Source organism: Mytilus californianus, unplaced genomic scaffold (genome assembly GCF_021869535.1).
Source record: "Mytilus californianus isolate M0D057914Y unplaced genomic scaffold, xbMytCali1.0.p SCAF_1, whole genome shotgun sequence".
Taxonomy (NCBI): domain Eukaryota; kingdom Metazoa; phylum Mollusca; class Bivalvia; order Mytilida; family Mytilidae; genus Mytilus; species Mytilus californianus.
In genome coordinates, this window is record NW_026262581.1 from 19,721,268 (window position 1) to 19,852,507 (window position 131,240).

At 32.2% G+C, this 131,240-nt stretch overlaps 2 protein-coding genes and 5 long non-coding RNA genes across 12 annotated transcripts; 3 read left to right on the forward strand and 4 right to left on the reverse strand.

Moving 5' to 3' along the window:
- Positions 1 to 5,421: 5,421 nt before the first annotated feature.
- LOC127714110 (baculoviral IAP repeat-containing protein 7-A-like) lies at positions 5,422 to 23,547 on the reverse strand. Of its 3 annotated transcripts, none has more exons than XM_052220269.1 (6): positions 23,445 to 23,547; positions 8,969 to 10,171; positions 8,284 to 8,459; positions 7,482 to 7,647; positions 6,337 to 6,528; positions 5,422 to 5,700 (listed from the first exon to the last, which is right to left on the reverse strand). In XM_052220269.1, the coding sequence occupies exons 2-6, from the start codon at positions 10,164 to 10,166 to the stop codon at positions 5,501 to 5,503; spliced, it is 1,932 nt and encodes a 643-aa protein (XP_052076229.1). In that variant the 5' UTR covers positions 10,167 to 10,171; positions 23,445 to 23,547; the 3' UTR covers positions 5,422 to 5,500. The 3 variants fall into 3 exon arrangements, with proteins under 3 accessions (XP_052076229.1, XP_052076085.1, XP_052076159.1); XM_052220125.1 differs by lacking the exon at positions 23,445 to 23,547 and adding an exon at positions 18,808 to 18,908; XM_052220199.1 differs by lacking the exon at positions 23,445 to 23,547 and adding an exon at positions 13,016 to 13,068.
- A 5,894-nt stretch (positions 23,548 to 29,441) lies between these two features.
- LOC127715628 (uncharacterized) lies at positions 29,442 to 48,554 on the forward strand. The gene is made up of 2 exons (XR_007988517.1): positions 29,442 to 29,785; positions 47,285 to 48,554. It is a non-coding gene; the product is annotated as an uncharacterized LOC127715628 (long non-coding RNA).
- Positions 35,119 to 38,715, forward strand: LOC127715416 (uncharacterized). Its single transcript, XR_007988418.1, has 2 exons — positions 35,119 to 35,155; positions 37,860 to 38,715. It is a non-coding gene; the product is annotated as an uncharacterized LOC127715416 (long non-coding RNA).
- Positions 48,555 to 57,984: 9,430 nt separating the features above from the next.
- Positions 57,985 to 64,121, reverse strand: LOC127715252 (uncharacterized). 2 transcript variants are annotated; one of them, XR_007988274.1, is made up of 3 exons: positions 64,050 to 64,121; positions 59,993 to 60,078; positions 57,985 to 58,625 (listed from the first exon to the last, which is right to left on the reverse strand). It is a non-coding gene; the product is annotated as an uncharacterized LOC127715252 (long non-coding RNA). The 2 variants fall into 2 exon arrangements; XR_007988262.1 differs by having other exon boundaries at positions 63,921 to 64,121.
- Positions 64,122 to 67,483: 3,362 nt separating this feature from the next.
- Positions 67,484 to 77,213, forward strand: LOC127715337 (uncharacterized). 2 transcript variants are annotated; one of them, XR_007988370.1, is made up of 3 exons: positions 67,484 to 67,666; positions 69,680 to 69,860; positions 76,818 to 77,213. It is a non-coding gene; the product is annotated as an uncharacterized LOC127715337 (long non-coding RNA). The 2 variants fall into 2 exon arrangements; XR_007988352.1 differs by lacking the exon at positions 67,484 to 67,666 and adding an exon at positions 68,398 to 68,622.
- On the reverse strand, positions 72,385 to 74,757 carry LOC127715049 (uncharacterized). 2 transcript variants are annotated; one of them, XR_007988115.1, is made up of 3 exons: positions 74,225 to 74,690; positions 73,598 to 73,754; positions 72,385 to 72,809 (listed from the first exon to the last, which is right to left on the reverse strand). It is a non-coding gene; the product is annotated as an uncharacterized LOC127715049 (long non-coding RNA). The 2 variants fall into 2 exon arrangements; XR_007988109.1 differs by having other exon boundaries at positions 73,598 to 74,757.
- Positions 77,214 to 93,666: 16,453 nt separating the features above from the next.
- Positions 93,667 to 116,332, reverse strand: LOC127714275 (uncharacterized). Its single transcript, XM_052220369.1, has 13 exons — positions 116,243 to 116,332; positions 112,961 to 113,036; positions 112,276 to 112,439; positions 111,270 to 111,412; positions 109,548 to 109,653; positions 107,518 to 107,663; positions 105,124 to 105,312; positions 104,496 to 104,565; positions 101,116 to 101,340; positions 98,931 to 99,089; positions 97,711 to 97,951; positions 96,576 to 96,603; positions 93,667 to 96,159 (listed from the first exon to the last, which is right to left on the reverse strand). The coding sequence occupies exons 6-13, from the start codon at positions 107,571 to 107,573 to the stop codon at positions 95,691 to 95,693; spliced, it is 1,437 nt and encodes a 478-aa protein (XP_052076329.1). The 5' UTR covers positions 107,574 to 107,663; positions 109,548 to 109,653; positions 111,270 to 111,412; positions 112,276 to 112,439; positions 112,961 to 113,036; positions 116,243 to 116,332; the 3' UTR covers positions 93,667 to 95,690.
- Positions 116,333 to 131,240: the final 14,908 nt, after the last annotated feature.

Below are 131,240 nucleotides of genomic sequence, written 5' to 3' on the forward strand. Positions count from 1 at the left end.
ATATATAATATATCCCAAATTATAATAAGATATATTTCTAATATAAGGTTAAACAATTTCAGTGATTTTTTGTCTGTTGTTACCTCATTAAAAAGATAATTATATAACTATTGTATGTAACCATGAAACCTATATAGTTTTTCTTTAGGATTTTAGGAAAATTAAGTTTAAAAAAAAAAACACACAAGAAGCACCTTAATAAGGTTTTATTACCCTCAGTAAAGGTGTGGTTAGCTAAAAGAAAATCTTTTTTTTAACAAAACTCTAAAACTTTAAAATTAATATAATTAGATTATTATATAAGATAATTTAATTTAGCCATCTCTATTTGATAAATCTGATTATCATGTTAGGATGTAAAAATATGTTTTTATATATATCTTTATTTTATTGTGGCTGTTGTCATGTCAGAAAAAAAAATCAATTTTAACAGCTAAATAAAAAAAAGTACAGGTTTTTTGGTCAAGTATGGTTCAGACTGGTCGAGTATTGTTCAGACCTTTGGTCGAGTATGGTTTAGACTGAAAAAATTGGTCGAGTACAGGTCGAGAATGGGTTAAGACTGTTTCAGACTGGTCGAGTAATAGTTCAGACTATTTTCAATGGCAAAGATAAGGGTCAAGAACAAATCAGTACGGTCGAGTATGGTTAAGACTGGGGTCGAGTAATGTCGAGTAAAATTCAGACCAATTCAGACTGGTCGAGTAAAAATCAGTACAGTCGAGTACAGATATAGGCCATTTCAGACTTTTACTGGTTTGTAGTGATAAATATCAAGTAGAAATTAATTTTAGATAATTGTCGTTAGTCTACTAAACGTGCGAAATTATGTTGTAAGGTACATTAACTGAAAATATGTGTGTTCAACGAATTTTCAACATGTTCAATGTGTGAACATAAATACTGTTTTGAGGCACCTTGTAACTTTGCTTCTTAATCAATATCAAAATTAAAAACAGATGCCTATACGTTTATTTTTTTCTCTTTTTTCCATTATACAAGATCATCTTTTAAAAAATGAGGAGCTAGTAAGAGTTTCACTTTCCGTGGTTAGATATTAGTCTGAAATCTGATCATATTCTATAATGAAATCAATTTTACTGTACAGTGTGCATCGTTCAATTTGAATTCTCAATCCTTCCACACTAGTAAGCACTTGTTTTCTGTTCTATGCTCTGAAACTGAACATGAATGAATATATTTTTTATTGATTTATTTTACTGAAAAATATACGCTTTTCATATTTTCATCGGATATTGCCATACTTAACGTCTATTGATTCACAAGTAGAGATACAGAACCTCTTTCCCTTACAATACCTCCCCATTTTATTCATTTAAATGAATGATTGAAAGTTACTAATATAAAGTACAAGACACTTGCTAAAAGGTTATCTAGACTTTTGATCCTTTTCTCTGAAGTTAACTCTATGTTCAACACATTTCGCTGCAATTCGATCTTGAGAAGAAAGACCCTGCTATTATAGATACTAGAAAAAAACCCGCGTGAGCGCGGCTTGAAGACTACTTGAAATGTTTATGGTGATACACAGCTTGGGTTCGTGTTTCTCAAACTGTTGTTATGCACTGATGCATTATGTTGATAGTTTTTATTAGTTTGTCAGTTCTTCTTCCATAGCAGTTTGAATGTCCAATTAGTAGCTTCTGTCTAGGTGCTCCTAGAACGGAGGAAATAACTCATAAAACATTTCATTTCTCAGTGGTGCTAGTTTGTAGTATTTCTTTGCTTTCGAAAGGTGCGAGTCAAGTTCTGTCTCTGTGTGATACGGGTGCTCCAAGAACGGAGGTCCCACTATGTATTGGTTACCTAAACTAAAAAAATAAACCGTAAAATATCGTTTCATCTCGGCCTTTAGAAAGTGTTCTTCTACTAATCTTTCGGTTGATTTTAACGAGTTCCTTACTACTATCAAAGAACTTATCGTTAATTTTTGTAATGAAACATATGAAAGTAGTGGAATTAACCATTTTTGGATGTTTTAGATAAATTACGTGCTTTTGATGGTTCTTTTGATTCGGTTGACAGTTTTAACTTTTCCACTCTTTATACTTCATTACCACAATATTTATCAAGCAAAAGTTTTCCTTTCTAATTAAATGGTCGTTGCAACTCATATAAAGCCCTTTTCTCAAATGAGAAAGGTAAATATGCTAAAGATACTTACTGGAGGTGTGATGAGATGATTAAAGCCCCAAATTTTCTCCTTGACAGCAATTATGTACGTTTCGGCAATAAAGTATATCTACAGGTTGTAGGTATTCCTATAGGCACCAATTGTGTCCCTTTAATAGCAGACTTGTTCCTTTACTGTTATGAATCATAGTTCATGGCCAAACGCAGTAAAGAACCGTATAAATTCCATTTAATTGATGAATTCAACAACCCTTACCGTTATCTTGATGATATTTTTTCATTAATTAATCAAGAATTCTCTAAATATACTGCTGAAAATTTACCCAAAGGAACTAACTTTAAATAAATTAAATAGTAACAGCAATAACTCTTCTTTCCTATATTTAGATATTTCAGTATTACACAAACATTTACGACAAAAGGAATGACTTTTCTTACCCTATTGTTTATTTTCCTTTTTTGGACGGTGATGTTCATTTGGCACCGTCTTACGTTATTAATATATCCTGACTCGTTGGCTATGCTCGTGTCTGTAGTCACGTTTTGGATTTCAATGGGCGTAATCTATGTATTTACTAGTAAATTATTTCTTTATCACAAATTACTTAAAACCTTTACTAAATTCTTCCATAGATACAAATATTTTGTTTGCAAGATTGGCTGTACCTGTAGAAAACTTCTTTCAAACGGAATAGCACATTCTAAATTTTACGGTGATGTTGTTAGCCGAGCCCGGAAATTTAGATACGATCCGGGTAAACTTATCAATCCTTTAAATAAACTTCTTCTAAAAGGTTACCTATTCAACACTGTAATTAAATCTATGAATAATGTGTTTATTGATATAAATATTGATTTTGTTGTCAGTAAATTAAAACCATACTAAATATTACACATATGTACTTTCACGTTACTACAATCTGTCGATACCTATATTTTGGCATTGCACAAGGTCATGTTTTTCTCTGACTGTTAATAACGTCTTTACACTAAATCCATTGGATGTTGGATGTGTACTGATTTATAATTTAGTCTTAGATACATGATTTTTTTATTAGTTGTAATTGGCTTTGAACTAGCTGTCAGTAACTGCGAGTACTTTCAGATCTGTACTTATTGTCTTTTTTGTTGTTAGAGATGAGGGATAGATATACACCCTGCCACGTCCGGTCTGTGTTTTTGTTTGATGTTTTTTTTTATCGATCTGATGAGTAAGGCCTTTTTCAACTCATTTTTATAGTTTATTCTTATGTTGTGCTGTTACACCACTGTCCCAGATGATGAGATGGTTGAGCGCTCACAGACATAAACAACCCCGCCACATCCTATATGTGCCTGTCCCAAGTCAGGAGCCTGTAGTTTAGTGGTTGTCGTTGGTTCATGTCTGTCATATTTGTTTTTCGTAAATTGTTTTGTTTTAAATTAGGCCGTTAGTTTTCTCAATTGAACTGTTTCATGTTTTTTATGTTGATGCCTTTTATAGCCGTGTGGGTTTTTCTCATTGTTGAAGTAAAGGCAACAGTAGTATACCGCTGTTCGAAACTCATAAATCGATAGAGATAAAAGCAAATCCGGGTTACAAACTAAAACTGAGGGAAACGCATCAAATATAAGAGGAGAACAACGACACAACAAATCACAACATTAAAATGTAACTCACACAGAAACGAACTATAATATAACAATGGCTCAAATATAAGAGGAGAACAACGACACAACAAAAACACAACAAGAGAAGGCCGTACGTTTGCCTATATATGCTTACATCCACTTCATTTTAACTTTGGTGGATAGTTGTCTCATTAGCAATCATACCACATCTCCTTATTTTTTTGTGATAGAAGTACTAAGTTTGAAATTTTCTTTTCGGTTTACTATAACTTATTATAAGTAGCATTAATATAGTAATCAATGCAAACAGTGCTGTTAAATTATGTAGACAACAAGTTCCGTAATTCACATGAGAGAATTCTGCAAATTATCAATTTGTATTTTTAATGATATGTTTTACTAAATTTATGAATAAACACAGTTTGTTATTTCTTTTCGTGTCTATTGAGAAGTTAAAACACTCAATATTTCATTATGGTGGTTCATCTTGATGTATGATCTAGAAGATAGCAAAAACGGTATTCAGTAAATATAAAACCTTTCACATTATCTGAGATGATCAAGACATTTCAATCAATCATGTGAAGATAAAATACAAGCTAATATGACCTCAAAAGGTCAAAACTGTCTATGCCGTGGAGATTGGGAAAATGATGTCTTTTCTTTTTTAAACATTATTAATGTACTAAACATTATTAATTCGTAACACTGAGGATTTATTGAAGATGTACTACTCAACAAGAATATTGAAAATATCTTTTTATTAGTTAGAGAAGGCCTCCAAATAATATGTCGTTCCAAACATGCAAGAAATATCTGCCATTGGACGTAAGGAAAACAACAATCAATCAATCAAATAATATAATGAAGAGCTGCACTGTATAGTATTGTTAGTCAGATTTAATTTCTTAAAATAAAAAAAAAATGATTACATTATGTTAAATGTACTAAAATTTCGAATTTAGTACTATGAAAAACGAGAGAAAATCAAATGCCCATTAATAAAATCGATATAAGCACGGAATCAAAGAAATTACACAATTATGGAATAACCGTTTCACAGATGATATCGGATATGTTCCTTATGTCATAACTACAATACCCTTCCCTTTTCTCGAATGTGACTAACCGAATTAGACTATTTACCGGATTTATAATTACATAAGCAACACGACGAGTGCCACATGTGGAGCAGGATCTGCTTACCCTTCCGGAGCACCTGAGATCACCCCCAGTTTTTGGTGGGGTTCGTGTTGCTTAGTCTTTAGTTTTCTATGTTGTGTCATCTGTACTATTATTTATCTGTTTGTCTTTTTATTTTTGGCCATGGCGTTGTCAGTTTGTTTTCGATCTATGAGTTTGACTGTCCCTCTGGTATCTTTCGTCCCTTTTTTAAAGAAAATCGTTGAGATACTCTTATGAAATTAGCAATTACCGACATGCATCCGTTCAGTTGGCAATCTTCTAGACCAACATACGAATTCAGTTCACATGCCCTCTAAAACCTTTTACTGAGTTTCAGCATGTTTAATTTGCATTTATTTTATACATGACGATGTTTGGTCTGACATCAGTCTACTTTCAGATTTCTAACAATATGAAATTAAAAAGGGAAACAAAAATGAATATACCAATGCAGAAATAAAAACAACAAACTAAGTATATACTTTGATTTTTCTATATTATGAAGTACATATTAAATTTCATAAATAAAACTCCAATAATGTCACATTTGTTAGCTCAAAATAGCCTTTACGGTTCCTTTTATAAATGCTCTACAAATTGGACATCTTCTAAGCGCAGGCGCACAGTTTGTGCAGGCAGCTAGATGACCACATGGAAGAAAAACGATGGCTATTGGTTCGTCTAGACATATTTTACATGTCTGTTGATCTTTCAGGTTTTGATTTTCTTCTTCTAAGCTTCTTATTGACACTGAAATATAATTTAAAACAGATCATTTAATATTTCATCAAAGTCAATATTTCTTTAGTATATAAATGTGTGATGTCACTAGTTATGATATAAAAATCTATCCAACCCAATCTGAAAAAATGTTTCTAAATTTGGCTTCTGAAGGTAAACAAATTCAACTTTTGTCCGGTAAAAAAAGGAAATAATTTCGTTTCTTTTTTTTTCAATTGATTCGTCACCGTTGTTAGTGATTTTGTCAGTCCCTGAGCATATTAATTCATCGCATATGCATATGTCCAGAGCTACGGGTTTTGCATGATTTGAATAAACCATCGGATCAGTAATATTCAGTTTCAAAATAAGAAAATTGTTGCAATTTCTATTGAAACTTACGTGTTAAATCCATCAGAAAGAGTTTACATCAGGTTCTTTTGGCTTTGCTGTTTAAAACCGTACTATTGAATATTATTCCTATACCTGTTTGTATCGAGCGTAACTTATTACGGATACGTCTGACATCAGAAGCACTTTTATCGGCATCCTACGTTCATTTATTAATGGTCTCATTTGTGTTCTGGTGAAATTAAAACGCGAATAAAATACTTAATATCTCCGACGGAAATAAGGTATCTTTTAATTTAATAATTGTATATTTACGTTCAAGATCAGGATTACATGTCGTTTCCTTGGTAGATTTATTGTTATTGGTCTCTTTAAAGTTGTCTTCTTTTGCCTCTTGCGTATCATTGACAGGTTGTTGTCCAGTTACTATTGAATTTGTTGACTCGTTATTTCTGTTATTTTCTTCAAGTTGGAATATGACTTCAAGCAGAAGTGTTCCAGTAACCTCTGAAAAATAACGGCGTTTTGCATTTGCGCCGATTTTTTCTTTCACTTGCGCAGATTATTTCTTTTATTTGCGCTGATTGTTTTACAGGTAAATTACAGGTGAAAACTATTTTTATTTATCATTATAAACCTCTTCCGCTAGCCAGTTATATATATGTTATGAATTATCAATTTAAACATGCATATAACTGTTGCCCCCTGCTCACAATGGGGAGGTGGAAGTATGCTTTCGAGCAAAACAAGTCAATTTTAAAGTTTAAAGCACTCTGTTTACATCTACTTAAATACTGAGTAAAGAAATAAAATATCAAATGATATAAAAATCTTTTTACAGCCTTTTAAATATCAAAGGACAATAGAACCTCTTTACGCCATGAAAAAAAAACACTAAAATGCAAAAAGGAGCAAATGGAACTTGAAATAATTGAATCAGCGCAAATGAAAGTTAGATTGAAAATTTATAAAATCGGCGCAAATGTCATACGCCCAAATATAAATCGGGCTTAAAGCCTTTGTAAAATTTTTAGTCAAAGGGTTTCAGGCAAAATATATTGGATCATAACAAATTAAAAGTAGTTTACTTTATAACACATCAAAGAAGATGTGAAATTCTTGACTAAACGTTCTAAATAAAGATTTTATTTTTAAGTGAAATAAAAGTCAATGCTTATGTGTACTCCTTAAAATTACGAACAAGATAGTTTTATTCTTAAATGAAATATATTTTAACGCTTAAATATGAAATTACGAGTTAAATAAAACTTTTGGATTATTTTGATTGAAATGTTCATACGGATTGTCTCATAGATGAAAACAATACATGTGTTCGTCCGCAGCGCTTGTCTTTGATTAACCTTTACCAGGAATCATAATTTATTTTTCTTTAATTTATAGTCATAATTTGACAAGAAAGACACGTAAGAAAACTTTGAATTGACAGTACTGTTATATACCTGTCGATCCTGATTTCTGTAGCGATTCATAAGCTTTCTTTACCATGCGTTCATCATATCCAAAATCTGCAACCGCCATTACAGCAGGATGATTACTGTATTCAGCAGGCTTCGTCACCGGAATTCTTGTTTCTCCTTCCGAATTTGGATACAAATTGTTTTCATTCTATAAGATATAGTCTATTTTATTAGAAAATTGTTCGTATCTGCACTAGATTTGAACGCAAAATACATACGTTTTCGATATTATAAAGCTGATATATGACAAAATTTAAGATACATGTAACAGGAATTTTGAAATATCAGGAGTTTGATAGAACAATAAATTCGAGATAAAGAGTTAAGGATGACGAGAGTCAACTGGTAGATGCAAACATAGAAACTTACGTTCTAAATTAATGTCAATAATATAATAGTGCATATTATTATGTTAACTAAAAGTTCAATCCGAGAAATAATGATTGGTTTTCTATATGCCAATGAGAGCCGCACATGACCTTGATTAGTTCACTGATGAAGTATTGCATGGTTGTCATATTTCAATTCATTAAATGAATATGGAGATATTGCACTTGATAAATCGAATGTATACGTTAACCTTTTGCAAATTTAAATGTGAACAGAAATTAAAAAAATCAATTTAAAAATTATATATGTGCATCACCAAGCTAATGCGGAATATATGTTGGAAAATTCCTACATATGACCTGAATTCAAATACCTACATATGACCTGAGTTTATTTGTAATTGTTATGCAAATTTTTGTTTCAGCTTTTAAATGCAACGAAATAAGTAGTATACCCCATTTGGTAAAATTCTATTCATTTGAACATCGTCTATAAATTGATCTCCTTTACACTGCCGTAAAAAAGTACACTTCTGGTACCAGCGGGCATGTTCTATCCATGGCTGATCACCTGGTTCCCAGCTTCTTAAACCACCACCACAGAAAAAGCATCGGCAATGGTCGTCTGTTCCTGGAGTGTATAAAACAAAACTTTTAGTCATTCAATTTCTAGATCTTAGATCAGTTTTTCTCCTAGGATGGTAGGCAATTCAATAAAACATATTTTTTTCTGAAAGATGTGTGTCAGTAATGACGTCCATTATACTGAATTCATCTTAATATTCAAAACAAAAAAACAAAAAGAGAAGGAGATTTGACTCTTTTTCTGTAACTTGAAAGAGAAAAAAAAATATAGCTTTTTGAAATTACAACATTTTGATATTTTAGAATATCTGGTATAGTAATGTTCCGCTACACATGCATCTCATGATTACAGATGAAATATTTGCTTTCACTACATTTGGTGTGATGTGGAAAAGAATGGATTAATAACAAGAGACATGTGTCGTTTGTCTACAATGTATGATGTCAGCAGTTTGAGATTTAAAAAAAAGGACAGAATTACCAGACAACATTTCATAAAAATTGTTTATATTTCATTTTTTTTAATGTTGTCAACAAACAGATACAAAATTTTACCTGTGAAAAAGAACCCTGCTACAATCATTTCTTCTGGAGACTGTGTCAAATGTTGTGGCCAATGACTAAATGAATCAAGTCTTACTGATCTAATGGCGTATTTTGGATACTTTGGTTTATCAAGACATACTCCTAACGCTGATTCTCTTAGATTGTTTTGCGACGTAGATCTAGCATATGCATCTTGTATAATGCTTCCTGTAGCATTAAGTATTGCATGTTGAGTGTGCGCATTGAATTCAGGAATTCTGATTAAATTTTGTGTGTCATTTGTTGAATAACTGGTGGCGACAGGAGTAACTTCCGTTCTCATGTTGTTTACGTTGCCAGAGCTTATTTGATTTGAACACGTGGAATTATACTCTCTGCTCTCATGTTTTTCATCCTTTGATTTAGAAGATGTATGATAACTTCTATCATTTGAAATAAATTCTTTGTTATCTGATTCAATCTCATTACGCCCACAAGCACCTGACATATGAGTAGTTTCATCTCGTACTGGTTTTATATTTAATAAATAGGAGCAATTTGGAGATATTTGTTTGTGAATCTCAAACGGTGAATCGTAACGTTTCCAGTTTTTGTGTGTTACTCCGCAGCTGTGACAAATAACTTCATCATCATACCCTGCATAAAAGAATCCAGCTTCCGCTAACCTAGTGGCATATATTCCCGGTATATCAGGAAATGTTGAAAATGTTGAGAATCGTGCACCTTCAAATTGCATACTCTGTGATTTCTTCTCGTCTTTTAAGAATGTTCGGAAATCTTGAGGCAGGAACGGCATAGTTTGAATAATAGACTTTGGTATGTTTCGAATGGGCATAATAATGATATCAAGCAGCGATTTATGTCCAAAATAACTTTCTTTTATTTTTAGAGATCTCTTCCATTTTACTTTAACTTTCACCGTGCTACCACATTTTCTAATCATGGTTTTATAAATCAAAGAATGAGATACATATTTTACAAATAGAATAATTAACAATGCCAATGTATATATAACCATCAGACTATTCTTGGATTTTTCGTATGAATGCATTGAAGTATCATGATCTGTATTAGATAAAGCACATGCGATTGGTTGATCGTCAGAGCTAGATGAGCAGTATGATTCATAATCAGTATGTACGTCATACTTTGGAACTCCGTAGTCGCTGGGTTTTGGTGTCTCGTCGTCTGGCAATGGGATAGTCATTGCAACTGCAAAACAAAAACTCAATGAAATATATATATTCAATGTATTCAGTGTGCAAATGTTTGCAGTGATGTGTCAGATTTCAATGAACAAAATAGTTTTGCTACTGAAAAGTTATGTTATTTATATAAGTGACAGTTTAGGAATTACCTTCCAAATCTGCGTGTATGCATGTTTCAACAGAATTATTGCTAAATGTTCTGAACAATTTAGTGTTGTTCAATTATCATCTGTTTATTTTGGGTCTGATATCAATTTTTCTATTTATAGTTTAAACAAGACTGTCATGTCTTTTGTTGGGTTTTTTTTCTGCAATGAGATAATATAAAAATTTCCATTAGGCATTGCACAATATTGTGTAATCCTTAACTATTTATTACGTTTCTGTGTGTAATCTAAACCAAATTATAGTCGCCGATATACAGTGTATGACGGCATGATTATATATCAGCATGTGATGTACTTTGAGTCTGATTCTAATATGACGTCCTTATTACGCTTTGTAAACAAAGCCGTGTTCTAATTAGCACAACACATGTTTAACACATGCGCACAAACTGACTGTATACATTCTCGCTATTTTCGTTTTTATTCTAATAAAATATATATATTTCAGTAGCTTACAAAAAATTTTATTATATATTGTTATCAAAACATCATGTATTTAACCTGCTATAAGTTTTCAAACTTATCAAATATGAAAATGTAATGTACATAATTCATGGGGAGGAAACGGGAATACCCAAACATTCCTAAGGTAGTTTCGAACGCTTCGACCTATAGAAATACCATATTTGTCCTATTAGAAGGAATATTTCTTTATTTTAGTGATTCATTAATACGGTACTATCAATTATTGTTTTGCTTGAAGCGTTTTTGTTATCTTTTTTACTGCTTTTATTTAGTTTTCTGTAATTTATTTTTTTATTATTGAACGTTCTTATGTGTATCTTTTGTGATCCAACTGATCGACATTTAAAGAGGAGGTGGAAATATAATATATCTATTTTGATCCGACAACATGATAAGGTGTCTATCACAACTCATCAATGGTTCTAGTTAATGATAACGTAATGTTTTATGAATTTCTAATGTCTTATCTAAATCTATCTAAAACCTTTTTAGACTCGTAGCGGTGTGGAGACTGACATCTTGAAAAGACGCTTGTTTCGTTTAACCTTAAGATATATTTTTTTTTTTCAATTGGTTCTGTCTTATTTCCTTATACTTTTATTGATACTAAACAGTGATTATGTTAACAAATTTAATAAAAGAACATAGTTCAAATGTCCCCCACGTTGCACATATTTTATCTACCCAAGGGACAAGCTTTAAAGGGCAAAACCTAAATAAAACACTTGTTTTTCTTTAAAACAATTTATAAATATCTTAGAGAAATGAAGGCTACAGAGCAAGTGCAATGCAATTTCCAATATTTCCAAGGGGCATAACTCTTTTGAAGATAATTGATCGGCACTAATTTTTGAACTCGTCAAAAACATTGATGATATAATATAAACAAGAAGATGTGATATGATGCCAATGAGACAACTCTCCATCCAAGTCACAATGTATAAAAAGTTAAATAAACCTATAATATAAATTTCATAAAAATCTGGCAAGAATTGTACACATTAGAGCGCTCATCAGGTAATTTTTCATACAATTAATATTTCCAAAGGGCATAACTCTTTTAAAAATAATTGATCAGGACTGATTTTCGAACTCGCCTAAGACAATGCTGATATAAACCTATGATATAAAAATCTGTTAAGAATTGTAAACATGAAAGCGCTAACGAATTGAATTTTTTCATATAATTAATGTTTCTAAGGGGCAAAACTCTTTAAATATAATTTGTCGACACTGTATTTCGAACTCGTCAAAGTCGTTGCTAAAATAAACCTCATATAAGTTTCAAAAAAATCAGACTAGAATTGTACACATGAGAGCGCTAACGATGCAATTTCCATATAATTAATGTTTCCAATGACCATAACTATTTTAAAAATAATTCATCGGCCCTGATACACGTGAGAGCGCTTACAAGACCGGACGGACGGACGGACGCTCGATATTTCTATGTCCCCCACAACGTGTTCGCGGGGGACAAAATAATTCCTGTGTCTATCAAAATTGTTCCTAGCAGCTTAAATTCGTTAGGGGACGACCATTTGCTTTTCTGGTATATTCAAAATCAAAACCCTGGCCTTGTAAGAGGTGAAAATAAATAATCTTGCGTAAGACAGCATGACAGTGAATATCCTTTAACTCAAAATACAGGAAACAATTCTGTACAAACATGAAAAAAATTCGAAACGAAGATGTAATAAGCAACAGATGAAAATTAATAGTAAATCAGCAAATAAATGAATCCTGCCCCCCCCCCCTTTTTTCCCCTAAATATAAAATAGTCGCTATTAGGAAAGTGATTAAAATAAGGAGATCATAGAAATAAGGCATAAAATCAAGCCAATTATAAAAAAACTGTATATTTGTAAGGGTGGACCCATTTTATCTCGGAAATAGTAAATGATGACATAAACAAAAAAAAAACTGATGGGAATTCTTAAAAAGAGGCAAATGATTTATACGCTCAAAATCAATCATGATAAGTACCTTCATTTGTGTCAAGGAACCTTATTTTAAAAGTTCATACAGATTGATCAACGCATTAATGGTAACTAAAATATTATGAACTAACAATTAAGGTTTTCTATCGACATTGAAAAGGGTTTATGGATATACATCTGAGTGTAACTTTGTCATATCTGTAAAATTTAGATATAAACACATAAAAAAATCTCATAACTTCATATTTTTGTGTACGTTATTTTCTTATAAATTACCTTTTTTCCAACTCTTGCTGATTCCCGCAATAATTTAGAGAATTGCATAATACTGTATACATTTATTTTTATATAAGTCGGAAATAGATAATGTCTATTTTTAACATAGCATTTAAAGAGAGATAACTGAATTTAAGTTAATACACACATATAATTGCCGTTGTGTGTGTGTGTGTAAACTATATATATAACCATAAATGTATTTATGCTTATATTTATACTTGTATTTGTATTTTTGCTTCTGCAATAACCTTCATTAGATACGCTGCAAACCTAAAGTATAGGAAATCAATGAAATAATGCATTTTAGAGTATAAAAACCATAAAAGCATGAATAGATCTGTTTCTGGTCAGCTCTTTTTGAGGGAGTAGGAGTCATTTAAAACAAACTATATACTAAAGAATTAAAATCTAATTGAGAAATTGTACATTATTTAAATAATCTATATATAATAACAGTTATGACGTAGGGAAGCGTCATGATAAATCTTCTATTTAAAATTATAAACATTCATCATAACAGGTACAATACAAAAAAAATCACGTCAACTATTAGTTATACTATTCTTATTCGTTTAACTTATCGCTGATTATGACATATTACCGGATTTTTAATCAGTCATTATCAATCTTGAAATTCAACTTTTTTTAAAAAACTCCAAATTTCAATCCTTTCAAACTCAAATTTTGAATTTAAAGTGAAAAAATGACTTGTAATGATTTGAAACATCTATCTTTAAGGTTGCAGTCTTGTAATTAACTGTTCGATAGGCTAACGTGCAAAGCAAGCTGATCTTTAAACAAAATTGAATAAAACGCGACAAAAAAGAACATGTACATCGTGTGTAGCAATGTGATTTTATGGGGATGTATCAAATAATTAAAAAGTTTAAAAAAGGATTAAAAAATTGTGAAACTTTGAAGTCAAAATTAGTTTTTTTCTACTTTTGTTTTCCTGTTTTAACTAGTCTGCACCACTTCCACTAAACATGATATCTCCTTCCATTTTCCTGTTTTGATGTCAAAAAAAAAGATGCAACGTTATTTTTACATAAAGTTATATATTCCAATTCAGCATAAACTTTTAGTCAAACAGAAAACATTGAGTCTACATTTTTTTTTTAAATTAACTATTTCATTTTTCTTCTTGTTTTGACACTCACCGAAAACTAAAGTTGTAATACAAGACTGGTACTTAAAGAACTGCAACTTAGAGGAGTTTGAAATTCCACTTTTCCAGGTGTTCAACAACGTGTTCCCTTCGTAGTTTTGTGTAAATCGACACATTCGCGCAAAATGTTTTATCTGTGCTAATACGAATTTCTTATGCATAAGCGCACCTTATAATGCAATCAATATATTACTTTGAGAAAGCGATTTGAAGTAATATTTGTATTGAAGCTCTTAGAACACTCTTAACTTTAGACTCAAAATGGATTTTTTTTTGTGTGAGAATAACAATGCTGATTTCTATAAAGTCATGTTCAAAACCGGAATGCAGATATCATTGATATGTCAAAATTTTATTTACAGTATGAACCATGACTGAGATGTTACATTTGCATAAAATCTATCTTTTCCATATTGATATTTTACACAAGTCGCTATCATGACCATGGAGATCACATACTATCGTGATGTTCTTTACTGTTTATGACGTTTCTTAATAAATCTACAGGAAAATACAACGAGTTTGAAAGGACTTTAAAAGGCATGCTATCAATATTAGCAGATTTTTGACATCTGTAAAGTCGATTTATTTTAATTTTATTACTTTACATAGAGAAATGAATATCTGTAGGCGGAATACAAATCAAATGCTGCTGCTTCCATTGATTTTTATCTTAAGCTATCTAAAGAGTTAAATTTTTTTTGTTGGATACGTTTGAACTGTTAACTAACAAGCTTGTAACTTATCTTTGTCGTTAACTTTAGTCTTTGGTGTTCGTTTTTTCATTAGGAACTATACCAAATCTACTTATTTTATTGTTAAAACATAACCCATTTCAAATTTCTCAAGCATAATCAAATATGTAACTGTGAGAAAGATTTTTTAGAATGCTGTGTGTGTTTTTAAAACACTCCTAATTTCAGTATGAATTAAAGAAGAAGTTGGATATTTTCAATGAGATAGAAATACAGCATCACAACGACACAAAAAAGACATCTAGAGGTCATCCTACTGTCTTGAGCAAGAGACGCGTTTTTATAAAATTCTGTTGTTCTCAATTGAACCGAGTCTGCAGTTGTCAACACATTTAACAAAGACTGTCTGAGATCTGTCATTAACACATGATTAATACTTAATCATTTATCATTTAGTATATGACAAACGCCATTAAGTCAAATGAACATGTTTCGGGTCGAACTAGATTCATAAGATATTTTTATATAAAACACTAAAGTTAACAGGCCTGTATCGCTTGCTTTTTTACCCTACAGATACGATTACACACCGCTTTATATTTGTTATGAAGTCAGTGTGTACCGGACTTTCATTTTATTTTCTACAAATTAAAATTTCTTGAATTGACTGGAGTTTTGTTTCAGATTTTTCGACTAAATGGACAAGTGTAGTAGTTTAATTTACTTTTTTTCAGGTTTTGTATCTTCAAATTATATATTCTTTTGTAAATAATAATTTCTAAAATGTTTTTTTTTTTTTTTTATCAAATATAAGCATAAATCATCATATTTTTATCATACAGTATTCGATCATTTATAATCGTTTTAATTTACATTACGGAAAACATTGTATAGTTCAATGTATATTACCGTTTCCTTTAAATTGCATGAGGAGTCCGAGTAAACATGATGTATCGTCGCACTCACGGACAGTCCATGATCTATCAATGTTATCAAAGGGATATCTCGTAAAATTTCATTCCCCCAAACTTAACTGCTTCAAGCTAGGTCTTGAAAATTGTATATGTTAAGATGGAGTATTTTTCGAATAGTGTATATGGCGTATAAAAATGTTTAGTCAAAATACGAAATAAACAGTACAAATATGAGAAAATCAATTATGTAATTTTATTTACGATTATTTATTATGTTGATGTTATTTCGAGATATCATTTACAAAAGGTACATAAATAAACATACTTTTTGTGTATTTAAATTCTCTACATAAATGTACACTGATGATCGCGTTTCCCTATACTGCTTTAGACGTTCCAGTATGAAATCTACAAAGAAGTGCTGTGGCCGATGTTAGAGTGAATTTTTAGGCATGATTGTTAGCAGGTTAAATAAATTGAACTTGCTTACAGTGGCTGCTGACAGTCTTTGACACATGTTTTACTTTATGATTTATTTAAACATAAATATTTATTATAGCTGTGCTTTCGTCATTAGTAATATTATTGCGAAACGTGGTATCTCTTAACTTATCGAGATTTTTTTAAAAAGAGGATATAATTAACCTACATGTACTACCTGTTTATGTGACCTGCTCTAATTCCAGAACGTTAGAAGTAAGGAATTTATAAATTTGTCCTGTTCAGAAATTTGTAAAGTGTATTCACTTGCCTACAACCTTGACGTTTGAAAGCTTAGCATACGGAATAGATACTTTTATTTTAGAGAAGGCTGTTTGTTGACATTATAATTAACATGGTGTTTTTATAAAATTGTTGGTTTGCTGTCTCATTGACTTATACCAAATATTCTTTTTGTACCACGTTTGTTACTAGATAAAAAGAATTCTCATCATGCACCACTGTGCTTATCCGAAAGGAGTTGACCTGATGCATCATACAATACCAGAATTTGTATATCTCATTATCTAATAAATCATATTCAAAGGCATTTCAAAACAATATCGAATGGCCTAAACAATTTTTAAACATGCAGTTTGAATTGGCTGCTTCAAACTCAGCAACTGTTGAAATATTCATAAACATTGCTACAAAAAGATAGATGTTAGTAAACAGCAGATTACTGGCTGGTATTTTTCACACCAGATTGAAGACATTTATTCAAATGCAACTTTTAAAAAGTTTGTTGGCCTACTAGTATTATGAAACGGAAAGGGGTTCCTCTTAGATGAGCACAAAAACAATACAGTTTAAGGATGAAGCTTGTTCAGTTGGCAGTTTAAAATCTCTTCTTTTTTCTTTTCTTTTATTCCGTTGTTGACTCTGATTTCAAGTTCTTGACTCGTTCAACAGAAATGTACGCATAAACTTTCATATAGAGGGCCGTATATATACAATTCATGTACATTGTAGGGAAATATAAAAGTCATTTGTACAAACTTAAGAAACAGAAGAAAAGCGAAACTCGCCGAGCTTTCCTGCTATTTCGTGGCGAGTACATACATAATTTATATTTTCCGACAAATACGTGTATTGTGTTTATTCTGAAATTTAATTTTGTCTCTTTAACGACACGTTTTTTCATCTAATAGAAATCGACACTTTTGAAACCAAACTCCGTACAGTGATCGATTCCGTTCCGGAACTATTTTCCTTTACTCCATTAGTGTAGAGTAGTATGCGGATCAGAGCTAGAACTGCCGGGGAGTTTGTTTTGAAACACGGACTGCAAAAATTCCAAAACTTGATGAAAGCAGTAAGTTTAATATTACCATTCGCTCAACATAGGTGTACGATACCAAAAGACTTTATTATTTGTATATTACACAAATGAAGGGAAATAAGTTTGTACACCAGGGTCCTGTTATTTGTATAATCCTAAACAGAATAAAAACCCGTTATATATTTTCAAGGAAAGTAACAAAATTTGGTCAACATTGCTATAACTCAATAAGTTAACACACTACACTATAGATATAAGAACAATGGGAGTAGAACGATTGTTGTGTCGTTGCCAAAGTTGAGATATCCGAAGTTTAACATCAATGCAATCATCAGTGTCAAAAACATTTGATTTAATCGTACGTCATTTACGTAAGTTTCTTATTCTGATCAATATTTCAAATTAATTGAATAAATAATATTTTCTTTTCATATTTGTCAAGTTCAAATAATGTATAATTAATTAACAGCATGCGTCTTTCTCCTGTTATTTAAAAATAAATGGAATAACTAGTGCACTACATGTTTCCTCGGAGTTTTAATACGTAAAATGTAAAGTTTCGATTTGAGATACTTTAACTTTTTACTTTTTAGGTCGAAAGTTCAAGATTTAAAAAAGTCGAAAGTTTTATAAGAAGTTCGAAACTGCAAAGTTGGGATTTCCATTTTTTTTTTTTTTAGTTATTGATATTCTAATTTAAAAGTTCAAGAGTTTAATCGTCAGAACTTTCTCAACGTAAAAATATTAAGATTTTAAAAAGAAATTTCTAACTCAAATCTTACTAGATTATAATGTTAAATGGATTATAGATTTAAGTAGAAATTTGAAATTTAAAGTTAAAAATCCTATACTTCTGTTTCTACTATAAATGCAAAACTCCAATGAATTTCAAATGTAACAAAGTGTGCAAAAAGACAACTATTCTGAAAGGTATTATCATACTGTGTTCGTATATCTTAAAATAATGAAGTCCCAACATCTAACTTTTTACAGATTTGCTTTTTAACTTGTCGGTTTTATTTAAAATAGTTGTCTTTTTTGTCTTTTGTCAAGTCAAAAACAGAAACCAGAACGTGTACACGTATCAGTACTTCCTGTATCTCATTTGATGTTCGTTTCAAATATATTAAACATAATAACAGTACTATTCTTTTCAGAGTTTACACTTAAATATTCATTAGGAAGCAGTATGGATCATACTGTAATTAAATTGTAACCGTTTTAATGTTTAAGAAAAAAGAATTGTTTACCTTTCCAAATTCAATTGTTTACACTACTACAGGATATACAGTTGGAAAATTCCCGTTGCCAATTCCTTAACGACTTTTAAAATTAACTTACAAATAATAACACAAAAACTAATTAAATTTACTTTAAAATAAGTAAACTATGATTTAATTTATATTTCCGGATATCCTTGACAATAAATAAATCAAAAAAATAAATGAATGAAATGACAGCACGTAAACAGGATACAGTTACATGTAGTTATAAAATTAATATTCATATATAACATGTATAAACGTATGTTAACATCTTCTTTTACAATTGGAAATACGTTATCAGGATTGTTTTCTTGCAATACTGGAGAAAGACAGGGATAAAGTTTATCTCATTTACTTTTTGCGGTATCTCTCGCAGACTTGGAAGAGTTTTTAAATAGAAATAATGTTGCGGATCTCGACGTGACATCAGAAAAAAAAACCATCAGCATATTAGAAAATGCGTACAGCTTTTTATACCGGCAGTATGATCTTGGCTATGTCAGAAACAGAATTCGAATGTCTTTAACTGTTTTGGAAAATTACAGTAATCATACAGTATCAAATATTTGTCTGGTGTCTTAAAAAACTAAATATTTAAATATATACTAGTAAGGTTTCAGAGAATAGATATAAGAAGATGTGGTATGAGTGCCAATGAGACAGCTCTCCATCCAAGTCAAAATTTATAAAAGTAAACCATTATAGGTCAAAGTACGGTCTTCAACACGGAGCCTTGGCTCACACCGAACAGCAAGCTATAAAGGGCCCTAAAAATTACTATTGTAAAACCATTCAAACGGGAAAACCAACGGTCTAATCTATATAAAAAACGAGAAACGAGAAACACTTATGAACCACATCAACAAACGACAACTACTGAACATCAGATTCCTGACTTAGGACAGGTGCAAACAATTGCAGCGGGTTTAAACGTTTTAGTGGAACCAAACCTTCACCCTTATCTGAAACAATAGTGTAACATCACAATGCATGGATTCAATACCCACCTAGGAGAGAATAAAAAGAGGTAGGGTTAATTGCAATGTTCACTGTGTGTGTTTCATTGACAGGATCAAGAGCTTAAAGTTGTCAAATCATGATACTGCAATTTTGATATCAAAGAGTCTAATATGTCTTTTACCATCCCTTCGAAAATTTTACGGGCGCATTCACGAGGTAGTTGACCGTTATGAAATATCTGTTTCACAGATGACGACGGATATGTTCCAATTGTCGTTACCACAATTCTGTCTTCTTTTCCTCGAATGTGACCCACAAAAAATGACTTATCACAGATTGTGTACTAACAAGAGCAACACGACGGGTGCCTCATGTTGAGCAGGATCTGCCTACTCTTCCGTAGCACCTGATATCACCCCCGGTTTTTGGTGGGGTTCGTGTTGATAAGTCTTCGGTTGTCTATGTTGTGTTTTGTATACTGTTGTTTATCTTTTGGGCTTTTTCGGGGTTTTTTTTTGCCATGGCGTTGTCAGTTTATTTTCGACTGATGAGCTTGAATGTCCCTTTGGTATATTTCGCCTCTTTTTTACTCAAAACATGTTTTGATAGTTTTACATATTTCAATAAAAATTCAAATGTCAGAACTCCACTTTTCAGTTGAAGGAATTTTGACGAAAAATTAAAAATTGTACACGATTTTCGTACAACTTTTGCGTCAATGGGCGTCTTAACTCAAAATAAAATCATTTGTATCCGAAAGACGCCTTTTGTCTTTACTTCCAAAAACATATTGGTTTTAGTTAAGGGCATATGATATGATACAGAAGAAATCGTACACTTTATTTTTGTTTACTTTAAAAAATAATGTTGATAAGAATCAATTAAAATTTACCCTTTCGGGCCTTATACATAAAACTCCGCATTCTTTCTAAAAAAAAGTACGGGCTTCTGAAACAGCGGGACTATCAATTAGGCAAGATTTTTCGACAAAGATGGATACACATTTACATTGTTGTCGGATAACGTTACAGACGAAAAAAATGGTGAAGGAATTATATGTTCTGGATATGCTGTGCGACGAAAAAACAGACGTAAGACTGTAACGCTACGATATCAAAATTATTATTTTATCAACATGTTTGAAATGGGTTTTTTTAAATATTGATTTATAATTCTGAGGAAATTAATTTCACCAGAATCTTTTGTTACATTTTGAGTGAATCATACCATGTTTTAATTTGTATCAAAAGCTAATCTGTACATTAATTAAAAGGGTTTTCAAAATTCCACGATTAAAATAAGAAGATAGACCTTAAAATTTAAGTTAAATTTAAAGTTATCACTATCTAATTTTAATGGTCCAACATTATGGTAATTACTTAAGCAACCTCATTAAAATCGAGATATTAGTAGGTATTATTTCTTAAGCCTATCTGTACAACAGAGCCTATAGGAATACAATCCAAGTATGCATATCAGTAACAGAAAATCAAGGCTATCAAACTATCCCAACTTATATTTTCAAGTATAATATGTATATAAATAAGACCTATACCACATTTATAGTGTTTCGACTAAATGAAAAAAAGTTTTATTTGATATCTATATTTTTTTTTATTTTATTCATTTTGGTTTTTTTTTTTGTTGTTTATTTTGTTGTTTTTTTTGTTGTTTTTTTTTGGTTCTGGGATTGAACGTTTGTGCATTTAAAAAACATAGGACAAAGGAGTTGGCGTAAGTGGGTTCGATTCGCACCCTAGGCATTCATCTATATTGCCTGCTGCAAAGCGGGAAGTTAAGCTTAGTGGCTCTGCGATGACTCTGTTGTTCCTATGTCTAAATAATTCAGCCGGCCGCGGCCAAGATTTGTATTCTTTCTCTTTTTTTTTCTTTTTCTTTTCGAAGTGCAGATATAACAAAACCATGGTGTAAATGATAGCTATGGTATAATAATCGGTTACAGAGATTTATACTCGGGTTGCATTCCCATAAGCTCCGTTGTACAGCTATATATAAACTGGGAAATAATTGACGCTCAAATATTTGACTTAACATTTTCGACTTTAGTGCTGCATTTTCATGGACATGATATTTTTTATATTGTACTGTCTTGATAATATTACATGTATCATGCTTCTATGCTATGAATAAATTTCTGTCGCTGAAATGGACATCACTAATTTCACGTTTTGCTAAAATGGGCTATACTTTGGAGCTAAAACGTTATTTTTTTGCTAAAATGTCCTATGAATATGCTAACATATCCTCCGCCGGTTTATATATTCCAACTCTTTCGCTATGCTTGTGTCTATAGTGACGTTTTGGACTTTCATGAACGTAATTTATATTTTAGCCATAAATTCACCCCCAGGCTGATAACTCATATCAGCTATCTGTGAAGTCACGTGATCGGGCTGAAATAAGCCTGGGTGCATTCGCACATCGATAGTATTACGATAAAAAGATTAATACATGTCCTGTTCAATATCGGCCAGTGTATCATCCCTCGACCGATATCAGTCCTCGACTAACATCTAGGGATGATACTCGGGTCAATATGGACAACCTCGTGTATTAATCTGTATGTGTTACAGGTATATTATTGAGTCAAGGATTTCGTTACCACAAATTACTTAAAACCTTTACCAGCTTCTTTCATAGATACATGTACAAAGAATTGGTTTGGAAGTTTTAGATGTATCTGTAGAAAACGTGTTACAAACTGGATAGCACATCATATTTTTTTACGGTGATGCTGTTTATCGAGTCCGTAAAAGAGTAAAAGATACGATCCGGGTAAACTTATCGATTCTTTAAAATTCTAAAAAGATACTAATTTAAGACCATAATATAATAATTGAATATTGTTTTTATCGGTACATGTATAAATATTGATTTTGCTATCAACAAATTAAAACCCAACGAAATATTATTGATATACACATATGGACATTCACTGTCCTACATTCTGTCGATACCTATATTTTGGCATTGCATAAGGTCACCCTTTTCTCTGACTGTTTCAATCTTATTAAAATATGATCAAATATAGATCTCTGATTTCGTTATCCTTATATATACGAGCACGCTGGTTGAGATAGATCTGAATTTAAATCAGATTGTGACTGTTTATGACGTCTTTACACTAAATCGCGCAATTAAAAACATTCTTACTCCATTGATCCTCTGTTCTTCTCTTGGATGACACGTTTACATTTTTTTTTATGATTTCTGGAATTAAAGTTTCAGATTTTGAATGAGAATTTACAAATTCTTCAAAATGTATCTAGATGATTTTCAATTTAACATGTTTAAAGGTTTAGCCTGTTTCACAATTTAAAATTAAAATCTAGAGGAAAAGATATCAGATCGACAAACTAAAAACAACCAAATAAGATGCAAAAAGAACATACAAATGTCAGAACACAACAACAAACAACACAATTGAGAATTACTGGCTAGTCAAAGCGAATTCACATAAAATCCATGTTCGTTACGCATAATAAGAATAATTTACTATTCCATGCTTCATTACTACGTCATACAAAGTAAAGAAACTGACATGTGAAACTAATTGTCTATGCCTTTACTTTATTTCGGTTCTGCAATTTAGACAAAACTATCGAAAGTATGAATAAAATGCTAAAACAATAATTACCTACCTTATCATTTTTCAAAAATCATCAATTTCATAGAAATGTACTAGTTGAATTAAAATTAATGTATTCTTACGATGAATCGTCATTCATATACTGGGACTTTTTTTATTTTTCTAAGAAATAGATTGATGTACCGATAATAATTTATCTTCATGTCAATATATACATGTGTACACGCTGTCAGTCATTTTCTTAGATTTTCAAATCAAATTTCCTAGAATAGTTTAAATTGCCAAGCTATATCATCTTGACATTATATAGTTTTATTTTATGTTCAAATGGACTCGTTTTTCGATATCTTTTTAAATTAGATTTTAAAACGTCTAGTATGTGTTGTTAACAAATGTATAAGCATTGCTTTCCAGATTTAGTTTTTTAAATAAAGCTTATGTCTATATTTTCTATTTATAACCTAACCTTTTTTAAACAATTATTTATTATATGGCAAATAAGACCTTTTAAGAATTCTAAAAAAATTTTCTATTTTTGTTTTGTCATAAATGAAAAATTGTAATTTACATATGAGACTTTTTAGTAACCTATTTATTTGTTGTTTTTCCTAAGATGGTGACTGTTCTAGAAATCCCCAAAACACAGATGTAAAATGTATCAGATGAAAGCAAACTAAAAATATTATATCTCACATTTTTTTTTTAAATATTTTGAAATGCTCGAGTTGCTAATTCCATTGTAGTGTTTTAGAGTATGTTTATGATTAAATTTCAACTGATAAAACATTTCATCTGGAAAGAAACGTTATCACAAAAATGTGACAAAGTTGAAAAATAATAACGAAATTATGGTCAGTTTCATTGTTCATAGTGCATATTTGAGTATAGTGATGGTCAGAAGGCAAATCTAAATTGAAAGCGGCGTTATAAGAGATAAAGTTCAAAGAGTGGACACGCTGAACTGTCTCGCCTGCGTTACTGACCGATGATTTTTTTGTTGAAAGTCTTAAAGATAAATGCTTTACTAAAAGTATCACATAAACTTAACATGTTTAAAGATCTATGAGAATGAGGTCGAGGTCAGATAAATCCTGTCAGACAGACATATACACCTTACAATTTTTTTAAACACCAAATATAGTTGACCTATTGCTTATGGTAATTTATAAACAGACCAAAACACACAAACTTAACATTGACCAATGAACCATGAAAATGGGGTCAAGGTCAGATTACACCTGCCAGACAGACATGTACACCTAACAGTTATTCAATACACCAAATATAGTTGACCTATTACTTTTAGTATTTGAAAAATAGATCAAAACACAAAAACTTAACATTGACGAATGACCCATGAAAATGAGGTCAAGGTCAGATGATACCTGCCAGACAGACATGTATACCTTACAATCATTCTATACACCAAATATAGTTGACCTATTGCTTATAGTACTTGAAAACCAGACCAAAACACAAAAACTTAACATTTGCCAATGAACTATGAAAATGAGGTCAAGGTCAGATGAAACCTGCCAGACTGACATGTACCCATTACAATCATTCCATACACCACATATAGTTGACCTACTGCTTATAGTATTTGAGATACGGACCTTATCACGTAACTTTAACCTTGATCACTGATCCATGAAATGAGGTCGAGGTCAGGTGAACCCTGTCTGGCGGATATGTAGACCTTGCAAGGAACCCATATACCAAATATAGTTATCCTATAACTCATAATAAGAAATTCACATTACAAAAAAAAACTGTAATTTTTTTTTCAAGCAGTCGCTGAACAATGAAAATGAGGTCAAGGACAATGGACATATGACAGAAGGAAACTTCGTAACATAAGGTATCTGCATACAAGATATGAAGCATCCAGGTCTTCTACCTTCTGAAATATAAAGCTTTATATAAATAGTTTACGCCGCCAGATAGTAATACCTAAGTCTCGCATACTGCGACTTTCGTAGCAGGCGAGACAAAAAGATACCAAATTAAATATCATAACTAAAATACAAACACAAGATGCCATGCTAAAATGAGTCCACAATAGGCTTTTAAAAACCCCAAAGATTGAGCTGCACGTACCCAACCAAAAACCTAGGATGAAATCAAATGCTCCCGAATGAAAAACAGTTCCTACTTCAGTACTGGCACCTGGCATGTTGCTCATTGAAATTCAATTTTAAAATCCTTGTTAAGTCGCATTTGATCATGTAAAAATCGCGAAAATGAGAATGGATTGTAGCTTCGACAAACGAATCATCTCGGTGGTCATCTGTACAAAAAGATACTCCGTAAATACTAGTAGTGTCCGTAAAACTATTGAAGGAATGACTTAAACTTAATCATTTAAAATATTTTGTTCACTAGCTCCCTTGTTGGGAAGGAAATCAATATAGGAAATAAGAATGCAAGATAGATCCGGAATATCAGATACATGCTCTTTTAAAATGTTGATTCAGGAAATTTAAGGTTGAAATCCTAATATTTGTCGTAAAGTATAGTTCTCAACCGACGCTCGTTGTAAAGATGTAGATGTAAGTCAAGATATGAAGTAGACTTAACTTTATCTATGGTATAAAGTAAAATAACAAAAATACCGAACTCCAAAGAAAATTCAAAACGGAAAGTCCCTTAATAAATGGCAAAATCAAAAGCTCAAACACATCAAACGAATGGAAAACAACTGTCATATTCCTGACTAGGTACAGACATTTCCTTATGTAGAAAATGGTGGACTAAACCTGGTTTTATAGCTAGCTAAACCTCTCACTTGTATGACAGTCGCATAAACTTCCATTATATTGACAACAATGTGTGAACAAAACAAACAGACATAATAGGTAACTGATTTAAAAGTTCAATGGGATGGATGCAATTAACTTTGTCACCAAAATATTATTCAGTGAAAGGACATAATTTACATAGCAAAACGTGAAATTAAAGGTCAATATCGTTTTCGTTTAATTTCTTCTTCAGACACTCCTTTATGGATGGATGTCTCGTAATAATTAATGAACAATTTCACAAGAAGAGAAGCAAAGTTGGTTCCCACGTTTCGATTGTCTGTCCTCCAAACATGTATCCAATGAAAAAATCAATCATCAGCATGTCAGTTTCGAGTCCTTTTGGTTGTATCAGAGTTGTTTTGTACAAAGTTTGATTTTTTCCCTTCCAAAAAGAAAGTAGTTTTATTTGTGTTGTCTTTCTATCTTGATTAAGCAAAGTTGGAATTTAATTCTAAAGTTAAGAATGTGGAATTTTTATGTAAACTTAAGGAAGAGAAGTTAAATTTGTTATGCTATTGCTTTGTGAAAGGGACTTTTTAGTATACATTATTGTTAAGGAATCAGCTGAAGCCAGCCTCCGGTTGCGGGATTTTCTCTCTGTGTTGAAAACCTATTGGTGGCCTTGGGCTGTTTTCTGCTCTTTGGCCGGGTTGTTGCCTCTTTGACGCGTTCCTAGTTTCCATTTCAAATTTATAGCATTGTTCTTGCTCTAAGAGATCTTTGATTTTTTTTGTATCCACATCTGATTCACATCCCCCTTACCCTAATAGAAGATATGTTCACAGTTATCTGAAGTCAGTACAATGAGCACAGAGGACAAATAAACAATAGTCAGATAGTTGTGCATGATAGTATCTTGTATAAACACATGTTCCAATAGTGGTAGTTCTATCATATTGTTTCACTGGTAAGAAGTGGTAAATGGTTACTAGTATACAAATTCAACCATAAAATAACTAAAAACAAGTCTCTTTAAACGTTTTGGGTTGTTTATAAAAAGTTTTTAATCCGTTTCATTTTTCACTGATCATTGTTGAGTGGATGTATATGAAGCACCATTTCAATGGAGTAGTGTAAAATAACCACAACTCATAAAGTCGTTTGTATATGAAGCAACATTTCAATGGAGTAGTGTAAAATAACCACAACTCATAAAGTCGTTTCTATTGTGTTTTTACTAACGCAGTCCGTGATAGTTTTGAATTGTGTTCTTTGGACGCTTAACTATGGTAACGGCATGCATGATGTCACCAATCTTTTAATTTACTCTGATTGGATAAATTACGGAATTGAACGAAAACCAACAAATAAGATATATGCTACAATAAAAGGAAACATTATGGACAAAAAATCAAACTACCTCACGAACTATGATAAAAAATAGTTAAAGGGGCATTAGCTGTCAAATTCTTATTCACTGAATTGACTCAAATTCTCATATTTGATATACAACATACTAAAACTTATATCCAAATTATAAAAAGTATAAAATAAACAATTTACAATGCATGGGCTCGATAATATGTAACAACATTTCGTGTGTATTTTAGTCTAGACCCCATCTAATTAATTATCCAGGTGACATCCGAAGACTGCTGATGGTCATATAACCCAATATAAACATAAATATAGATATACATAGATAGTGAACTCGTGCAACTGGATTTTTCTAGGTCTGTTTGATTTCATATTATAGGTTAAAAGTACATGTTAATCATCGTTTTTACCTTTATAAGAATGAGTTTTTGTGGATCGAATCAGTTAATCAAATGGTTTACCCTTGTTTCACTTTCAATGTTGACATTCTATTCCTTTTAATAACTGAACACGTATATTTCATGCGTAACCCATCTCTAACTTAGGGTTAAATTGAAGGTCACATGAATACGGATTCAATGAGGTCGAATTATTCACTTGCAAGTGAATAATTCATCCATCAGCGATGTTTTTTAACTTATTTTGACAAAATTGAACCAAACTGGCTGCTAAAAGCGAATTATTATTTTACTATTTCACTTTAATTAATGATTGAACAAAAAAAATCATATATTATTTTTTTTCATATATCTCGTAGCTTATGCCTCTTTAAAACTGTTTCAGTTACTGTTTCTTCTTTAAATACGATTGAATAGAAATGCTCACGTAAAGGGCAAATACGAATTTAAAAGAATATAAGAATATTTGGTCAAACTTGCTTGAAATAGAGGTAAATTATTTCACCAACACTTTTTTTGTTCCTCAATTCAATTCAAATTTAAATACATGCACATAGCGTACAAAGGTGACAACATTCGTAATAAATGTACTAAGACTTCGTAGTAAAGATTAAAATGTTAACCTAGTTTAAACAACTGTTACATTTTATTTAAAATAAATTGAATTGGGCTTGGCAACAGGCCAGGCCTATACAATCCCTTTCCACAATCTTAATCTAAATTTAACATGTTTATAAGAAATTTTTCCTCAGAAAAGTCCCTTGGAGTTTCATTTTTAACTTACTAACCGATATTGTATAAATAGATAACAAATATCTAATTACACACATATATAAATAGAAAGATTTGATTTCTTTACTATGACTATGTTTTATGAATAAATGAAAAGTTATAAAGGTTAACGTATAGTTATCATAATGTAATTGATCTGTCTTTAATAGGATGAAAGATTTTATGAATGAATGGAATGCTTTGATTTTAATCAAACAGTATTCAACCGGCACTCACAAGAACAAAAGCAAAAGAAAGATTCGATTTGTACACACCTTCTTACCATTCTGTTTAAGAAATAACTACAAAAGGAAAATTTTCATTCGATAAGAAATTAAAGGTTTGTCCAATAAATATAGTATTTATGAAATTTCTCGCATCTGCAACGTGCAATTGATAATTGTTACAGAGATATATTGCATAAGAAAAGAAAGAAAATGTGTAATGGGGTTGTAAATAAACAATTCCCGAAGAATTGAAAAAAAATCAATATGCCTCCCCCGCATATCACTATGATAGAGTAATGTGAAGATCGCGTAGTAGTGTACATAATTATTCAAGTGCATGAATAACACACCTAAAAGATTAGGGTAATATAGTATGTTATTCACCGACAAAATTGATACTTCAATTATAAAGAACATTTTCCTTTTTTATTATAATGTTTAAAAGACATTTTACTGGTGATGACGACATTGATATTGATCTAAAACGATATTTATAAAATAGAGTGCAATAAGAAGTTAAATGAGAAGTTGGTATAGTGTTGTTCTGAAGAACTGAATTTGATTCGTAATATTTTTTTGCATTAACGTATATAGAATCGCCAACTTTGCATGTGTACGCCAAAGTTTCCTAGAGGTGTTTTCTCTTACATGTTTACAAGAAATGATTATTTATTATGAGATAACTGATATAATTTATCATTTGTTGATAATACCGTGGAACAACGGAACCAGCAGCAGTATTCTCAAATGTACAAACGTAGCGTATATGGTAAACTTCCGCTCTAATCGGTGCTAGGAAACGTCTTGAGTTTGAGTTAAATGTAATTATCTTCACCCTTCACTTTGAGTATACTTGAGATGAAGTTTAATAGCAATGTAAGTACTTTTCCTTTGTTTTGATGGTATTTGGGTGTATATTATGAATGATACATCATGCCCTTTCTTTTCTATTAGAATTATATTTGCACTAAAGAGTATCATATTCATTTAACCATGTTTACATAGGTAATATCCTTCAATATCTAGAGAGTATAAGGTCATTATGGCAAATCTTTCTCATGTGTTCAACTTTGACTGAAGCAACTGTGACAATACATTAACAATCTTCGGGAGTAGGTATACTGATTATGCGAAAACAGCATCTTAGGCCGTGTTCATACCAAACGCTGCGTACTGTAAATTTGTTTACAATTAGTTGCATGTAATGAACACTGGTTTTAAATTAAGTTTGTTCTCATCTGTACATCGGTTTTCCTCACATGTACATGAAAAATGTCCACACCAGTAAACAACATGTACACGTAATTTACATGTACATTGTATAGAATTGAATTAAAAATGTCTGTGTAAACTTTTGTATCAGTCACCCCTATGAGAGTTGCTGAAAGGCTCTTAACGTGCAGAGAGCGTGGTACTCTTTCTACACGAGGCATCGGATTTAATGTCCCATTCTGACTGGACGTGGCTGTGTACTTGTACATCCCGCACAGCCAAACGGACGCCTCACTTTGCAAGGGTTTTACGGCCGATCGGAAGAAGATCTAAATGACCATATTTCTGTCCCATAGTCACACATGGGGTGATTTAGGAAATGAATAGTTTGGACTGGTACTAACTGTTAAAATAATTTTGTCAAAGACATGATGAAAATGAATATTTTGTCCTACAAAATGCAGGTCTTTGCAAGAGAAATAGTTTTGTCTAAAAAGTGGAAATAATTTTCGCGCCATATAAATAAGTCGTACTATCAACCGTTGTGAAATGAATATTCAATCAGCATAAAATCCCCTCCCACTGAAAATCTAATTGTTCACTAAGGCTATTAAATTTAATCGTGTTTCAACTGAGCAATCTTTGAGGTATAATATGTTGTATAAATAGGTAAATAACTTATTTCATAAAATTATTATAATCATTTTTATTCACTACATGTTACTTCCTCAAAAATTCTTGATATCTAGTTTTACAATCTAATTAAAATATAGATCTCGGATTTCGTTATACTACGTTATACTACATACGAAGATCTAACAAGTACCCTACAAGGTTTCACTTTTGTGACCTTATATAACGTAATATTTGACCCCAGAAAGTATTTATATCGACTAATCAGAATGCTCCTTATAAGGGTTGCACTAATGACAGGACGATTGCCCGGATAGTGACAGGACGATTGACCGGATGAGATATAAATAGTCATAACTTTTTTGTTATTCGGTAGATTTTTTTAATATTTGGAGACCTTAGAGATATAAAACTATATTTTATGAAAATAAAACAAAATAAATGAAAAAAAATATTTTTGAGCAAATAAAGTTGACCGGACGGATTTCACACTCGCCGATATACGCTATACATATATTCAACTGGTCGACAACAGGTGTTAATATCTCTTTTGTTTTACAATATTTGTCGATGAAATTAAGGAATCTGTGAGAATAATAAATACATAATACGAAAATATAAACTTTATACTAAACAAAAATGTTTTTCTGCAAAAAAAGTTGACCGGACGGTATTGACATTCGCCGATGTACGCGTTGATTATATTGAACTGATCGACAAAAAGTGTTTATATTTTTTTTGTTACAATATTTTTACATGAAACTAAGAAATCTACGAGATCAATTTATATATGATATTAAAATATAAATTTTATAGTAAAAAAAATGTTTTTCTTCAAAATAATTTGACCGGACGGAATTAACATTCGCCGATATATGCTTTAAATATGATATTGAACTGATCGACAAAAAGTGTTAATATTTTTTTTGTTTTATAATATTTTTTCATGAAATTAAGGAATCTTGGAGATCAATAAATATATGATATGAAAATATAAACTTTATAGTAAAAAAAAATGTTTTTCTTCAAAAAAAGTTGACCGGACTGATTTTATATTCGACCGTTATTTGCTTTAAATATATTGAACTGATCGACACAAGTGTTAATATCTCTTCTTTTTTTTTACAATATTTTTAATAAATATATTATATGAAAATATAAAATTTATAGTAAATAATTTATATTACTATAGAACAAATGGAAATGTAGGCCTATATTTGTTCAAATGGTAAAAATTGCGACAACAAATTATTAGCCGACCCCTTCCGTCTGCCAGAATTATTCTGCCCCCCCCCTGCTCATCAAATGATTCCAGCACATAAGAACATCACAAGCTGGGAAATTCCTTCTGATTGCATTTACAAGACCAATCTCCCTATCAGTTACAAAAGGGACTGAGGTTTTTTTTTTTTTTTTTAAATGACGATGCTACGAATTCAAAGAAACGTGCATGTGTCTTCTCTTTCTTTCTACCGTGTATCAAGAAAGCTACAGGCATTATAGGTCTATCTTCAAAAATTATATTTCTAAATACTAGTGGTGAAAAAACATACGGAATATCATCTTCTGTGTTAACATCAAGTAACTGATTAACTATAGAAATCATTTCTGGTAAAGCAATGATTGAACTTAGATCAGGGAAAACTGTCACCTCGTAGATGAATCCATCAATGTGATATGCCAAGAGCAAAAGGTTATATATATCGTCTTTGCTCAGTCTTTCTTCCTCATTGACTTTCCTTATTAGGTTCTCAACTTGTTTAACATTTCTAGCATTTAACACTCCTTGGTGTTCACCAGAAACTGAACCATTTGATATGTTTTCCCTGTAAACATCCATGGCAGTTTTGTCACCTGACTTTATGTCATGTTCTATTTTTCTTAATACCAGAGACATATACACACGTGTATATATGTCTCTGTTAATACAGAAGGAGCAGTGCGTGTTTACTCAGGGGGATGTGGATTTTTGCTGTTCCCATGGCCAACGGGAATTTAACATACACCGTTTCATCTCCCTCATAATGCACAAGTATTAAGCTTTTGTTACTTTTGAAACTATATGCAGTTTTCTTAAACTGTAAAGAACCAACTGGTCTTTTTCTATCGTTTGTATTGTCTTTTGTTCCTGGTAATCGGATTTTGTAAAAATGTTTTTTAAGAACATCATTACCAATGGTGACTGATTTTGTACCATTATTTATCCACAGATATTGGTCACATTTCCAATCATCTGCCCCAGTTTGAAACAAGTAAACTTCGTTTGCCTTTGGCTTATAATTAAATGTATTTGATGTCCCAGGTGTGAAAACTTTAATGACATGTTATTTGGCGTGATTGGTAATTACGAACAAGTGTCAAAATTAGATTAATCTAATTAAATATAAGTACTTCTAAACTAAGTGTGCCGTGGTGAACTCACTCAAATCAACATCTTGGGCTCAAAGTTTTTACTATAAAGTTTATATTTTCGTATAATATATTTATTAATCTCACAGATTCATTTATTTCATGGACAGATATTATAAAAAGAAAAAGAAGAGATATTAACACTTGTGTCGATCAGTTCAATATATTTAAAGCATATATCGGCGAATGTTAGTTCCGTCCGGTCAACTTTTTTTGAAGAAAAACAATGTTTTTTATTACAAAGTTGATATTTTCATATCATATATTTATTGATCTCGTAGATTTCTTAGTTTCATGTAAAAATATTGTAAAAAAAAAAATATGAACACTTTTTGTCGATCAGTTCAATATAATCAACGCGTACATCGGCGAATGTCAATACCGTCCGGTCAACTTTTTTTGCAGAAAAACATTTTTGTTTACTATAAAGTTTATATTTTCGTATTAAATATTTATTATTCTCACAGATTCCTTAATTTCATCGACAAATATTGTAAAACAAAAGAGATATTAACACTTGTTTTCGACCAGTTGAATATATGTATAGCGTGTATCGGCGAGTGTGAAACCCGTCCGGTCAACTTTAATTGCTCAAAAATATTTTTTTTCATTTATTTTGTTTTATTTTCATAAAATATAGTATAATATCTCTAAGGTCTACAAATATTAAAAAAATCTACCGAATAACAAAAAAGTTATGACTATTTATATCTCATCCAGTCAATCGTCCTGTCACTATCCGGGCAACCGTCCTGTCATTAGTGCTTCCCTCCTTATAAACGCGACCTAGGAACATGTTGAAGATGGCGACGTAGAAATGGAAAAACAACATAGAAAATGCATTAACTGAAATTTTGCCTTAGTACAAAGTGAAAGAATTGAAATTTGAGAAGAGACAAATTTTGGAAATCAAAGATTGCATGGTCAGGCTTCCAACATGCTTCAAACGGGCTATGGAAGAGTTTACATACCAGATATCCTACCGTAGTCTATAATCGGTCATAACGTTGGTTCGTTCGGATTTTGTTATTGTACTTATCATACGGAAAAACTCCGCATTGACGTCACTACGCTAATACCAGCGTATAAAATTAGTGCAGAATACATTTTTTCTACACTTCTAAATGAAATGATATTTCTAAAGATATGTTTTCATTATTATTCTTAAGTATTGTACAAAAATGCAGATTTTCTAATGGCCATTTCAAACCTGACTTCCGAATGCCTAAAAACATTTCAGAACTAAAGAAAACCCCTCTTCCGGCCTCCATTGCTTTGTTTGCATTCCATTGAGCGTCATCAATCTTAATGGCAGACCAAACAGGCCAAGCCAATCGTATTTTTAAGAATTTCAAAATGGCAAGCACCTTACGTCTTACGCGATTTTCCCGCGAAAAAAACCCATCCAAATTGAAAGAAAAACTTTGGGAAACAAACGATAATCATGCCATATTTTTGTTCAGGAATATAGAGTAGGTTAATAAAAAACAATATACATATATTTTTCATAAAAAAAAAATTTGGTTTAATATTAAGAGATCGATATTCTGACCATAAGTAAATATTCATATAAAATTCCATTGATGTCAAATTTCATGGCTAATAATGAGGTTTCCTATTGAATAAACCCCCAATTTATTGCAAACCATTTCAAAGCAATATCATACAAACAAATAATATAATTGCCTTGTACTAAAAAATCACCTAATTGACAGTAGAGCAATTTGATTGGATATAACGATTCAATGTGTCACGTGGTTTTGAAGCCATTAGAATGTGAATGTAAACAAACCGGGTCAGCTGCTCCAGTATCGAACAACATCGTACATTCAGTGGCTGAGAAACAATTATGAGTAACCAAGCTTGACAATACACAGTAATAAAAAAACGAAACTAAGTCTACAGAAAAATAAAATAAAAAATGGCCCTAAGTGCACGACTTACCACCATTGCGGGATATCTGCTACCCGATAATCAAGTCAGCATTCAAAGGTAAATTCTCGAAAATAATATTTTCTATCATTGGGCAACTTCTCGAGTGTTTATTAAAAAAATCTTTGTGGAGGATTCACAGTGTACTTTAAAAAAACATGACAATATCCCAGAAAATGCATTGCAAGTCTTCATTCTAATTCTCCTACCAAAAAATTATAATTTACAAAGTCAATGACAATGAAGATATGGGATCAGATAAATCTAAATTCATTGGTAATAGTATATAAATCATAATGTCATCTTATTAATGATATTCTACTGTGTACTTGCAAAGATATACATGTATACTTATGCCAGCACATGCAGAAGAAGTTTTAATATCAGCATACTTTTTTTACTTCTGTCACACACTGATACATGTTGATATCATGTGGTGCTCCAGATAATTGTTACTGGAAATTTTCTGCCAAGAAAGAAATTAATTGTTCACTATTCTTGGACTCGGCTACAGTGGGTCAGAATGGCAATTACATGTAGTGTTTCAGTGTTCATTAAATATTAGCTTAATGCTTTGTGAGAAAAATAATTTCATCCTGTTTATGTACATATAAAAAAGAAGATGTGGTATGATTGCCAATGAGACAACTCTCCACAAGAGACCAAATGACACAGAAATTAAGAACTATAGGTCACCGTACAGCCTTCAACAATGAGCAAAGCCCACATCTCACAGTCAGCTATAAAAGGCCCCGAAATGACAATGTAAAACAATCAAACAAGAAAATCTAACGGCCTAATTTATGTACAAAAAAAATGAACGAATAACAAGTATGTAACACATAAACAAACGACAACCACTGAATTACAGGCTCCTGACTTGGGACAGACACATACATACAGAATGTGGCGGGGTTAAACATGTTAGCGGGATCCCAACCCTACCCCTAACCTGGGAAAGTGGTGTAACAGTACAATATAAGAACGAACTATAAAAATCAGTTGAAAGAGGCAAAAAGTGTTACTTTAACCGTTCCAGAACAAATGGTAAAATTTCTGAATTTTTCGTTTCCATTCTCTAACTTTTAGTTTGCCTCAACCAAATGTTATGAAACTTATACACAATACTTATTACCAAAAAAACTCAGATCAAGCACAAATTTGGGTAGCATCACTTTTACGGTTCTTCAGTTATGTCGTTTTATAACTTTATATGATCTGCAAGAGTGGGCATCATCTGTGTCCTATGGACACATTCCCCATTTATTGTAGTCTTTTATACTCAAATATTTAGCTTTAACTACATGATTGAGTAACTTTGCAGAGGCGGATTGAGAGGGGGAGCTCAGGGGGCTCAGGCCCCCTTTTTGGAAAAATTTGGTTGTTTATATAGGGAATCACTGAAGCATGGCTGTACAGGCCCCCATTATGAAGAAAATTTCTGGGTTACTGCTTTGTTTTCATTTGTAACATTACTAACTAGTATAAATAATTTTGAAGACTTGATTAAGTAATTATGCTCTTGACTGATAGAATACTCGATCTTTAAATTCAACATGTCCAATACATATACTTGATCAATATATAGAAGAACAAGACAGACGAGGCTATCTCTATCATAGTACATACATCATAGGTCAAATTTATTTGTTCAGTGTATGTTCAATGGTGTTAATATGTCCTTTGATTGAGTTAAGCTATTTCAGTTGATATTTTATAGTGTGTCTTTCTATGTTGTGATGTTACACTATTGTTTCAGGAAAAAGGATGAAGGTTTGGTACCATTAAAACGTTTAAACCCGCTGCATTTGTTTGCACCTGTCCTAAGTCAGGAATCTGATGTTCAGTAGTTGTCGTTTGTTGATGTGGTTCATAAGTGTTTCTAGTTTCTCGTTTTTTATATAGATTAGACCGTTGGTTTTCCCGTTTGAATGGTTTTACACTAGTAATTTTTTGGGGCCCTTTATAGCTTACTGTTCGGTGTGAGCCAAGGCTCCGTGTTGAAGACCGTACTGTGACCTATAATGGTTTACTTTTATAAATTTTGACTTGGATGGAGAGTTGTCTCATTGGCACTCATACCACATCTTCTTATATCTATATGTCAAATTGTTCAGAAAACAACCAACTATCAAACAAAATCAATAGGTATCTTATAAGATTAATGTCTGGAAATGATGATGCTAAACAAAAAGTAAAAAATGTGAAATGAAATGAAATACAAGTTTAAAGATTTGTGTACAGATTCTGATAATAAATACATGTACGTACAAATTTGATTAGGGAATCCACACCTCAAGGACTAATCTCAAAAAGGATTACTCAAGGGCCAGTGTTTTTATTTCCCCAAAAAATGTTCAAAGATAAGAAGATGTGGATCCTAGAAATGGATTCACAGTGTCAATTTATAAATTTACTTTTAGATAACCTACATGTATATCTGTAAGTAACATTTATTTAAGGACAATAAAACATTCTGTCATTAACCAGAGGAACATATCAATTAAAATGTGTTTGAATAAACACTAGTATTAAGTAACAGGGTACATGTATGTACATGTAGGTAGAGAAACCCTAAACAATCATGCATGTACATTTTTTCTTCATCTTTTAGTCTGGAAAAGCTAGTAATAATTATTAAAGAAAAAAATTAAATGAGTTCCTCTGAAACGGATGTTAAATAATCTTAAATAAGCTTTATAATGGAGTCAGCATTGTTTTGAAATCAGAATATTCCATAAATATATTTAAATTGATATTTCAGGAGCAGACATTCTTCCCTGGTCTATATAGCTTCATTGAAAGGAATCAGACACAGAAAGTTTGGGGAAATGAAATTGAGAGTCACTGTAAATAATTCACACACATGCTAGACATAAAGAAATGGCCAGACACAGGCTCAGCTATAGAATCTGTATCAACTGGAAGCAACAGCATTTTCATCAGAAAACTAAAAAGGATGTGAAAAACATGAAACATGCATTTGGAAATGTTCAGCTGCCAAACAAATAGATATGCCAGGAAATGCAAATTGTTTGCTAATATAAATGTCAATGATGTCTGTACAAAAGCAAAGATATAAAAGCCTTTTTCATTTATACATGTAACAGTCATATACAATACAGATTTAAGACCATCAGACATTCTTTAAATCTTTGGAAGCCACAGTACCTACGGTAGTCCAAGACATTCCATATTTTCAACTCGTTATGGAGACATATTTGACCAATCTGGTTTCCAATAGAAGTTTAAAAATAAGTTCTACATGTACATGACATGATGATCACCAGCAATGAAGGTGATATAGGATATAATATTCAAAGTAGAGAAGTCTAAAGTGAATTTAAACCTCCCACCATAATAGCATTCTGCACATTTTGGATCACATATGGATCAAGCTGTTGTACTTGTGAACTAAAAGATTGTTGCTTGGTTGTTGTCAGGTACATTGTACATGTTGACAGTGCTATACGTTCATTAAATAAAATGCAGTTCAGAACAGTTATATTTTAGTAATAGATAGATTTCTTCTGTCTTTATTTGAACGGATAAACCAGATAATTAAAAAAAAAAAATTCTGACAACTATGTCTGTTCTGGAACTGAAGACTACCTTCACTTTTTGTATCTTCCTTGTTCATTTTCCTCCAGATAAATTACTGACTATCACCACGAGGCTTATAACATGTATAAGTAGGCTTAATTCCTCCAAGGTCTCCAGTTATGTCCTGTCTGTGACAAAAGTTTCAGAATACAAGACATGCAAGACATGAAATGCTAATCGGACAACAACATTTACTATTTATATGAAGTTTTATATTTCAGAGGGTAGAAATCATGGATTTGTCATTCTTAAAATCATAATCATGATAATGTATAAGGAATCCTTATGTTTAGAAGTTTCTGTCAAGACATATGTCCATTGTCCTTATTCCATTTTCATTGTTCAGTGCTCCTTAAAAAACTACATGTGTAGTGATTTTATCAAGTGAATTTGTGGCATATTATAAGTAATACGATAACTATATTTGGTATACATGTATGGGATCAAAGGTTTACATGTACATGTGTTGTCAGACGGGGTTCAACTTGTCTCTCAATTTTTTGTCGAGCCCCGGGTTCTCACTAAGGCGAGTCCTGGACTCATCATTTTCAAAACTTGCGAGTCCCAAGATGCATGAAAATTGTAAAATGTTGTATCAACTGAGCACATACATGTATATCACCATTTTATCACAAAAGTTAAAAAATAATCTAAATTTTGTGTAATTAGGGATAGTGATGCGGCGTTGTTAACTCACTTCTTAAAAGCTTAATATTGCAGAAGGTAGAAGATCTGGATGCTTCATACTTTGTATATAGATGCCTTATGATATGAAGTTTCCGTCAGTCATATGTCTAATGTCATTGACCTCATTTTCATGGTTCAGTGACTACTTGAAAAAAAAGTTCCGATTTTGTTTCATGGATCAGTGAATAAGGTTAAGTTTTCATGGTCAAGTCCATATCTCAGATACTATAAGCAATAGGTCTACTATATTTGGCATACATGTATGTAATGATTGTAAGGTGTACATGTCCAGCTGGCAGGTGTCATCTGAGACCTCATTTTCATGGTTCAGTGGTACTAGTTTAGTTTTTGTGTTTTGGTCTGTTTTTCTAATACTGTATGCAGTAGGTCAACTATATTTGGTGTATGGAAATATTTTACAATGTACATACATGTATCAGTCTGGCAGGTTTTATTTGACCTTGACCTAATTTTCACGGTTCATTGCTCAATGTTAAGTTTTTGTGTTTTGGTCTGTTTCTCTTAAAATTTAAGCAATATGTCAACTATATTTGGTTTTAGGAATGATTTTAAGGTGTATGCATGTATGTATGTCTGGTAGGTATCATCTGACCTTGACTTCATTTTCATGGTTCATTGGTCCATATGGAATTTCCATGGTTTGGTCTGTTTGTTTTATACTACAAGCAATAGGTCATCTATATTCTGTGTATGGAATGATTGTATTAAAGGTGTACATGTATTTCCGCCTTGGTTTATCTGACCTTGACCTCATTTTCTTGGATCATAAATGTTAATGTGATACTTGTAGTAAAACTTTATAAGTAGGACTATCAACATAAAATCAATGGTCAGTATAGTAGGCGAGACATTTCAGCGTGTGCACTCTTGTTTCAACTTATAAGTCTACAGATATCTAAATAAAAAATTAAGGTATATACATTAGGTAAAAATAAAAGACGGTGTTCATGTGACCCCAACCTCATTTTACCCATCAGTGATTAAGGTTATTTTTTTGTGCAAATTAATATATATTGTGGTTAATTCCATTTCTCAGATTCTACACAATGTATATAAAGCAGTAGGTCAAAGTTTACATATGAACGAGAAGAGATACTATACATGAAACGTTTATATATATGTTAATGATGATGATGATGATGATGGATAGCTGCTTACAGTCCAGTGGCAAATTAATATGCATATTCAGGACAAGAATATGTTTATGTGATGTGAATAATAACCCTGCTTTGTAATAGACCGACAGCAACTAAAATAGCAAAAAATAATTAAATGACATCTAGAATGCAACCTACGTGTATATATAAGGCTTCAATAGAAGGAAAGGCAATTGTCTATGCAATATGTCAAGCTCTAGTCTTTAATGTGTATATAAAAGTAGTGAATAAATTCAGCAGAAATATCTTGTTCATTGTGTCTGTGATAATCATTCATGTACATGTACATCACATCACTGCATGTACAAAAATGTACCACATCTATTTTATATAGATCTGTCATATGCATTTAACATGTTTAATACACAATTCTAAAAATAAAAAAATAAAAACTATAGGCCTTGCAACATGTACTACAAGTATACAACAGGGTTTATACTTGGTACAGGCACATGAAATGTGATTGAATTTAATGAAATAGTTTTTGTGTCACCTGAGACCATTGTTGCAAAATGTGACACTTAGGGATTACAATCAGCATAATCGTGCAGCAGCATAAACTATTTGAATAAAGTTTGATATTTCAGAAGATAGATGACCTGGATGTTTTATACCTTGTACACAGATACATTTTTGTGTACCTTATATGTGTAGTCACTAAGTTTCTGTCCAACAAATGTCCATTGTCCTTGACCTAATTTTTATGGTTCAGTGACTGCTTGATTAAAAATTATGCTTTTTTTTCTCATTTGAAATTTTCACTTTACAAATGTATTATGGTCAAGTCTGTATCTCAGATTCTATAAGCAATAGGTCAACTATATTTGGTGTATAGAATAATTGTTAGATGTACATGTGCATTTTGGACTAGCAGTTTTCATCGAACCTTGACCTCTTTTTCATGGTTCAATCTTTAGTTGTTGTGGTTAAGTCTATTTCTCAAACTAGCAATTAGGCCTCTACATTTGGTGTATGGAATGATTTTAAGGTGAACATGTCCGACACAGGCATTTTTTTCTGACCTTGACCTTTTTCATGATTTATTATTTATGATTTTGGTCTATTTTGCAGACACTTTGAAGCAATAGGGCCACTATATTCTGCATATGACTTCTGCAGCCCTTCTATGTCAAGTATATATTGATCTTAAAAAATGACAGGTTATTGATAATTTAGTTTATTGCTTTCAATTTTAAAAATTTGATTAAAAGATTTGGTCCTGCCTTTTTTTAAGTTTATCCTGACTTTTTTTTTTTACCTAAATTGTCATCCTGAGGCCATGTTTGTTTGCCCTAACCCTATCTACCCATATAATAGCTGCCTACTCAAAATCGTTTATTGTCCTGATGTGAAAAGGTTTTTTTTTTAATCAGATAGGCATGAAGACTAAAAATCATCTGACACTTTAATTACTCTTTACTGAAAAAAAGAAAATGCCTACCTACCTACCCACTGTCTCTACCTTTGGGTAGGGTTTGGGCAAACCAAAATATTTTTAAGTGTGGCCTGACTTTTTTTTTTTGCAAGTGTCTCATCCTGCCTTTTTTTTACTCAAAACTCCTGTCCTGCCTATTTTTTTCAAATTTCATCCTAGCCCCCCCCCCCCCCCCCCCCCCCCCCTAGCTCCCTATATAACTTTTCCAAATTAACTTGGATTTGAATAAAACTCTACAGCTATCTCAATCATATATTGATCTTACAAAATGCAAGGTTATTTGGAAGTCAGGTTTATTGCTAGCTGTAAATGTAAGGATTTATCTAAAAGGTAAAAAAGCAAGAATTTTCAGTTCGAGCTAAATTCATAGCTATCTAAATCATATATTGATATTACAAAATGCCTGGTTATTAGTCCCCTACCGTCAAAGTCGAAGGGGACTTTAGGTTTGCACTCCATCTGTCTGTCTGTCCATCCGTCAGTCTGGCAAATCAGTTTTCCACACTTTTTTTTTCTTCGTGCTTGAAGATATTGATTTGATTTTTGGTGTATTGTTTTATCATGACAAGTTACAGATCAAGTTCGAATTTTATTTATCAATTATTATGTCAATGATAGACAAGGATTGGTTTTTTGTATATATGTATCTGCTACAGCATGGGAATTGTATAGGAAATACACATGTATTTAAATATATAGCCTACTACCTAAGATTTTTTTCTTACTAGATACAAAATAAAAGAGCCCCCCCCCCCCTACCTGACAGTTCACAAAAATTCGTACAGTAAGGCACCTCTCTAGTAGACTCGACCAACTGAGCTAAAAAAAACTTCACCAGAGCAGCTAAAGAGGACAGTTTTTTTTCTTGTATGCAAGCCGAGGGGGGTGCTTGTGGCGCTAAACATATATATGTATGGTTTATCAATGCTTAGACTTTTTACATGTCCCATTCAAACTATGCATAGTTTGCACCCCCTTATCAAAATCCTTGATCCACGTCTGGCAGAGGGAAGCAGTCAGGGGCGGATCCAGCCATTTATAAAAGGGGGGAGGGGTTCCTAACCCAGGATAAAGAGGGGGGTTTCAACTATATGTCCCCATTCAAATGCATTGATCGTCAAAAAAAGGGGGGGGTTCCAACCCCCGGAAGCCCCCCCCCCCCCCCCCCCCCCCCCCCCCCCCTGGATCCGCCTCTGGCAGTGCTATAGTGTACAGTTTAACAGTGTTTACTGTACTCTTTAATTTCCACGATTACGATCTGACCTCAAGTCATAAAGCATATGAGGCACATCTGAAAACTTTGACAAACGTCACATATTTCAAATATTCATGGCTATAGTTACAATATGACGACGAAAGAGATTTAAAAACTATTTCCAAACGATTAACAATCGAAGCGATAAATTTTAAGTCCCATTGTTTTTATTTTTGGATACCCTCGGGACCTTTCAATGAACCTCATTCAAGTAAATATGTTCCGCGTGCGCTGTTCAGATTGGATAACTAGAATTCTGATTGGTTGAAAAAGTCACATGCAAAATCCTTCAGAAGTGAAACCTTATACGGGTAGTTGTTAGATCTTCGTATGTAGTATAACGTAGTATAACGAAATCCGAGATCTATATTTTAATTAGATTGTTATGTTCCGTTTCTTCAATGTTAATAGACCATACGTCAATTACCAAACAAAATGTAGGTACATGTACTAACTACATTTTAGAATCGTTGAAATGTACGGGAGACGAGTGGTTACACTTTTTCGTTGAAAATATTTAAAAACGCATGTAGGTACCATCAAAATCATATTTAATCAATTGACAAGAAAGAGGGACGAAAGATACCAGAGGGACATTCAAACTCATAGATCGAAAACAAACCGACAACGCCGTGGCCAAAAATAAAAAGACAAACAGACAAATAATAGTACAGATGATACAACATAGAAAACTAAAGTCTAAGCAACACGAACCCCACCAAAAACTGGGGGTGATCTCAGGTGCTCCGGAAGGGTAAGCAGATCCTGCTCCACATGTGGCACCCGTCGTGTTGCTTATGTTATTACAAATCCGGTAAATAGTCTAATTCGGTAGGTCACATTCGTGAAAAGGGAAGGGTATTGTAGTTACGACATAAGGAACATATCCGATATCATCTGTGAAACGGTTATTCCATAACGGTCAACCAACTCGTGATGGCGTCCGTAAAATTTACGAAGTAATGATTTCAACTTCATCATTTGGAACTCTTGGTTTGATAGCTTCCTTGTGAGCAGCAATCCTCTATCAAGGAAATCATGATAGGAAATACAAGCCCGGGAATATCGTATCAATTGGGAGATATATACTCCGTATGCAGGCGCTGCTGGAATGTTGCTACATAGAAATGGAAAGTTCACAATTGGGAAGCTGAAATCATCTCTTTTGTCGTAAAGTTTTGTTTTCAACCGACCCTCATTGTCAATTTCTAGATGTAAGTCAAGATATGAGACAGACTTAACTGTATCTGTAGTATCCTTTATCTCTAGTTCGATGGGATAGATTTGTTCAACAAGAAACTATGTTTAAAAAGAGCATGATCTTTTACCTGAAAATCTTAATATCGCAGCTTGGTGTACGTATGCTGGGATTCTAACAACATTATGTTCATGTCCTGATCATTTGATATACTACTTTTTGAAAAACTCAAAACTGCAATTTTGATAGATGTTGAAGTATTGATTATTTACCTCAAAGATATTGAAATTAAAGATATACAGCTATACGATACAAATTTATTGATCTTGGCTTTTTATGTCTTTAAATGAAATGCACTTGAATAAATGGATAAAATTTCAATTTTATGGTTTCATGTAATATACTTGGTTTTATCAACTCCACAGTTTTGACTCGTGAGTGTATCACCTTATTATCAGGAATTCGTAACATCTCTTTATTAAGGTTTTTCCTTATTGTATTTCTTCTGATTATTTTCTTCCGCCAAACTTTGCTAAACTTTGCAAAAATTTGCCTCTGTAACCGTAAGACAGGGCACAATCAGGTTTGCACTTTGTATCGTATCCGCAACACACCCAGTGGGTCATAAATTTTGTCGGTCCAGAGTTATCTGACCAAAACCTAAACACCTTTTTATTGTATGAACACCGTAAATGTAATCGGTACACAAAAACCAAAGGATGGAATTTGTTCAGGACCATACGCTTAATTTGTTCTTTGATACATTTGAACTGCAACAAGGACTCCCTGGCAGAGTTATGCTCATTGAAAATTAACCGATTCCGGTTGGCAACTAAAACTCAGAAACTGTAAGTCGTAGACATCTATGATTTTTACCAATAACGAGAATGGGGCGCTATATTAGTAACAAACACGTATAAGTCAAACAGTCAGGGTCGTTCATTGCACCATTTTAATAAATCTTCTTTATCGTTGTATTACCCGTGAAATTTATGCTAATGTAACAATTTTCCATCTGAGAAGTGACGTAGAAGTTAGCAACTTAATGCCACCGTATGGCCATTAACAATGACCATACCCATACCGCATAGCAAGCTATGAAAGGCCTTGACATGAATAATGTATGACAATTCAAAAGGGAAAACTAACGACCTGATTAATTTAGTGGGAAACCATACGAAAAAAATAAGATAGTATACCTAGAAAATTCATGGAAACGTGATGCTTCTCGATATCATCATCTGCTCCTTTCGTTTTGCATACCCATATAATGTAATCAAAGTATTGGCTATAAGCATAAATCAATATTATTGCATCCGCATGGAATTTTAAATTAATCTTATGGTGTAAGATTGTACAAAATGGAAATACCAATATTCTATACTAGTTATTGTTGTAATCAATAATCAAACTGTTGGTCAATTATGCTGTGTAAGGCGAGAGAAAGATAACGCACAACTGCATATTTTAAATTCCTATCTATTCTTTTAGCCTAAAAAAACGCATACTATTATTGGGACTACAAAAAAATACTAGCACGGAATTAAAAAAAAATTATATTTGTCATGTTTAATCATTCTTGCGAACGAAATTCCTCATTTTACATTAGAACCTAATAGTATGTAACAACTTTAAATATCGCTGCATATTGAGATCATACATTGTACATATAACAGAAGGAAAACAAATAGTTATTAATTCACAGCGTGAAGTGGTTCATTCTTGGGCTTGAGTCTGGTTCATTCTTGAACTAAGTATCACTTTTTCCAGGAGCTATGACATCATTTATTCTCAACAACATGCACTTTTCTCGTTCTAAACATGACATGTAAAAGTACTGATTTTTTTTTTGGAAAATTTTGTTGCCGATGGCATACATTTGTGTGAAACAAGAACTTGTTGTTGAAAGCAACACAAAAAGGCTTCATAAAAATGCACCAGAATGATTTAAATGAATAAAAAAGTACTGATAAAGATTGATAGTTTGTGGTAGTGTTTTATGCCACTTTCAGCACTGTTGGCTATATCGCGGTGGTCAGTTTTCATGGTGGTGGAATCCGGAATGCCCGGGCAATTAAAATGATGTCGAACACACCTGCAACATGCAGGTTCCAGCTCAAAACCTCAGTATTGACAGGCTTGTTAGACAGTAGATGAGCTACTTAGATCTATCGGCGACCGAGGCCTCATTTTGATAAAGGGATAAGCGTTGTGGGGCTTTTACGAGACTTAATTCTTAGTATCCGAAGTGCATAATGTATATACGTTATGCATTGATAAAAGGCATTTTGCTTTCTATTTTGGAATTTTGTGTACAAATGTACAAATTGACCACGGTGAATCACAAGGGCATTTGTTCTGTACTGTTCTTAAATATAGGCTTTTTAAAAATATAATCGAAAACAGCTAGAGATATAGAAAGTAATACTATTTAACCAATAATATGCTCATGGTGAATCTGTTTTAATATGGTCTGGTTTATTCGTCTTTTTTCCAGTTCTGTTTTTTTGTTGTTCTAGTATGTCATACGGACATTTTTATGTAAAATTATTTTTTTAATTATTGTTGTTAAGCTTATCGTTTCTCGTTTATTTTTTGATGCTCCACTACTCATGTAAAAATGGACGGTTTGAGTACTCACAAATACGATGTTAAGAGGCAACAGTCGTTCTCAAAATTCGCAAATAAGTTTCGAATTTACAAACCAAATAGGAAAATTGAAACGGAGCGAGAACTAGTGTGTCATCTGTGTAAGCCTTTGATTTTGCCATTTGATTCCGTTTTGAATTTTACTTGCAGTTCGGTATTTATGTTATTTTACTTTTTTTTGCAGATCATTTTGGTATCTTCAGATCTAAAGACATCAATAGCCGTCGTACTGAATAGATGAACCCTATTTAGTTCTGCCAGGGACCTCGTTAAATAGTTTTTGAAGTCATCAGAGTTTTTTTTATTTCAATATAAAACTGTGTTGACGTAAGACTTGCACTTTCGACGTATTCATCCACAGCATATCATCACCTTGGCACAATTTCACTGTTTACATTTTTGTCGCAGTTGTAAGGAAGAAATGATCTAGAACAGATTGTGATAGGTATATCCTGAGGCAGTTGTAAGGAAGAAATGTCCTAGAACAGATCCCTACAGCTATACTGGGATGTAATTGTAAGGAAAAATATCATAGAACAGTTAAATGATATTCCAATGACATATTATTATGACAGTTTAAAGAGAGGTTTACACCGATCTCAACTGTACTTCTTCTTCGGTGTTTGACCAACACGATGGGTATTGCAAGCGAAGATGGGTGATGTTTGCTGTTTAAAGGGACATTAGCTACGAGATTTACACAAATTTAAAATATGATTTCTTTTTGTTCAATCATTAATGAAAGGGATATAGTGAAATAATAATTCCATTGTAGCAGCCACTAAGGTTTAATTTTGTTAAAATAAGCTAAGAGACATTGCTGATGAATTATTCACTTGCAAGTGAATAATTCGACCTCATTGAATCCGTATTCATGTGACCTCCAATTTAACCCCTTAGCTGGAGATGGCTTACGCATGTATTCAGCTATTAAAAGGAAAAGAATGTCTATATTGAAAGTGAAACAAGGATGAGCCATTTGAATGAGTAAATCGATCCATAAAAAATCATTGTTATACAAGGTAAAAACGATGATAAAACATACTTTTTAACAATATGAAATCAAATAGACCTAGAAAAATCCAATTGCACGTGGTCGCTATCTGTTTATATTTATATTTATGTTTATATCGGGATATGACCGTAGGCTGTCTTCGGAGGTCATCTTGATGGTTATTTAGATGTCGTCTAGACAAAAATTCACACGAAACGTTGATACATATTTTCGAGTCCATACATTCATACTTGTTTATTTAAGATTTTTTGTAATTTGGATATACGTTATAAGATGTTATAAATCAAATATGAGACTTTGAGTCAAATCGGTGAACATGAATTTGACAGGTTATGCCCCTTTAAAAAATAATAACAATTTTATAATTATAACCAATCGTTTTTGTTAGACAAAATATAATGCATCAAAATAAGTAGAAAATAAAGAAGTTATAGTTATACTGTTGTGTCATTCGGTCTCTGGTGAAGAGTTGTCTCATTGGCAATCATACCACATCTTCTTTTTTATATAGAAAATTGAGATCGTTTTGTAGAAAAATACGAATTTATGAAAGATTCCCGATATATTTTTGCCCTTAACATGTACAAGAAGAAATGAAAGTAAAATAAAATGGAAATAAAAAGATTTTTACTATATCTTATCAGATTATATTAGAACTAAAGGCCTTAAAACAAATTCAGATATATAAGGCTTGCTAGGCAACCTTTTTGAGACATTATTTAGGAAAAAATCAAGAAGTTACTAAATATTTTTGACAGAGCAGCTAAAAACATCATACATCATCTGAGGGTAAGGTGTCTCACCACGTTCTTCAGTTACACAAATGTAATTAATATGATTTATAGGCTGGAAGTTTTGACTCGCACATACATCATGGCACATATCTGAGTGTTAAAGCAATTGCCTATGATCAACAATTTTATTGACCATGTTCTTAAAGACTGTGAAACGAAAATGACATTGGCTATGAATTTCATCATAAATAAGAATGAAAAAGAATCGAACAAAACTTTGTAAATTTATATTGCTTATTAACAAAGGTGTATGTGCTCCGGGCTAAAATTCTACACATATAGTGTATAGGCATTTTTGTATTGGAAATATTGTACATACATGTCTGCTCCATACTTACGTGTATTGTTTATTGAGAATAGAGCTCTATGTATGGCAAAGAAGCGTTATTATCTATTTAATCCATATTCATATTATTTCGGCCTCAGTGAACATTAGTTTTTTAAAGGTCCATAAAACCACATATTTACATCATCAAAGACAGTAATCATTGTATAATATCATTCAATGGCAGTTGTTTTATCCGGGTTCGCATCCCCCCCTCCCCCCTTTATATATAGTATATACATGATCCCAGTTGATACAATACCATTTGGTGTTGCTACTGTTTTATCCGGGATAATGTTTAAACATGTAAATCGTGTGTTATTAAAATCGGATGTGGTGGTGGTCATGAGAAACAGACTTTAAAACAGTCATCATGAAATTAAAAAAAAAAATGTAAATTATTTGTTTTAAGTTATACTTACTAAACATTGCGATTTCTCTTAATAATTAAAGCTTTGCGTGTATCAGACTTTACTTTGTTTTTTGTCAACTGATGTATGCAAGATATAAATCACGTATGTGATATGCGATTTAAAATCAGATAGTCGATTGTATTGATATTTTAGGAGAGAATAATTTCACATCTAAAGGTTCAAACCCATTCACGACATCTGTTCATTCACTAATTATTGTTCACACAGAACTCACACATTCGCATACGTTCGTTACTATTTCCTAATAAAAAACGTCACTCACTTCAATCACTCGTACTGCTCTTTTGTTCAGTCACATTGTTCTCGTCGTTCACTCTCATATTGAATCTCACTCACATTCAGTATCAATTTTATACTCTATCTCTCTCTCTCTTTCACACACGCTCATTCTTTTACACTCACTCTCGTTCACTCTTTCACACACTCATTCGTTCTTACTAGATTAGTCGTTCCAACACTCGCTCACTCACTTCTCACACTCGTTCACTCTCTCCATTTCTCGCTCACTCTATCATCATTCTGTCGCTAATTCGGTCACTTTCGCACACACTCGGTCGCTCACTCACTCACACACTTCTCACTCTCTCACACACTCCTCACTCTCTCGCTTACTTGCTCACTTTTTCACACTCCTCACTCACTCGGTCGCTCTCTCACTCACTCAGTTCCTCAATCATTTTCTCGCAAAACCGCACACTCGTTCATACACTCCTCACTCTCTCGCCTTTGCGCTCTCGCTCTTACACTCTCGCTCATCTTCTCACGAAAACGCTCACTGTCACAATCTCTCTCTTTCACTGTCGCTCACAGTGTGAGAAAATAAGAGAGAGAGAGAGAGAGAGAGAGAGAGAGAGAGAGAGAGAGAGAGAGAGTTTGTGTGTGAGTGAGAGAGAAAGGGAGAGAGTAAACGTGTGCGTGATATAGTGTGTGAGAGAGTTATGGTGTGTGGGACCTTTTTCACTCATTCATGTCTCCCAGAGAATCCTCTTCTTTTTCCTTTGAATTAACGAAGTATTTAAAGCGAATCCTAATTGCTTCGACAATACAAGTGTTCTACTCCGTCAGGGCTGTGGAGGCCACAGTCCATCGGGGAGGACACCAGTGTCTTCCATTGACCGGGAAAAGATTGTACACATACCTCCAGTTACCTTCATTAGATATGTGAACAGCATATTAAAAACACAAGTATACGTTTCATTACAAAATTAGGAAGATATTTTGTGGTATTTTAACATTTTATATTTTGCAAATTTATTTGAAATAACGAACCCATTTTATTGTGTTTTCATTTGCTCTTCAGTTGTTAAATATCCTTTTACACTTTTAGTTCAGTTTAGTTTTAATTTTTTTTCTTATTTTGTATCCTTAAAAATATTATCCCGATGAAATAAAGGGGGCTAACTATGATTCCTTTATATTTCATTGTATTTCAACAATATTACATTATTTGGCTTCAAGCTTATAAACCAGTTCACGTGTAATCACTGATGCCATAAAATATAAACATAACCTTATATAATTAAACTCATATCATAATGATTTTTCTTATAGGACACACTATCAAACTGGGAAACTTCTTTTTTAATTTCCCTCTGTTTACTTCGGTATAACCCTAAACTGACACGAAAAGAATTCGGAAGGAATCCTTGCTGTAAAAACTTGGTAAGTTCTTTTTTATCTTTAATATCTTACACATTTATTTTTTTCAAATCATTACAAGTAGTAAACAACTCTGCAATATGCACAAAGTACCAGTAACAAAACAAAATCATAAAACAACAATAAAGAAAAGAAACTAACTAAAGACTATGCACCATTCGTTTCAGTCACAAAATATGGGATGATATCGATATGCATGATCATTTCCCTCATCTCAGAATACTGTCTCATCAATCTCCATCTTCTTAAAAAAGGTGAACCGAATAAAATTGACTAATTGGAACTCCTCCTTAATAACATGCTCAACAAAGGTATGTTTTGTTTGCTTGTCAACTTTGTACCAGCATTTCAATTGATTTTATATATGGAATATATAGTTAAACGTTTACATCTTTGCCCTTTCCAAAAGCAGACTGAACATCATTGCCTAGGAGTGTTCTCTTAATTGTATAGTTGATGAACCGAAAACCTAAAAAGTAATTAACCAAACATTAATTTGGTGAACATATTGTGTTGTAGAACAGCTATAGACTAATAAAAAAAACTTACAAATTTGAAATTGAAATTTTAATGATTTGCAAATCTTGTGCCACCTTTTTTTTTAGAGCTATCTAGTCGAATGACTGAACAAAATGTGCAGAATTTTATGGGAATTTAATGAAAATTTTATCATGATATCTGTTACCCTTTTTCAAAATCAGAATTATAACTTAAATAAAACATAGGAATTTATATCTCCCAAATAGGGCTTTTCCAATGGGAATTTCCTAATTTTCCATATGAATTACACTTTTACACTTATCCCCATGGGAGATCAATCTCCATAGTGGGATAGGGAATGGTGGGGGGTCTATTGGAAATAAAAAATTCCCATGGGGATAAAAGTTTGCTATTGGAGAAAAATATTCCTTCAATCTGTTTGTGTATCATCCACCAAGAGCCCAACTGTAGCATTGCATTGCAGAAAGACAACGAATTGTTAGATTTTAATAAACATCTTTCTAGGATCAAACCAAATAATTCAAATGATGTTATAACCTACATGTATCTGACGAATCCATAAACTGCTTTGTGTGAGAGTACTTAAAGGTCGAACAGAATAGGAGTTATAGGGGAAATTTTGATAAACAGTAGGTTGACTTCGGAAAATACCCCCGGTACCTTGATGTATAGAAATAAGACCTAATTTCTCTGTCTGGTGGTAGGACTCCATTCTCGCAAAGGTCGTCCCTTTGGCTTGATGAGATGTATAAATCTTATGTCTTGTGTAGCGTCACCCCCGACTGCAAGTTAAAAAAATCTTTTAACAAGTCTTTCAGGGATCTGTAGTGGACCAATCGCAAGGCAAATTGTGGCCCTATCAAAAATGTCATGTACCTGTCTAAATATCCCACTCTTCAAGCCTGTCGGTGCTCTTTTCATAGCCTGTCTATTAGATTTATTTGTTAATTGGTTAACACAATGTTTATGAAATAGTTCCCATTCGGTGTTAAGAAAACAACAATCAACTTATGAATTTTAGAATATTCAGAGTACCACAACTTATGAACATGCAAATTAATAAATTATCAAATACATGTTTGATTGATAAATAAGAAAAATATCGGCATTATTGATATGTAGTTACAATTTCAATGTGTTTCCTTCTCAAAATATATTACAAACAAAATCCTCCATGCAAAGTATGCCTCATTACGATTGATGTTAAAGTTGACGACCCCTTCTGCAGGCCTGTGTAATACGAAATTTTCAGTGTAACAATCTCAAAACGGTACACATAAAGAATCAAATTGACGGGCCTTTATTGTACATATACCAAAGGGAAACGTTGTTCAAAGCAATACTGCTGAATATTTTGATCCATTGCATATTATAAAAAATGGGCAATTTGGTGGCAAATAAAGCCAAGACTTTTGCCAAAAAACATTACAGAGATGTTCGTTATAAAATTGTAAAATTGGATTACTCACTCGTTTGTCCATGATGTGCTAGCGTCTGCAAAATGTCCTAAACAACCTTTACACTCCAAAAAATCTCGTGCTTAGTCACTAAAGTCGAGGGCACACTAAGAGGTGTACATGAATATGTTCATTTTTATTCCTGTGTTAACCAATATCTTTATGGTTATACTTGTTTTAGGAGTACAAGGGGAAAGACTCAGGATTAGTGATTATTATATAAATTGGATTATCGTTTAAGGTTTATGAACCCTTCTGTAGGCCTGTGTATTACGAAATTTTCAAGGTGCCATAATATATAAACTGCAAAAATAATGATTAAAAGAGATGAGCCATTTTGTACATTTACATGTAACAAACGAAAACGTCGGTCATAGAAGTTAAATTTATTGTCTTATTGCATTCAATAGAAACTGTGATTACTTGCTAGTTTATCCATGATGTGCTAGGTTCATCGTTTACAAAACGTCATAAACAACCTTTTAAATCACAAAAACCTCATGTTGAGTCACTAAAGTCGAGCGCACCCTAAAAGGTGAACTTGATTTGGTCTATATCTGCACATGTTCTTGTTTTAATTAATATTCAAAAACTTGTTTTAGGGAAATCATTGCAAGCACTGCATGCATGCAGTAATCTCCTATCTATTAAGTATAGAGTTGCCAATGAATGTGAATTTTTATAAAATTTCCATATGTTTAGCATCGAAATAACAAAAGTGTACATAATCCTTAAGAGGCCCACGTCAATTTAAACGTTTTGAATTTACCTTGTGTTGGTATTTTTGTTAATAATTTTTTAATTGTTCGTTATTATGATCCACCTTTTTTAACGGTTAACTCTTATAATTCTAACGGACGCAGGTGTACTTTTTTGCGGCAGTGTAAAGGAGACAAATTGAAAGAAGATGTTCAAATGAATAGAATTTTACCACATGAGGTATGTTACACATTTCGTTGCATGTAAAAGCTGAAACAAAGTTTTGCATACAAGGACTATTGCACTGAGGTCATATCTAGGTATTTTTCGACCATAATCTACATATGTCTTAAATTCAATTTATATATTTCTGTTCAAATTTAAATTGTCAAAAGGATAGTGTACTATACAGGTGCTAATATCAAGTACATTATCTCCATATGCGTTCAATGAATTGGATGATGCCAACCATGCAATACTTGATTAGTTTTGCTCTTATTGTTATTATAGGAGAAAAACAACCAAACATTTCTCGGTTTGAACTTTCAGTGCATTAAACATAATATTCACTTTTTCTTTTATTGACATTTCTTTCAAAACAGTAGTTTTAATGTTTGCATCTACCAGTTTACTCTCGTCATCCTTAACTCTTATTTCGAAATTCTTGTTATATCGAAGTAAAATATCTGCCCACAATCGTATATTTTTATTATACGACCGCAAATTTTTTTGCGTTCGTATTTTGTTTTGACGATGTCTGCGTCATCGTCCGACGACATTTTGGTTCGCAGACAATAACTTTAGTATAAGTGTATATATTTCTATGAAATTTTAGCACAAGGTTCCATACTACCATAGGAGGGTTGGGATTTATTTTGGTGGTTATTGTCGTACATGTAGCTGTTAGTAATGAGGGCCTAAAAACAAGCATTTTTCTTGATTCAGGACAATAACTTATGTATAAGTGTATGGATCTCTATGAAATTGCACCACAATGTTCCATATCTAAAAAGGAAAGTTGGGATAAATTTTGGGAGTTATGGTCCAAACTGTTTAAGAATTAGGGGCCGAAAAAGGACAACAAAACTAGGAATTTCTGGTTCCGGACAATAACATGAATGTTTGTCTATGGATCTCTATGAAATTGTACCACAAGGTTCCATACCATCAACGGAAGGTTGGGAATGATTTTGGTAGTTATGGTCCTAACTGTTTCGGAAAAAGGGGCCAATAACAATTATTTTCTAATACTTTTTATAAATTGCTTATTTCGCGACCAATTTCAATGGGGTTAAATTCAAAGTCTTGAATTCTTGGTTTTTGTTTTTATATGCTGAATATAACCGTGTATTTAGATTTTAGATTTTGGGCCCCTTTTTTTATTTGGTCCACATTGAGGTCCAAAGGCAAAGGGTCCCAAATTAAACTTTGTTTGATTTCATCAAAAATTGAATTATTGGTGTTCTTTGATATGCCGAATCTAACTGTGTATTAAGATTTATAATTTTGGGCCCCGTTTTCAAATTGGTCTCCATTAGATTAAACTTTGTTCGATTAAAAACAAATGAATTCTGGGGTTTCTTTGATATACTGAATCTAACAGTGTAACTAGAATTTTGATTTTGGGACCGGTTTTCAAATTGGTCTACATGTACATTAAAGTCCAAAGGGTCTAAAATAAACTTAGCTTTATTTTAACAAATTGAATTCAAGCGGTTCTTTGATATTCTGAATCTAAACATGTATGTAGATTTTTTATCTTGGGCCTAGTTTTCAAGTTGATCTAAATCGGGATCCAAAATTGAACTTTGTTTGGTTTCAACAAAAATTGAATGGGGTTCTTTGATATGCTGCATCTAACCTTGTATTTAGATTTTGGATTTGAGCCCTGTTATCAAATTGGTTCACATTGAGGTCCCAAGGGTCCAAAATTAAATTTTGTTTGATCATCAACCAAAAAATAAATTATTGGGGTTCTTTGATATGCTGATTCTAATCATGTAATATTTAGATTTTGGAAATTGGACCATAATAGGTAAATTTCCAATTTCCAATTTTAAGTTCTTAGATCACACTTATTCTGTGTCAGAAGCTATGCTAAGTCAAATATGTAATCACAATCCAAATTCAGAGCTGTATTGGACAATTAATAGAAATTGTAAGTAGAGTGATACTTAAAAAAAGAAATAGCATCAAAACTAATTTCAGATAATAAATTATGTATAGATATAGTTTGAAATTTACTCTTCATTATTTGATATTTTGAATATAATTAAAGGTAAGTTTTATAGATTTTTTTAAAGACTTTGTAATTCAGTCCTACATTTAAAGCCTTCAGAATGAAAGTTTTGTATCTTCTCTCAATTATAAAATAGTCAAGTGGAGCTGTAAATATGTCATCTCATGCTGATTAAGGGACAGATAATATTACTTAAAACAAAAATCTGAGTTTATTAACATGTCCTGTTCCTGATATTACCACTCCAGGAGAGGAACAATGAAGTCAATTGAAATTTTGTTTATTTTAACAATTTTATAACTAATCATGGAAATTAAATATTAAAATGAATGAAGGAAAGTTTGTGATATATCGATGTATTATTTCCTTACGCGTTAGCTAATGTGTATTTTGTTTGATTATTTTGTGATTCTTTGTTATATTTCAATGTATTTCACAAGGGCCTCAGGGAAGATTAGTTTTACAGCTAAATAAAGACAACAGTAGTAGTATAACTGTGTAACCCCTCTTTTTAAAATAAGGAAATATTATTATGATCTTTATTATTATTATTATTATCATTATTATTATTTCTATTATTATTATTTAAAAAAAATTGAAATTTTAATTTTCTTCATATAAAAACTACACACAATTTGTATAATATTTTGTAATTAACTATATATTTACATTTATGAATATAGTTTAGTGTTGTGTATTTACTATTAATTCATTCATGCAGCAATTACCACCTATTATCAAGAAAACAAAACATGTGGTATTCATCAACTAACACACTTTTAATTGGAGTGACACATTTATTTGAAAATTTTGTGTTTTCTCACTGGTGTGGCGATAAGCTGATTTTCAATGCATCATCCTTTTGATGCAATTTCTTGGGGATAGATGTAGAACTGTATCAATGAGGAATGATATTTTGGAAATTGTTTTTTTTTTCATTTTTGTTGTCAAGTTTATGAAGAACTTCGTGTTAGGTTTGTTTGTTATTCTGTATAAATTAATTTCAGAATGTTATAAATATATAACACTGGACACTTTTAATTTGCAAAACACTCATTTGCAAATCCGCCGCCGCCTCTCCTTACACCTACAGTGTCGTGTATATAACCAAAATGTGCAGAATTACATGGGATTCAATAATTTCATTGCTTTTCTGCTGTTATTATTATATATATTTTGTAATTTGATTTAGAAAAACATGGGATTTTCAATATCCCATGGGATATGGCAAATCCCATGGGATTGACCATTATCCCATGGGATTTTGGTTAAATCCCATAGGATTTTTTTGGGTCCCATGGGATAATTGTAGTCCCATGGGATATTTGTTGTCCCATGGGACCAAAAAAATCCCATGGGACTATAATTATCCCATGGGATTTTTAATATCCCATGGGACAAAATAAAATCCTATGGAATTCAAATTATTAATATACAGTAATGTGTATGTTACAATGAATTCTGTTTGGTAGTAAAAAGTTTATAATATAAATATTAGTGTATTATGGGTTTTTTTCATTTTGTCACAAACATGTTTTTAATTTGTTTATATGACAATAAAGATTATTATTATTTTGGAAAGTATAATAATATTTAAAGTTAAAAAATAAAATCCTTTAACTGAAATAAAATGATGACATGTCTTAATAAAAGAAAAAAAATATTGATTTGAAATCTTTGTCTTGTTTGTTTTATTATGAAAAATAGAACTGAAAAAAATATTTCATATTCTGATCGACTGAATAAATTGACAAAGCACAGTTAATAGTTTACTCTTTTAATGAGGTAAAGTTTTCTTTGTTATAGTTCCATTGCAATACATGAATATGCAAACAATTTGAATCTTATACCTTTGTGGTGTTCATAATATTACGTTTATATTTGCAAATTTATAAAATAAACACTTTTCCTGTTAAGTTTTAGTTTTCTTGTTTCAGCTTGCTATGTACAATTATTCAGTCCACTACATAAGAGTCCAGTAAATAAATTATTTCATCCACTAGAATATTCCTACAATTCTTAGACAAAACATTTTTGCAATCTGTTCTTCAAAAATCCTCCTCCGTACATCTTTATTGGATGGAACGATTTAAATGAGTGGACAAAGCAAGTTCATTTGGACAACAAATTACTAATATATTTTTTCATTCCTCCCTTCTTTCAATTGATAATTACGTTGTTGCATTTACATGATTTAGTTCTTGTGCATCTATGATCATGATAATATGACTCCTTTTTGTTTATAGTCATTATGTTGAAATTTCCTCTTTCTTATGTAGGAAAAAAACACATTCCATTTCAAATTAATAAAAAAGTCACACTATATAGAAAAATATCAACTTTAAGTTTTCTGTTCAGTATTGACCTGTTGAATGATGATCATGAAAACCAAGATGTCTGACCTACAAATACACAAAACTCAAAAATTATAAATGAAGAGAAATACAGCAATAAAATGGCTACTTTATCATGTTTATGTACATTTTGATAAAACTTTCATTTGAATATTTAAAATTGTAAGTACTCTTATTTCAGTGCTTTGTGTCTATGGTTTTCATATTAGTTGTTTTTGTGCCTTGTTGCAGTCTTTTGAGTTAAGCCAATTGCAACAAATGTTTACAGTTTGTTCAAAGGTTGTGCTGTTATTAAAACCACTGTCCTAGGTTAGGGGTGGGATGGGTGCTCACAAAATGTTTATTTTATTAGTTGATATTTGCTATGAATTAGCTGTCAGTAACTGTGAGTACTAATAGATCTGTATGTTGAGTCTTTTTTGTTACAGGGAAAGAATAAATGTCCAGCCACATCCGGTCTGTGTTTTTGGTAGCTGTTTTTCGGCTTTGTTGCATTCTAATGAGTTAATAAAATTGAGAATGAAAACGGGAATGTATAAAAATAACCTGACCCAAGAGCAGAAAAAAGCCCTTTTCAACTGATTTTATAGTTTTTATATTGAACTGACACTTACACCACTGTCCTTAATTAGAGGGGGATTTGGTGCCAGCAAACATGTTAAACCATGCCACATTTTGTAAGTGTCTATCCCAAGTTAGGGGTCTATTATTCAGTGGTTGTCAATTGTTGCTATATATCATATTTGTTTTTTGTTTATTGTTTTGTGCAAAAATCAGGCACTTAGCTTTCGCCTTTGTGGTGTATCCCCCAAGCATGTTTAGTATGGATAGACATTATGCCCTTTTTAAATGACGCCATGCCCTTTTTGAATTGTTTTACATTTGTTTTTTTAATTTCATGGCCTTTTATAGTTTACTATGCAGTATAGGGTTTGCTCATTGTCGAAGGCTGTACAGTGAAGTAATTTTGTTAAATTTCATGTAATTTGATCCTTATTGGAGAAAAGTCTCAATGGCAATCATACCCCTTCTTATTTTTATATCAACCCTGCCATATTTTGCCTGTCTGAAATCAGGAGCCTGTACATAGTTCAGTGGTTGATGTTGGTTCACGTCCGTCATATTTGTTTTTTTATAACTTGTTCATTTTTATGAATTAGTCTGGTATATTTGAAGTTTGAATTGATGTTTTGTTCCAAATTTTGTTTGTGGTGTCTTTTATAGATGACTATATCATGTATACGTTATTGGTTTTCTCATTATTTACAGGTCATCATTGGCCTCTTATAAGTAATTGCATTGCTTTCATCCACTTAATTGAACTCTGGTGGATAGTTTTCTCATTTACCACACCACATCTTATTTTCATAATAATCATTATTCAAGGGCAATAACTTTTATAGAAGTGGACTTACCATTTAGGCTTTGTTGACGTCTGAAATCTATTTTTGTTGATAATCTCTTTTGTTTATAGTTTCCCTTTATCTTTAATGTTCTTGCCCTACACATAAAAGGGTAAACATTATCATTTAATGACAATAACTACTATTACATAATTAGTAGGCAACTGACAATTTTGGATCATTTGTATATCTTGTCATGCTCATCATTTTTTTTGTTTAATATTATCAATATTCTATGAAAATGAGGTCACAGTAATATTAACCTTGGCAGACAGACAACTTCTTATTCTTATATGACACCTTGCAGTCATTCCATACACTTACGAGTAGACATATGCTTATAATATCTGATAAAAAGAAAAAAACCAAGAAAACTTAGCATTGACCAAAGAACCATAAAATACGGTCATGGTTATATAAATCTGCCAGACAGACATGCACACCTTACAATCGTTACATCCGCCAAATATAATTTACCTGTTGCTTAAAGCATATGATAAACTGACAAAACAATGCAAACTTTTCATTGACCAATGAACCATGAAAATGAGGTCAAGGTCATATAAAACATGCCAGACAGACATGTGCATCTTACAATCATTCCATTCACCAAATATAGGGGCCTTATTGCTTACAGTATCCGAAAAATAGACCAAACCACAAAAACTAAACATTGTCCAATGTACTATGAAAATAAAGTCAATGTAAGACGAAACTTCTCAGTCAAACATATCATGATATGCACCTTACTATCATTCCATACACCAAGTATAGTTGACCTATTGCTAATTTGAAAATAAGAAAATAGAAAAACTGACCAAAAAACAAAAAAATAACATTGAGCAATGAACCATAAAAATGAGGTCAAGGTCGAATAAAACATGCCAGACTAACATGTACATCCTTTAAAATTTTCATACACCAAATATACTTGACATGTTGCATACAGTATTAGAATAAAATGCTCCGCTGGGTGCAGCTTGATACGACCGCAGAGTTAGAACCCTGAACAGTTGGGGCAAGTATGGACACAACATTCAAGCTTGATACAGCTCTGAATTTGGATTGCGATTAAATATTTGACACAGCATAGGTTTCTGACACAGAATGAATGTGGTCTAAGAACTTAAAATTTTTTAATTTACCTATTATGGTCCAATATCCAAAATCTAAATACATACACGGTTAGATTCAGCATATCAAAGAACCCCAAGAATTCAATTTTTGTTAAAATCAAACTAAGTTTAATTTTGAATCCTTTGGACCTTAATGTAGACCAATTTGAAAACGGGACCAAAAATTAAGAATCTAAATACACGGTTAAATTCAGCATATCAAAGAAGCCCAATATTTCAATTTTTGATGAAATCAAATCATATCATTATTATTTGCTTTTATACATAAATAAAAAATAACCAACTTAAAATGGAAAATTTTAAAGAAAAAAAATAGGAAAAAAAAATTCCCCCCCCCCATTTTTTTAATCCCCTTATGATTCATCACCCCAAACTCAATTCCAGCCTTCCCTTTGTAGTATGGTACCTTGCAGTACAATTTCAGAAAGATCCATACATTTGAACACAAGTTATTGTCTGGAAACTAGAAAAATGCTTGTTTTTTTGCCCCTTTTTGGCCCCAAATTCCTAAACGTTTAGGGCAATTACCCCCAAACTCAAACCCAGCTTTCCCTTTGAGATATGGAACCTTGTAGTACAATTTTATAAAGATTCATACACTTACACACAAGTTATTGTCCTGAAACTAGAAAAATGCTTGTTTTTTGCCCCTTTTTGGCCCCTAATTCCTAATATTTTGAGGCAATTACCCCCAAAATCAATCCCAGCCTTCCCTTTGTGGTATGGTACCTTGCAGTACAATTTCAGAGAGATCCATATACTTGAACACAAGTTATTGTCTGGAAACTAGAAAAATGCTTATTTTTAGCCCCTTTTTGGCCCCAAATTCCTAAACGTTTAGGGCAATTACCCCCAAACTCAAACCCAGCTTTAAATTCCCTTTGAGATATGGAACCTTGTAGTACAATTTCAGAAAGATCCATACACTTACACACAAGTAATTGTCATGAAACTAGAAAAATGCTTGTTTTTTGCCCCTTTTTTGGCCCCTAATTCCTAAAATTTTGAGGCAATTACCCCCAAAATCAATCCCAGCATTCCCTTTGTGATATGGAACCTTGTGGTACAATGTCAGAGAGATCCATACACTAACACACAAGTTATTGTCTGGAAGTTACAAAAATGCTTATTTTTGGCCCCTAATTCCTTAACTGTTGGTACCATAACCCCAAAAATCATTCCGAACCTTCCTTTTGTGGTATTGAACCTTATGGTAAAATTTCATATAGATCCATTCACTTAAACTAAAGTTTGCCGTATAAAAACTGGACATTTTTACCTAGGAATAGTGATGTCTTGGACTAGGAAAATTAGTCTGGGGACATAAATTACTGACATCAGACTAAATATACTAGTAAATTCTGTATCCATGGACTTTTTATACTAGTTATATTTGTCTGACCAGACAATTTTTACAAGGACTAATTTATCTCTTACACTAGTTCTCAGAGAGACATGTCACCTTACCTTGACACATAATTCTGACTCTGAACAAACCAGTATTTGCTCTTACTCCTTAATAATACTGCGTGCTTAGGGGAGAAGCAGCAAATACCAACTTTAAAGTCTTTGGTTTTACCCTGTTGGGTTCAAAATAAACAACCTTCTGCACTTGAGGTTAACACGCTACCACGAGACCAGGCAGTATAATATAAGGAGTTTACCCAAGATTTAAAGTTTCCAAGTTTTTGCAAAAACTGGATCAAAATCATCATTGAAAAGCAATAACTTTTTAATAAGATTTACAAATGTAAGTTTCTCTTTAAATATTACAGTTTTAGAGATAAAAAGGCAAATTCAAGAAATATGAAGAAAAAAAAAAGGTAAAAATCTGTATTTAAGGCAACAACTCCTATGAGTCAGCTGCCAGTTTTGATGCCATTTAAAATTGACAGTAGATTTTATTTTTCAACATTCTGATCATTTCTACCCTTGTCAGATATCATCTATCTATTTTGGCCTTTTGTAGCTTATTACGCAGTTTGGCTTTTTAGCCCATTGTTGAAATCTGTACGGTGACCTATATAGTTGTTAACTTCTGTCTTTAGTTTCTGTTGAAGAGCCTACGGTGACCTATATAGTTGTTAACTTCTACGTCTTTAGTTTCTGTTGAAGAGCCGTCACATTGGCAATGTCCAATGATACCATATTTGTATATGTTTTTGTCATGTAGGTGTAAGGGAGTTACCATTTGATTTTTATGGGGGGGGGGATGAAAAATGTTGTCCTGCATTTTTTTTAAGTTGTAATTTCTGTCCTGCCTTTATATTTTTCACTCTATTTGATCCTGCCTTTTTTTTTTTATTAGTTTATCCTGACTTTTTTTACATAAATTGTCATCCTGCCTTTTTTTTTTTTGCCATGTTGCTCATCCTGCCTTTTTTTTTTACTCAAAACTCCTGTCCTGCTTTTTTTACAAATTTCATCCTAGCTCCCCCCACCCCATAAAAATCAAATGGAAGCTCCATAAGGAGACAACCTTTTGATTTTCTGGTGGGATAAAAAGTGGAGACAGATTTTTCATCACCTGGCCTGGTTAGTTTTTCAGGGTTCGTAAGAATAGAAAATCCGGCAAATTGTAACAATTAAACCCCTGTTGTACGACCATATTTGCCGAAAGATTAGTCCAAAAATTTATGACGTCTTGCAAGGCTATTTTAACTTTTTTTCTGGCCACATGATAGTCAAAGTTGTGACTGAGTGCGGAAATATGAAGATAGATAGATAGATAGAAAAAAAATTAAAATAGTCTTGCAAGACGTCATAATTATTTTGACTACCTAAAGATGTAACCTAATTCTTACTTGTTTGGGGAAAAGGAGAATTAACCGAACCACTATTCAATCTAAATCAGTGAACTGAATTATTGTCTTTTGCAGTAGTCCGAGTCGACATCTGTAACTAATCATGCAAATTGATAGTCAACAGTATACCTTTTTCAAAATGTCAGCTTACGACAAAGAATCACTGGTGATAGGGGAGTGTAACCAATAAATTGATCCTAAATCAGTTAAGATTTTCCCAGTAACGGAGAACCCCTTTCTTTAAGTGACTCTTGAGTGAATATAAATAGTGACGGGGGTCTCACAAATAAATATTAATCTGAATTACAGGAACATCGATAAGCAAAGTAAACTTATATATTAATCTCGAAGTTATTTACGTTAAAGACAGACTTGTGCTCCTGAATTAATGTATTAACTTATACATTTGCGTATATTACTCTATATGCAAAGCCCTGTCATTTTTTCACAGCCGAAAGTCTCGCCGTAAGTAAACATTACACACAGAATCTTAGCCTTAAATATTCCACTTTTCCAACACACCCCACGAAACCCAACCAATATGGGAAAAGGTTACAATTTTACCGACGCAATATATGAAAAGGTATACATTTTTTAAGATCTAAATTATATGAAAAGGGTGGGGTAACAGAACCCAAGCGACCCCCCTATCAATAAAGTATTGAAGTGCCCCCTCCCCCGATGTATTTTACTGCTACAATCACGCGACCGTTGCTGAGCAGAGAACCATACTTTCAAGCCAGGGTCAGTCTATACTAACAGTTAATATAGAAAGTCCCTGTAAAAAGGCAGGCAAATCCTAACAGTACTGTAACTTAATGATACATGTATATCAAGTTACAGCACCTCACCCAGCACAGTTAGCACACTGCATGGTGTGTGTCAGTCTTATAATTAAAACTGTGTAGGTTCATATCGTTTGATTCAACGTTTTTTCGGATATTTTTAGGACCGTTGTCAACATGGTCAAATCCGACCTGCCACTTTGCAACCTGACCTGCAAAAATATAATTCGACTAAAAACAAAGCCAGTCAAAATTGCTTTTTGAGACTGGGCGACTGAAAAAGTTTTAAAATGTGACCTTGTGACCCTACTTGGAATTCTCCATTCATCGGCGTGTGTCGGTGTGGCTAAAAAGGGGGCATTGTTTTTTTTTCTTGGGACAAAAAATTGTTTCTATCATTGTTAAAAAAAAATCAAGACCAATCATAAACTTTTTTTTCAAAAATCAGTGTCGTATTTTATTGTTTTCCCAACAATGTTTAATAAAAGCTTAAAATGTTTGTTTCACTTCCCTCTGACTTCCCTCCTGATTTTTTTTCTCAAGAAATTATAGAATCTGTAAATAGATATATGTCTGTAGTCACGGTCATGCATTTAGATAAGAAATTCCAGCATGCATCATCAAATAATTCATGTGTATTTGTGACATCAACAAAACTGAAACATTATATTATTTCCCAGTAATTATGTAAAAAGTATATATGTCTGGGACTTATGCATGTATATATCTCACAGGCACTTGTCTCAGAAAAAAAAATCTATATACTTTAATTAAGGTATATAGGGGAAAAAATCTGAGACAAGTGCCTGTGATATATCTGTCAGTCCTAGAATAATAAATATAATAATTGTATCTTATAATCTTTGGAAAAATCCAATTATTAAATTGTTAAATTCTTTTACTTCATAATTATGTCAAAGTATACTTTTTAAAGTTTTAAATTTTAAAGTTAAAATAAATATTCCGTTTTGATCTAAGGAAAAAAAATTTAAACTGTAATGACATGGTCAGTCAACGGATTTGTTGCATGGCTGATTACAGGTAATTCAAGCATGCAGTAATTTTCCATTACGACAGTGCGTGTACCCTGGGGTGTGTATAACGTTTTAGAAATACCATAGTTTTCTAGAGAACATCCTGTCGATGTGTAATACAGATTGATGACATTACACAAAATTTCTTTCGTTAAATATAGTTAAGTATCTGTGTCCATTCCCTGTTGCAACACTACAATTTTTTCGAAGAAAAAAATGTTAAAATTTGAAGAAAAAAAAATCATTTATATAAAATAAAGAAGAAAAAAAGTAGCAAATAAACTTATGTTATTTGCCTATCCTGCAGTAGACGAGAAATTGAGGATGAATACCATTTCTTCTCAGTCTGTCCATGCTATACATCATTGAGGGATACCTATATACAAAATATTAATAAAAATCTTAATTTCAATTTTATTAAATTGCAGTCACCTATAACACTGAGGCATATGACCGCACTTTTAAATAGCAGTCTGCCAGTCATTATAAATATCACCATAAAGTATATTAATGATTGTTTTTTATTGAGAACATCTGTATAACTTATGTTTCTAAAAATACACGAATATTGTTTTTACAAAAAGAAGTTTAATACATTTTTCATTTTGTATGTAATAATTGAAGCCATTTCGAAATATAAGAAATCTTCACATAGTCGGGAAATTTTCAATTCAAGTTATTTCATTTGAAAACGTTAAAAAATATAGATCTTATTCGATGTAAAATGTGGCGTCCTTGGATATCAAAACCCCGTTTAAATAGGGTTTGTCTACTTTCGTCTATTGTCGAACATTCTATAATCAAGGATTTGTACAAATCCTTGCTATAATATAAAGAATCGCGTCGCCAATATCACCACAATTACATAAATTTCAAAAACAATCTTCTCCTAAATATTTCTAACAATTTCAATAGGAAATTTTGAGTCGAAACTGAAGTACCAAATCTACAAAAAGAATCACTATTTTTTATAGTAGTAGGCGACGAAAACTAAACTGTTTATAATTTTTTTTTTCTCCTAAATTAATTGAAACTCTTGAAATAATTTAACATTATCTATAGACAGCTTACAAATTCAAATCTTTTTAGAAGTATATGAGTGTATAGTAATAATTTGTTCATTAACCCCCCTTTTTTTCTTCTATAAAATTACATTGTAATCGATTTTATTTCCAAATTTGTGTTTGCTAGGATTGACACTTAGAACGTACAACATAAAGTAACAAGTAAAAAGTCACGATTCAGTTTTGGGATATTTTTTTCTTTGAATAAATTAAAACTTAATTTTAAAAACGTTTCAGCATTTTTCTGAAATATTTTTAAAAGGAAACGGACTTGTAAACAAAATTTATTTTTGAATATTAATATTGAACAATGATTGTTAAGAAAACAATCTGCCAAAGTGGTTTGGTAATTAACTGGCTTCATGCTGTCAAAAATGTCTCCTTTTTATAAGTTTTTGACAAAAAAAAAACTATTTGAAGGCGAATTAATCATTTCCTCAACTAAATACATTTATCTATAAATAAAGTCAATTCGTCAAGAACTTTCTCTCATATATTTAAACAATTGTAAAATAATTAATTTAAACTTTTGTACTGCGACTTTCTGTCCGTTTACCAATACTTATTCCTTGTTAGGTTTTTTCATATCCATTTACGAATACTTATAATGTGATAATTTTCGGAAGCTTTTATCCTATTTTTATATCAAACAACCATGTTACCCGTAGAACAGAGTTAAGTACAAATTTAGGAATTTAGTACTTAAAATTTTCAACAACAAAATTTTATACTTTCATTTACCTGGATTTTGTTCTACGCTTCGAAGCCGCCACCCTGTATCAAACATAGCCAACACCTCGCATGGCGTATTCACGATGTTGAGGGATTGACAATATACAATCAAAGTTAGCAATATACAGCAAGTAAGTAATTGGGTGTTGAATGCCAGTAGATCTGAATTTGTAAATTGAATTTAACCTGTTTAGAATGTGTATTGGTGAATTGTTTAATAAAATTACACACATATGATAATCTGGGCTGATATGCATAAAACCACTTTAAGTTCAAAGTATCAATGAAACTGGGTCTGCATGAAAAAATGACTTATCACATAATACCAGAACCTATGTTTACTGTTAGATGATAAGAAAATATAGCTGTAGGCCTAGTTTACAAATTATTTATTCTTTTAATTTCTATTTGACTGTCTGGGTGCTTCTTATGTGTTTTAAATATTTGCGTTTTGTATGCTATGGTTAAGTTTTATAGACTGTTGTACGTCATTTGGTCGTTTTTAAGTTTTTGCCATGGCGTTGTCAGTATGTCTTCGACCTATAAGTTTTATATAATCTGCATCTCTTGTGCTGTATTTTAAAATGTATCTTTATATATATACACATTCATCAATACACCAAAAAATATGAATAAAGCTTTCGTATATATAAAAATAAGGAGATGTGGTATGATTGGTAATGAAACAACTATCCGGGATATTTTGAGACAAAGTGCACGTATCAGCAGTCAGCCTAAACCACTAAGCGTTTTGCATCCATACGTTGTTTTTTTTCGGGATACTGACTGCATAGTAAATTATCAATGTACTTGTTAATGTTCTCGAGGGATGACCCTATTACAGAAACATATATACACATATGTGTATATATGTCTCTGCCCTATTACGTGTCAGTAACATTCTCGACACGGTTCATTTTTACGGCGGCTCAGTTTTGTCTTAAGAATAAACATAATTGATAAGTTTCTTTCCCCTGCATTCCTCGATCGCACTTGTAAATAGCACATTGGTCTCAAGACATTGGTACACTATACGTTACAACACTTGCCGTCAGTACTCAAAATTGGAAAAATATTAAATAAGAAGGTATAGAAAATTAATGCATACACACTATTATCAACCACAGACATGATGTTTTTCTCAATTTGCCTAAATCGTTATTCCGCAATACAACGAGGGTGAAAACCCACCACTTTGAACACAGTCACAGGCACCGGCATGTTGTGAATTTGAAAGTTCAAATAGGTGCGGGGGGGGGGGAGGGGGCCCGGGCCCTCTTTCTTGGGAAAAATTTGGTTGATTATATAGGGATCACTGAAGCATGACTGGAGCCGGCCCTCTCTTATGAAAAGTTCTGGATCCGCCACTGCATATTCATAAAATAAACCAACATAAAATTATCCAAAAGATGAATAATACTTAATACTTACGACTAAGATTGATTATAAGTATACTTGAGTCGGTTTTACAAAAAAAAAAATACAAGTAATCCGGCGTATAAAGTATACTGTATTGTACATGACTTAATTACTATCAATATTATTTGTAAGTTTTTTTGTGAAACTGACTGCTGAATTGTTTTTCCATGCTTATGGTACATCTAAGTCATATGCTTTTTATAAAACCACCTCCAGGGTGTAATGTCTGCTCGCCCATAGAATCTGTTTGTAGATATAGGAAGATGTGGTATGAGTGCCAATGAGACAACTATCCATCCAATTCACAATTTATAAAAGTAAACCATTATAGGTCAAGGTACGGTCTTTAACACAGAGCCTAGTTTTTATCAAAAAATAAATATATTGATATTAATATTATATAGGTTAAATAATTTATTCATACATTTTTAATTGACTGACCTAGAATTATCATGATTATTGAGGAATTTAAACCATGCATTCCTATTTTTAAAAAGGGACAAAAATAAAATTTATATATAATAACAGGGTGATACAAATGAGAAAAACTCAAGAAATTGTTTTCAATTAAGATAAATACATGCAGTTAATAATGGTTTCCAGTTGTTTTTTAAAGCAGAGGCAGATTTAGTTTAAAGTTGGAAAAAATTGTTTGTACCAACAAAAATAAATTCACGAAATTAATCCAGAATTATGTGTTTATCATTTTTTTTTTTTATGTTTAGGTTGCCAGCAAGATGAAAAGAACAATGCAGTTCAAAAGTCAAAATGTGGATAAGCTGCGGTACAAGGTCCTACTTTTGCAGATTTTCATATTTTGCATGAATGAATTTGAAGTTTATATCATGGAGGGCAGAGAAAGAAAAGAAACACTTCAATTTTCCTGCTTCTGAAAGATCTTGTTCGGTAAGTTTTATGCTCTGTTTTGATAGTGTTTGTGCGTCCATCTGTCTTTCTCTAAATTGTATTCACTTAAAAGTTTTTGGTTACAGTTCACCATGAGACTGAACTTCAGTTAGTAACTTGTGGTTTTACATGTATATACTTAAAATTTAGTACTTTAAAATGTTCATGCATTTTTGTCGAGCCTGCAACTTTTGTCGCAGAAAGCTCGACATAGGGATAGTGATCCGGTGGCAGCTATGGTGGTGGCGTTAGCTAACTTCCTAAAAGCTTTTTATTTTAGAAGGTGGAAGACCTGGATGCTTCATACTTTGTATATAGATGCCTCATGTCATGATACCAATTCTGTCTGAAACATGTCCATTGTCCTTGACCTCATTTTCATGGTTCAGTGACTACTTGAAAAAAAAGTTCAGATTTTTTTTAATGTTAATTTCTCTCATATTATGAGTAATATGATAACTATATTTGGTATGTGCGTACCTTGCAAGGTCCTCATGCTCGTCAGAGAGTTTTCACTTGACCTAGACCTCATTTCATGGATCAGTGAACAAGAACTTAGTCTTAGATGCATGATTTTTTTTATTAGTTGTTAGTGGCTTTGTACTAGCTGTCAGTAACTGCGAGTACTCTCAGATCTATACTTAGTGTCTTTTTGTTGTTTGGATGTACAAGTACCCAGCCACGTTCACTTGTATTTGTAGTATTTATATTTTTATCCATCTGATGAGTTAAGCCTCTTTCAACTGATTTTTATAGTTCGTTCTTATGTTGTACTGTTACACCACTGTCCCAGGTTAGGGGAAGGGTTGGGATCCCGCTAACATGTTTAATCCCGCCACATTCTGTATGTATGTGCCTGTCCCAAGTCAGGAGCCTGTAATTCAGTGGTTGTCGTTTGTTTATGTGTTACATATTTGTTTTTCGTTCATTTTTTGTACATAAATTAGGCCGTTAGTTTTCTCGTTTGAATTGTTTTACATTGTCATTTCGGGGCCTTTTATAGCTGACTGCAGTATGGGCTTTGCTCATTGTTGAAGGCCGTACGGTGACCTATAGTTGTTAATTTCTGTGTCATTTGGTCACTTGTGGAGAGTTGTTGTCTCATTTGCAATCATACCACATCTTCTTTTTTATATTTAAGGTTAAGTTTTGGTGGTCAAGTCCATATCTCAGATACTATAAGCAATAGGTCTAGTATATTCGGTGTATGGAAGGACTGTAAGGTGTACATGACCAACTGGCAGGTGTCATCTGACCTTGACCTCATTTTCATGGTTCAGTGGTTATAGTTAAGTTTTTGTGTTTTGGTCTGTTTTTCTTATACTGTATGCAATAGGTCTACTATATTTGGTGTATGGAATGATTTTAAGGTGTACATGTCTAGCTGGCAGGTGTCATCTGACCTTGCCCTCATTTTCATGGTTCAGTAGTCAAAGTTAAATTTTTGAGTTTTGGTCTTTTTTTCTAATACTAAATGCAATAGTTCAACTATATTTGGTGTATGGAAACATTTTATGATGTACATGTATGTCAGTCTCGCAGGTTTTATTTGACCTTGACCTCATTTTCACGGTTCATTGCTCAGTGTTAAGTTTTTGTGTTTTGGTCTGTTTTTCTTAATCTATAAGCAATAGGTCAGCTATATGTGTTGTATGGAAGGATTGTAAGCTGTACATGTCTGCCTGGCATGGTTCATCTGCCCTTCACCTCATTTTCATGGTTCATTGGTCAATGTTTAGTTTTCTTGGTTAAGTCTGCTTCTTAGACAATGTTAGAAACTATAAGCAATAGTTCAACTGTATTTAGTATATTGAATGATTGTAAGGTGTACATATATTTCTTGTCAGGTTCATATGACCTTGAATTCATTTTCTTGGATCATGTTGAGTTTATGTGATAGTTGTAGTAAAGCTTTATATTTAGGACTATCAACATGATATCAATGATTAGGTAGGAAGGCGCAACATTTCAGCGTGTGCACTCTTGTTTATACATTATACACCACATTTACTGTTTTTACCCTGATTTTATGAATCACTGAACATAAAAATGTCATAATGTGAAATTATAGTACATTCTTAGGTTAAAGTTTTAGGTTAAGGTATACCCTACTGAAAATGTAAAGTGGGATTTCACTGAAAATACCAGTGGAGTTTCATCAGAGTTCCATTGGAATACCACTGTATTACCACTGGGAAATTTGGTCGGGATTTTCATTGGACATTCATTGTTTTCCATTGGGATATCAGTGGAATATCCAGTGGGATTCCGGTGAATACTCGAGTGGAATACAGTGGAAATTCCATTGGAATACCAGTGAAAACTTCGTTGGAATACCATTGTTTTCCCACTGGACATTTATTGTTTTCTACTGGGATACCAGTGGTAATTCCATTGGAAATTGTAACAATCAACCAAAGAAAACCAGTGATATTTCAATGGAAATTGACAATTCCACTGAAATGTTAGATATCATTTTGCATGCACTGCTTATTTTTGAATGAATTAATAAGAAAACTTGAAATAAGACAATAACCATTTTAATGCAAGTCAACAATTAAAGAAATTACAACAGTTTATACATCATCCACATTTAAGACCTTTTAAACGAAAAGATCAACCTCTTTAAAATATTAACGTTGATAAATTATCATTTTTTAGTCAAAGATGTATTTACTTAATTGTACATGTAAATCATTTTTCTGGTTAAATCATTCATAAGTCCATGGTAACTTTTGGTCCTCTTGAAATCTTTCACAAATGGTTTTAATTTTCAATTTTACAAATTTGTTTATTGTGCATTAAACAAACAAAAATGTCCAGTTAACATGCATACGAAATACTTTGTCAGTTTGGTCAGTTTTCTTCATCATCCATTGATATTATTCATGAATTAAGTCCAAAGTTTCTGCATTCCAATCCTGTTCCATTAAGTCTTCATTGATTAATCTGAAAGAAAAAAAATCATACATCATAACATGCATAGAATTTTGAATTAGAATAACATTACAATACCATGCTCCAGTCTGCAATTATTCAAAAATATATGTTACTGGCATATTTTATTTGTGTTTGTGTGTAATTTATTCACAACATTTATACACTAAGAGCAATTTAGACACATGTATGTCTATTGTTGAAGACTATGTGTTCTCTAGATATCTTTGGCTATAGTAGTTGTTGGGTTGCTGTCTCTTAGGCTTATAACACACATCTCTTTTTATCAAAATAGACTTTTATTGTTCATGGATCAGGTGTCTCTCAAAGCCAAATAAAATAGTATGTGTGGTTCCAGTTACATTTAAAAAAAAATTAGGGTAGGTAGGTAAGAATTTTTTTTATTTTATGTTTATTTTTTACATTGAGTCTATCATGTCTATGGGAGCAACATTCTGACTTAAACAGTACTTACTGAAAAATGACAAAAAAATCTTTAGGGTAGGCTATTGTTAAGACTAAAAAAAAAGGTAGGTAAGGTAATTAGAACCACGCAAATATTTTTATTTAGCCTCATATTATCTTTCCCTTTGTGTTGTGTTTGTTGTTGGTTTACTATCTGGTTGAAGCATACCAGACACCTCATTTTGTTCACATAATAGCCATGATTAACCATTGTGCATGATGATCAGATCAATGTTTTTGAGATGTGTTTACAGCTTATAGATGTGAATGATTAACATGATTAATGTATTTTTATTTCAAGTGTGGGAAGGATGAAAAAATAATTCAATAAGTACCTTTCAATAATCTTATACTCAAATTTCTTTTCTGCTGCTGGTTCGTTTGTTTTCATCGTGTTTTCATATTATTGAGTGGATATTGATCGATGCACAGTCATCATTTTTGCAGCTTTGTACCTTCACCGTGATCAATCCCTTTTAATATATGGACAACCTAAAAAAAAATGTAAAAACATTTTATTAATAATTTTTAATTCTGGTCATGACCTGTATGCATCATATATTACTGATATTTATCATACAATGTACATATATAATTAAGAAGCTTCTTTCAGTTAAGTATAAATACTCTAAAACACAATATTAACCTTTAGGGATTTTTTGTGTTGCATGTCCATCCAAATCAGAACATGACAAAATTAAGTTGAATGTGCTTGACATTGTGTAGTTAACTGTAAACATCTTTCCTTGATTGTGAAGGCACACAATGTAATTCAATATTGAATAATAAAATTATTATTACATTCCCACCTCCCCCTTTTCAGAACACCAAATGGTCATCCTCAAAGTGTGAACTAACAGAGCCCATGAATGAAACTAAAGGGGGTGTATATCTTTTTTTTTTAATTTTAATTAAAAATATTCATGATGTAAAAATCAAATGTAAAATCTCTTAAAAATTACCTGTATCTGCTGTACGTCTGCCCTACATCAGCACATCGTAAATTCTTGGTTCAACAGCTAATGTCATACCTAAATGTTCTGCCTTTAACGTCTATTTCTTTATTTATCGACGGTTGTTGAGTATTAATTATTATTAACATGATTAATGTAACCACAGCTGGACAATGCTGGACAGGATACATACTCGTACAATATTTTTAGTTTCAAATTTGAACACATTCCGTGTATTAATGATAACGACTATCTGATTGGCCGATCGGAAATCCCGGAAATAGAGTTATCCAATCAAATCAGCGGTTATATATATAGTCTGGTAGAAAAAAATGGCAGCCTCCATGAATGTAAACATGTGTGTTGAAAAACAACATTATAGACTACAGTTTCGCGAATTTTCTGCTCAAATTATGCCAAAACACTGACATTTAGCGTACAATTGATTGGAGCGGGTTATATGTGAAATGTTTCTATAGATTAACTTATATGACCCGAGTTCAGGACATGAAAATGATGAAAAATTTATCACACCGACAAAGTTAAGATACCGAAACAGTTTATAGAACAATGTGGAAAATGAAAGCCGTTCACTTTACTTTTCTCAAAAGAACAGTAGACCAGTAACAGTTAATGAACATGATGAAGTCAAAGGAGAAATAATTATATTATTGTATACATGTAGACTGTAGTGCAGGGCAGTTGCCAGTACGGTCACTTGAAGAAAAAAACGGAGTTATCCTAACAATTCGTACAGTCTGAAGATAATTTCTGCAACAGATCTGTTTAAAACGGCCCTTTTAAGAGCCATGCACATTTTTCAAAAAGAATCTTAATTGTTTTTGTTCGTTAAATCAAACAGAATCTTATTCTCAACCCAATTTGATATAAAATATTCATTTCTTTATTTATATTATCTGATTATTGCACATTTAATTTTATTTCTTAATAGTTAAAATGTATCCTTTCAATGTGTCATACTCATAGGCTATATGGTGATGCATTATATTCACCCTACATCTGAGGAGCTACCATTTTACTTATTTTATATGGGGGGGGGGGGGGTCTTTCAGACCGAATGATTATTTTCATTTGTTACTAGGCAAGTGATTTCATATCACATTTAACCATGTAACATTTTTTGAACAAATGTTTCATATACATGTATATATGTAGGTTTATGAAATATTCATTACATCCCATATATTATCATGATTATAATATTTAATTTCTTATCAGGCCAGCAAATTATATGTTACAAATTAAATCCTTTATATAATAATCATGCACTTAATTATTTGAAAAATTTAAATTAGAAGTATATATTCCTTTAAATTTCTAAGTCCAAAATTCCACTGGAATATTTGCATTAAATCAAAACTCCACTGAAATATAAACAATAATATTCCACTGGAAATTAATTGGAAAATCTTTGGAAGTTTCATTGGAAATTTCACTGATTTTCCATTGGAATTACAGTGTGAAAAATATTCCAGATGTTTTGGATGAAATTCTAATGGGATTCCATCGGAATATTTTTTTCCACTGAATACCAGTGTAATTTCACTGGAAATCCAGTGGAATCCCGTACTCATTTTCAGTAGGGTATAGCTTACCATAAAGTTGAATTTCATACACATGTTCATTATGTGTTGAATTTTTAAATTCAGTGCCAAACTAAGATTTTGAGCCTGATTACATGATTGACTAGACATTGACACATGCTAGTGTTTACCAGGCATGCATGGTGTCCTGTATTAGGAATTTGTCTTGTACTATAAAGAACGTTAATAGTACTCGCTGAGTATGGAGTTTTTGTGAAAGTTTAATATTAGTGAGATTTTTGCATGACATCCTGTCAACTGCTTGTTGATCATGTTTATACATGTCTTAAATTTAATATCTGACACATTGGTGTTTTGTGAACTTGGAAATAAGTTATTTGATAGAATAATAATGTTTTGAGATTATCAAAATAAAAAATATCCCATTTTTACTATTAATGATTAAGTTTAAAAAAAAAGAAGATTAAGGATATATGTATAACCATATATAAAAATGAGACAGCAACCGAACAACACAAAAATAAGAAAAAAAACAAAAAATTTTTGTATCAATGTTATAATTTCCAACATGTCCAAAGAGTTCAATGTATTTTCTAATTGAAATAAAACACAAGTGGAACTCTTTCAGAACTTCAGAAACTTGAAGAAGTGCTGTTTCTATTGTTGGTTTTCTGTATACTATATTGCAAATTCTTGTGAAAAATGGAATTTTATTGTAATTGCCTAAAGTTTTAACATTGATCTATATATATAACTGGGGAAAATACCCAAATGTTATAAAGAAGAATACATAAATTGATTGTTATATAATATTAGAATAGGAAGATGTGGTATGTTGCTAATTTGACAACTCTCCATCAGAGACCAAAGGATGTAGGAGGTTAGCAACTGATGACACTGGACAACCTTCAACAATCAGTAAAATCCATACCGCATAGCTATTTTTATTGAAAATCATATGTTATTGCTACATGTATGCCATGTATGCAAACAATTTTTATCATCCATAACTTCAGATTTTATTGGTTCTTTTTCAGAAGGATTGAAATTCATCACTTAGAATAAAAAGAGAAAACACAGAAACAAGACCAAAATAAATTCAAAGACAAAAGTCAGATCAGTTATTATTTTCATCACTCAGTCAATGAATTGAAGTTCTATTAAATATCTAAAGATATTAAAACCACAATAATGACTATGTTCTGTGCTGAATGGCCAAAAAGTGGACTATACATTACGATCACACAATGCTGGATGATAAGAAACTATTAATTTTTTGGGTGGAGGGATATCCTGAAAAAAAAATAGATTTATGTAAAAAGCTACTAGTATGTTAAGCCTATTAATAGAGTTTTCATTGATTTCAAATGGGAAAAATTGTGTTTCAAAAAAGTATTCTAGAATTCATAAATAAACATATATTGATACTTACATTATCTGCTTTGTTGTTTAAAAGTTTAGTTTTGAACAGTTATAGAACAATATAATTGCATTAACATTTCCCAGGAAAAAAAGATATTCAACTAAAAAGATTCATCTTAAAACAATTTACTACCAAACAGAATTCATTGTAACATGCACATTTATTTACTGTATATTTATAATTTGAATCCCATAGGATTTTATTTTATCCCATGTGTCCCATGGGATATTAAAAATCCCATGGGATAATTATAGTCCCATGGGATTTTTTTTGTCCCATGGGACAACAAATATCCCATGGGACTACAATTATCCCATGGGACCCCAAAAAATCCTATGGGATTTAACCAAAATCCCATGGGATAATGGTCAATCCCATGGGATTTGCCCTATCCCATGGGATATTGAAAATCCCATGTTTTTCTAAATCAAATTACAAAATATCTATGATAATAACAGCAGAAAAGCAATTAAATTATTGAATCCCATGTAATTCCGCACATTTTGGTTATATACACGACACTGTAGCTCTAAGGAGAGGCGGCGGCGGATTTGCAAATGAGTGTTTTGCAAATTAAAAGTGTCCAGTGTTATATATATATATATTTTTTGATGACGCGAACCCCTTTAAATCTTAGTTAATATTGTCCATTAGTTAATGAATTAATTAAATTTTGGTGAACTTGGATATGCTGAATCCGTCCAAATTAAGGTTCAAAATTAAACTTTGTTTGATTTTAACAAAGATTGATTATATGGGGTTCTTTGATATGCTGAATCTAACCTTGAACTTAGATTTTGGATTTTGGAGCCTGTTATCAAATTGGCCCACATTGAGGTTCAAAGGGTCCAGATTAAACTTTGTTTGATTTCATCAAAATTACATTCTTGAGGTTCTTTGATATGCTGAATCTAACTGTGTATTTAGTTTTTGGATATTGGATATTGGACCATTATAACATAAATAAGTAAAAGTATAATTTCAAATTTTCCAGTTCTTTGACCACATTCATTCTGTGTCAGAAACCTTTGATGTGTCAAATATTTAATCAGAATCCAATTTCAGAGTTGTATCAAGCTTGAAGGTAGTGTCCGTAAATCAGGAAAAGCGCTGACGACGAACACATGTATTGTTTTCATCTATAAGACAATTCGTAGGAAAATTTCAGACCAAACAATCGGAAAGTTTTATTTAACTCGTAATTTCATTTTTAAGCGTTAGAATATAATATTTAGTTTAAGAATTTAACTATCTTGTTTGTAGTTTTTAGGAGTACACAAAAACATTGACTTTAACGAATTTGGCTATGTTTGTAAGGTCTTTTTAGTTAATATAGCTCATAACGTTTCAACTTATTTATACATTTCTTGCTTTCAAAAATTTGTATATGAACGTTAATAATGAAGGGTAAATCTGAAAAGCTCTCCAGACACGAAATTTGAAAAGTGTTATTTTCATTTGAAAAATTCAACCTTCATTACGAAAATAAATCTACCGAAGACTCTACAAGTAATCCTGATCTTGAATGTAAATATACAACTATAACCTTACATATACCTTGATTCCCGTCGGCGTTATTTTAAACTATTTTACTTCGCGTTTTAATTTCACCAGAACACAAATGAGACCATTAATAAATGAACGTATGATGCCGATAAAAGTGCATCTGACGTATACTTTATCAGACACGCTCGAGACAAAAAGTTTAGGGATAATAATAAAATAGTATGGTTTTAAACATCAAAGGCAAAAGAATCTGAAGTAAACTCTTTCGAAGTTGAAATTGCGACAATTATCTTATTTAGAAACTAAATATTACATATCCGATTGTTTTATCAAACCATACAAGAACAGTAGCACTGGGTATATGCGGATAATTAACATGATCGGGTACTGAAAAACCACCTCCGCCACTGACAACCTAGTTGAAAAAAATAAACGACATTATTTCCTTTCTTTTTACCGGACAAAAGTTGAATTTGTTTACCTTTAGAAGCCAAATTTCGAAATATTTTTTCTGACGGGGTTTGATAGATTTTTATATCATAACTAGTGACATCACACGTTTAATATCCTAAAAAAATATTGACTTTAATGAAATATTCAATGATTTGTTTAAAATTATATTTCAGTTTCTACAATGCAAGAAGCTTAGAAGAAGAAAAGCAACACCTGAAAGATCAACAAACATGTAAATTATGTCTAGACGAACCAATAGCCATAGTCTTTCTTCCATGTGGTCATCTAGCTGCCTGCACATACTGTGCGCCTGCGCTTAGCAGAGGTCCAATTTGCAGATCATTCATAAAAGGAACTGTAAAAGCAAATGTGATATATTGAAGTTTTATTTATGAGTTTTTAAATGTATTTCATCATGTTCATAATATAGAAAAATTAAAGTATTACTTAATTTGTTGTTTTTATTTCTGCATAAGTATTCATTTTTGTTTCATACTATTAGAAATCCGAAAGTAGACTGAAGTCAGATTAAACCTCCTTATGTATAAAAAAAGATGCAAATTAAACATGCTGAAACGCAGTAAAAGGTGTTAGAGGGCACGTGTACTGAATTTGTATGTTTGACTTGAAGATTTGCAATGTCAATGGAACGAATGCATGTCGATAATTGCTAATTTCATAAGAGTATCTAAACGGTTTTCTTCAAGTGTAATTGCGTTGATTCGGTTTTTTTTCAATATCACGCTACAAAGTTCACCTTCGGGAACCGACAAGTAGTGCATTGGCATGCGTAATAATACATACTTATTTTACCATTTTGTGAAATTTCCCCCTGGGGAACACACAGTAAAAAACATCATTTAGTTAAATGTTCCCCTGGTAAACATTGTAATGTTCCTCTGGGGAACACATAAAAAAAGTTACCAACTAGTACAATCTTCCTCTGGGAATAACATATACAAATAATCACTAAGTTGAATGTTATAAATGACTCAATGATCAAGAAGATATCCCTCCTAGCAGTAAATATTTTATAACGGAAACCTGTTAATTTCTGGGAGACTGTTGCACAACATAAATCATTTATAGCTTTCGACTAAATGAAAACTTTTTATACATGTTCCCCATTGAAATTCAATGTTCCACAGAAGAACATTTTTCTTTATTATAATATTTGATATGTGTTCTCCAGGGAAATATTTCAATGTTCACCAGAAGAACATTTCATTAAATTGTAACTTTTGATACGTTCCCCAGTGGCACTTTAAGCTGAGATTAAACGGGTATTTTTCTCCTTTCAGAAAACTTGTATCAAAGCATGATTTAACTGCATTTAATCATAGTAATGTTTAACATGCATGCAATGACAATCATGGTTGAATATAACACGTTTATTCGTTTTACTTGTACTTCTGATGAACGTTTATCCAAATAAAGGCGTATTTTGGACGCATCAATTAAAAAAAAAGATCATCTTGTACTAAATCGACAGGCTCAGTCGGATTTTAATGTGCTAGTTCATAAAAGTCCACATGAAGACATGTAACCCTACTTGGGGACATTTTTCTGACGAGTCTTAACTCTTCAATGACGCGGGCTAAGCAGAAATGCAGTAAATACCAATTCACAAATCTGTGGTTTGAACCGATCGGGGCAGTAAAACAGATCAAACAAAAATTCCAAAAAAATGTATGTCCATTCATGTAGTTTCAAATGATATAAGTTTAGCAGAAAACATAAAACAAGTCCTCATAAATATGGAATGTTTTAGAATTGAACGGTGCACACTGTTCTAACAGTATTAATTCCAGTACTGATTACGACCAGAATTCTGACTATATCTAACACCGTGTTAAACACGGAAAGTGTAGCTCAAAATCCGTTTTTAAAACATGTACTTGTATAACATGTATAAGGCAAACATATAAATCTAAACCTAGGCATCTGGTTTAATTTTGATATTGATTTAGAAGCAAAGCAACAAGGTGCTGTAAATACATTATGTTCACACATTGCAAATTCGTTGAATAAACATGTTTTGAGTTTATGTACCATGTGTACCTTACAACATAATTTCGCACGTTTAGTATACTAACGACAATTATCTGAAACTAATTTCTGCTAGATATTGATATCAACTGAAGAATTATCTAAACGTAGAAAGCGAATGAGCCCTATTTTCAGAACACGATATTTTGGGCAACTATAAAAGTTTTGAAAACGTACTGTTTCATTAAAATGTAAAGTGAATGCACACTAAAAAGATGCCAGTTTTTTCATGGCGACAAAAAGACAAAACATATTTGATCTCCCTCGTAAAATTTAATTTTCTTCAGAGAACAAATCTTCATTTCTCCCTCCGGCAATGGAAATACGTGTAATATATAATATTGTTTATGAATAAAGTCTTCTTTTACACACCGGAAGTATTTAGAAGCGGAAGCGTTTCATACTAAAAATGTGCACAAGATCAACGCTTTTAAATCACTATAAATTTACAAACAAAAATAAAACAACATTCAATTCTTATAATTAAATGTTTATGCTACAACCATGAAATAACGTTATGTATCAGATTTTTCGTTTGTGTTTCTTTCTGTTGTTGTGACGATTTCACGGGCAGCACGTGCAGTCATGAATGTTGCATTTTATTGGGAAACTAAATCTAATTTTGGAATTGGCGGTTTCAGTTTATATATGACATCCGTTAGGAAAATGTTGACTAAAGCTGTTGCTATAGTCTTCAAATGAGTGTCCAAGGGATAGCATTCGATGGTCATTTCTTGTAGATTTCAGTAGCCAATGATTTGGGAAAACCGCTTACAATATGTAAATTTATCAGGGTGTATTGGACCGATGTTGTAAATATGACAAAACACGAAAACTTGTAAAGCTGCTGAATAATTGTTTTCTATCACAAATTAAAAGCAGGAATCAATTGCTCAGTCAATTTGAAATTAATGGAAGTAGCATTGAATTGAAGAGGAATATAACCATGTTGGGTCACCGGGTAATATTGCTAGAGTTTTACAAAAAAGTAAGAAGGAACTAGTGGATACATTTGCAACAAAACAAAAATAATAAAGACTCCCCTGCCCAGTGCTCGATAACCAGCTACAGAAATATTTTTTTTTTTGAAAATAAAACGCTTTTGAATTAAAACATTTGTTGTTTTTATACCTTTAAAGAGGCTTTACAGGAAATGTACATTTCGCATGCTCTTAACTTCACGTGAAATTACTAGCAGACGATAAATCAACAATGGTGAATTGAAGTTGAAAAGATCGCTCTTGGAATCAAGTGTTAAAAAAAAATCTGTAAGTAAATATTTAGAAGTTAACATAGATCAATTATAAAATCATTCAGAATTCAAATGATGCGATTCCTACGGTACCCGTAATATTCAAACCAGGGCATTCATAACATCATTTTTTGTCCCACTCGAGCCCCTTCAGATTTATCACTTAACCGCCGCCATTGTTATGTAAACAATATAGTTTTGGGTAAACTTGCTTGTCCTTTTATGTGAATTCCGGTTTGTGTGTTACACGTGTCAAAATGAAACTAAGCATACGTTGAAATCAAAAGATTAGAAAAAAAATTATATATAATTGAAATTAATTGATATTAGATCAGAAAGAAAGTCGTCAATTTGACATACGATTAATAAATTATTAACATTGTAGGAAGATGTCAAGAGACCAAAAACTTCGAACCACTGAGGAATTTAAATTTGCCAAGTCTCTACTTAAAGATGGCAAGTCTCTTTTGAAAGTTTCAAAACAGACTGGCATCCCGTATGCAACTTTAAAATGACCACTTGCGTGGAAGTTATGTTGGTAGAGATCCACTCTCTTCTTTTGGACCTACAAATGAACTTACCGTTGCCGAAGAAGAAAGCTTGATACATTATATTGAGTATATGGCATCTCGTGGTCTACCCTTATCTCGTCATCACTTGAAAAGATTTGTTGTAGAAATTGTGAAAAAAGTGGAAGGATAACGCTCTTCAATCTTGAAAATGGGCCGTCAGATAAATGGATAACAAAATTTACGATAAACACAAGAATCTAAGTCTAAGAACGTCTCACCCTCCAGAAAAATGTAGGGCTGGTGATATCTCAAAATCAAATCAACCAATACTACGAACTGCTTGATAGTACCTTGAAGAAATTAGATCTGATGAATGACCCGACCCGAATATATAACTGTGATGAATCAGGTCGCCTAAATAGTATTAAGAAAGTAATTGTTCCAAAAAACATTCGTCATCCATACCAAACCATGGTCAACATTTCTGGGCATATCACAATATTGCTAGCTATTTCTGCTGCTGGACAATCATCCCCTCCACTTGTCATTTTCTCTGGGGCCTTGCCTAGGGATGACTACTCAGCAGGTATACCAGATTCATGGCTATTTGAAAAAACTGAAAATGGATTTGTAAACAATGGCTTGTATATGACTTGATTCAATAATGCATTCCTACCATCCATAGGAAGAAAACGTCCTGTTCTTTTGATTCTTGATAATCATGTCACCCACTTGTCTACGTACGCCTTTGATGCAGCACGCGATAATGGTGTAGATTTGTTGTTTTTTCCATCGCATTCGTCCCATTTGCTTCAACCGCTTGATGTTGCCTATTTTCATGCATTTAAACAGAAAGTAGCTAAAATGTTAATCGATTTAGGATACTATGGAATCAAAACTTTGCCTGGAAGTTCTTTCCAAAAATTCTTATGCAGTCAATGAATCGTCTGACTGGGTTAACAGTTAGCTCTTCTTTTTCGGCCACAGCGATATATCCTTTTAATAAAAGAGCAGTTCATGCGCTTGAATTTAATCCGTCTTCGTGTGCATCGCAATCTAGAGCTGTTAATGATGGTAACGAGACCGAAGAGAGACAAACATGTGACTCCTGTGGCCACGCAAAAGACAACATATTGGTGAAGATAGCATTGGTTTCCGCGGATCTGGCAAACATTTAAGTCGAACCACCAAAATCTAAACAAATCGGAAATAAAAAGCAAAGTAAAAGGAAAACACTAAACATGGCTCGGGTCTATCCGTCTATATTTGCTACTAATGTTACCTCCCATAATAAAGACGTGACTACTGTGCTTGTAAACGATGACGCACAACCGGGTAGCAGTGGAACAAACATGATACAAAAGACCGTCACAAAGCAAGGTCCCAAACGTAAATCCCAAGTGTGTACTACGAGCACGAGGAAGAAAAAGTCGAAAGTATGTGAAAAAATCCAAGGCAATTATTAATGATGATAATGTTTTGTGTATCGCTTGTATGACTAACAATCAGCAGTTTCATTGGGTCGGGTGTGTTTGATGTGACAACTGGGTCCACTACGAATGCTTACCAGCAAGGGTTCAAACTGATGTTGACTTAAGTTTGATCACTGATGAGCATGATGAGCCGTGGTACTGCAATGTTTGTGTACAGTCTGAGGAATAATGAACTATGAACATTTTTTACGGGAAAAAAAAACGGGTTTTCAAACATTACACATCATGATAAATTTTAGAATCTCTGTATTTCTGTGAATAAATTACCATTTCAGTAAAATTTCAACAAAAATTATCAATGTTTATTTTATTAATTAGACATTATACATTTTTATTCTGAGGTTTTTATAACACTATCGAGAACTGGTCATTACAAGTTGTATTCGAATTTGGCATAATTTTAGAATGTGAAACAAACATACCCCAAGGTGACGTCATAATAAGAATTGAACGACCAATCAGGTCCTTTTGTTTCAAATAAGGTCAACTTTGATAAAACAAAAGATCAGGAATTAGTTTACAAGATTATGTCGGTAAACAGTAAAAAGCAGTGTTAAATTATCGAGCACTGGTCAGGAGAGTCTATATTGCAATACTTGCCTAATCAACCAAATGGGCGAAGATGCTGTAAATCTTGTACGACGGTCAGCAAATCAACCGCTGAAAAATCTAGTAGTTTGACAGACTTTGATACCACTGATTCCATTGACAACACACGAGGTACCAATTGAAAAAGATTTTGAAGCCGTTTTGATTGCTTTGATTGCATTAGATTGCGATAAGGATTCGTCGAAATGGGAATCAATGACAGTCGAGTCATTGAGATTGATACTAGCAAATGCGGACAGCGTGAACAAGAATGTCACTGTACTACAACTGAAATCCATCCAAAATCTGACCATTTCTGGTCCAGTATCGATAAGACTTTACTTAAAACCACAACTTGTTAACTTGGTATCACAACTGTATGGAGATAAATCTGTTTTACCTGAATGTACCAAAAACCCAAAGTCATTGAACACATTGACAGAAAATCAAATCTAAGCATGGACTTCTGACGCAGCCAATATTGCCTACGCACAGATGCACTTTCTTGATGCTTTTCGTGAATGGGATACCAGCAACATCTGCAATGGATCATGGGATGTACGTACTGACTCTGATTTTTATTATCACATTCCGCAATGGTATGCACAACAATCAGAAATAAGCTCCTAAATTTTACAACCAATAATTGATCCCCACCATCTACTAGTTAACAATCGGTCCAAGTATTGTTTGTCCGACATGGTCAACATGAGTATAAAGCCAGAAGCATGTGGAAAGTTGCAGAGAATTCAGCACAAAACAGAACAGGTCTTTCAATTGAGATTGCAAAAGAACTCAGAGACCGCCAAAGTAATGCATTTGCTCAAATAACTTTCAGTCACAAAGTGCAGCTTCAAGCGCTCTGTTGCGATCTAATTAGAAATTGGTACAGTGCTATTGATGGCGGTATCCCATTGCATCAGAGAAGTAGATGGTTGTTATATATGAGAGATTATCTATTGCAATTTCTGAAAGTCAGGCATTTTCCACCACCAGGTTCACATGTTGAAGGGATGCCAGTGGCACAGTTCGAGGGATTTTCAACCAACGTCGATAGAAGACTGCAATTTTATGCGTTGATTGATGTTAATGAAATTTATAATAAAAGGGCCATAACCAGCCTGGACTCTGAAACTTTTTTGTCTGCCTTTCAGGTAATTACATGTATATATACAATGTTTAACTTCAAGAACACCTCACGCTTTACTACCCGTTTACCATTGTCAATTTCGATTTGATTATGCTGTTATACGTGCAAGTTGTTAGGTAAAAACGTTATTAGGCAGTTGATTATGTTCTATTTTATTGTAATGTTGTCTCATTGACGATTACCCCGTATCTTTTCTTTTTCATATTTGTATAAAAAAAACCCAGTAGTAAAGTCTTTATCTTAATAAATACACACGGTATTTTTTATTGCTGTAAATATATTATTCCTATTCTGCTATGATAGATTTCACAATCTAAAACACAAATTTTGACAATGGCTTAAGTTGTTAATGTAGGATTACTAACCATTGGTTTTCATTATAATACTAAATAGTTCGGGAAAATAAGAACGTTATATTTGTACATGTAGTACTTACATTACATTGTTCAGTAGTACATTTGTGTCATATTTGTTTTATTGAGGATTATGATCCAAAGGGGATCGGTGTGCTTCAACCCGACGATATTCCTACAGCATTAGGTGCCGCTCAATATCTGAATGTGCAAAGATTAAATAAGGACAGGCATGTAGCTATGTAGTTTTTAAAGCGAGGGCTTATACCTAAACATTTGTAAACTGCTCTTCCTATATTTATTTGGTTAAAGAAGCTGTTGATAATGTTTTTGTTCATAATATTTTAACAGTTAATTATCTAAACTTAATTATTGAAAGGCTTTGACAAATAGATTGCAATAGTCCACGTGCAGTTTTTATTTTATTTTTTCAATGATTTGATGATCTGGATGATGTCAATACCTCCGCCACCATGTGTCCGTCCATCTGTTAGTCAGCTGCCCTCACATTATACTTTGAAAAGAGAACCATGTTAGTTTGCCTTATTTAAATCCTGGGCTTAGGTAGGATTTTGATATCACAAACAAATTTACGTCCTAAAAATATGAAAAAACTGCCTGTAACAGGAAGAATGTATACTCATGTCCGTTCTATTTCATACTCTATTTCATAGACATTTTGTCATGCGAACTTCTAGACGTACTAAGGTGTAGCAAGAGAGACCACTGCAGGAAAACTCTTCAATCGAAGTAGACGGTACCAACTTGCAAGCGATTGATCCATTTGCAAGTAGACTTATAATAGCAAGGTATTATCTTTCCTTAAACTGTAGATATATAAACACAATGTATTAAACTGTGTTGGTTCTTTTTTTAAGACTTACTTAAAGTCTAACGTTAGTGGCTGTCATCAATGATGATCTAACTTAAATCAGTGACAATCTATTAAGTTATTTTATAATAATAATAATAATGGCGTAATTGTTGATGCCACGGTTTTCGATTTTTCATGAATTAGTTGCCCATAAGTACTACATGTGCAACATTTTTTATCGGCCGTAATATAGTTTTAAATTGTTGTACATGTAGTACTTTTGTGCATATATACACGCAAATCATGCTTAAATTCGGTCAAAATACAAAACAAAATGGAAACATACACATGACTTTATCATCAATCTGTGAACAAATTCAATGCAACCAGTACAAATGTGTTAAGATGCAAACACAAAAGTCTCCGAAACGTTAACAGCGTTTGATTTAGAAAATAAAAATTATTTTTTTTATTTTTATTTTTTTATTTTTTTTCAAAACTTAATTTTAGGATGCATGTGTTCGATATGGAGAAGAGACAGGCCAGAAAACCAAAATGAAAGAGCGGTACAATAACACCATATGGGATGCCAGGCAAAGGTGCAGAGAGGACACGTTCGTTTCACAAATCTAATGAAGAAACAGTTTTACCTCACAGGAGATTTGGTCTGCTGGATGACGATTTAATGGAAATATAGACAAATAAACAAATACAATATTCTTTATGAACTCTTCTTAGTTCTATATTAAACAAACGGAAAAAAAAACATATTAAAGTAGCACAACGTAAATATATAAAACTATAGTTCAAGCTCGGCGAACAAAGTTCATCATTCAAAGTAAATGAAAATCCTTTCTTCTAATGTTTATTTTTCATATGCCTAGTTAAATTTGATTAATACACGAATCTCGCATTGCAAATAGCACATGCAAATGAGATTACTTTGTGCATTGCCGTTATGTGTTTCTGCAAGCCCTGTGCATACTGGTAAACATTACTACACTCTGTGCATTTAAGTCCGGCATCAGTTCCATGCTTTACCCTGATATATATATATATATATATATATACATGTATGTATGTGCACGGGGGTGGTTTTGTGCAGATCCTTCTGGTTAAACACATCACACTTAATCTGCTTTTCCTGAAATAAGAGTTATTCAAACCTAAATCAGGATTTTCTCTAGGTATTGTAGATTTCGAGTTATGATGCATACAAAATTAACTGTGCCAAAGTTTCACCAAAAAAGGGCAATGATTCCTACAATTAACACAAATTAGATATACATACATCAATCTTGATGTGCCTAACACTTTAGGCGACCTGCTTATTTATGTACTTTTTGAAATATGAGCAAAAACATGTTGATTTCTGCTTTGTTCTATTTAAATCCATGATTACCATTTCAGTTGTTCAATCAAAAGACAAAAGCAAAAACAAATAAGACATTTATTTCGTATGCTGTAATGAAATTTCTTAATCATTTTAAATTCAGGAATATAATCTTCCTCGTGCAAAGCCCTGATTCCTTTCGGGTTTGGCATTTCTTTTGGTCCCTTGTTGTTTTATAAGCTCTACAACGTTAATAGTATGTTTTTTACTTTCAAATAGTTTGGCTTCGAGCATCACTGAATAATTGTCGCAATGCGCATCTGGCGCATAAAAATTGGTATTATGTATGTAAAGTGTGATTCAAATTTACCCAGTGGTTTTAGAGAAGAAATATATATGAAAAAAAATTACGACCTTGGCAGACGACCGACGGACGGACGACGGACGCCAAGTGAGCAACCATTTGAATTTCTGGGGTATGAATGTTGTTTCTCTGCACTATGCATTCAACAATTAATTTATGTTTTCAGCGCGGTACTGTATATCAGAATATTTTCTTAAGATTTACTATTTCATATAATAGAAATCATGGATATAGTTATTTTTTAACTTTTTTAACTTTTTTTTCATGATTTTAAAAAAATTCCATCACCCCAGAAAATGAACTGATTGCTATTTATATAATGTATCCACCTTTTGTGGACATATAATTATGATATAAATTGTTTATGAAAAACTTTTAAAATCTCAAACATAGCATTGAACATGCTGTTACAAAAAGCATAATAACTTCATTTGGTTAATACTACATGTGAATACAACATAACAATGAAACAAAAATCCCATCGATTTCCCCTTGAATGTTTAAGAATTTTGCTAAATTGAACAGAAAGGGGGATCCAAGCCTTAGACCTTCCCCCGGCTGGATCTGTCGGCTACGGGTTTGATCCCCCTTTCTAGATCTGTCATTGAATATTACATTCCATCATCTGTCAACTGCCATGTTTGCGTGATTGCAAGGGAATATCTAAAATCATAAAATATTCCGTAGCTTTAAAATTTATTAATTTCAACTGTTTACCTAAACATAATAAATGAGGGTATGGATGGGGGGTCCTTCATTTCTGTATTCTTTATTTTTTTTACCCATTATTCTTTATCTTTAAAAATAATAGCTATTCTTAATTACATGACTTCTGTATTCTGCTCATTGTTTTTTTCTGTAATCAGTATATTTTTATAAATTTTTATAATTTTTTTCAATTTATTCTTTATATTTTAGGACCCCATTATTATTTATTCTTTATATTTGTTGTCCATTTTTCTCTATTCTTTATTCTTTTGGCCCATTATTCTCTATTCTGTAAACCCCATCCACACCCTCATCAATCTATTTTAACTACATTTTATTGCATAATTGAACCATGCTTTAAGATTTCTGATAAATTTACACAAAAGCCGTGCATGTACTTTAAATCATTCCAAATATGCAGATATAAGACTGCAGTATTTTACGTACTAATACTTACAACTACTAATGCGTCCTGGTCCGTGTCTGTATTAGCTTCCATTTTGTCGTCAATATCTGATCAAAATATTGTGTTAGTGGTGGCGCAGTGACAATTACATCATAAGTCTTGATTCCCGTCCATTTGCCATTAAACGATTGATACCGTCAATAATTGCTTTCTCCTGCCCCGTAAACGAAATTGCTTTATAATCCGTCGTATGTAAAAAATGCACAAATATATCATATAATATATTCATAAAAGACACGTTTAAAACTCTTTACTGACCTTATACGGACATATTTAATACAGAGTTACGACCAGAACACATTTACGTTTCGCCCATCTGTAACATTTTTGATTTTTAAGTTATGACCATCACACGGAATTTTTGAATGACTTTTTTACGAAAATTCGAATGATTTTATGTGTCAACTTTCACCTCAATATCAACGTACTAATGCTTAGTGTGTTTGAGATAAGCGGTTTGGCTGAAGTGAACCTTATACTGCACGAAAATCGGAAAAGAAAAACTTACCTCCAGAATTGTCTCCCATCTTTTGCTAACCGTAACTTTACACTACGACCATTCGCTAACCACCAGTGATTTATGTTTCGGTCGACTTATATTCAACACCATGTTGCTGTTTGCTTCATTTGGCGCTCGACTCTAATCTTTATTATCTATGATTATCATTTTCCTACCGAATGTCGGTGGTTCTCTCCGGGCCCATCAGCTTCCTCCACCAATGAAAAAATCTGACCGCCACGAAATAGCACAATAGTGCTAGAAGTTGCGTAAAATAACAAATCAATCAATCAATCAATCCTTGTCAAGGCCTATATGCATGAAGCTACTTAAGGATGTTTGCTACTCTGTTTAAAGATAACATTTTTTAAAGGATTGTAATAAATTGATTATATATACATAACAGAACTAAAAGACCTTTTAAAAAACGCAAGGCTTGTGTCTTTTTTTTTGAGATATTAGCCATGGAAAATTTGGCGGGAAATGATTCTCTCTAGACTTTTTATACAATAAACATTGGCATCTTTTTTCTTTCTAAAACTATGACAAAATTACAAGGATTTTATAAGATTCTAAAAAATGGCTTTTTAAACTCTATGTTAGCGGTCAAAATGTTATAATGGCACCAAATGTTTAAAACCAGAGGATTCCAAATATCTTATAAGAGGTAAAAACAAGACAAGCGGACATCCATAAGTGAACATTTGAGCAATATTCCGCTCTTGGTAATACAATGGCATGCATGAAACATCTTAAACTTGGTGTTTTCTGGGTTAAATCATAGCTGATGCAAGTCTCAGCAACAAATCTTAAGTGGTATGCATAAAAACTCATTAACTAATTTTACTTATAAGAGTTTACTTAAGTATTAGGTACCTATAAATTTGAAAGTAAAAGAGATGCAATGCTTATTATATTATGCCCCTAACTTTTTCACCAATGCACATATGAAGCATGATCGACAGGTCGCAAATATTTCCGCTCGATCCTGTGTGAGGCGTCATTTTGAAAATGCAGTAAAATGTGAGCTTTAAGGATGTTCGCTCCTCTTGTTTTTGAATTTTTGACAGATATTCGGAATTCTCTGGTTTTATCCATGTAGTGCCATTAAAAATTTTGCCCTCTTACCCTTACTTTTCTTTCCATAATTTGATTACATATAGTTTAAAATGTCATCTTTGATTGCTTGTTGCTTGCTTAGAGTCATATGAAACGAGTTTTTTATCATTATATTGTTATCGAAATTATTGAACCAATGCACGCATATATTTGAGTAACAGGCAATATATGCCCTCGATTATAGAATTCATTCACTCATTTTTGTATTATTCTTAATTACCAGTCAAAAGGTGTCCTACAAGGATCACCAGTCAGTCAACTTTCATTTGATTCCTAAATTACCAAAATATATTCCACAAAGTTTGATATTTACACCTATGCGTAGATTCTATTTTGTTTAAAATATGTACTATTTTCTGGTATGTTCTTTTTAACCGGGCCCGGTGGTGTTACATAGTCTACCCGGATTATTTGCCCTATACATATGTTATTTCCTGCCAAGTTATCTAGCATATATCTCGATGTGCCCCGTGCTTGTCCAAATGTTTGTAATGATTTTTGCACGCTTCAGTGTGATTGTCGAGCTGAATTTATATATTTTATTGATATTACGCCAGGGATTTGTTCTTCAATTCACAGTTGTGGCGTGATTGTGGTCGTCAAGTTGCAAATAATTCCGCTCAAACCTGTGCAAGAGGCTGTCTTTAACTTGCAGTGAGTTGCTCCGTGTTGAAGGCCTCACTGTGTCTTTGAGATGAAGAACAGCAATAAAGGCGCTTTTTCTTTGTTATTTTTGTTTTTTGCTCTGAATATACTGATTTTATGTCATGGACGGATACCCAAAATCTTTTTTTTTTTTTCTATCATATATATTAAAATAAGTCCTGGATGCGTTTGTTTTACATTTATGTCGAATCTATAACCGACAAATAATATTTCATTCAGTGATTGTTGATCTCAAGCTAATTAACAATCAATACAGATCATCGTAAAAAAATAAATGCATTAATAGAGTCGTGATATTTTTTGTATATTTCCCGTGCGTCCCTATTAGTTAATTAAACTTTTTCTAAACAGTTGTTAAATGATTTGGTGTATTTAATTTGTTCTTTAAGAATTATAACTGCATGTTTGTTTACAGTCATTCATCAGTTCTCCCCTCGCACTTTCTCTGTGCGGTGGCTGAAGTTGTAACGAGAGGTTTCGTTGTAAACGTACACTTGTTTTATTGTAAATCTTAGCCTTTCAAGTAAATAAAACATATCCAACTTTTTTTTTAAATTTGAAGTTTCATATGACTTTAATATACAGGTGAAAGTATGTCATGTATATTTAGAACAGTTACAATTTTACAATAAATCCATTAGGTAGGTTTTGCATAAAGGGTTGATTGGATGGAAGGTCAGTAAATTTGACTGTCACTTTAAGGAAATCAGGATATTATGTTGACTAGGGGCAATATTTTGCACCAGGTCATCTCAGAACACTTTAAAGAGGGGATGTTTCATTTGCATCGGATTTAATGCCTCATTCCGACCACAGATAAGTATTTGTACATCCAGCGTAGGGTAAGAAAATTTCAGGGATGACCATATTTTTATACACTTCGCTATTTAATCATTGAATTTACATGTTAACAAAGTTAAGTTGATGCACTGTGCCAATAAATTTACATTATATAAAGTTGCGGGGCAAACTTTGCATACTTTTCATTCACTCACAGGAGCAAGAGCAAGGAACCTGTATCATATACTTAAAAGATAAACTCCAACGGTTATTCAGCGCACCATATTGCTGTTGAAGAATCAATAGAAAATGCGTGTTTCAATTTTGTCAGTTTATAAAATAATTTAAAGAACACGTATTGATGTATCTCTATATGCAAGTTTTATTGTTTTTGAATATGGAGCAAAAAAAACTAAAACATGGATGAAATATTTTTTAAGGATAACTATATCTCATGAAAAAATAGCAATGTATCAAACGTACACATATAAACATACATTCACTGTATCAAGTGTGATACGATATTTCTCCTCTTCGCTATTTAATCATTGAATTTACATGTTAACAAAGTTAATTTGATGAACTGTGCCAATAAATTTACATTATATAAAGTGGCGGGGTACACTTTGCATACTTTTTATTCACTCACAGGTGCAAGAGCAAGGAATCTGTATCATATACTTTAAAGATAAACTCCAAAGGTTATTCAGCGCACCATATTGCCGTTGAAAAATCAATAGAAAATGCGTGTTTCAATTTTGTCAGTTTATAAAATAATTTAAAGAACACGTATTGGTGTATCTCTATATGCACGTTTTATTGTTTTTGAATATGGAGCAAAATTATACAAATGGATATGAAAAAAGACATACATGGATGAAATATTTTTTGAGGATAACTATTATATCTCATGAAAAAAATAGCAATGTATCCAACGCACACATATAAACACACTCACTGTATCAAGTGTGATACGATATTTCTCCTCTCGGGACAGTTTTAGTGAGAATCGCCAGCAATTTGAATATTTAAAATGTTACTGACGATAATGGAGATATATCGTTTTTCACGGAATACGGTGGTGGAAACTGTTTTACTAACAATTTTTAGACCAAACACAAGATGCACATTTTATCTATTTATGCGCGTCAGTGTCATGTATAGGCATAAAGTAAACTTATCATAAATTTTCTATTACTGCTTTCATGTTATAAATTTGTGTACTAGACAACTAAAATCAACATTTTTCAGATGCCGAAAGTGAAATTGAGACTGCTTTAAAGACGACAAGAAATTTCATGTGTTTTCAAAACGAGTAAGTAAGTTAGTAATTATTAATTATAGTGTATATAATAGTATATATGCGTATCACTACATACATTTATATACATAGCAATTTGATATTTACACCTGGCCCATAAATCCTATATGTCACTTTAGCAATATTGTTTCATATTCGAAAAACGTTAAAGTTCACAAAAAGTTCACAAAATAGAAAAATTAAATTAGACGTAAAGTTTTTTTTTCTATGAATGAATGCTGAATTTACAAATTCTGAAGTTGGAATTTGATAGTGTTTCGGTAAATGAAAAAAGTCTGTCGCTATGGTCACTAAAACGATGAAAACAAATACAATATAGAAGATAGGGCATACTATCAAAAATTGACGATGGTCGGTCAAAGAGACATTAATTACCGTGCAGATTTTTCTAAAATAATTTTCATCGTTAAAAAGAGAGGGCATCAGTATTTTAGGAACGCATTCTGTCCAGGCATATGTTATAGTGCATGCCTCAAATAAGAAATAACGTCAGTTGTCTTAAAACAGATAAATGTAAGTTTCTGAAAACTGTATCCTCACTTTATTCATGGCAATTTGACAAAAAACTGCAGGTTGACATATGTGGTTCACACTTTATCTGCTGAATGGTTTTGCAGTCTCCTTAAAGATTACCTCATTACTCCATTTGTATACGCAAAAGATCCACGTAATTTATTATTCTAGTACGGACTATCATTGCATTTGTTTCATTGAGGTATATACGCGTTGGCCATCAAACATTTTAATGAAATCTTAAAATGTGCTTTCTTCAGAGAGTAAGAGATAAGAACGTTAGAAAAAATCATGATCATGCGTTAATTTAACATATCCACATCTGTATCGAAACATTGCAAAGTGAAAATTTTGAAGGTTTTAATGTTCAGTAGTGTTTTAGAAATTAAAATCTAGTTTTTGGGTTAATGTAGGATATAGCCCGTAGATAAGCTAAACAAATCTTTAAAATATAAAAATACATTTCTTATTTAATATGGACATATTCAATTATTTTTGATGAGGTTTGTCATCTTTTGAAAGTTTATTCAAATCCGTTAGAGTTGATACTATTCGTTGTTTACGGACAGAACTTTTAATTTGTTGTTGGCATCAGTTGTGTCAACCGGTTCCATATAATCCTCGGATTCACTAAAGTCATTAGAAGATAGTCGTCTACTTGTTAGGTAATCAGTATTCGCCACTTCTTGATTAAGGTCTTCTTCAGTAGCCTGTTGTAGCTGATTATAAGGATTGTATGCTGACATTTGTCCGAGATCTTCATATCCAGAAATTACATCTAAATGAGTGTGTCTATGTGCATGTCTATTTGATACATCCTCTGCATTTATGTCATCATAATCTGACTCATTAGTAGCCTGTTGTAGCTGATTATACGGATAGTTTGCTGACATTTGTCCGAGATCTTCATATCCAGAAGCTACATCTAAATCAGTGTGTCTGTTTGTATGTCTATTTAATTCATCCTCTCCATTTATTTCAGCATAATCTGACTCATTAGGCTCAACAAATTCTGTCCTGCCATGTAAACAAATATAAAGATTTGAAAGATAATGTAAAACAATTATTAGTAGTATGTATGTTATAAAAGCTTTTCTATCTCATAAGTTAAACTTTTGTATATATTGACTGAATTCCTTTTTGAAAATGAAACCAGCAGTTGAAAGTAATTATAAAGATGATTTAGTTATTATTCATTTTTACGTTCATTGTTGTTCATGTTCTATTTTGGAAGTTTTTTTGTTTTTATCAAACTTTTGTTGATTATCATTGGCTAAACTGTTGCTGTTCATATGTACGTAGGTCTACAATATTGTTGAATGACACATAAGTAATGTGACCATAGAAAACAAAACCATTTAGATACATTTAAATTACCAACAAAGGACCTTATGAAACTGTGAGGAATACATATGAAAACAAGCATATTATACCTTAAGTTCATTGAACCGGCAGACAATCCTAAAACAGAGAGAATAGAGAGAAAAGTTATTGTTATATCAATTAACGAGCAGACAAGCAGTTTTTGCAATGTCTATTCAGATGGTCAATCTAAACATAGCCATCAAACAACATAAACAGTACCGTGACAAAGGATAACAGTCAAATAAATCATTCGAAAATTAAATATCAGTGGCGGGTACGAAGTTAAAAAAATTCACAAGGAAATATATCGTATTAAAAAATTGAAACCAAAATATAAAAAAAAACCACGAAAACAATTAAAATTTACGCTGACAAAATGATTAACGTTATATTGGTGCTGATGACAAAATATCTTAAACGATAATGAAGAGGAAACAAATGCTAGTAAGCGTTTTTGTTTTGCCAAGGTTTGAATCAAAAGTATGAAAGGGAAATTTCAAGGAAAAATGAAACATTGTGAAATGAATAATCTAAAAAGGTAGCCTCCTTGATCATTTCACTTATAATAGATTTACTACCCTTGCTTGCTGTCATGGCGAAAACACACATACATTTGTTTATAAATTAACTTTTAAACCATTCATAATATCGTAATACAGTTCATGGCCATTATAGTCTAGTTGTTATGTTGATCTTCATCATACTTTCCACGATGTGTCTTTTCGTACTGTTATAATTCGCTATCATTATATGCAGATATTTAACACAGATTTTAATGTAAAACTAATCAAGGTCATTCGTGATGAAAATGTAGTTCAATGGACTTTATATTTATGCAAACGTTCCATACTTTCTACTGATACAAGTAATACCTCTACTTGCTGACTTATGCTTCCTTTTGTGCTTCATGACTTAATGCAAAAAAAGCTCAAGCAATTGTTAGGACTTATTCTTGAATGGACCTTCATTATAACTTTAGACAACGAATCAATTCTTTCATAGTAGTAGATGCTTACATCTTAACAATTTTTGTAGTATAACTAAGGCTAAATTAATCAATTTCTGTTAAGTCACATTAATATCCTACTGTATGCAGCTTTTGTTATCATTTTATGTTTAAAATACATCACAATAGAGTAGTTGTCATAAGTACCTTTTTCGAATTCAACTGGTTATATTTAAAACAAGAACACAAAAACATACCATCCAGTTTGGCGACCGTCTTGCTAATTTCTTTCTTGATTTCGTTCAATTCAGTGGTGGTATTGGCCATTTTCTTTTTTATTTTGCGTCGAAACATAATAACGACGAGCAATATGATGACCACAATTCCCACCACAATTACACCACCTGCTACTCCATAAGGAACTTTTTTGTTATTTTCACTGGTAGAGGAATCATAACGTAAATTTCCAACATATTCATTAATGTTCCCAACGACAACCTGTGTGAATAATATATTTTGTTAGATGCAGTTTAGTATATGGTTTGCTCAATAAGTAGTAGATTACAATAGAGAAGATGTCAGGATATGTATATCAAAGTACGCTAAAGGTGGCGTCAAAACACAAACAATGTATCAATCAATCACAATATCAAAAATGTTTTGAGAAATAATAGTATAAAATTACCCCCTTTTAGAATGGCTCAGCTTCTTACATAAAACAAAAATAAACATATAATTGTAGAACATCACATGTACACAGAATTAAGTGAGTACAAGAAAAAAACTTTATTATTGTCAAGCATTCCGAAGTGTTTTTCTAGATTTACCTTCATCGGGAACGCTCAAAGCAAAACGAAAATAGATAAGAAAGTGTGCTATTGTGGGCAGTTGAGGTCATCATTTTTTTAGGCCATTCTATGTTAGCTACTACAGTGTACACTGGTTGGGAGCATCTGCAATGGCTATAATCATGCAAGTGTAACTAGGCACAAGAACCAATTAACTTATAGCCAAACATACATAAATTACCGAAGAAAGAGTACTCACACTTATCTGTAGCTAGTTAAAAGTCTAATCATTTCAAAGAAAAAATAAAACCAAGTATTCCAACACTAAAACTTAAATTAGCAAACCATCATCGGATTTAGTGTAAAACGTTAATAGTAGTCCTGACTTTTATACATTTTTATATTACGTAATTTTATATAATGGAACCTTTTTTGGTAAAGACACATGTATGTGTATTCTAAGTCAGAGTCTTTAGTGGTGATCATTTTTTAGTAAAATGAAAATCCTGGCATACACTAATGGTATTTTCTTTTCAAAATCAATTACTTACTGTTCTTAATAGTAACTGATAAATGACGAGTTTTGTCACTGAAAATCAAAAATAGAACGGTAATTTTCAGAATTTTAATTTAGAAAAATTATTGTACTACAAGAAAGGTTGGATTTTTTTCGCGCAAATTATTCTTACCATGATAAACGCAAAATCGCCGGTGTTTGTACGAGGCTTGGTTTTGGGCGGTAGACATGTGATGTTGTTATTGTTTATATCTAAAATGCGGCATAAGCCATCCAGTCCTACACGTACGAAATAATCATCAGGTCTAGCTCCTTGTAATAATCGACGACCCTGAAATGGTAACGTATTTATAAATCATAAAGGTACATGTGTACAAATGAACATATTTTACATGACTTATTTAGGGTAAAATTTAATGTGAATGGGAAATTCGACAGAAAAATATGTAGTTTAAATTTGTGGTCAATACGGGATAACGTTTTACTTTAACACTTGGACCAGAAGGATCGATTTACCATGTATTTAGTTTGGTAACAGACTGCTCTGTCACCCATCAAGCTGTGTATAATTTTAAATTCTCACATATTTTATTAATGAAATCTTCAGTTTCACAAAATTTGTTCACGTCTGATCAACTAAATCTTTTCTATAAATAATATACAAAAGTCTAATGACTCATTGGAAAATACTTACATCTCTTTTGTGTGATATTTTTCTTAAATTCCACAACTTATTGTATATCATTCGACAATGAGAGCAACAAATAAAGAAAATTTAAATATCAGGATAAATGACGGGATCGATTCAAGTACAAGTGAGTTAATCTTTGTATACATATGTTTAGGAGATAATTATATAGAAATATATGATTTTCCATTTCGCATCAAATATTTGTAAAAAAATTATTCTCGTCGGATAACAAAAATATAATACAGTAAGTATTAGCACTGTTACTTTGCGTTTCAAAGTGTACGATATCCTTGTATTCATTGTTATTGTTCCTCGTTGAAATCATTTATACCGATGAATGTTTCTTTTTGAAACGTACGGAAAACTCCTAAATGGGTTTATTTACTACTATGCCTCTTGTATGCCTCTTGTATTAATTTTTTATTTGTTACTTTTGAAAGTCTAGTTGGAATGCCTAAATGTACATATTTGAACGCCCATTAACGGTGCTGACACTCACTGCAAAGAGAAAATGTGAATGCCGAAGTACAATTCAAATGCAGGACGGTTAAAAAAGTGGGTAAATTGATATGATATGAGTAACATGTTTATATTTGATCACTAGTCAAGACTTATTATTCGTTGATTCTTTTTTTTTTTCTTTTTTTTTTTGAAGAAATTTGTTTTTAAGGCTAGAGTGTACTCAAATTTGATTTATTTTCCTATGTGACAAAAAAACGAGTTCTGTTCCTCCCTTTTCGTTTTTTGCTTCAAAAACCAAAACCTTTACAATATACTTGTATTAGATATTTGCATAGCCTACTGGTTTAAAAGAAGCATGGTGAACTATAATCTATATTTTTACATACAGTTCATTATAAACTATATTTGTAAATGGTAAATAGGCTAAATATAAAAAAAAGTCTGTTATTGCACATATACCATGTATACATTACAACTCCAATATATATATACTACATATACTTAAGTTTTCAGATTAGGCTAGGCTTGCATATTTTTAGCATATTTGTGAAAGTTCGAAACTGCATCACAAGTACATGACTGTGTACGAAGAATCTATCAAAAATTTAATGGCAAAAACTATTAATTAATTTGATAAATCTGTATGCTCATTGATATGAATTAAATACATATTATTATACTTGAATTTAAAAATCTACCTTCTTTGATGTGCAAAACTTAGTTGTAAAATAAGATATTTGTTTTTCCATGTCAAAAAGGTCGAAATAATAATTTGTCATGATTAAGTTACAAACGTGATAATGAACGAACGTAAAGCTATCTCTTTTAGAACCAAGAGTTGGCGTGAGCTTTGGCATTATACCAAATCATCAATAACGTTTGTAATAGTATTTAGACATGTTTAAAACGGGTCTTACTTATTAGGATTGACAAGTATTGTTTAGCTTTTTAGAATCATATCCAATCGAATAGATAAATAAGTTGGATATGGCTATTTGTTATGATGTTTTTGGTCATATAGCTCTTCAACTGTTTCGGTTCTTATACATCCTTAACTTTCAAATATTTGACTTTGAGCGTTCCTGATAAAGGTCAATGCAGAAAAGCGCTTCAGACGCCTGTAATTTATAAAGTGTTGTTTTCATTTTTTATGAACACGTTTTTGTTCGAAGATAAAATCGGATAATGACATAAATAATGATACCTTGATTACCAAGACTGCATTATTAACATATACATAAACTTTTGATAGTTTCTCAAACAGTGGATCATCCACATAAAATACTCCAATAGACAATCTATAATTATCAAAATGAACATAAATATTTTGTACAGCTGCCCTTTTCCATCTTCCGAAATCTGATTTCACATACGGTGGAGTTTTACATACTACATTGGTATTGGATATAATTGTACATGGATCAGCATCCTAAAATATAATCAAAAGTTGGAATTGATCATGATTATGTTAAGACAGTAATGAATTTGAGCTTAATATGAAAAAGGCTGTATCTATGTGCGAAAGCGTCAGATAAATTAACAGCATTCAACACATTAAGGCATTTATACAACACTTTTGAAAATAAAAGTTTTTAACTAACAAAACTACAATGTAAGTTGTTGCACGATAAAACCGATTTTCCTCCATTGTACTTTAAAACACGCATGTGACATATAAGCTGAGTGATGATATCCGTTTTTAACCATAATGTTTGAATATTTGCACAAGTATCGATATTATTATATACATTGATCGGTATTTGCTTTGTTTTATGCGAGTGATGCTATAGGTGACATTGAAACTATTATGTAACAACGTGCGTTTGACGGGACTGTATGGACTATGCTTAAAAAAATCCGATTAAAGCAGACATGATCTTAAGTGTGTGGACACATGATAATGAATTCGAAGGAGGCATTTTTTTTAAGATAACCAGAAACGAACATGACCATAAGTTACCGCCATTTGACATTTGAGCTCTTTTACAAACATTTAGCAATCATCAATCAATCTTCGGTTTTATCAGCTAAGTAGTCAGTGCTTGGAACTGATAAGAATTATATCACACTTTTCAACAAATTTCCCATTGTTGAGTTAAAATTTTGTTTGCAAACTAAGGTTCTAAGTTCCTCAGGCAAAGTTGACCATAGATGACTTTAGCAAATATTTGTTTTTCCTTTTTGGTTATAGAACTTCTAATGTGTCTGCATATTTATACATCCCTAACTTTCAAATATGTCACATACTATTCCTTAACATCTTAAATCGTTAAATGTTATTGTTTTATTATTTCCAGTTGCTTTGATACAATAGGTTTACGATAGCATGCATGTGTGCTGTTTGACCTCTTTGTCTACTTCATATCTTTGTTTTGTTATTCAAGAGAAAATTTCAGCATGAGTTCTACAGTGATCCAAAGTCCTTAAGCTTTAATTTGTGACCAAAATTACCAAAATATTTCACTAATTGACAAAATACAGCTATGCGTATGAACCATCTTGTTTAAAATGTGTACTACTTCCTTGTTTGTTCTTTCTGGCCTGAATTAGTGGTTCTATACCTTACAATTTTGCACATTTTCTGGTTGTGATTTGCTCTATATGTTGGTTTGATCACAAAAATTCGTCAAACACATAACACTTTCGAACCAATATTCTCCTTTTCGGGTATTTATAATTTTGCGAACACAAAATATATAGAATAAAACGTATCAGAAATGCAACATTTGAAAACAAAGCTAATTTTGCCTTAAACAGTTGGAACGTTAGTTTCAGTATTATTACAACTTATTTAGTAGTTGTTAAATATCATTCAAATCATGCCAGGACATGCGCTATAACTTGATGTCGAAAGGCATTGATGGGGACTGAGTGACCACTTGAAGCAAGACATAACGAGTGGAATTGATACACGTATGATACTACTTCAGTTCGTACGAGATGTATTTTGGAAGCAGTCAAATCATTTAGTATTTATATTTTATATGTCCATGCTGAAATTTTGTTTAGTGAAACTGACATCAGAATGATGTCATCACGAAGTCATTGGAAGTTTACAAGATGCTGTGAAATGAAAGACCGTTTGAATGAACATTTTTATGTTGATTGTGCAAGCTGGTTGGAGTAAACAAAAATAACACTTTGTAATTTTTTTTCTTCCAAAGCTCTTTTTTGGATGTACCTTCACCAGGAATATTGAATAACGAAAAATAGAAAGTCTAGGATATGTAAACTGTTGATACTACCGAAACTAGAATGTCTGCTTGATATCTTGATCTTCTTTCTCGATAATGACACAGATAGACGACTTCAAATTATAATCAATGACAAAAGTGAGGATTTCAATGTTTTAATTGTCAACTTCCCATTTTGCAGCAGTAACATGCCTTCTGCCCCGTCGTATGGCATTTACATATATAAATTGATACTTTACGCTCATGCATGTTCATACTATACAGACTTCATTGTGGGGATGTATAAGTATCCTGCCACGTCCACTCTGTGTTTTTGTTAGATGTATTTCTATTTGTATCCATCTGATGTGTTAAGCCTTTTTCAACTGATTTTTACAATTTGTTCTTATCGTTTACTGTTTCACCACTGTCCCAGGTAAGGGGAGGGATGGGCGCTTGATAACATGTTTAACCCCGCCAAATTCTGTATGTGCCTGTCCCAAGTCAGGAGCATGTAATTCAGTGGTTGTCGTTTGTTTCTGTGTATCATATTAGTTTTTCGTTTATTATTTTATACATAAATTAGGCTGTTAGTTTTCTCGTTTGAATTGTTTTACATTTGTCATTTCGGGGTCTTTTATAGCTGACTATGCGGTATTGCTCATTGTTGAAGGCTGTACGGTGACCTATAGTTGTTATTTTTTGTGTCATTTGGTCTTTTGAGGAGAGTTGTCTTATTGGCAATCATACCACATCTTCATATTTTTATATTCATTAGTAGGGGTGTGTACCTTTCATATTGACTGCTCCTTTTGGAGTTCATGTGATTTCCTCAGATTTTGTGTGTTATCCTGATTTGTCTTCATAATCAATTTAGGAAATCTGAACATCGAAATATCAAATAACAGCTTTTTGAATAGGACTTTTTAACTTTTACTATTTCTAAGGAGACATTTTCTTTAACGATTGAAAACATTTTTTTGAAAATTTGACCGAGAGTAGTAGAGTTTAGGACGAGACATTTGAGTTTAATCCACTACCTTATCATGGTATTTTTGCTCACAGCATATAAATGTACCTCTTTACTTTTTTATTAAAAAAAAGGCAGAAAATGCACAGGTCACATTCAAAACTCAGAAGTCGAGATAAACTGACAACGACATGGCAAAAAAAACGAAAGACGACGAAAAGACAAACAAGTTCACAAATTACTACATAGAAAAATATAGACTGAGCAACTGGAACCCAACCAAACTCGGTGACATCTCAGTTGCTCAGTTGTAGATTTTACATAATTTATGTAACGATATTTCGATAGCACAGTACTCCATATTTTTAAGTTAAAATATGTGTAGGCACTTTTTTCTAGTTATGCACATAAATAAACAGGTATCATTGTGAGAATACTTACTGGAGTGTCTACTTTTACTATTCCTACGTCCAAAAAGCCAGTTCCTGTTATTATGAGTTTTGTTCCTCCACTGAAATATATGTTTCAAAAATATTAGGACACTTTGTGTCTTTTAGCTACCTATAATATTATAAAGTAACCATTTGATTTACACTTTCATCTTATATGAAATTTCAATGTTCCTGTACATTTATTATTCTAAGTATTTTTTTAACTACGGAGATTTAGTAATCATACTGTTGAATACGTTAATATAAATTTGACGCTTAATGTAACTAAGAGAAACGTTTGTTTTTTTTTTATCCCATTACAAATTGTACTGAATTCGAAACAACAATAGTTAGCCGATGCTCAAATCTCATTAATACTGAGAACCCGCTGGAATCATTTTTTGGGGGCAAAAGACCGATCGCTTTACATTGTATCTCAATCAACGAGCCCCACAAATAATTATAACACTGTAAAAAAATGATACGACATTCGATTTGTAACAAGAATCTAGAGGCTGGCAGCAGTCATACTTATACAAAAAATTTGGTCGAATTAAAAATGTAATGCATTTTTTTTTTTCACAGGAAAAATTTTACTTCTTAGTATTTTTTACTCGAACATTGTTGTTTTGAATTACCTTCGAAATACACTTGTGCTCTCTACAGACAGGGTTACGACTAATGGATCGACAACAATCTTGAATTCCCTTTTAATGTTAAGATGAGTATTTCCATCAATAGTAACACTAAGATATGTTAATGTAATGACACTGTCAGATCTATCTATACTGCATAAAACAGTATGGTCACCCTCAATTTGTAGAAATCTAGATATGAAATAAAAAATATGTATAATTGTTTTTTTCTGACGATAAATTTGTAACGAAAATCACGCATGAGTGAAAATTAGCAAAAGTCGAAATACATCATTCTTTTTTTTCGCAAATCTAAATTAATTTTCTTAATGATTGAGGGCATGTGAAACTAAGAACTTACAGCTGGCATAAGACGATATAAGCAACCAATCTTCTAATTGTATAAGACAAAAGAGATGAAAACAAGATTTAAAGAATAAAACTCAGAAATCAGAAAGACAAAACTGATTTGAGGCCCCCATAAAAAACGACGAAAAAAGTATACAAAAACAATACATAAAAAACTAAAGGAGGAACAAGACGATACCCGACGACAAAAATATTAAGAACATATGATCTGAATATATATTTCCCATTTTCTATCATTTGATTATTTATACTGATAATAGAGTTAATCATAACGGAACAAACGAGATATTACGTGTGCAAACATAATAAAAGATCATAGAAGTCTTACGGTCAGCGAATTTACGGTTGCAAAACTCCTGTACACATGTACATATCCCCTTTAGAAAAAACACAATATATGCACGTTTCCGCTTTGAAAATGGGTTATATCTTGCTTATTGAAACCAGAAAAATTTGAAAGCATAGGTTATTGGCAAATGTTACTCAAATGTATAATAGTTTATGTTCCGGACTTTATAAGTATTTGGACCTTACGCGTATGGTCATGACTACTTGCATACACTGATATGGTGCGCCCATAAGCGTATAAGTTAGTACTATATTCCTTTCACTTTTGTTTACTTTTTTCATCAGTTTTTTCCTTCGCACTTGTGCTGTGCGATTTGCGTATTTCTAACAGAATGTGTCATGGTTAAGGTTGCAGCATACGGAAAAGCTATAGGCGAATAATAGTACGGAAAGCCACAATTCAATTGCAGTATATTTCTGAAGATTTTGATAAAAGACAGGATTTTTTTTATAAGAATGTCTGTATACACATGTTTTAAAGCAAAATACAGCATTCAAGTATGTAAAACATATTCATATTTGTTGTTGAATTTGAAGTATCATATGACTTTAACATGTTTTAGGAGTGAAGGATAATCAATTTAACTATGAACGTCATTCCTTTTTTAATAAATGTCCATATAATACTGAGGTATAAAAAAAGAAAACGGTATGTTAAGTAAAAGTGAATTATAGTGATTAATTTGCACTTGTTCTTTTATAAAAACAAACCATTTATATTTAGAGAGTATACGTTGTCTTTTTATCTGATCTAGCGAGTAAAATTGAGAATGGAAACGGGGAATGTGTTTAAGACAACAACTCGACCAAAGAGTAGAAAACAGCTCAAAATAAGACCAATGGGTCTTCAACACAGCGAGAAAATCCCGCACCCGGAGGCGGGCTTTATCTGGCCCCTAAACAAAAAAATGTTTACTAGTTGTAAAGGAGATGGTAATTTCAAGAGTTTTTCTTATTCATCGGTGTGTTTTATCTTGTCGTCATGGATTGAACAATTGCACTGCAGAATCGTGCGTCATGATTCAAGTAACATGGCGATAAGAAAATATACTATTATCCTTCACTTACAATGTACATGTACGATAATGTATTAATCTACAATTAACTTAGGCAAAGTTCACCTTCAATGGATTTGACTGTTATTTAAGGTCTTTTTTATTTTGGTTATATAACACTGCATCTTTTTCGGTTCTTTTTAATAAGCGTTAGATTTTTTGGCCTCGAGCATCACTGAAGAGACAGTTATTGTTGAAATGCGCATCTGATGCTGAATAAATGGTACCGTTAATGTTATCATACATGATTGGCTCTCAAATATTCGGCATTGATGAAGGTCAATCCAGAAAATCGCATCGGACGCATGAAATTTATGGTGTTGTTTTAATTTTGTACAGCACTGGGTCGATACCGCTGCTGGTAGACTTTCAATTCCCGAGGGTATCATCAGCTCAGTAGGCAGTTTTTCGGTTCTGAAATGATTTATAACACATTCGTGGCTTTCAAATATTTGTCTTTGATCGTTCCTGGTGAAGGTAAATCCAGAAAAGCACTTCAGATACATGCAATTTATTAAGTGTTGTTTTCATTTGTTTAAACTAGATGAACATTGAAATTATTGAAAACTTGATTTAAATTTAAATAAAAGTGCTTATATCAATAAATACAAATACAATATATCACCTGCACTGTATACACTTAATGTCATTACAAAATGAAATGTTGTAGCGACTTCCCATAAAACCAATATTTGTTCCTTGTATTGATATATTTCTTCCTCCAGACAAAATGCTGCTGTTCGGCGAGAAGGTTAATAAATCAAGATGACTCTTTAAAAATTTAGAAAAGATATTAATTGTAGAATCTTCCGTAGTTATAGTAACACATCAATTGAAATGTATTGAAAACTTTGTTCATCGATTTTTAAATTACGATATGATATATGTATACGTAGGCCGTGTTCACACCAAACGTCGCGTACTGTTTACAATTAGTTTTATGAAATAAACACTGTTTACGCAAAACATTTGATCTTAACTGTACACAGGTTTAAATAACCTGAACATAAAAAAAATTCACACGAGTAAACCAGAAGTACACATAATATAAATAAACATTTTACAGAACTGAACTGAAATCTTCTCGGTACACTTCTTTATCAAAACAAAGAGTAAGGCACAAACCAATTCATCTTTTCTTGATGTTGTAGTTGTTTGGGGGAGGAGGAATTGAATAAATTAGTTAAACTCAGAATGTCTTGAAAATAAATATGTTTTTATGTGGAAAATAAACAAAATTTTTAGATTTCAGTGGAAAATAGGGGAAATTGGGGTTGAGTTTTATAAAAAGTGTTCTTGATGTTCTTTAAATTTCTATTTATCAGAGTAATAGAAAAAAAAACAGTTTTACACAGTCACGAACTCCACCCGGCAAAAGATTATTGGTCGATGCTTAAGAAAGCCGTTTCAATGATTTGGAGTACTTTGATGGTTCAAACGATTTCACGATTACGCAGACTACAGCATCGTAGGAATAGGTAAAAAAGGTTATTTAAGTAATGCAAAATTACAAATTGTTTTTACTTTTAATTTATCAGCGTTCTCCTGTGAATACTATTCAATTCTTTCTGCATATAGTTCCGCTGCCTTAGATTTATTAATTCCTTAGTTTCCGTTTGAATCCAAATTAATATTCTGGCTTGGAATTGAAATTACTGAATAAAGTAACCTTGAGTCAATTACCTTTACGCTATTGCGTGATGCAAAATCACTTGATATAACGTATCGACATATTTAATACGAGTAACACGACGAGTGTCACATGTGAAATAGGATCTGCTAACCCTTCCAAAGAACCTGAGATCACCTCGGTTTTTGGTGGGGTTCGAGTTGCTCAGTCTTTTGTTTTCTATGTTGACTTTGAATGTCACTTTGGTATCTTTCTCCTCTCTTTTTATTCCTAATTTTATTATGATTATGTTTATTCAATAAATATTCTTAAGTATTCGTACTAAAATTCACATTTTAAATATCTAGTGTTGCATACACTTAACCCGCACAAGGTCTACATTGACTACCGACTTCAGTTATTCAACACCTGATTAAAACTACATGTACACTGATTTTTATCAACGGGAATGTAATAAAGTTTAGCTTGAGAATCGATGACACTAATAGCACACTTAGTTTAGCTCAATTTGAACACGGAGTGAGAAATCGATGACGTCATAACCTTTTCAAAAGTATTAGAATTGCTAATGAACAATAAAAAAATATATGTTTAAAAGTCGCAAACAGAAAGAAAATCTTACAAATCATGAATTTTTTTTTTCAATTAGAAATGAGGTGCATACTTTGCACGAGTCAATCAGATGTGTTTAAAGTCTGTATAATTATTACAAGGTATAATTTTAATCTTCCCATTCTACATACAAACTGAAAGAGACTTTAATTTTTTTAAAAATGAAATTTCACATGATTGACAAAATAGATATACCAGGCAAACGAATTGAAGTACAATAACAGTTTTTCTTAAAGATAAATGAAAGGTGTTAACATGGTTATTTCAAAATTTTGTGGACGGGATAATCTAGTACAGGTAGAATAACGAGTAAAAATACATTTTACGCTCGTTTTGAAACAAAATAATTGGTGTTGTATGGTTATGGTACTACCCTTACACTTTTCCTTTTAGCCACAATTTAATTTCTTTACCTGAAAAGTATATTTGTGTTTTGCTAATGGGCTAATGACTCCATTTACAGTGACTCTTACTCCATCATGTGTGCTTCCAGATGCATTACAAGTGATACAGCTGATACTGAAAAATATGTTATATCAAACGAAAGATAATCAATGACAGTCCAAAATACGTCAACATTGACACCTTAGATTAATAACTCTATCCGAAAATGACGGCTTACATATCTCCTACAAGAATATAAATATCAACAGCAACAATATTAATGGTGTATACAATTGAATCCTTGTATGTCAGTCAATTTATTGATTGATTGATTGCCGGATTTAAATGACACTTTCTCAGTCGATTTATTTTTGTAAATTTGATTATTAAATTGAAATTGTAAGGTCTACAACAGACAGGGTCTTGTTTATCAACAGATCATCTCTTGAAATATGAAAATTATTTTTTATGACATATTAAAATTATGTTTTAGAGTCGTATAAAACATATCTTAATCATTAGGCAGATATTTATAATTTTTGACAAGCAGAAGAGAATAAAATGTTCTTCGATAATGTGCTTTATCATATAAATAGAAAAGATACAGGAATGTTATGTACATAAAATGGAATTGAGCTGAAAATAAGAGATCTGAAAAAAGCATGAAAATTACAAGCTACTAAGTGGACAATAAAAGAAACCACTATTCGACGGAGGGTAAAGACACCATAGTTAAAGGAAAAGACATAACATAAAAAGTTTCCCTAAAAAGACAACGATAAATATATATATATATATAAGAAAATTATTAAAAGATAATAACGGTTTCAATTCATGTGACTTGTATCCATTAGTGTTATAAAACAAAATGGCACGAACTTAGATATTGATTTTTCATTTTACATGTATAAAATTTTCTTCAAAATTACAATAAAAAGAATTTAATGAGGAGCTTCATAAAAAGCCACTACGCTCCACAAAATATTTCAATATAAGGTACGTAGGTCCTGGAAAATCGTATGAGTAGATAAACTCTCCATATGACGATGCTGCTTTAATGTTGGTATATAATAATAAATTAAAGGTTCGAAATCGTAATATCAACTGCAAATAGTAACTTTATAAAATTGTTAATTTTCTGTTGAGTGATGTCTTAGAGTTAGATATAAGTCAATTTCCCATAATTTCAATAAATGAAAAAAATATAGTTTTCTATGTTTTGTTTTGTGTACTTTTGTTTGTGTTTTAGTCGGTTTTTGTTTTTGCCAAGGCATTGTTAGTTCGTTTTCGAATTATGAGTTTAAATATTACGTCGGTATCTTTCGTATTTTTTTTCTATCTTAACAAAATTGCAAATTAACCGTCGATTCTTGATAAACGTCAAGAAATGAAAATCACCTAATTATAACCGTTATACAAATTACCATTAACTTTGTGTAGTGAAGACTGGATAAGATACCTATACAGTCATTATTTCAATAACAGCCATTTGGCGTAGCGCGTTCTATGTTGTTCATGTAGTATAGTTTTGTTTTCTCTACGTATCAAAAGTTGATGATTGTTAACTTTATCTTCCAGTAATTCAAACAGAGGCAGGAAGAATTAAATGATTATGTTGCCTAAAATCTGATACATGTAAATAATACCAGATGTCTGAGTAATGAAATCATGATGATATTATTTGAATAATATTATTTTGTTTATTGTTACTGTTACAACTATTGTTTGATGCCTAGGTTCTTAATACTTACACAGTAGATGGTTCTATAACTGTCACATTTTTGCAGTTGATATCATTTATGGTAACTGAAATATTATCTCCTCGGTTACCAATATTACCTCCAGAAATGTTAATCAGTGTTCCACCGAATTCAGGCCCTGCGGATGGATAAACCTGTCAATTGCAAAAAGTGGGAAATGACAACTTTCAGGATTTATGTTAAAAAATCCAAACACCGGGTCTGCAAGTAAAAAAGGATAAACAGCTATCTAATCCGGGAACACAGTTATCGTCCTTTGATTTATGTTGTCCACGAATATAGTCCTTAGTGTGGACAGTGTGTTACTTGCAATTTTTTTTTATACCCTTTCCAAATTTATTTCTTCATGTTTTATGCCTCAAAAAGCAAGTGAGGGGATGAAATTACACTGTATAAAAAATTTGGGTCATGAAATTTAAAGTAAAGTTGTGATTTGGTCCAGCTAAAAAAGGTTTAAAATTAGTATTTCGGAAGCTGTCAAAAGAATTCAAGACCCCACTAACATAAAATTGTCCATACTTTGAGTTAGAGCTGATGAAGTTTTCTATAATTTTTATATGATTTGTCCCAAAAGTAGTACACAACACTGTAAAATATTATTGAGAAAGCGCTGGTGGGATTTTTCTAATTTTTATTTATGGTCTAAAAGAAATGCACTACGAAATAACTGTGTTCTCAGGCCACCTACTAGTATACAGAATCAAGAATTTGATTTTCAAGTAAATGTCAATTAATCATTCAAACTTTGAATATATGGAATCGGTATTATAGAAAACTTCATCAGCTCTAACTCAAAATATGGAAAATTTTATATGAAGGGGGTCTTGAATTCTTTTGACAGCTAACGGTATGGTAAAAAGTAACATTCTAAAGGAATTTATGAAATATGTTGCGTACAAAGTTACTTCTATGAAAACATTCGCACAAAGGTTTCAATGACTTTGTCAACAAAACAGGCACGTGAATGGTTAATTATCAAGATTTCTTAAAACTATACCTCTGATACTGATAACTGACAATGAACAATATCGCTATGGTGACATCTCTCTGGTACACTATCAATTAACGTTTTGCATGAGCCACACCAATCACATTTGTATCCCTGAGTCTTATGATATTTGCAAACTCCACAATTGCTACTAAAGTCAATACAGCTATATACTAAAATAACAAAATGCATACATCTATATATTAAAATAACACTATGCATATATCTATATACTAAAATAACAATGTGCATAAATATACATTTGCATGTAATCTTTTGTCAGGAAAGAACTGAGTGCAGAATATTGATACATCAAAACATATAGCGAGCAGTCATAATGAATTACAGTTGGGAAATCTTCCGATCCAGCAAAATCTACTGCATTTTAAAGAAGAAACACATCGTTTACAGCAGATAAAAATTAAAGTCATGAATGGTTTCTCACTGAGGACATTTAAGAACACCACCTTGCCAGCAGTAAATAATGGACATATTTCTTTGATTCAATTTTGTAATGTACAACTGACATTAAAATTTAATATATAAATGATTATATACTGTTGCCTTAAACACTATTTTTGACGTTAATATAACGCAGACAACAACTATATATTTTATCCTTTGATCTTTTCAATATTATAAAATATCATTACAGTGTAACATAGAATTTTGTGTGCCGTTTTAAAAGCATTACCTTCTATATCGACAGTATTATCTAATCTTGAACCATCATACTTAAGATACAATTTTGTTATGTCTCTTCTAGGAGCCTACAAAACACGTAGTTGAATATCTTATTGCATATCATATTTGATATCAAGATCACCTAAAGTATGTGTGTTACATGTACGAGTATACATTGCATTTTCTATGATATAACAATTCATATTCCGTGTTTGATGATTTTACAATTGCGATGATTCATTATATATCAAGGTAGAATGTCTTCCGATAGGTTGACAATAAAAAAAAGCAAATTTAGGATCATGGTAAATATTTTTGCTGTTGATATCCACCTTTCGACGAATATCCAGCTAAATAACCATACAATATTTTTCATAGATTGTCAAAGATCTCCTACTTATGCATTAAATCATTGTTGAATTGCAATATTTTAAGTTTATGTTTAAGGCTGGTAGGAAATGGATGATAAAAATTCTGCAAAAGAGATATTTCGTAATGACACAGTTAAAAAGTTAACCGTAATTTGGTTTGAACAGGCAAAATTGACTCTTGAGTTTAGTTTAAAGTTGGTGAAAGGTCTACATGATCTACAACTATGATCTTTTAAAGTTATACAGTTATACATTGTATTCTATTCTATAACATGTTTAACCCCGCCGCATTTTTGCGCCTGTCCCAAGTCAGGAGCCTCTAGCCTTTGTTAGTCTTGTATTATTTTTAATTTTAGTTTCTTGTGTACAATTTGGAGTTTAGTATGGCGTTCATTATCACTGAACTAGTATATATATTTGTTTAGGGGCCAGCTGAAGGACGACTCCGGGTGCGGGAATTTCTCGCTGCATTGAAGACCTGTTGGTGACCTTCTGCTGTTGTCTGTTCTATGGTCGGGTTGTTGTCTCTTTGACACATTCCCCATTTCCATTCTCAATTTTATTCTAACTTATTTTCGAGCACTTGGTCCTTACCTTTGCTAGTGAACTGTTAATTCTCGGGTTATCTTGCCTAGAAGATTGTGCTTCGCTTATGGTCAGATTTATGACACAACTTTTTGGAATTTTGGGTTCTCAATGTTCTTCCAACTTCATACTTGTTTGGCTTTCTTACTATCTTGATCTGAGCGTCACTGATGAGTCTTATGTAGACGAAACGCGCGTCTGGCGTATCAAATTATAAGCCTGGTACCTTTGATAACTATTTAAACCGCTGGGTCGATGCCACTGCTGGTGGACGTTTCGTCCCCGAGGGTATCACCAGCCCAGTAGTCAGCACTTCGGTGTTGACATGAATAACAATAATATGGTCATTTTTATAAATTAACTGTTTGCAAAAGTATAAATTATTCGAAAAACTAGGAATTTTCTTATCACAGGCATAGATTACCTTAGCCGTATTTGGCACAACTTTTTGGAATTTTGGATCCTCAATGCTCTTCCAACTTTATACTTGTTTGGCTTTCTAACTATTTTGATCTGAGCGTCACTGATGAGTCTTATGTAGACGAAACGCGCGTCTGGCGTATCAAATTATAAGCCTGGTACCTTTGATAACTATTATGACCTTTTTTTTTATTTATCGTTTATAAAATTAAAAATTATAAAGAAAAGAAGGATCCAATTTACGCAGGCAACGTTGACCTAAGATAGCTATGGGCTTTCTTTTTTATTCCTTTGTGTCATTTATGTCTCAAGTATTTATACTTTTCCGGCTTTCATAGTTATGACTTTGAGCGTTTCTAATTGAGGTAACTAAAAAGCTTTCAGAAGCATCAAATAAATAATAAAATTAATGTATCATTAATGTATTCAATAGAAAGATTACCAATCTGTATTCCCTGGATTATGCAGTCTACTTTTGTTATAAACTAAGCGAAGATGTTTTCAAATTTGACAATTGATTATAAGAAATATGTATCTTCTCCCAAACTCAATATTTAAAGACTATGAAGCTTTCACAACTTCTACTCGAAAATCCAGCGAGTGTTTTTCTAAAGCAACAAACACAAGTCCTGTTCGTGGGAATTGTATGAGTTTGTGTAAAACCTGATAAAACTGTATACATTTTTGGCATTACCAAACTTTTAAGTCTTAACAAACTGCTCTTTATGTACTCTCGGGTGGCTATAATACTTCAGCATAAGAGTCTTTCAATTACAAAACTGGTAACCAGGGAGTAATATGTACGCAATTATATTAATATTAATTTATCAACGCCAATAAAAACCTGGTATATATCTTATATATGGATTATAATAAAATAAAAAGATCTACATTAAAATCTTTAATCACAATCATTGCAATATTGTAAAAAATTTTGAATTGTTTTCACTTTACAATAATATTACATATGCGCAATTGAAAACCGACTGCATCTTTACATTAAACAGTGCTTTTTCTACAAACATGTGAATCGTAGATACCAGTTGTTTTGGTTTAGATCATGTAAATCTTACTTTGCGACGAACTAAACTGAGTATAACATCAAATAAACTGAAAATGCTGGATTTTTTATCGATAATATTTTTGTTGAGTTTTATGGATTGATATTTCAACAAATAGTCGTTATTCGAATACTAATTGAGAAGCCTTACTGGCCGACGTTTCGGACCGACTCATACGAAAGAAAATGCATGCAAAACATTCCCAAAGACAAGAGAAAAATATCTTGTCAAGTTCTTGCTACATTTAGGTAATTTTTATGTTGATATCCAGCCACACAATCACTGATATTTAAGTGAGTGTTTTATTTGTGATATCCTAGATGGATACTACTGAAATTACAAGGATTGCTTTTGATCGTTTTTTATATTGACACATATGGTTATTCAAACTAGAATTCATGACACAAGTTATGATTTCAGCTTCCAAATTGTCAGCTTCTAAGCTGTAACATATCCACCGCTGTTAAGTTTAATATTGTCTAATCGTAATAATATTGATACGTTACGTAACTTCCTAACATGTTCGCATTATACCGCCTTCATTATTATGTGTGCCTCTTTCAAAACTGATCTGACAAGATTATTTGGAAGAAATTATGGAAATTGACGCTACATAAGTTTAACGGTAACAAAAAAAAAATGATTCACCGATACCACAGGTCTATGTCTATGCTCACAAGAGAAGTTTAGGATCTGTAGATCAATACTGCTTGCAAAGAATGAGACATTTATCTTGTCGACGCATCCGGTCTCTATCCGTTTGGAATTCCTGCCTGGAATGAGATGTGAAGATCGGTAACCTTCTTATGCTTCTTATTTGTATATCGTTAAACAATGTATTGCATGCATAAATACCTTAACATCCTGACATACGACAAATGTATAGGAGTCGTCTACCACAACTGCGTACTCTTCCTCACCAACAACGCATCGCAGTTTATCCGTGAGTTTACCCTAAAATCATTTAAAATTGAATTACTTTTAAGAAAATGAATAGTTAAGTACCAACTCATACCATGAAGGAACTGCACAAGACATTAAAAGCAATAATACGCCTGTTATAACACATTGTTGATGATATTATATATCTTAAAGGGACATTAGCTACGATCCACACAAAAATTTAAAATACGATTATTTTTGTTTCAAGTATTAATAAAAGCGGAATTTTGTAATAATTTTTCGTTATGAGCAGTCAGTTTGGTCCAAATTTGTCAAAATATGTGCAAAATAATCGCTGATGTATGATTGACTTGCAAGTCAACAATTAAACCTCATTGAACTGTATTCATGTGATCTTTAATTCAATCCCTTCATTAGAGATGAGTTACGCACGTACTAGGCGTGTTCAAATATTAAAAGGAAAAGAATGTCAACATTGCAATTGAAACAAGAGTGACCAATTTGGTTGACTGATTCGATCCACAAAAATCATTCTTATACAGATGAAAACGATGATTAACATATCTTAACCTATAATATGAAATCAAACAGACTTAAAAATATCCAATGGCACGTGCTCGCTATCTACTCATATTTATATTTATTTTTATATTTGGTTATATGACCGTCGGCAGTCTTCGGAGGTCATCTCGATTGTTAATTATATGGCGTCTTGAATAACATGCACACGAAATGCTGATATATATTATCGAGTCCATGCATTAGTAATTGTTTATTTTAGACGTTTTGTAATTTGGATATACGTTTTAGTATGTTATAAATTAAATATGGGAATTTGAGTTTAACATAATGTGTTGATATAACATATATCCCTATATTTCCATTTAGAATTGAAAAAGGGTGTTGGTCTTCCATTTGGCAAAATTTTAGAATTCAAGAATTAAATGCAAGAACAATAAACAAATTAAAGTAATTTAGTCCACTTTAATGTTTGGTTGAGATTGTAATTTAAAGGCAAAGAGGATCGGCAAGAGAAAAAATCACCTCTTAATTACAGTTCTTAGTAAGATTGATGCATGTCATCTGTTTCACTGCCTACTGTATATTTTGGTTTCAATTGCAATGATATTATACTACTTTATATAAAAAGCCAGAGTTTTAGTTAACGGTCGTCATCATCACATTTTGCAAAGAAATAAATTTGTTGAAAAAAAAATCATTATAAGCGAACTTTTTTTAGAAAGAATTATATATAAAGGTTTGTCCATCTTGTGTATATCTTTAGGCTTCTCTGACTTTTTGCTTATCAGTCAACACTCGGCTACTTAACCTGGAACTCGTCAAAAATTTGGATTTTAACGCCTGATTGTAAAAAGTACAAGCATGCGAAAGCTACCGACAATAAGCACAATAAAAAAAGGTGTTAATTATATGGTTTTATAAAATTGTATGATCAAATGGCTTCACATGCTACTTAAATGAGTTGTTTTACAACTTTTACAAAAAAAACCTTTTATAAAGTGGGTACTTGACAATCGTTTTAGCGCTTCTGTGTTCAACACAGTTTGAAGTTTATACTTCAACTTTAAGCGACGGGTTGTAAACAAAATAGTTTTCTTTTAGATAAACACAACAAAAGTAAGAAATATCTTTGATTTTAATGTACTACACGGAAAGTATCCGATAAACTGATTACAAATGAATCATGAAAGTTTTGCCTTAAACAATATGCCTTTTTTTAATTGATTGACATAGTATTTGATAAACTATGTTTTCTACAATAGGAAATGGCTGTACAACGTCAAGATTATGACAGTTGTTTTCCATTCGTTTGATGTGTTTCAGCTTCTGATATTGCCATTTGATTAAGGACTGTCCGTTTTGAATTTCCCTTGGAGTTTGATATTTTTGCTATTTTACTTGTTATATACATTTGTACTTACATCTTTATATATATTAACAACGTTAATCCTCAAATTTTCAGTTAACACAGTTGTGCCACTAGCCTGTATTAATACTTTAGTACTTGTTATCCTCGGGCATTAGTCTTTTGTCATCTTTAACCAAAAGAAATATATTGCAAAACAAACACTAAGCGATTAAATAATATATAAAATCAAACTCTTCGGTTTTTCATATAGTTTCAGGCCTTATTTCTATGTAGTTGTACAATAGACAAGACATATCTTCAGGGATATTGAGCTCTAGAAGTCCCCGACCTGACAAATGTTAAACAATTCAAACATGAAACACAAATGGGTTGATATATGCTTAAACAATAAACCTATAACAAATATGAATAACAGGCTCCTGACTTTGCTACAGCACATAATGAATGTTGTAGGTAGAAACATGTTTGATTTTCAGCCCTCTTTTAACCTGTGACAGTGAATGAATGCATGAATGGCTGTTTGACATCCAGTAGCAAATTAAATGCATATTCCGAACTAAAACATTATGATGATAATGTGCTATAAATATCAAAACCAGTAAGAACGACACACTGTGCAAGATTTCCAACCTGCTAGTTCACAAGGTAACATTCCGCCGGAATATACCGATCGGACACATTATTCTGACTCCAAATATCAATATTCAAGTATTTGGTTTGACCCGACCTCTGCATTACGGGCGATCATCTTACAACGAGATTACCAAGGCGATTCTGGAACAGTTGTGTAACAGCATGTTATAAAGAAAATGTAAAAATCAGTTGTAAAGGACACGCAGCACTCGAAACAGCAAACAACAAGTTGAAAGATGACACTTCCTGCTTACCGTACTACACATTGATTGCAAGAAAACATTTTTATTTCAAGGCCTCAAAATACTAGTATTCTTGGAGGGACAAATAAAATATGAAATTACTGCTAATTTTCCCCTTTCGAAATGTGTTACAAATTATATTGGGACAAACTCGATATAAACAATGGCTATATGCGACGGTCCGTATAAAAGGTCGGTTATCTAAAACAAATATTGACATAAAAAAGTACTCCTAACTGCAAAATTATTATATTTAAATTTACCTGTGTACGTTGTTTTTTTTTAACGCCATTTCCTCCCAGGTAAGAATTGTCTTATTGACACTCTTTCTACATCTTTTTTATTACTACCTGTAACGTCTATGTTATATAGGCACCTACGTTTTAATATTGTATTTATATTGTGTCATGGATCAAACTTATTCGTTCAGTGTATGTTTACTTGTTTTTGTTAAAGGGTCTTTTTGATCGAGTTAAGCCATTTCTATTGATATTATATATTGTGTCTTTTTATGTTGTAATGTTACACTACTGTCTCGTGTTAGGGTGAAGGTTGGCGCTTTTATGTACCTGTCCTTATTTAGGAGCCTGTTTTCATTGTTTGTCGTTTGTTGGATTTGGTTCACAAGTGTTTCTCGTTTCTCGTTTTTTTATATAGATTAGACCATTGGTTTTCCTGTTTGAATTGTGGAAGCACTTTATAGCTTGCTGTTCGGTGTAGGCCAAGGCTCCGTGTTGAAGGCCGTACTTTGACCTATAATTGTTAACTTTTTATACATTGTGACTTGGATGAGTTGTCTCATTGGCACTCATTTCACATCTTCTATATTTATATAAACACCCTTTTCGGGCATACATTTAAAATAATTTGGACAAGGGTTCCCGTTACCCTTGATAACCTGCCAGGTCTGGCGTAACAGAGTCAACAATGTTGCTACATTTTGATCTTATTTTTGTTTTTGTTTCTTGTTTATTAATTTGGGCAACTTATGGTTATATATCTTCACAAATAAAAAAAATAAATATAGTAACATAGTGGATTTAAGGAATATAATTAAAAGATTTTGAAAAATTATTTAAAGAAAAACAGTATAATATGACTAGAGAATTGTCAACAAGAATATTCGATTTTAGTTGTTACAAAGTGTTTCCACAAATTATTGTGTCATATACCCATATCAATCAAAGGTTTTGATTGCTGATTCAGTTTTCCTGGGGGTAAATCCAGAAAATTGCCTCGAACGCAGAAAATGTATTTAATCTAGCAAAGAAATCAATACTTTACTGTCATAATTTAGCCTTACAATCACACTCAAGCGTGCAAAAAGAATACAAACATTTCGACAAACATGGGGAACATCGAGATATATAATAGAAAACTTGGCATGAGATAACCTATGCAGAGGGCAAACAATTCGGATAGCCTTTGTAAAATGAAACACCACAAACGCGGCCTTTGGATTATTTTGTGTTGTTTTTATTGAAGGGAATGACAGTTTATAATGCTTTATGAGTCCAAATACAAAAGACATTTCAGGCAAAATATTCTATATCCCTTTAGTACATTAATTTTTCTCGTATTTTATCTATTATATTGATAAACAATTTATAGGTGGTCACCGAATTTGTTTTTATTAAATAAACCATTGAAGTATATCTGTCATAAGTAAGAAACAAAGAAAAAATAAGATAATAAGATTTTATTGCGCAATGCAGTCAAAACGGCACTCTATTTTTTTTTCTTTTTTGTTCTTATTTCCAATGCAGTGTAGAAGATCACGACTTCGTGCAAAACTAAAATATCTGTATTAGGATATAGAACCATACGTGTTCATTGCATAATTTTTATGCAGTTTTGAATATGCATATTCAGGACGAGAAGACAAATATGAACGCGACTGTGAAGTATACCGACACCCTGATCCAATATTTTTTGCAGTGCAAGTTTTCAAGGTAACGGTCCACAGGAAGACATGTCACCCTACCCAGACACATTATTCTGACTCCACTCTGGACCCATCAATCTTACGCTTACTCCTAAATATTGCGTGTTTAGCAGAAAGGCAGTCAATCTTGGATTTGAACGGCCGAGGATCGAACCCAAGACCTTCCGCGTTCGAAGCAAAAATGCTAGAAGATCACCGAGGAGGTTATGACCATTGAAGATACATATAGACGAATATTTAAAACAATATATATGTGGTAATTAGACACTGTGCCCACTACCCTCTTTACATTTCATGTTCAACAAAAGAACAGGGTTCCAATTTCAGTCGCGTTGCACATATTTTATATGTCCAAGGGCACAAACTACAAAAACGTTTTTATAAATATATTAGAGAAATGAATGCTTGAGAGCAAATACAATGCAATTTCCAATATGAGTTATATTTCCAAGGGGCATAACTCTTTTAAAATTATTTGATCGGCACTGATTTTCGAGTTCGTCCGAGACATTGCTTATATTAACCTTTGATAGAAATCTGATAGAAATCTGGCAATAAGTGTACACATGAGAGCGCTAACAATGAAATGTTCAATTAATTTATACTTCCAAAGGGCACAACTCTTTAAAAAAAATAGTTGATTGGCACTGATTTTCGAACTTGTCCGAGACATTGCTGATATAAACCTATGATATAAGTTTCATAAACACCTGGCAATAATTGTACACGTGAGAGAGCTAACAAGATCGAACGGACAGACGCATGGACGGACGGGCGGACGGACAAACGCCCGGATGCCCGTTATTTCTATGTCCCCCGTAACGCGTCAAACGGGGGACAATAAACCACTTAATCCGGTTCAAACCAGAATTTGGTACATAATTTTTAAATTGAATGGGACGGATGAACGTACATGCAAGAAAATCATAGACATATAACGTCCTTACTATCATAAGTTGGTTATAAAACTAAAAAGGATTCTACGTTAAAAACAAACTGCAATTAAATATTCCAAAAATATCCGTTTTTCAGATATATATGTAAAAGTTAAACGACAAATATTTATAAAAACAATGTGTAAGCAATGACGTTAATTTACCCATTAAGATTCTTTTAGAACCAATTCATCATTATAATCAAAGACAAGAAGTAAAAAATTAACTGAGTAGTTAAATGTAGGCATTTATGTTTTGAAGATACATCCTCATACATTCCATTTGATAAAAATTCTACGGAAATATGACAAGGTACTATCAGATAGATAGAACAGTGATATGAATATCTGCCTTTCCCCACCTTAGCAGCAATATACCAACTTCACCTGCATATGGGATATACATTTCCCAACTCATTCGGTATTCAAGAGCTTGCAGCTGCTATTCAGACCTAATTAAACGTCACCAGTGTCTGAGCAGAAAGTTGATGAGCCAAGGTTATGTCAAGAACGTCTCGTCCTGTTTCTAAAAAAGTTCATTGGAAGATACCAAGACCTTGTTGATAAATATTTCGAATCAACTTCACAAATAATACATGATGGTCTTGATGTATAGATTCTAGGTACTGACGTTGTTTATCATCTTAATTACGTGTTAAAGTTCCCCTTTGTTGTATATTTTTAACCTTTACTGCTTATTCATTTTTGATTATACATGTATACTTATGACGTGGATCGCTACTTATACATCCCGCCATTGTGCTATGGTCAATTTTGAGTTCTTGTCTTTCATTTTTGCTTATGTACTTTGTCTATATGCCATTTTGTGTTTCTTTGTTGAAACAGTTATTTGTGTTTATATTGATTAAGATTATATTACAATGTTGACTGCTGTACCCCAATTTTTGTCGTTTTTACCTATTATGTCTGTTTGTTTAGCTCACACATTGTTGTCAATATAATGGAATTCTATGCGACTGTCATACAAGTGAGAAGTTAAGCTAGCTATAAAACCAGGTTTAATCCACCATTTTCTACATAAGGAAATGCTTGTACCAAGTCAGGAATATGACAGTTGTTTTCCATTCGTTAGATGTGTTTGAGCTTTTGATTTTGCCATTTTATAAAGGACTTTCCGTTTTAAATTTCCCTTGGAGTTCGGTATATTTGTTATTTTACTTTTTTCTGACAAAAGTATCTTTAAAAAGTTATAGAAATATGCTAAAATAGAAGTAAGTCGTGTACACCTTTTACATTCCGGCGTGTTTGAAACTCCTGTTTTAACCTTATAACTTTAAAATAAAAAAAGAATGAGAATATCATCACGTTTTATATTTGATTTATTATTTTTTTAATTTTAATTTTGATTTGATAGTTTAAAGAATTCAGCCTTTGAGAACTAAAATGTATGGGTAAATTGAAATGACAAAGTAATGATCGGTGCATTTGATTACCGATAACTAGATTATACACTCCCTTAAAAAGTTGTTGTTAATAAAATCATCCAGAATTCAATAACAATATATGTAAATATTTAAGATAGCAGATTGGGTTAATTTATACATATATTCCTTCAAAGTATGTGTATTCAACGAGCAAAAACATCATCAAGTCTATTCTCTCCTCCGTCATGCTTCATTGCAATAGGCCGAAGTACGTTCAGATAGGTTAGTTATGTCGAATAACGTCATTTTTTTGGAAATCTATATTATGCCATAACTTTAAAAAAAATACATAAGATCTTACACCGCAAGCACGGGAAACTTTCTACAGCCTCAAAACAAAACGAGAGACAAACTCCGTTAATATAATAGAAAAGAAAGGATATAGGTACCCATCCATAATACAAAATAAGAACAACCACATGTATATGCACAAGAGCCTGTAGTTCAGTGGCTGTCGTTGGTTCATGTCTGTCATATTTGTTTTTCGTAAACTGTTTTGTTCTAAATTAGGCCGTTACTTTTCCCAATTGAATTGTTTCATATTTTTCATGTCGGGGCCTTTTATAGCCGACCATACGGTATGGATTTTTCTCATTGTTGGAGGCCGTACGGTTGCCTATAATTGCTTACATCCACTTCATTTGAACTTTGGTAGATAGTTGTCTCATTGGCAATCATACCACATCTCCTTACTTTAATACAGAAAAAAACACAAAAGTCAAAGGAACAGAGCTTTTATTGCTGTTCTTTATCTCAAAGTCACAATGAGGCATTAAACACGGACCAAAATATCACCTCACTGCAAGTTTAAGACAGCCCCTAGCACAGGTTTGAGCGGAATTCTTTGCAAACTGACGCTCACGCCTTAACTGTTGTTTTTGGGTAAGACAAGAGACATCTGCAAATCTGCTCATTTGTTATCATTCATAGATATAAGAAGATGTGGTATGAGTTCCAATGAGACAACTCTCCATCCAAATTATAATTTGTAAAAGTAAACCATTATAGGTCAAATTATGGTCTTCAATACGGATACATATATCATATGAAAAATTAAATATTGTAAAATTGTTAGTCTTGATTTTCCATGTTGATTCCATGTTGATTCAATTGTATATCTAATGTATATAAAATATTCTTCATAAGAGGTAAATAACCTGTTATTTCAGCAATAATGTATATGAAAAAATGTTTCAATCAACTCTGTAATCTATCAAGCACATCATTATGCTTTGTAACTTACCGAAATATTAACTGCGGTAGTACAGGCTGTATGTCTTACACAGGATACAGTTTCCAGACACCAAAAGCAAGCGAGTGTATTCACGCATGCACCGCAGCTGTAAATACATTTCATAAGAAAGTTTGAGCACATTCATAAAAAACATGCAATACAAACATACACAATTTGTTTCAAACCCTTTATACTTTGTATTAGACACAATATTCAATACATAATATCCAAACTAACATAACGTAAATCAGAAAACAACACACTGTCAGGAGCCTGTAATTAAGTGATTGTCGTTTGTTGCTGTATGCGGTATGGATTTTGCTCATTGTTGGAGGCCGTACAGTGACCTATAATTGTTAAATTCTATGTCATTTGGTCTCTGGTGGATAGTTGTGTCATTGGCAATCAAACCACATCTTCTTATTTGTATATATGGACGATACAAAGAATCAGTCAATAGATATACCAATAAATATCAGAGGTCCATATATGGAATCAAGTATTTCAACTTATTTATAAAATGGTACACTTCATTTGTGTGACTCTCAGTCATCCTCTGTTTTACATTGGTTTTTTTAGATTTGAGTGTTCCATAAGAAGACCAATCTAGAAAAGCACTATGTACGCAACACAGTTATAAAGTGTTATCTTAATCTTTTATAATATATTGTAGGAGATGTTGAAGAACATAATTGACCTAATTTATGACATTTACTGTTCAGTCTAATCACGAATTCAAATTTTGAACAGAAAAAGTAGTTAATTGATATACTTTCTTTAAAGCTAAAGATAAAAAGTCGTCATAAGCAAACAAGGAATTTTTATAAAAACTTAAAATAAACCGTAATGGAACACTATCTCAAGCAATAAACAACTGTTAGACCAAAAAAAACCATGGTTAGAAATACTTTTAAGCGGTCGCATCTTGGTATTGTTGCGCACCCATGACCGTAACAGTGAAGCAAATAATTGGAGGGGTTGGCAATTAGAAAAAAATGATTAGGCACAAACATGCATAAAAAGCATATTTATTTCTTAATCTTGTTTCGCATGCATTCAGTTCCATTTTTGAAATTAAAGGTAAAGTTAGGTAAAGTTACATTTAATATAACAAATGATTTTTTTTAAGTTTAAGTATTTAAGTCTATTGTCCAAAAAGATAAATATCATCCAGCTTGTTTTCTCTTTGAAATTAGGTGTTGAGATTATTTATATTTGTTGCCAATTTCTTAATTTTGATTTTTTAACCAATACAGGAGGACATAATACCTGTATATTAGTCTAAGTATTTGTTCCTTGACATATACATATTCCATCATTCAAAGTGTTATCAAAAGTCATACACTTAAGAATCAACATTTTATAAATGCTATTTCAACTTAGCTCAAAATTCTGTTGGACATTTTATTTGTCTAATCTTAATAAATTCTTCAAGAAATAAACACGATTTGAGTGTGCATGTCGAGTTTGTATGATGATGGCTCACTTTAAATCACATGTTTAAGTTGTGTAGCAGTTATAATTATAGTTTTAATAATATTCTACCGAATCACGCGGTACAGTTAATAATGATAGTGATTTTCCCCCGAACTATTACCACACTCTGTATAAGCCTAAGGGTAAGAAAACAATGTTTCAACTCACTCAGACAAAGTTGACCTTTGATTAACTTGGGTATTGTTTCATTACTTTTAGATGCCTTAAAATCATATAGCTCCTAATTTTTCTACGTATTTATACATTCCTGACATTTAGATATTTGAATTTGCCCTGATGAAGGTAAATTTAGATAAGGGCTTTGGACGCATGAAACATTCACAATGTGCTGTGAAAATATTTGATTAGAAATATTTCAAATTTTTGGTCAAAAGCTATATAGTCATTCGAGATTTCGACCATTGCTTGTTATTGGTATTCCTTTAAACTAAAAGAGTGAGACAAAGAAAGAAATGAAGCAAAATGTTTGGGCCATGATGGCGAAAACAAATTTGTTAGAGTCAGTTAAAAACCAATCCTATGACATTTATAAGAGTTATTGCCCTTTTGACACTTCTATTTACGCTCTATTGGTAAAAGCTTCATATTGGTATATGATGAAGCCATTTTTTGACATTATGTTAGATAAAATTGAGAATGGAAATGGGGAATGTGTCAAAGAGACATCAACCCGACCAAAGAGCAGAAAACAGCCGAAGGCCACCAAAGGGTCTTCAACACAGCGAGAAAATCCCGCACCTGGAGGCGGGCTTCAGCTGGCCCGTAAACAAAAATGTGTACTAGTTCAGTAAAAATTGACGTCATACTCCAAAACATATAAATGAACTAAGATTAAAAATTATACAAGACTAACAAAGGCCAGAGGCTCCTGACTTGGGACAGGCGCAAAAATGCAGCGGAGTTAAACATGTTTTGTGAGATCTCAACCCTCCCCCTATACCTCGAGCCAATGTAGAAAAAACAAACACACAGCAATACGCACAGTAAAACTCAGTTTAAAAGAAGTCCGAGTCCGATGTCAGAATAGGTAACAAAAGAAACTAAGCAGAATGACAATGATACATAAATTAACAAAGGACTACTAGCAGTTACTGACATGCCAGCTCCAGACCTCAATTAAACTGATTGAAAGATTATGTCTTCATCATATAAAAATCAAGCACAATCCCTCCCGTTAGGGGTTTAGTATTATACCATCATAAAATATATGAGAAGAACATAACCCATATCATGCCAATAACTGGTTTTAGAATAAATGTGGTTATTTCCGATGCAAAGACCCTATGAGTGAATCAATATTAATACCAAAATATGCCATCTTTAATAACCTGACAACAGTATCGTAACTATATCCCTTCTGAATAAGTCTGTTTAAAGGTTTGGTTAGCTTTTGGGGTGAATGCCGACATTTTTGTGCTTTGTAAAAATATTACCATAAAAGATTGGATGTGAAATACCTGAACGTATAAGATGTCTGCATGTTGATTTATATTTACGAATGATGTCCTTGTACCGATGATAAAATTTAGTAAATGTTTTGACTAGTTTGTGATATCGAAAACCCTGGTGTAATAATTTTTCAGTAATACAGAGATTTCTTTCGTTAAAATCAAATACGTTGTTACACACACGAGCGAATCGAAGAAGTTGAGATATATAAACACCATAAGATGGTGACAAGGGAACGTCACCATCTAAAAATGGATAATTAACAATAGGAAATGAAAAATCATCTCTTTTATCATAAATTTTGGTATTAAGCTTCCCGTTAAAGATATAGATATCAAGATCCAGGAAAGGACAGTGATCATTGTTAGTTTTAGCTTTATTTAAAGTCAGTTCAGCAGGATAAATCTCTTTAGTGTACATACTGAAGTCGTCATTATTGAGAGCCAATATATCATCCAAATATCTAAAAGTGTTATTAAATTTGTGTATCAGATGTTGTTGCGATGGGTCTTTGCTGATTTTAGTCATAAATTGTAACTCATAACAATACAAAAACAGGTCCACAATGAGTGGTGCACAGTTAGTCCCCATTGGAATTCCGATAACTTGACGATATACGGAATCTCCATAGCGAACAAAAATGTTATCTAGTAAAAATTCAAGGTCAGTTATAGTATCAAAGCAGGTCCAACATAGTTCTTTTGTTTGTTGTTACTAAAAAATGACCTAAAAGAGTTTGAACATATATATATTCGCATTCTGACTTTTTAAATGCCCATCTAATTAGGTGTGTGATTTTTTTCTTAATACGATTAAGAGGCAAAGTGGTATATAGGGTAGAAAAATCAAAACTTTGAACAGATTCGAAATCACCAATATAAGCATGCAATTTATCAAGTACTCCCAATGAATTTTTGACACTCCAAAAGTAATTAATTCCACTATTTTCAAAGGCCTTATTTGAACAGTTTATTACCAGGCTTTTGATTGTACCAAGTGTACTAGTAAGTAGAATAGACAGTTTGAAGACGAAATAAATCTATATTTGTAAGGTGTTTTGTGCAGCTTCGGAAGCCAGTACATAGTTGGAACTTTCATTGTATTTGGTTCTGCTTGTAAAGAAGTAGGTAAAAGTTTATGTTTATTACAGATGTCATTTTCCGAAAATGGAGTCAGTTGGAATGTTGGTGAATTCGTGATTTCCTTTTGCAGAACCTCAATGTAAAATTTACGTCAAAGAATAACTTTAGCTTATGTTTGATACGAGAAATAGGGTTTTTATGGTTGTTGTTAGGAGTAAAATGTTCCTTAAAATGTTGTATACGTTTATCAACTATGTTCATTACTGAATTAAAAAAAGAATCTAAGGATTTCTTGTCAGCTTTTTCTCGTTTTATCCATTTCAAGCAGTAAGTACGGAGTGAGTCGTGGATGATGTGACACTCATTCCAATTAATAATTGACGGGGGACGATATTCAGGTCCTTTACTGAGGAATGATTTCAACTCTCGGTCACGAACGATGTTAAGGTCTCCTGTTATAACATGGGAACTGGGGTCATAAATGTATTCGGAATAACTGCAATTTCATGACGTAGGTGTATTGTCACTGATATTTACATCTTTACACACTTCGCTATAATTAAAAACATATTTCCGGGTAGATTTTTTATAAACATAACAAAAAAGAGGGAGTTCAGTATTATCAAAATAGCCAGGAATTTGTTATTTAACAGAATGATCATTAAAGATACCGGCAATATTTACAATATCAAAACCTTTATTGACATATTTGATTTTAATAAAATGTTTTTTATGATCTTCAGGGCGATCAATTTTGGGAAACAGTTTAGAATAACAATATGCAATTATTATTTGGACGATTTTATACTTAGGACTGCAATATGGAATTGTGTTGCAATCCTCTAAAATTTGATGTAATTTATTAACAGGTAAAGAACAGAGCTTGGTTAACAGATTATGTCTGCCGTTGTTTTTTGAAATAGAAATTAGGTCCGAAATATTAGTATTGTTGGTACGAAATTTTCTTTGATTGCGATTTATTCTACGTCCATGAGAATGGTTTTTACGAACAGTTTTAGAAACTATATCCAAAATGTTAACACAATCGGTTCTTGATATGTTACCAATTCTCATGATATTATCATTAATACCGAAAGGATAGACTGTCTGTAATTTTTTAATCCAATTTAATTCAACTATTTTCCGTGATCGTACAAACTTTGAATGAGATTCCCCAGGTTGCTTATTTACTACTTCTAAAGGTTGAACTGTTAAATATTTAATAGGATGATTGTGCTTCTTAAGGTGTTGATAAATGATACTTTTGAATTTATGGGGTCTTTTAAAACGATAAAGACGTTCTTGCGTGCGTTTAGATAAATAGCGTCCAGTTTCACCTACGTACTGAATACCGCATCCCGGTTTGTTTCATGAGAGTATATAGATAATACTGTTAGTTTTCAATTTATATCAGTTTCAAAATTTAAGGAAAATGTGCGACCTTTAAACGTGGACCTTACCGTATTGTTGGTGGAAAGACGGGGACATGTAAGTCATTTTTTGGCATGACACTTATCGATAGTAGGGTAACCACAATTTCTATTATTAAAAATAATAGCGATTGTAGTATTTTTAGATAAGCGATTTTAAAGATTGAGACGTGTAGATACCCTTTGAACGAGTTTAGTATTTAGTATTTTTCCATTTTTCAGTTTCATTTTTGTTTTTGGTTATCCGTATTTACAATTGAAAGGAGCAAAGACTGGCGTCTAGAATATGAACCAGCACACATGAATTGAATAAAGTAAAAAAGATAAAACTGTTCGGCTAAAGACATCAAACGCTATCCGTCATTAAGTACCCGACAAAATACGTTAACTTCAAAAACAGAGGACAAAAACAAAAGATAGGGTATATCCGGTAGCGCCTGACGTCTGACTAAATAGTAGAATGGGGCTGAATAGTGAAATATGAGATTTAGATAAATATACCTAAAGTAATGAACATAGAGAAGTTCTCGCTCCGACACACACTCCATGTTCTTGTATATTATAAGAGCATAAACCTGAAGCACGGGGAGGCACTCTTCTGTCTCCACACGGCACTAAAGATAAACTCTGTAAAATATAAAATTGAGAATGGAAATGGGGAATGTGTCAAAGAGACAACAACCCGACCAAAGAGCAGAAAACAGCCGAAGGCCACCAAAGGGTCTTCAACACAGCGAGAAAAATCCCGCACCCGGAGGCGGGCTTCAGCTGGCCCCTAAACAAAAATGTGTACGAGTTCAGTGAAAATGGACGTCATACTAAACTTTAAAACATATAAATGAACTAAAATTAAAAATCATACAAGACTTACAAAGGCCAGAGGCTCCTGATTTGGGACAGGCGCAAATATACGGCGGGGTTAAAAGTAAAACTCAGTTTAAAAGAAGTCCGATGTCAGAATAGGTAACAAAAGAACATATATGACTTTGAAAAGAATAACCGGAAATTCCCTATTGTAAACCGAAAGTAGCCATTTTTGTATTCATTTCATGCAAAAGTACATAGAAACCATATACTAAATAAAGTAACCAATCGTATGATCATGGAAGTGACATTGTGATCACATACAATTGATTTCGGTGCGCTTAACACATTAGCGCGTTTCTTG

What these genes read in the sequence shown, in the direction of transcription:
- LOC127714275 (XM_052220369.1), bottom strand. Translation starts at nt 107,573, where the DNA reads ATGGGAAGTCGCTACAACATTTCATTTTGTAATGACATTAAGTGTATA. An exon ending in AGCACAAGTGTATTTCGAAG is followed by an intron (nt 104,566 to 105,123) that starts GTAATTCAAAAC and finishes CATATATTTCAG; the next exon opens with TGGAGGAACAAAACTCATAA. An exon ending in GACGGTCGCCAAACTGGATG is followed by an intron (nt 96,604 to 97,710) that starts GTATGTTTTTGT and finishes TCTCTGTTTTAG; the next exon opens with GATTGTCTGCCGGTTCAATG.
- LOC127714110 (XM_052220269.1), bottom strand. Translation starts at nt 10,166, where the DNA reads ATGACTATCCCATTGCCAGACGACGAGACACCAAAACCCAGCGACTAC. An exon ending in ATAGAATTTTACCAAATGGG is followed by an intron (nt 7,648 to 8,283) that starts GTATACTACTTA and finishes TATATCTTATAG; the next exon opens with AATGAAAACAATTTGTATCC. An exon ending in ACAGAAATCAGGATCGACAG is followed by an intron (nt 6,529 to 7,481) that starts GTATATAACAGT and finishes GTTATTTTTCAG; the next exon opens with AGGTTACTGGAACACTTCTG.